General features: G+C 37.9%; 3 protein-coding genes, 1 long non-coding RNA gene and 1 other non-coding gene across 8 annotated transcripts; 2 read left to right on the top strand and 3 right to left on the bottom strand.

Annotated features, from left to right (window-relative positions):
* Positions 1-8,526: 8,526 nt before the first annotated feature.
* TRNAY-GUA (transfer RNA tyrosine (anticodon GUA)) lies at positions 8,527-8,615 on the bottom strand. Its single transcript is given in 2 exon segments — positions 8,527-8,562; positions 8,579-8,615. It is a non-coding gene; the product is annotated as a tRNA-Tyr (tRNA).
* A 16,183-nt stretch (positions 8,616-24,798) lies between these two features.
* On the top strand, positions 24,799-79,212 carry DMXL2 (Dmx like 2). 4 transcript variants are annotated; one of them, XM_068143814.1, is made up of 45 exons: positions 24,799-24,937; positions 34,970-35,095; positions 36,807-36,878; positions 37,718-37,796; positions 39,214-39,370; positions 40,397-40,463; positions 41,081-41,259; positions 41,809-41,989; positions 42,853-43,027; positions 43,717-43,950; positions 44,923-45,200; positions 45,384-46,071; positions 46,884-47,005; positions 47,868-47,957; positions 49,170-49,287; positions 50,663-50,782; positions 51,197-51,424; positions 52,146-53,825; positions 54,112-54,222; positions 54,968-55,137; positions 56,325-56,422; positions 56,585-56,750; positions 57,625-57,889; positions 58,599-59,698; positions 60,772-60,963; positions 62,615-62,691; positions 63,336-63,466; positions 64,155-64,403; positions 65,760-65,798; positions 66,410-66,591; positions 66,901-67,031; positions 67,925-68,010; positions 68,255-68,456; positions 69,343-69,460; positions 70,274-70,336; positions 70,732-70,818; positions 70,900-71,021; positions 71,694-71,829; positions 72,409-72,469; positions 72,550-72,677; positions 74,218-74,295; positions 74,849-74,940; positions 75,504-75,556; positions 76,590-76,807; positions 77,797-79,212. In XM_068143814.1, the coding sequence occupies exons 1-45, from the start codon at positions 24,851-24,853 to the stop codon at positions 78,004-78,006; spliced, it is 9,246 nt and encodes a 3,081-aa protein (XP_067999915.1). In that variant the 5' UTR covers positions 24,799-24,850; the 3' UTR covers positions 78,007-79,212. The 4 variants fall into 4 exon arrangements, with proteins under 4 accessions (XP_067999915.1, XP_067999917.1, XP_067999916.1 ...); XM_068143816.1 differs by lacking the exon at positions 70,274-70,336; XM_068143815.1 differs by lacking the exon at positions 65,760-65,798.
* On the bottom strand, positions 33,134-51,380 carry LOC137443801 (uncharacterized). Its single transcript, XR_010987984.1, has 4 exons — positions 51,242-51,380; positions 41,836-41,951; positions 40,367-40,455; positions 33,134-33,216 (listed from the first exon to the last, which is right to left on the bottom strand). It is a non-coding gene; the product is annotated as an uncharacterized lncRNA (long non-coding RNA).
* Positions 79,154-98,773, bottom strand: GLDN (gliomedin). Its single transcript, XM_068143818.1, has 10 exons — positions 98,447-98,773; positions 93,799-93,850; positions 90,428-90,445; positions 89,148-89,255; positions 88,036-88,182; positions 87,233-87,358; positions 85,817-85,897; positions 85,606-85,731; positions 84,456-84,606; positions 79,154-81,792 (listed from the first exon to the last, which is right to left on the bottom strand). The coding sequence occupies exons 1-10, from the start codon at positions 98,756-98,758 to the stop codon at positions 81,333-81,335; spliced, it is 1,581 nt and encodes a 526-aa protein (XP_067999919.1). The 5' UTR covers positions 98,759-98,773; the 3' UTR covers positions 79,154-81,332.
* Positions 98,774-118,046: 19,273 nt separating this feature from the next.
* CYP19A1 (cytochrome P450 family 19 subfamily A member 1) lies at positions 118,047-132,295 on the top strand. Its single transcript, XM_068144368.1, has 9 exons — positions 118,047-118,246; positions 119,618-119,768; positions 122,305-122,459; positions 122,731-122,907; positions 123,605-123,719; positions 125,525-125,639; positions 126,303-126,465; positions 128,300-128,541; positions 131,303-132,295. The coding sequence occupies exons 1-9, from the start codon at positions 118,102-118,104 to the stop codon at positions 131,552-131,554; spliced, it is 1,515 nt and encodes a 504-aa protein (XP_068000469.1). The 5' UTR covers positions 118,047-118,101; the 3' UTR covers positions 131,555-132,295.
* The last annotated feature ends 11,884 nt before the right edge of the window (positions 132,296-144,179 follow it).

Below are 144,179 nucleotides of genomic sequence, written 5' to 3' on the forward strand. Positions count from 1 at the left end.
CAATGTAGATTGTTTGTCAACCCATTTGCTACCCACTGAACCAAAACAGCTCATCATGAAATATTCATAATAAAGCAAGAAATCAGGCAAGTAAGCCCATGTTTTGGTTTACCACTAAGCTTAGAACTTGGGTCATTATAGACTAAATTTTCTGATGTTTCTGTTGTGAAGTGAACCACAGCAGAATTACAGCTTTGTTGTATCACCACAAGCAAAAGGCCATTTCACATGATTTTTAGCAAGATGCAAGCGAAGAGCAAGTTAAATCAATTAAACCAAATGTTGCAAAAGCAAATCTCTGCTCATTGCTGCAAAATTCAGGTTTAGAAAGTAAAAAAAAAAAAATAAAAAAGAAGCACACAAACAAACAAAACCACCAAACAACTACCAAAAAAACCCACCATACAAAAACTTGGTGGCTAAAAATCGAGTACATCACTTGACAACATCCAAGGCAGTCCCTAAATCCACAAGACTAAGGTAAAAAGCCTTCATGAGCACTACCCAAATCTTTCAGAAAGGCTCATGGAACTTGCTAATGGAGTCTTCAATTCACAATATTCAATGATGCATCTTCTTTGAAAAAGGGATAGACAAGGAGCACTTCCCCAGACTAAAAAACTGCCTAAGCATAAATAGGCATCTCAGTCTTTGACCTGTCCATACTGCAGATAATAAAGGCCTAAAATTCCACCTTCTGAAAATCAGGGCTATTGTTGACATCTCACACTACAGTTGCCTCCTAGTTTGTTTTGCGTGTAGCAAATGTCAACGGGAAATGTCAATGTAAACTGTTATCCACAAAAATATTTCTAAGACATGAGAAGCATGATGTGCTGAGTATATTCCGAGGATATATCTTGAGATATCAAAAGGTCCAAGCGATGGAATGCCACCAGGCTCAAAAGTTAGGCGCTAGACTGCTTTTCTTTATCAAGAACTCTGAAGCAAAAGCATGATCAAGGGCTCCTAAGAAACATTACTGAGAAAAATGGAATTCCTCTGGACTTCTGGCAGGCTTTTCTGAGCTTGGAAAGCAAATGAGGCTCTTTTAAGGACTGCAGTTTTGGACTAGGCTCCTAAATCCTTTTATGTATCCAACTTCCTATCTTATTTTGCTCAGTCTCGGTCCCATATACCATTTGGTTATGAAATGTTCAGTGTCCTTTCACAGTTATCCAATACTTGCTCAGGGATACTATAATCAGTGTCAGCTAAAGCAGGCTATATTCCTGCACAGGATAACTGTCCTTTTCTATACAATTACTGATTCTACTAACAGAGCTACAGTAACGCCCTATTGCAATAAATTAGATTTTCAGTTCTTGCTCTGTGACTTAAAGAGTTTCCTAAACAATTGTTATATGCAAACTCCCTGTAGAAGGGATGTAGTGGGATATATTGCCATCTCACACGAACAAGCAAGTTCATTTCATATAAACCAGAGCCTCACTGTAAGAGCTACAGTCATATCCTCCCCCCCAGACCTCAAAGCAAAATACCTACCATATTCATAAATCCCAGATAGCCTGTGAAGTCCCAAGAGCTACTCTGAAATGAGTTTCCACCTTTACAGGAACTACATTATTCAAAGGACCTTGCACTTCTAATTTGTCATTGTAATGTGTTCTTCAATACCTTGCACTGACATTGTGTAATTTGATAGTGTTACATGAATTGGTCTCCGAGGACAAGTTATCCTGCAATATTCCCAGTGCCATTGGTTTTGCTGCTGAACATGGCCACTTCCACAAGAAGGACAGATCATGTAGTTATTGCAGAATAATTATTTCCATATTGGTCAATTTTGTTACAGAGAGTGAAAGTGGTCTCAACAAATCTTAAACAACCTCCACTACCCTCTCTTTCTCTCTGACAGTCTCTCAAAACAAAGCTGAAACTGCTGAGACAGCAATGATCAAAAGTTCTCATTTCTGCAGCAAAATGTTCTACCACTTAAAAGTCTTTTGGGGATGACACTACTCTTTTCCATAAAATAGCACTTAAACCACTTTGTACAGCAGCTCCAGACTGAAACATGTACTTCAAACCATGCATTGCCAACAAATCACTAACCATCAGCAGCGTTAGACACACAACCAGAGTGCTTTACTGAGCCAGGAAGAGAACAGAGTTGATGCCAGCAAAGGAAGAACAGCGGTGACAAAACATATACAGCAAGTTTGGCATATCAACGAATTTTCTCTTTATCCAGAGTATGCTGAACTCCTCAGTCACATTTCTCTTCAAATAAGACACCAATCTAACAAAGAGCGCTCTCTTTTTTTTTAACTCTGATAAGGACTAGACAAAAATGTTGTCAGACATCTGTCCCTTATAGCCTATTTTAACAGTTTCATTAAGAATTAAAGAACAGGTATCACTGCAAAGTGTAACTCGTTAGACCAGACTCCATGGATTTGGAGAAAAACAAAACAGAGCAAAACAAACAAAACCCCCAAACTCAAAACAGGCACAGCTATTTAATTATAATATTTAAAAAGAAAAATAGAAAGATATACTGACATTTCAGACAAACGTCAGGCAGAACAAGTAAGTATTGCTTCTACACAAAGTAATAGGCACTTTCAGCGCTGTGTATAGCTTTGCTAATCTAGGAGTTGCAAAACTAAAGCTCAGCTCCCCATAACTCAGTATACTTCTCCCTCTGCTGGAAAAGTCGTCCTACTACACAAGGCAAAATGCCTAAAGATGAAGGATTATTGTAACATACTTCTATGATTCCTCCTGCTGGGAGAGGTCACGACTTTAGCATAAACACTGCTCAGTAATATTATAATGAATGCTGCAGTGCCTCAATAATTTATTGAATTTCACTTTGGGTACAGGCTTCATTTTTGTGAGTGACTTGCAAACTGAAATCAAGGGATTATAACATTTACTAGCTAAACTTATCTGACGACAACTTTAAAAATGATCATGCTTGGATTTTCATGAATTATGCACATGCTGTCTCCTCCCAGACACTTTTTTTTCAGAAGGAAAGCAAGGAATGCTGTATTTGAACAAGTTATTGAAGTCTGTGGTTTCTCAAAGTTGAAAAAAATGAGCCAGTATGCAATTATTTTCTAAAGAACTTCCAAGCACAGATACATACAGGATAAAATCCTAATTTCAGTTTTTAGAGATGCTGTAATTAATGCTTAGGTGCAAATTGACGGTTGGAACCAATAAAAGTGTAGCGAGTTAAGCAATCTAATTTGGAGAAAACCGTCCATTAAGATGAAGAATTGTTGGAATTAGTTGGTCTGTAGAAATATTTTACAGCCAGCATAACTCACACCACTGCTTAACATTGCAAAGACACTTCCCTGACATATTGCATTATGGAGTTCTGGGATAAGCATGTGCAAGCAAATCTCTATAAAGAGGAAATACATATGCAGACATCAAAGTTTTGAGTTACGCCGATGCTGCTGGAAGTATCTGCTGCAAAATACAACTGACAGACAATAATGAATTTGGGTTGGATACCTATTCAGACTCAAACTACTCCAATGTTTCCAAGAGCCAATTACCAAAATTCCACTCAAGTCATCAGAAGAATAATCAGAAAAGGAATGAACAACATATCAAAAAGCAATTTCTTAAATGCGGCATTTATTTTGTTTAATAGCTACATTATACACTTTAGGATGACAGTCTTCAACTTAGTTATCTAAATTGCATCATGATTGAACCCATTTTCTAAAAGGAACAAACTGTAATGAGTTTTGCAAAACAGTAGCCTACTTGCAAGACACACAAAAAAAATGAAAGTCTTATTAAATGGAGAAAGCAGTACCCTACAAAATCCTGAGAACTGCTTTCAGTCAGCAAGGTCTGATTCAAACAGCCTCCTGTGTTGTCTCCTCTTTTGAAACAAATTATGTATTGCCCTTCTAACTCTAGAGAGTACTTTAAATTTTTTGGTTTGCACCCATATATAGCTGGTATGCTGAGGTAAAGGACACTTAGATTTGTTGCTGGAAGATTAAAACAGCAGAAGGACCTTGCTACAACTTTATTCCTATGGCCTAAAGAGACAAATGCTTTCAAGGATGATGCAAATTTTTTCATCTAGTCCCAATATTGCCTATTTCTCACCAAAAAAAAGATGGACACAAATTCAAGCTGGATCACAGAATTACAGAATAGTAGGGGTTGGAAGGGAGCTCCAGAGATCATCTAGTCCAACCCATCTGCTAAAGCAGGTTCACCTACAGCAGGTTGCACAGGAATGCATCCAGATGAGTTTTGAAAGTCTCCAGAGAAGGAAACTCCACATCCTCTCTAGGCAGCTTGTTCCTGTGCTCCATCACCCTCAAAGGAAAGAAAATGTTTAGGAGGAACTTCCTGGGTTCCAGTTTGTGCCTGTCACCCCTTGTCCTATCACTGGGCACCACTGAAAAGAGACTAGTCCCATCTTCTTGACCCCTGCCATTTAGATATTGATAAGCATTAAGAAGATCCCCTCTCAGTCTTCTCTTCTCCAGGCTAAACAGCACCAGGTATGTCCACCTCTTTCTATAAGAGAGGTGTTCCAGTCCCCTGATCATCTTTGTAGCCTCCAATGGACTGTCAGCAGTAGCTCCTTGTCTCTTTTGAACTGGGCACAGCATTCCAAATGTGGCCTTACTCAAGCAGAGCAGAGGCAGAGAAGAACCTTTTCTTAATGCATCCCATCTCACCACAACTCTTGTGAAAATCCCAACTCTGTGGACTGGCAATAAACCTGAAAAGCTTACTCAAATCAAGTGCACTTCTGTCATCAGATGCAAAGTTTACCCATGTTTGCTGACAGCAAAACCACCTCATCCATTAGCAGAATCGGGACACAAAACGTTTTTGCACAGTTGTCCATTTAGAATAAGGCTTCATCTGGGTTGTAATGCAACCATTTATAATACCAACAAGATTCTCTTACCTGAAACCCCAATTTTTTTTGTGTTGCTCAACCCTTATTCAGTGTAGAATATTCTTCTGTATAGAAGGTTCTGTACTCTTCAGCATGGTACAGCTGCATTCATACCGCCAAGCTTTACCAGTGCTGCCTACTGGGAAGCGCACCTTCCTGTGCTATCCTCATGAACACTAGATGAGTGCCTGGTGGCATGAACTGTGGCAGCAGGCATGCAAACAGCTAAGTGGTATGGACTACTCATGTCAATGCATCAGCCCTTGTTGACACATTGACAGTTTTCCATTAAACATTACTATGGCCCTTCAGCTGAATGACAACTAGTACTTAGCACAGCAATCCAATTCAACTGAAAACAGATAAAATAATTCATCTCTGTGCCAGAAGATTCGAAAGGAAAATGCTCATAGCCTCACAGTAACCACTGAACACTACAAAATTACATTTTAAAACCTGTTTGAATGTCTAGTTTTCCTTGTTTGCCATCCAACAAAAAAGCTGCACCCAGGATTTGTAGGCAATAGCTTAAGACGTCCCTGTGAACTCACAAGAACGTTAGCTTACTCAAGCCAGGCAAGGGCTCTTAAGAATGAGTTCCAAAGTGATGAACTTTGGACACATGATGAGCGACTGAAAAGAAGTAACAACAACAAAGGAAACAGGTACTCAAAGACTTATTCAACTCAGAAGAAATAGGAAGGAGAAGATTAAAAAAAATATCATGCAGAAGATCTGAAAATTGATATAACATCAAAAGAAACATTCAAAGGAAACCAAAACAGAGACAAATGAGAAACATTACCCTGCAAGTTTCACACACAGCTGCACAATCCATGATCAAAACAGAAACCTGTGAGTAGGGGATACTTCTGCAGAGCTGTTTCTGAGCAAATCTCAGCTGGCTGATTTCTGCACAGCACTTTGTGGGTTGGAATTTTACAGTTTTAAAGACTACAAGATAATTCTGCATTTTCTGTTGCTTTAAATGCGATCACAGATGTTGCTACAGCTGCTCTTCAGGTCAGTCTCCTTTTTCAAATGAAACCAACACAGATTCATTAAAGCACTAGACTGGGAATCAAGACACATTAAACATGTTAAATGCTTTGGCAGTATGCATTAAACTGCTATACATCTTTGACCAAAACACAAACCCAACAACAAAAAGGATGCTTACAACAGTCCCTGGGAAATACAACTGCTTTAATCATTGCCTACATTTCCCAGTAAGTAACTATGCTGACTACATCTGTCAGATACACTAACCCAACAATTTTCACCAAAACCACTGAACCAAACCTCAAGGAAAATGCAAAATGAAAAGCATTCCTTAGCAAGGAAATGATCACTACAACGTGTCAAGACAGAGTGTAAGCATTAGTGAGGAGGGGAATGGAAAACAAGCATCAAGCATGACTAGGATTCTGTACTACTCAGATCTTGCTGGATTTGAAGTAACAGCCTAGCAGCTTCCATACTTGTCCTGTTCTACGTCTCAAGTTTCTCTTGAGATTGTAAAGAACATGAAGATCCTTTTTGTTTCTGTGCTGTCTTACTTCAGCAAGAACTGAACACGGAACTTTCCTCAACCTTTTTCTTCACAGGATGACTGAGCCCATCCATGTTGTACAGCAATTTGAAACAAGAGACAAATAACATTAAGTCAATGCTTCCTTACTTTCGATTTGCTTTTTCTTCCTCCCATGCCGGATAAATCTCCCACTAGGCACCTGTCTAATTCTCCTACTTTTTTCTTTTTTCATACCACGCACAGAAGAAACTCAGAACCAGCAGCAGGCCTTATTGCATAATTATAAACTCCAGTAGGAGATTGTGTGCGCATGAATAGTCTTGGAATTTTATGCCTTTCATTTTATTCCCTAAAGCCTACTTAATCTCTAAACCCCGAGGTTACTTTTTATTTTTATCAGAAGCATATTTAGTTTCAATTTACTGCTGTGTTTGTAAATGCTAATATTTCTTTTTAAAAACATATAAACCTGTAATTTTGCAAGTTATCGTGCTGGTTCACTTGGAGAAATACGTGTTAAATGTAAAGAAATACTTCAGCAGCTTCTGGCAGTGACTGCTATGTTTGGAAACAATTTCTATCCATCTGAAATGAGAGCCATTACTTCTTTTTTTTTTTTCCTTAGTAAATCAATACTTCAATAAATTTAATCCATTCTTTTTTTCCTGAGTTGTTCATGTTCTGTTTTATTAATAGGAGCAGCTATGAACTAATTGATCAAAAATGGTGCACTTCTCATTTTTCCCCTTTCACAATGGTGTAACTGTTACTCAACTTGTTCCTTCATAGTATGGATATAGTCTTCTGAATTCAGAAGGATAATAAAGAAAACAGGTTCAAATTCCATGCACAAATATGTTTCCTCCTACAGGAAAAAGTTTGGATGGGAAACTTCTGTGTCCAAAAGTAGGAATAACAAAATGTAAATGTCCTATCTGAGACCAAACCCAGCAGCTGTTTAGAATTTGAGTGAACTTGCAAGGATATGTTCTATTGGTTCCAGTACAGCAGAATGACTCCACCCTCTATTAAAATACTGCATTCCACATACATATCATTTTTTGAAGCATATACCCTGGGACTGAAATTTTAAGATATTCTCTCTACCAAAAAAATGAACAATTTGGGGGAAAACAAACCAAAAACCAACACAAACAAAACAAAAACCACACAAAAAACCCACACCGCCTCAACTGCCTCAGCCTTTTCTCTTACCTGCCTGCTAGTGCCAGGAAACTGTAAACACTTCTCAACAGAAAGAGACAGTTGCTTGGAAATTTGACTCTTGGTACCAACTTCATCATCTCTGCTGGCTGGTGGGAATAGAATAGAATAGAATAGAATAGAATAGAATAGAATAGAATAGAATAGAATAGAATAGAATAGAATAGAATAGAATAGAATAGAATAGAATAGAATAGAATAGAATAGAATAGAATAGAATAGAATAGACCAGACCAGACCAGACCAGACCAGACCAGACCAGACCAGACCAGATTGGAAGAGACCTTCAAGATCATCACGTCCAACCTATCAACCAATCCAACCCACCTAATAAATTAGACCATGGCACCAAGCACCCCATCAAGTCTCCTCCTGAATGCCTCCTTGGGCAGCCCATTCCAAAGGGCAATCACTCTCTCTGTATAGAGCTTCATCCTAACATCCAGCCTAAACCTCCCCTGGCACAGCCTGAGACTGTGTCCTCTTATTCTGGTACTGGCTGCCTGGGAGAAGAGACCAACCTCTGCCTGTCTACAACCACCCTTCAGGTAGTTGTAGAGAGTAATAAGGTCACCCCTGAGCTTCCTCTTCTCCAGGCTAAGCAACCCCAGCTCCCTCAGCCTCTCCTCATAGGGCTTGTGTTCCAAACCCCTCACCAACTTCGTTGCCCTTCTCTGGACTTGTTCCAGCAAGTCAACATCCTTCCTAAACTGAGGGGCCCAGAACTGGACACAGTACTCAAGGTGTGGCCTAACCAGTGCAGCATACAAGGGGAGAATCACCTCCCTGCTCCTGCTGGTCACACTGTTCCTGATGCAGGCCAGGATGCCATTGGCAAAAGTTCAGCGTCTCCTTCGAGCCGGAATCGAACCAGCGACCTAAGGATGTCAGCGTGGGTGCCTCTACAGTCCTCCGCTCTACCAGCTGAGCTATCGAAGGGACCTTAGGCTGGCATGTGCACCAAAAAAACCCCAGAAGAATTTAAGTCTATATTCCAAGTGTTAAGATTTCAGTTCTGGTATTCTTGAATAACCCACAATCTACTTTATAGGAGTTATTCAGACCATGCCACTATTTAAAAGAGAAAGGTGCTGTTGAAGATGCCTACTCCTCCTAGCAGTTGTTCCTCTTCACATTGATGTTCCTGTATCTGTGGGTGCAGATTCAGCCTCCTGAAGGCTCTCATCTACATTTCATTCTTCCAAATAGCTGAACCAAGCCAAGAGTTTTAAATATATCTCCTCAGCTGTAGGTTTATTGTGCAAAAACAGAAGAAACTCCCTTGTCAGTTTATTGAAATTTTTCTTATCAGTCATGATTTGAGAAGGAAAAGGCTCTTATTTAAAGAGATTAAAATCTGACTTAAAATGCCCACAAGTTGGCCAGAGAAAACCATGTCATTTCATTAATGGTGATACATGTTACCTAAACTTAGCAGTGCTTCAGTCCAATCTTCACCTACATCTGTACTATCTTGGTACAAACCTGTACTCGTCCACTGGATAAAGCAAAAACATGTAAGACCACAAAACTGTTGGACCTTCACACACCCATACACTCTTCTGGGGATGTCAAATGAACAACAACAGGCAGATATATAATTTAGAAAGTCCTCCTTTGAAAGACCTGTCACTAAAGCAGATGGGATTTGTAGACAACCAGACACAGACTATCTTTGTAATGCTGAGAAATGTCACAGTGAGCAACAAAAGTTCTATAACTGTCACTGTGAAGCACCACCATTTCATGTTGCTGAAGTGAACAAGCATATTATACTTGATCTTCCACTCAATCCTCTTCCATCCATTTATTTCTTGTCTTTAAGAAAGCTCCCATACAGCACCATGTCTTCCACTAAAACTCCTGCTGTGCTTTGGAGTCCTCACATTTACAAGCTAAAGGCTAGCAGCCTAAGGCCATGTCCATATGGAAAAAATTAGGTGTCATCTCAACTATGTTAATGTTGTCACATTGGAACACACATATACCATACACGTGCTGTATCTTCACAAGTTCAGCTTGTACTAACTTGGCTTGATCTGGCAGCAACACAAAATTGTGCAACACCACCAGGAAGAACTGCTAAAATACAGATCAGGCCAAAGACAATGAGTTTTTAGAACTTTGGAGCTGACTGACTGTGGCTGTCTATCGAGCAAGCTTCACAGCCTAACTGAATATTCAATACTTTAAAAGCAAAACAGGGTTAAATAACTCTATCTCCTTCAGAATGTTCTCATTTCCAGTGTCCTCCACAAGGCTGCCTCCCAGTACTGATAACAAAGAACACTGTCATAATTTTAATTTTGCATTGATAAGCTTGGTTAATAAGAAGAGATGCTGTTGCTTCTCTCTCTGCATGTATCTCTTTGTGCTGTTGGGAAAGCACATGCTATGTTTGCTGCTTTGTAAGTAACTATGATCAGACACCTTGTTTTCCAGCATTTTCTTATTCCATCTTGACTGGCACTGTCAGAGCACAGCAATCTGCAAAGCAATCACCATGCTCATGATTAAATAGCTCTTCATGGTATTACTCATTTCTCTGGGAGATATGATAAATATATTCTGCAGTTAAAGGCATGAATCAAAAAAAAATCATGATATTTGAATATTTCAGCTCAGGTCTTGATAAAGCAAGGCACATATAAGTAAATCAATCTCACACTGGTCTCCTTTCAATTTCATGGATTCTCCTTTGCAATCATGATGCTGAGTACTAGCCAATCTGAATGGAAATATTACCTGTTCCAAACTGATCAAAATCACGCAGCAACGGACAGTAAGGGCTATAGATACTGCGTGCTCAAGAGAGAAATTTGAGGGCCGAGTGATTATATGTAGATTTATAGTCAGCTCATTTTGCTGCTCATTCCAAGACTCAATAATAACAGTTTTTAAGAAATTCATACAAAGATAGTGACACTAGAGCTAAAAGCAATTGCTGGATTTACCATGCTTGGTAAACAATACCTGCCTTTGACAGAAGTCTTGAGGTCTTACAGCTTTCCCCTAACAGTAGTGGGATTTTATCCTGACTAAAATCAGTGACAACAGACTATCTCCTCCACAAAGTTTTTTTATTTCCTTTTTTTAACCTTTCAGTGAAAGATTTATTTTACTTTCTCAATTAATAGAAAGCAAGCATGGTTTAGGGGCACCAAATCAAGCACCTGCATAGCACACTGGCCTGGCTCTCATAAAAAATACTGTCACTAGGCTTTAGTGTATTTCTTCTCAAAACCAAGGAAACACTGACATTGCTATTTTAAAGATGAAGAACTATACAACTTGCCCAAGAACATATAAAAGTAAGGAACTGAACCCACGTTTTCCTCGTGCAGTTTAAAGTTTACACCATCCCCTATGGGTTCAGAGATAGGTTGATAAGCAAAGTTTCTATGAACATTAGATATCACCTCCTTCCCCTCCCTCCCGCTCAACACAGCCTTTCCTTTCTTCCTCCAACTTCCTAAAGCCCAGAAAGGTACTAGCAAGAACATATCACCTCTGTGTCCCTGGGATATGAAGTATGACAAAGGTATATGGACCTGAAAGAGTTTTTCCACGGGTTTTCTGTGTTCTGGTTTCCATAAGGAAAAACTTGATGATCTCTGAGGTCTTTTCCAACCTGATTGGTTCTAGGCTTCTATGATAAAAAAACAAGACATAAAATAAAATGTATAAAGTGTATTAGTGCATAACCAAATGCAGCCACTGGATGTCACTAATGTTCTACGAATAAAAGCCACACATTACTGTATTTCCAATGTATTTTCTGGTGGAAGTATTTCAACATGCTTTGGCAGCCTCAAAGCCTTCATAAAATACTCACATAGTTAGGACCAGCATGAAAGTTAAACAGACAAACAGGCATACAGAATCTCAGGAACTCTGAGTATAATAAGAATCAACTCTAACTGAATAGATTTCCATTTGGCAAGCAGCAAGACCCCAACGCAGACTAACAATACATGAAAGCAAGTTTCTATGCAGTAATTCTGAGAACATACCAACCTAATTAGTTAGTGCTGAAGAGAACAAAAAGCCAATGTACCCCCATGATAAAAATAAACAGATTTTTTGCTATCTTTCTTTCAATCAACTGATACTAAAATCCATTACTGACAAGAACTTTTCAGTGTGCTTTGTATGTCCATGTGGTAACATTTGAAGGTGGGATTCTATAAACTGCTTTTTTGGGGGTTGTTTGCTTTGTTGTTGTTGTTGTTTGGTTTTCTGCTACCATTAAATTAACTTTCACAGGCAACGCTCTATTTTAGCTTCAATAAATCAAATGATTAAAAATACTTTCTTCCATGCACTTTAGGGGAGGGGTTTGTCAAGTGTCAAGTTGTCAGCCTTCTACTCACTGAACAAAAGATGCACAAAAAGTAAATCATTCAGGGCAAAATCAGCCTTCTAAAAGTGTTTTTGCTAAAAAAACTAAAACAATAAAAATAGGATATAGCATCTGCCAGAACTGAACAATGGTCAAGACTCAGTTTTCTAAGTGTAACACTTAAAGAGTTCTTTTGACTCTGTATTGGAAAAATCAGCTCTGAACACATTACTTTGAATCTAAACCTACCAAGATGAAATTTATCCTTGCAGTTTAGCACTTCCTTCTCTCACTAGTAATTACTACTTTTATTTTCATATGTTAACCAGTAAAAATTAGAGCATTGCTCATTCCACTGATTCTTACAAATTCTTATTCAAAAAGAATAAATCTTCCACTTCTCTTTTGCAATCTTGCAAGCACACAGTGTGTAAGGAGTACATAAATATCACACTAATAACAGCACACCTCAGTATAAAGTTCTTTACTCAGAAAAAAATTTAAGATATCCTAATACTGTTGGGTTTTTTCCCACGTGAAATTGCATAGCTTGGTGAAAGCAACAGCATTCAAAAGGACACAAAACTTTTAAGAGAAAGCAAACTATGCAAACTCTTCCACATAGTTTCAAGTATGTGTACATACTTCCAGTTTTAAAACTCCACTGCTTCTTTCCTCCTTCACTCCCACACTGCATAGGATTCATTGTAATAATGCATCTAAGAAGACAAAGGACTGAGTTCTTTCCAATAGCATTTACCATGAAAAATATCAGTAAGAAAATCACTCTTCATGTCACATTTTGGCAGTCTAACATCAACGTGTATATAACACAAGCATGTTACTGCTTCCCTTTCCCTGGTGCTATGCAACTTCAACATTCAGCATGTATCTCTCAGGGGTTGAGGTGAATCTGCTGCTGATATTCAATACCATGCTGCTATCATGCCAGCTTCAAAATTAAAGCGCTGGCTGCAGCAAAGTATCATGGGGCTTGAAGTTCAGATTATAACAGGAGAAGCCTCCTTTTCAGGTTCTGCTTCGGGTTTCCTGTCTTGTGGTGTGGGCCAGGTTTTGCAGGCAGGTCTCTGGCTTCTGCTTCTGCATTTTGCTGTGCTTCACGGGAAACAGGCTAAGGTGATTGTGCATTGTATCATTTCCAGTAAAACTCTTTACCTCAAGCCAGAGGTATGTGTGTGTTACTTTCCCTTCCACATGTGTTGAGGGGAGACAGGCTTGCGAGAGCAGGCTGTGTTAACCCAGGGCAGTATCACTCCAAGAAACTTGGCATGACGACATGAACTGACAGTCTGATCAAAATAATGTCATAAGCAAGCCAGTAAAGTCATCTTGCAATTTCAGTCTTGCTTATTTTTTCCTATATAATGAAAATTAGATGTATTTTATTTTATTAAAAAGAAGAGATACATATGTATGCATAAAAATAGATAGATAGGTAGGTAGATAGATAGATAGATAGATAGATAATTTGGATGATGTAGGCTGACACAGCAGATGATGTAGGCAGATACATTAAAGACAGCAAAGCAGTGCTGGTGCACATTTACAGAGCCTGTGCCAAAGATGTATTTTGGACCTTTCTAAATACACTTTTCTTGAGTATAGTACCAACAAAGATTCCATGATCAGAAAAACGGATTCATAACTGAATTCATTGACAGATGCCACAACAACAAAACCTGCAGGCTTTTGGAAAAAATAAAATAAAACTAAAACAAACAAACAAACCCCAAACCAAACCCAAACCACAATCAAACAGAGCTATAAGCCTGAGTTGCACTAACAGTGCAAGATCTTGCCTCTCGCAAGAATGAGGCAGGTGGAATTCTTCCATAATGAGTTCTTGACATAGGAATCCCTATTCCTGAAGTGGTGACCCTGTGTAAACCGCAAGAGTCTTGGATATTCCATGAGTTTTGAACACTCATTTTTATGGTTGGGAGATGGTTTGCAAGCATCTACATCCCTAGTGATAATTTCTTTAACTTATAAAAGCTTATAAGGTCTGAAAGGTTTCTGCTGTGTCTCTTTAGACATCCATTCTGTCAGTATATGCCCTTCCTGGAAAATAACAGATGTGATCTTGCCTCTGAGGATGCACAGGAATTTTTCCAAGGCAGCTACCAGAGCACTCCTCAGGAAATTATTCTGATCTATTTCACTGTACCACTCTTACTAATTACTAGCAAAGAGGGACAGATTTGAATTCTGGGATACTAACCTGGAAACTGAGTAATCAATGTTTGAGAAGTTCATACAGAGAACAAAGCTGTATACAAAGGTGAGGTTTTTTTGCTAGCACAGATCATCAGAATACCATCTTGCAGATTTTCTCCCCAAGAGTCATTTGAAGAAAAGAATCCAACATTGTTCCAGCCTTCCTCCACCCTTCCTTTTTGGGTCTTTTACTAGACATCCCATTCCTGAGATAATCTTCCTGCTGCTTGTTCCAAAATTGGGAGAGATTTTCTTGAAAGTGAAAACTCGTTTCCCTTTTGATCAGCTACCATAAACACAAGGGAGAGGAAAATTTAGTGAAGACTTTTAGTATTTTTTCAGTAGATATTTCAGGTTTTTAAAATAGCAAATTCAAGGTCCCTGAGATGGGACTACCAGCATAAACAGTTCATAAGTGGATATCATTGGGTAAAGTAACCAGGCTGAAAAGCAGTGTCATGCCAAGTTTCCTTTATGTCCTTTGTCACATCTGGTAAGACCAATGGTGGTTTCTACCATTGACTCAACCAATGAGTCTGAACCTTCTCGGTTGCCATGACAAACATTTTGCCAGTTGAATCACAGAAATTTCTCACAGCTAACACCATCTGGCAGAGTTCTGAAATGCAGGTGGCTGTGTTACATTATGGATACAACCCTTTCTAAATATAGTGGCACTGATTATTTCCCTTCCCACTACATCCAGGTAGTAACTGAATAAATTTTTGAGGAATGGACAAAACACTCCAAACGTACTTGTATAGTTTTGTTGCCTTTTTTTTTTTTTTTGCCCTAAGTGCACTGTCCTCCCAAATTAAAACCAAACCAAACAAATTAATCACACTGTCTGCACTAGCTTGTCATTTTTTTTTTTTTCTCCCACTCCCATCTGTTCAGTTTCTCTCATCTGGAAATAAGAAAAAGCCAGCAACATTCAACCATTCTGTTCCCTGGAAGCTGGAGCAGTCAAAAGATCAGAGTTTAGAAATAGACCCATGTTGTAGACAGCTTTTTTTAGATGTATTGGCAATTTATATATTGCATGTGTCATTTACCATCAAAAAAAAGTAAAAATTGTACAGACAGGTCAACATGACTATAAAATCACTGGGGGAAAGCGCTGATAACAGGATAATTCTCCTAGCCCTTTGGGCTCTATATAGCAAAACAATTAAAACCTCTCACCTCTTTTATCCCATTAAAAAATAGCGTTATTAGAAACCCTTTCAGTCTCTGCAGTTGGAACTGGAAAGGACTCCTGGTGATTTTGCAGCATTAGTCTCAAGTTTCCCAACTCACCCACCTTAGATGACCATGGGGAAAACACAGTTTAGACAGCTTATGATCTGATGCTTGAAATACTTAAAAGAATTACTACTTCAACATTTCTTTGGGATGATTAATTCCTGCTTCACAGCTCTTCTGGTTTGTTTTTTGTTGTTGGTTTTTGGTTTTGTTTTGTTGTTTTCAATTAACTGGTTCAGAGTTTTCTTCAGACCAGGGATTCCAATCAATGACTAGTTCTATAAATTGATCTGAGTTCTTTACTTCATTAGTACAACAGAACAGATGGAGAATTTATACTGGTGCTAGAGGTCTAAGCACTCAAGCATCAAATTAAGCTGTATAAACCATAATAAATTTCTATGTAACTCTATTGTAAAGTAGTTGATTTATATCTACTGTATTTCTTAGTCATGACAGGACCAAACAAGCCAGTCATTTGCAATGCTGAACCATCTTTCCAAAGCATCTCTCCTTTTCAATACTTACTTTATTTATTTAGGACCAAGACATAATGGGAATAATCAGTCTTTGTGCTGACACTGGGCCTAGTTCAAGAACCCAATGCAAACATTACTTTGGCTCTTTGGTACAAAGCAGACCAAATTCAAGGTTGACCTGACCCACTGCAAGACCTCAAGTGTACTGTGGTGCTGCTGTTAAAAAGTAGTTGGAAAATGTAAGTCCATCCAGGATGTCTCCTACTCCAGGGATCCCCAGAGAGGAGAGGTAGAAGATAAGTAAACACCTTGAGTACTGTGTCCAGTTCTGGGCCCCTCAGTTTAAGAAGGACATTGAGACATGTGAACATGTCCAGAGAAGGGCAATGAGGCAGGGGAGAAGCCTCGAGCACAAGCCCTACAAGGAGAGGCTGAGGGAGCTGGGATTGCTTAGCCTGGAGAAGAGGAGGCTCAGGGGAGACCTCATTGCTGTCTACAACTACCTGAAGGGTGGTTGTAGCCAGGAGGGGGTTGGTCTCTTCTCCCAGGCAACCAGCACCAGGACAAGAGGACACAGTCTCAAGCTGAGCCAGGGGAAGTTTAAGCTTGAGGTGAGGAGAAAGTTCTTCACTGAGAGAGTTATTCGCCATTGGAATGGGCTGCCCAGGGAGGTGGTGGAGTCCTCATCCCTGGAGGTGTTCAAGAGGGGACTGGACATGACACTTGGTGCTGTGGTTTAGTCATGAAGTCTGTGGTGACAGGTTGGACTTGATGATCTTTGAGGTCTCTGTGATTCTGTAAGATGTAGCAACTACTGTTCTCACACTGACAGATTCTTTGGCTAAAGGAAAGCAAACAACACCAGAACAGGTTATTGAGGCACAAAAGAGATATTGGGACAGAAAGAAAAGAAAAAAAAAATGGAGGCCATTTGAAATTCAGACTATATTGCTTACAGTTCCCATCTGCTGCATATCAGATACTTTAGTACAGTTCAGTAATACCACAGGGCTGGTGACTAAACAGCTATTTACAGATGGGAAAACAGTCAAACATGACAAACGGTTGTACTCATAGCTGCCATTACACAGCTGGTCCTATTAATGAAAACTTGTATTGATTACCTTTACAATATAGTATCTGATATTTAGGTTTGTAGTCTGAGACTGTACAAACAGACCAACCTACAGTCTTAGTTGGGCTGCATAGTCAGCAGGAAAAAATAAAAGTGTTTTAAATAGTTATGTGGCCAGAATAATGGAAAACACCCATCAGCAACCAATGTGGCAGAAATTGGGATTATGCTACTCATCTGCTTGACTCTAAGGGAAAAAAAAACACAAAATATAGACTCTGATAATTCTGACCACAAAGCCATTGTGAAATGATCCCTTTTGGGTACCTTAAGACACACACAAAAAAAGTACTATCCACATAACAGACTCCTTGTCCTGCTACCTTAATAACTGGGTTTATGTATTTGCTGGAATAGCAAAGCAAAACAACAAATTCAATGCTGGTCAGATATGGAAGAAAATATTACATACATAAGCAAGGCTCCTTTACTTAAGTGTATAACATCCACAGACATTTCAAGATACGAAACATAGAGAGACTTGATACGAATTCAGAATAAATAACCATCCAGTGAAAACACAAAAGCAAGTTTTTTCCACAAGATTTAACATATGGAAAGTGATACCATTTTCTGCTCCTTTTGATGCAGCAAACCTTTGTGAACAGATGGCAACAGATATGTGTGATGCAGTGGGCAGCATTTCCATATCACGCTGCTGGCAAATAGCACCACCCCTTAACTCATTTACTCCTGTGCACACCCTCAGAACACACGCATGCACTGCTGACTTCTCAGAGGTATTCAGCACAAACAACTCAATAGTAAAGAGCACTCAATGCTAACTTTTCCATATATTGTACACAAATGACTGCTTGTTTTTGCATCTTTCCTTCAACGACTACACAAATAACATTTCCATCTGTTTTTTTTCAGGCAAAAGCTGATAACCCCGTTTCACCCGTTCTAATTTAGCCAAAAGAAACTCAAAGGAAGCTGAGACAGGTCAAGGAAACAAGCTGCCACGTGCATCTGGCAGGTAACACCAGAGAACTGCAGGGGGCAGGACACCAGCTGAGAAAGCACAGCAAGACAAAGAAATACACACAAATTACAGCAAAGCTGAAATACCCTTCCAACCAATCAAGTCAATGGCAAAAAAATATTAACTTATTTAGGTGCAAATTTCGGTTTTTTCTTTTGACTCAATTTAAGGTATGTAGCTGGCTATCCAGAATGCACTTTCTGTCTGTTTATGGTACCGCATAATTATGGCTAGCATTCAGTTCAATTCTCATATCCTGTTTGCAGCTGTAGGAACCCAGAGGATATTTTCCTAAGTACACATCTTTATTACAATCTTAGAATTACCTGCAAGATCAGAACACACAGTTCACATCCCAAAATAATCTGAGAAATGCTCAATGCTATAATACAGTCAAGCAAATTTCACTTTACACTGCAGCATTCTGCAGATCAGTTTGAGGACTAAAATCCACACATTCTTTACCAGCATGTTGACAAAGGAATCAACAGTCCTTAACTGTCTCTGCATTGAGAATCTCCACGGTGAGAAACCCATACAGACATCCCACATTTGGGGGGAAGAAGGTGTAATGAAAGTTGTTGCCTGTAAAATCTTCAAAGGAATACAATTCATTGTCTACAATTACTGACTTTATTCTTTATTGAGTAATACAAACCCCACTAAATCAGTCACCAGTTCGAAACTATGAAGTCTGTAGAGTTTTGCACACCACATCATCCTTAAATTTACCACTACCTCTGAGAAACCTCTCAGTATGCATGAATTCTTTTAGCAACTTCGTATATAGATAGCACTTTGCTCTTGAGATATGCTCCTCAGACACAATTCTAGACTGTAATTTACCAATATATAGTGCATATACCTAGAATAATAATGCTCTATGTACTGCTGTAAGCAATTTTCAAAGGCTTTTCTACAGACACAAATTATGAACAGATGTTCAAGCAAGAAAATTCTGCTGAACTCCACGGCAGTTATGGGCTCACTAACTATCCCCAAGCAAAGATGGTAAACCTTTAGCCTTCCTGAAAAAGAAATTAGGATAGCAACAGTTCTAGATAAAATACCCTATGACTAAATGGGCTTGCAGAGAAAGGATATCTGGAGGTTTCAGTTGTGGGGCTTTTTAGTACTTTGCAAAAAGCAAACTACAGAAGCAATATAAATTAAGATGCTAGCTTTGATCACAAGGTCCACAGAACATATATTAACTATCTTACATGCTCACTGTCAAAAGAGCAAGTAAACCTCTAAATCTGAGTGAACTGCCCACTTGCCACTTCAACAACTAGAACTTACACAGGAGTAGCATCTACAAGTCCTATTCATCAGGCAGAAGTCCTTGAATCAACCATCAAGCAAATGTGTCAGTCCCATTCATAATCAAGCAATTCACAATTGACACTGAACCTAAGGACTCTTTAGAGAAAGAAAATTTCAGAGACATACACACTACAAATTACAATTTCATACTTCTTTCATTAAAAAATTGCCAGTAACTCAAAACTCTTGCTGAAAGACTGCTCATAGGTGTTAATGCTCACACAACCTCCTAGAGTTCATTTCACTAAGACTGTTTAAGAATGGCTGAAAAATAGCTGAATAATATTCAGTAGAACTAATTCCAATTAATTTAGTTTTCAAATGGAGGATGATATTAGCTCTTTGTGTCCTAGGACTGCAAGGCAGCCAAAGTGGAGGTATTTGGGGGGGGAAGTTAAAATAGTTTTTATAAATCTATTTTCTAGTTCACAGGATATTTTAGATATTCAGCTTTTAACCCTGAGTGATACAGACAGAAGACTAAGACTCCTATAGAGCTTCAGTTAGTACTATGTGCTCTGTTCTACCTCCCCAGCTTTTTCAAGTCAATTAGACTTGAGAACTTCACTCAAATTTTAAAACCAAATTTCATCACTCAGAGAGATGAGAACTGGTGAGAGATGTCTCAGAGTTCTATTAGTAAGAAGGAATATTGATAGCTATTTTACTCAAATTGTTTATATCTGTTCTGACAAGTTCACTAGAAATGCATAAAGCAAGTCGAATACTTGCAGTCCCAAAACTACCCATAAGAAACAGGCTTGTACTGCCTAAGCCACAGCCCAAACAGATACCTTGCACTGTTATTCTCAACACAAGAAAATTCCATTGGGTAATTAGAAATGGTTCAGCTCAAGGGTCAACAAGGTCATGAAGTTTATGCTACAGACATGAGTATTTAGAAGTTAATGATTAGATCCTCAAAAAGTTAACAAACCAAATTAAGCCCCAGCAGTTGGCACACAACACATTAATTTCACTGAACTGTGACAACATGGTTCACAAGGCACAAATTCAGTCTTATTTTACACATCTTTTCACAACACATTCACTGTATAGTCAAGGAAGTAGCAAGATGTTCCAGAGAGCAGCCTGAACGACCAAGTTCAGTGCTCTACACAATACACTACTCGTGTTCTTCAGAAACTGTGCTAAGGATATACACAATACGAATTCACGTGTGGATACTGTTTCCACTCTTCTCCCTCACCCAATGGAAATACACCTTTAAATTGAAAGCCAGTGTTTATTGTTTTTTAAAACTGCAAACACAAGAAATTAAGAGGCTCATAGCGCCTTTCAACAGCTACATCCAAAAATGAGCACATACTTCATTTCCACCTGCAGTTAAAAGGAAACAAAAGTGACAGCTATAATGTTACAAGCTTGGCTGGTTTTGCTTATAACTTGTGAACCCACACTACAAGTCTTCTGAAGGACAGACACTATTGTAATAGGCTTAAGGTAGTTAAGGTCTTACCAAAATCCAATGAGTCTTAGGAGTACATTGGGTTCAGATGCATTCAGTTACCTGGAGAAAGTAAATTAGGCAAAATGAGATAGCATGTAATATTATTTTCAAAGCAGTCTACATAAATACCAATAAAATCCAAGAAGGGTACCACATGCAAAGCAAAATTAAAATAACACATGAGAAAGATGATTCCCTTAGAGATTCTTTTTTCTTATTAGAAAAATAAGAGCTCTCTTACAAAGTTAGGATTCATTTGTGACAAGGCACCTTGAAGCTGAAGAAATACACAGTACAAGAGCTAGCAAGAAAGCAACACAAACCTAAACCAATGACAAGCTTTTCAAATGTCAGCCAAAAATATTTTGGCTTAAGCTCCCCAGAAGGGCTTTTAATTAAAGTACATCAGCTTTCACTGCAAAATTGTTTCTGGGGTGCTTATAAAATGGTTGGTGTTGAGTATCTGGTCTGTGCCTGAAAACAGTCATCAGAAGGTCATAAAAGGAATCATCTTCTGGTATCCTTCAGCTCCTGGATATGAGTCTGTTCTACAGTTAACACCATGCAACACCTCTCATTACCTTCTTAAGGAGAGAAATATCTGCCTTCAAGAAATGCAGAGTTAAAACCTTTGCTACAGCATATAACTGAGTATGTATCTTCAATTTGAGGGTGCTGGAGAACTGGAGCAGGCTGCCCAGAGAGACTGTGGAGTTTCCTTCTATGCAAACTTTCAAAACCCACCTTGGATGCATTCCTGTGCAACCTGCTCTAGGTGACCCTGCAGATGATTTGGACTAGTTTGAATCTCTTACAACTCCCATCATTCTGCAATTCTGTGATCCAGTAAGGGAAAATGGTTAGGCATCTATGCACTACCCAGCAGTTAGATACTTCCCAGGAAGCAAGACAGCCATGAATATGATTTTAAAAATGATTTCACAAAAATTGTACTGCAGCAAGGTCTTTTCAGGAGTACCGAAGCAGTCATCCTTCACGGCTGAATGCTTTTCTTCAGGGATGAATACAATGTATGCAAGAACCCAGTGAAGATCTGAGACAATCATCATGGATCATGAGGAAAATATTCATAAAGTCCTAAAAGCAGTGTGCTTTCATGGAATGGAGAAGCTCTCCATTTCGTACAGAAAGGTAAAAGCCTTCAGAATCAGATAAAACTCAGAGTGGTTAAAACAGGGTATGTTCTTCAGGCTTCAAACTCCATGGCTGGAGTGCAGCATTTCACCTTTGAAATAAAAAGCAGCCCAGCAAAGGCATTTATCTTGCCTGATGACTCATATGAGTTTTGCTTTCTTTCCCAAGACTGTGTACAGCATATTTCTTTTGCACAAGCTTTAGGATTTCTCCCTTTCCAAAAAAAAAAACCCATCCAGCTTTTGCCAAAAGCACAAAATTATCCTCTTTTACCCCTAAGCAAAGCTGGGAGGGTTAATATTAATCATGGTTTCTATATCAAACCATTGGCTTTCCTCCTAATTATTTTATATACCACCTTCTTATGCCAAGTGAAAATACTTCTTCCTACAGCAAATAGAACCAAGTTATTTCTCCATAGGATCTGTGTAGTTCAGTGTCTGTTTTCTAAATTTGGATGTCTTTGCCTCCCTCTGTTTTTGAAACTAGCAGAAAAAAGGCATCTCAGCCTTTGAATACTGATAGATTTTTTTTTGTTGTTGTTTTCTTTGTTTGTTGTTTTTTTTCTACTTTTCCTGTAGTTGGAGAAGCAAAAGGATAACCAGCAGTCATCTTTATTCAAGATGCAGCCAAGGTCTTGAGAGGTCACATAATCCATGCTGCTAAATGAGCCAAAAGCAAAGTATCATCAATTTCCCTAACACATTTCAAAACCTCCACCTTAGGTAGCTCCAACTGCAGCTTATTAGCATACATTAAATAGACTTTTGGCTCCATACAGCAGCCACTTTCCTTAGGTAATAGAATTATTCCTCCCACAATTCCAATTAGCTTCAAGACATAGCAGGGAATTCCTGGGCGAACAGACTCCAGCAGAGGAACTGCAGATACTTCTCAGCATCAAAATAGAAGTAATTTACCAAAGCAACAAGAAAGTAGAGGATTGAAAGGGAAAAGAAAGAAGAGCATGGATGTCTCTTACATTGTATTTAAATTTATATATATGAGAGATTGATTCATGTTCTTGAGCATAGCAATCATAGATAGAAATCATGTTCAAATGCACTGAAAACTACTGAAATTTGAGACATTGAAGTCACTAATAAGGAAGAATCGATGAACGTAAATAAGATGTCAGCAAAACTCAGGTGAAAATACATGTTTGCAGGAAGAATGTGAAGGCCTTCTATGCAGAATAAGAATGATTCTTGCCCACAGCTGTACACCTGAACTAGCCACAAATAAGAGTATTTCATTATTCAACTGATAAATGTTGCATTATTTTGACTTTAAAGAGGAACTTTACCAGCTTCAGAATAGCATACATTCTCTGACCCACAGCAAGGTTTCAGTGGAATTAAGAGTGCAACACAAGCCAAACACTGTGAGAAGCTTCTCACCAACTCAAGCAATAAGATGAAAGTCTTTCTCTAGTTGGCATGCCCAAGAGTTACCAGGCATCATACTTAGTCTGATTAGGTAATAGAAGACTGAGTTGAAACCCCAAAGTTCTCCCTTATCACATACTACTCCAAAAGACTGAACTGATACTGCAGGTACTCTGATTTTTTGCCATCACAAGCTTTACTACGCCTAAAAAGAAAAAGCTTTCCTTTAAATCTCCCATCTTAGCTGAGGTTTCAAGTCAGTAGAGTCCGTGCTCTGAGTGTGTGAGAAAGAGACTGTTTTAGGGTCCTTGTAAATACCCGCGTAGGAGAGACTGGTAAGAAATTGACACTACTTGAAGAGCAACAGGAGGAGGTGGGGTACTGCCTTCTTTAAGATGCTTGGGTGCATTTTGTGCACATTATGTGACCTCACAAAATTGATATAGCGTTTGCTGCTTTTTTTGCAGTAACTGCCAAACGCTGCTGAAAACAAAAGCCTTTAAATATACCTGTCATTTTCTGTCTCAGAAGTGTGATGAAGGCTGAATCTTATGGCAGGAAAGCTAAACTCTGAAGGGGGGTAAAGGCTCAACGACGCGCTGCCCAGCCAGCGCACCGCTCAGCAGCTGCTGGGAGGCTGCTGCTGCAGGCAGCAGGGGCGGTTCTCGCTGATTCCCAAGAGCTTCATAAGCTCTTCAAGATATGACCAAACGTGAGGATGAAAATAATCCGAAGCACTGTATGCAACTAATAAAACGCCGAAGTGCGAGACTGGCAGCACACCCCCTGACGACGCGCTGTGCAGTTGCGGACTGCCAGCCCAGCCTCTTCTCTGCTCTGCCAGGAGACACTTCCCTCTCGGCACACTTACAGCGCACGATTCGGGGAAGACACCTCCCCAACCCGCCTCCCCGTTGGAACGCTGCGGCGGTGGATAAAGCCCTCCCAGATGCTCTCTCTCCTCCCTCCCGCCCCTGTGAGGCGCCATGCCAGCGTCTCACCTCGAGGCGCCAGCCAAGCGCACCGCGTCGCGCACCTCAGCCGCACCTCCCTCCCCTTAGTTACACCCAGCGCTTTTCCAGCCCTCTCGCTCTTCGCCCGTCCCAGGGAGCCGGCGGCTAGCGCCCCCCGCCCTCCCCGCGCGACCTTTAACAGCCTCACACGCACGCGCTCAACGGCCCTCCCCAACTGACTCAGGCGCTGCGCGGCGGGCGCGCGCCCGCCACCTCTCCCTCCTGCCAGCCCTGGCGCGCGCGCGCTCGCGCTCGCTCGCGGCAGCGAGCAGAGCCTCGGCCCCGCGAGGCGTACGGGAGCGCGGCGGCATCCGGGTTTCCGAGCGCTCGTCGCCGGCGGCAGCGGCGCTGCCGTCCCTAGGAGAGCGGCGCGGCGGGGGCGGGGGAAAGAGACGCGATGCATCTCCACCAAGTGCTCACCGGCGCCGTTAACCCCGGGGACAATTGTTATTCGGTGGGCAGCGTTGAGGACATCCCCTTTACGGTAATACTGGCGGTGCGAGAGGAGACACGGCCGGGAGGGGGGGGAAGGGGAAGGCATTTTGTAGGCCCGAAGAGAGCGGTGGGAGGGGCTGGAGGAGATTAACCTGTCGGGACGGGGAGAGGAGGGGGTACGAATAGGGTGGTTTGTGGGCTGATATATCGGGGTGGTCGAGGCCGGGGTTGCGAGGGCCTCGGGGTGGCGTGGAGAAGGCGGGCGGTTGAGAGCCGGCATGTTTATGGGTGGGGTATGGTGGGAGCGCTCCTCCGCGGCACCGGACTGCTCCCGGGCGGCAGGGGTCGTGGGAAGACCCGCGTGACCCGCCGCGGAGTGTCGCCGTCTGAGACGCCCTCCAGAAGGACTCTGGCTCCTCGCTTTTCCCGGGATACAGCTGCAGATGGAGGCTGGTCTCCGTGTCTGTACCCGTTTCTTCTGGCGAGTGCTCCCTGGATCCTCTAAATTCCAGCCGGCAGCCAGGGACGACCCCGCTGTGCATCCCCAGATTTTGCTGGCTGTTTTTTGTTTGTTTTTTTTGTCGGGGGGAGGGGGGGTTCATGGTCTTTCTGCAAAGAGAAGATAGTCTGTTGCACTTTTGATGAACGTTTGGCATCAGTTGCTGTGATTAGTATTACACAAATTAGTTACATGCACATCTTAAACTGAAAGAGAAAAGAAAGTGACACACTAAGTAAATTTCAGGAGTTAGTAATTTATACAATAAAATCTGTTTATCATCCATAGGCTATTTTTGCTTAATGTCAATTCCCACTTTTTTAGCTTATGAAAATGCTTCTCTGATTTTGAATGATCACCTTCTGCGGTGTTTTACATACTACCAGCTAATCAGTATGTTACTATTTGGGAATAAATTGTTTCATTAGATTTTTTGTATTAATATTTACAAGATTATATCATAGGCACAAACTAATTCCAAGCTAAATGACACAAAGCATAATTTTGAGCCCAAGGTAACTGTCAACAGACTTACCAAACTAAATTTAAAGTAATCTAAAGCTTTCTGTAGATTGTCACAGATGTCTGATTTCAGTGAGGAATGCTTGAAAGTCTTAAGAAAGAAAAGGTACCATGTGTGTCTTCATTTTCTGTGTTCTGCTGCTATGCAGCCATACTGCTATTAAAGGGATCTCTGTTACTTTTGATATTTATATAAGAACTCACTCATATTCATATGGTAATGTGTTTCTTTGTAGTGTGACAATTTAACAAGTCAATCAGCTGGTATTACGAAAGATAACTTTATGTTCATTCTCGTAATAGTTTTGATAGCGTAAAAAATGAGTACTGTATTATGGTTTACACAATAATTTTCCAAGAACAGATGTAATGTTTTACAAAAACATACAGAATCATTTTGGTAGCACATGAATGATGAACCTGCAGGTAACAGACCTCACTCTCCTCTCTGGCTACTGCATCAAATTTTTTATCATACAGTCCAGAGGGAACTAAGGGGATAATTACATTTCAATAAATGTATCTTCTGGTCTTCCACAGGTACAAGTTTCCTCTTCCCTTTTTCTCCTTTCTCTGTATTTGTTATATTATGTTCTGCTGGTCTAGGCCTTGGTCCTACAGTAAACTGTGCAGTTAAAAACATCTGCTTGCAGGTTCAGGGTTTTATATCCAGATTCTTGCAAAATTAGTTACCTGTGTACTCTCAGTAGCATCATAATCTACCATCCACTGTGGGTGCCACTTAGTGCCTGACCTTAAATTGTTGGTCAGCATCAATAACACTGTATTGACACCCCCCCCACCCCCAAATGATTACCGAGATCCTGAAGCAGGATTTGCAGTTCAAGCAAGAGATCACCTGTGTTGGTGACAGAGCCTGGCTCTGTAGATACGCTCTTAAGCCTTGTCAGCCTCTAGAACACCACAGAAGCAGGGCAGTAGAAGGCAAGAGGTTAGTGGAGGTCTTTCTGCACAGTATATGCTTTATGTACTAAATGAATCCGTATGAAGTTGGGCTGTGGCAGAGGAGCTATTGTTTGTGTGCATATTGTGTTTGTTTATATTTTGGTTAATGTTGGGGCATTCATTTAAAATGTGTGAGAACGGGTTCAAAAGTGCTACAACTGATTCATCACAGGGACTTGAAAATACAGCATTTTTGTGTGCAGAAATGAATCACTAATGTTTAAGTTACTTTACTTAGTAGTGGAATAATGTGTATGTATTTACTAGTTAATAATTTTGGAGCTATTTCCTTTTTTTCTTCTGAGGAGAAATGTCCTCTTAAGATGAACTTGCTTTAGAGGTCTAACTCCAGCAATCTTAGTATTCTAAGAGAAGGAACACATTCCTGATTAGGGACACTGCAATTCGGAGGTTCTTCTTCATCCATTCTTTCCTCTGTGGTTTGCTCTTGGTTTGTTTACATGACTCCTTGCTGGGGACAAAGGTAAACTTTGAATTTCCAAGTCAGTGTAGCTAAAGCTAAGATGATAACGTATTCTGTCTCCACTTTTTCAAAGGTATGGTGAAACTCGTTGAGTTACCCTGAGAATAAGAAAGGGAAATAATTTTGCCAATAATGCTTTATTTTCCTGCTAAAAAACCAAGTATCAGTGACTCCATAAAGCAAAACAAATGCAAATAATAGGCCAGTGCTGCAGGTTGGCTACAAAGTTTTTGTCAGTCCATTATCTGAAGTGCACATAGTGTTCTTTCCTCCCTGTGCTCCCACATCTGCCTGCAGCAGTCTTGACATATGTCTGGCATTTCTGAAATCAGGGGTGAAGCACAGAGATGCTTTGTTAACAGACTGGTCTGTGTATGTTGTAGCTGTATCATGCCCAGTCTCCTAGAGTGGTGATAAACAGGAAAATTCTGTTTGAAGGGTGATATGAAACAAAATGGCTTCATAATGCAGCCTTCAGCCTCCCTTTTATTGAGGTCCAAAAAGGACACTGCATAAGCAAATGGTTTAAGTACTAAATGACACAAATCTGGGATTAGTAATTTCTAGTAATAATTATACGCACTGTTCAACTTGTTGTTGCTTCCTGTTGCATTTCAGCAAATACTGTTAACCACGTTTCACACATGAGCTTACAGAAGGCCACAGTTGAGCCTTATGCAGAAGAGTGATACAGCACACACCCTGCCTAGACAGAAGAGTTGTTATTTGAGCATTATAGTCTTAATGGCAGCTAAGGAGTTTTTAAAGGTAGTAAACTGCATTTTTCAAACCACTGTTGATTTCACTTAGCTTTTGTTAAGCAACCTGTTTACCCTGAGCCAATTTGAGCCACTGACCCTAACTTTGAATGGGATGTATCTTACCAACCTTTCTATGGAGTAAGGTGGTTTTAAATAAAGAAGATAAGCTGTTCAGATTCTGTTCACATGACCTCTGCCCTTTGTCCAGTCTCAGGGTTGGGGATTTTTTCCCCCTGAAACTGAACAGAATGTAGCTGTATCTAAGGTCAGCCTAGGCTTAAAAAAAAAATCTCCATAGTTTTGTCAACTACTTAAAGACTAGACTAAAATTCTAATCACTGGCTAATGTCCCACAAACAAAAGGTAATGAATATTTACATCTTGTAAAAGATTGTCCTGGTTAAGCTTGGATAGCTGGTGCAGTGCTGCGTTTTGGATTTAGTGTGAGAATAATATTTTAGTTGTGGCTAAGTAGTACTTATCCTAAGTCAAGGATTTTTCAATTTCCCATGGCTCTGCCAGTGAGTGGGTGCATAAGAAGCTGGGAAGGAGCAGGACCAGGACAGCTGACCTGAACTATCCAAAGGGATATTCCCTACTGCAGGACATCATGCCCAGTATATGAACTGATGGGAGTTGGCTGGGAGGGGCCAGCTGCAGCTCAGGCATCAAGTCAGTGGGTGGTGAGCAATTGCACTGTGTATCACTTGTCTTTTCTTGAGATTTATTTATCTTTTTGTTACAATCCTTTTCATTAGTATAATTAATGTATGTAATTTTAGTTCAGCTACTCTTACATTAACACAAGAGTTTTATTTTTTCCAATCTGACTCTGCTTCCCATCCCACTGGGGCTGTGTGATGCTTAGTTACTGGCTGGGGTTAAACCACAATAGAAGCAGCACACAATGCATGAAATATGGAACTCTAAACATTATTATTGAAAAAATCAGAATACCAGATTTTAGGGATATATGTGCACAAGAACTCTTCTGATAGGGGTGGGGAAAAAGTAGTTTTTGAAAAGGACAAGCTTCTTGATGTCTTCCAAGCCAGTACTGACACTTGGCCTGGAACTGTGGGCAATGAATTTCAGAAGCTGTTGCAGATGAAAGTCTCCCACATCCATGTAAACATTTTTACTTCAGTAAGACCAGCAAAATCTTCATCTACAGCATTGTATTCAGAAGGCACAGCAACTGAGAATAGGTTTTCTCTGCTGTGTAGGATTCTCCTCTGCTTAATCCCTCTTGAAAAATTACATATTAAGCCCCTTATCTGCTAATTACTCTCAGTGATTTATTATTACTTATTTACATACATATATCTACATGTTCTCTACTGTGAACTGATTTGCAGATGCTTCTGAAGGGGTGTGTGTAAGCATATTGTAAAGTATTTAATCATGAACTTTTCTCAAATGCCAGTTTAGGAGAGCCTGTTCTACAGGCCAGCAGTGGGTTAGGTAGATTATTATTGGTTATAGAATCAATAAGGTTGAAAAAGACCTCAGAGATCATCAAGTCCAAGCTGTCACCCAACACCTTATTTTGCATTCAGTGTGTGTAATTCTACTAGAAGAGGAGAAGAGGTAGAGGAGAAGTGTAAATGTTGTGCCCATTGAGGAGACTTGGGAAACCTTTCAGAGTTCAGGTGTCTTAAATGCTGCTAGGAAGGTAGAGGAATTTCTGCACCTTGTGTGTTTACTATCCCTAGTCAGAAACTTAGGGATAAATGTTACACTATATATATATGGCAAAGACAGGCTTTGACTGAGATTTTAATGCATATTTTAATTAAATTTTGTAATTTTGGATATTTATGAACTGGTTTTTTTTAAAAAAAGTAGTATCACTATGGGCTGATTCTGTTTCTTCCACATTATTTACTGCCTTGCAATGAATGCCTCAGCAGTCCACACTGGAGCTTGAGCGCTTTGCGTCTGTTTTGCTTACACTGAATTTGTAGAGTTGCAGGTTATAGAAAGAGAAGAGTCATTCCTTATACAGAGAAAAATATAAAGAAAAAGCAAGATGAGAGTGTGAAGGACTACATTTTTACCTTTCTCTTAGTTTCAGTGTTCAACATTTGAGAACCAAACCAAAACACATGGGCAGCTGAAAAAGGTAGATGCACGTGTTGCTTCCCCGTTATCTGAAAACGGACCATAGGACACAATGTCCTACTTACGTCTGGTGCTCCTGCATTCAATTAGAGCTTTGTCATTGTTCATTTCAGTGGTCCCAGATCTTGACAGAACAGACACTGGCGAACTACAGCCTATTAGTTGCTTATGGATCCTGCAAGTCATCCTTGTGTTCTGGCAGTGCTGCAACTCCATTTAATTTTCTCTTTGGAGTTATCAGTGACATTAGAAATGGAGGTTGGCAAATATTCCATGTGGGTGGTTTTACTGCATTTGTTTCATTCAGTGACTACTCATAATTGTTGATCTAAGACCTCTGTGTTGCTCTCATCCATTACAGTATTTCGGAATCTTATTTTCTGTCTTTCCTTTTTGCATGGTTTACCAGGTTTCCATTCTTTTTATCAGAGTAGAATAGAGAATACAGAATTAACCAGGTTGGAAAAGACCTTCGAGATCATTGAGTCCAACCTATCACCCAACACCATCTAATCAACTAAACCATGGCACTAAGTGCCTTATCCAGTCTCTTTTTAAACACTTCTAGTGATGGTGACTCCAACACCTCCCTTGGCAGCCCATTCCGATGGCCAATCACTTTCTGTGAAGAATTTCTTCCTAACATCCACCCTAAGCCTCCCTTGACACAGCTTGAGACTGTGTCCTCTCGTTCTAACACAGGTTGCCTGGGAGAGACCAACCTCTGCCTGTCTACAACCACCCTTCAGGTAGTTGTAGATGTTAATAAGGTCTCCCTTGAGCCTCCTCCTCTCCAGGCTAAGCAACCCCAACTCCCTCAGCCTCCTCACAGGACTTGTGCTCCAAACCCCTCATCAGCTTTGTTGCCCTTCTCTGGACACCTTCCAGCAAGTCAACATCTTTCCTAAACTGAAGGGCCCAGAACTGGACACAGTACTCAAGGTGTGACCTAACCAGTGCCAAGTACAGGGGCAGAATGATTTCCCTGCTCCTGCTGGCCGCACTATTCCTGATACAGGCCAGGATGCCATTGGCCTACTTGGCCACCTGGGCACACGGCTGGCTCATGTTCAGCCTGCTGTCAACCAATACCCCCAGGTTCTTTTCTGCCTGGCTGCACTCCAGCCACCCTGACCCCAGCCTATAGCTCTGCATGGGGTTGTTGTGGCCAGTGTGTGGAACCCAGCACATAGATGTGTTATATCTCATGCCTTTGGACTCTGCCCATCTGTCCAGCCTGTCAAGGTCCCTCTGCAGAGCCCTCCTACCCTCTAACAGATCAACACCTGCTCCCAGCTTGGTGTCATCTGCAAACTTTCTGATGATGGACTCAATGCCCTCATCTAGATCATCAGTAAAGATTTCTTTCTTGAAGTAGGTCCAGCCCTCCTGGATCCCTTTGTTTTTAAGGGCTGTTTCCCTCTCAGTCACCCCACCCTCAACTTCCAGTGCCCCATACATGGTTTGCAAGGGCAGCTGGGAAGGTGAGGGGAGCTGTGGGGGGTTTTCTCTTGCCTCTCCTAACAGGGACCTGAATCCATTTCCTGCTGCTTCTTGGGTGACCTCCCTCTGCTAGGGAAGTCTGCAGAGCTTGGTTCCTCAAATCCAACTCCCTTTCACATTCCCTTACAGTCCTAAGTCTAGCAATTTCTCTCTTCAGTTCAGCCACTAGATTAAGCAGAGCTGCATAGAGAAATACAGTGATTGTTACTCTGTGGCCACTGTTATTCTGGCATTATTATTGAAACCTGTGGTGGTAGCATGAATGATCTTCCTGAAGATGATGCCAGCTGAATCCTTAAGAAGGAGCTACTGATATTAAATATTATGACACTTCCCTGTTCTTTGCTGACATAGGGTGCTTTTACTGTGTTAGCAGCTTAAGGAGTGAAAGGACAAAATGAAAAGAGAATTTAATAGAAATGTGTTCTGTTCAAGTATCAACATGTTAATATGTTGAGTATATTATAAAAGCCTCATAAAAGTAATCAAATGGAAATTTTGTATTTAGGCATATAATGTGCCAATGTCTTTGAGTACAGAGAAGGACACTGACCTTTTCTGTTCAGAGAAATTTGGAAACTATAAATGTGAAAAAGTGAACACTTGTTTGAAAATGAGGGGACACCTTTTCTTAAAGGTGGAATTATAATAAATATCCTTAAATATGAGATTTAAGGTAAATATACTGTAATTTACTTTCAAGAAATGAGAGATACTCTCAGAATAAATATCTACACAGAAAATGACCAAAGAACTGAGACAGCACTTGCTTATAGAACCTAGAGCTGAAGGCTGGCAACCTCTTCCAACTGAGGTCTTTAATGGGCTAGATCCTCTGTTGGTGTAAGACTCTTAGGTATGCTGAGTCACTTGTTAGTGCAGTGAAAATACAGGCAAAGGGTAGGAGGGATGAGAGTGACAGTAATAAGGTTTCACTTAGAAAAGGGATCTCTATATTTTGATGACTCTTCAAGAAAGCCATTTTATTTTTTATTCTAAAGCACCCTTTTCATTCATGGCCATGTTTTCACTTAACTGTAAAAATATGCTAAATAGTGTAATTAGCCAGAAAAATACTGCTTTACTGCTATAATAAGAGATGTGGATAGGGGACAAGAGATAAAAGAAAATAAAACATTTTAAAAGGAAGATAATACCTTACTTTGCCTTACAGTGTCAATAGACATACTCAAGTATAAGTCACGTCTTTTAGTAGGCTTGCATTAGTAGTTGTGAGGCTGACTGTTGAAAAGGTACCTTTCAGTTCTTTGCTTACCCTTTGAAGTGAATAACAATTGCTTGTGAATATTAGAATTATGAACAAATTACTTAAACACAAACTTACTTTTATTTTTCTACCCACATATGGGCATCCATATCCTGGTCTCCATCATCTTTCTTCCTACTTGTGAACAGTTGCTGTCCTGACCAACATTCCACACTACTGGTGGAGTTTGTTTTGCCACATTCTGTTATAAAAAGATGGAAAACAACAAAAGAAAAGGACTTTCTGTTCAATGGCAGAACTTATCTCAGCATCTTGTCTTTTTCTTACTTCCTGCAAATAATTCTATTCCATTTTAATAACCTACTGCATTCCAGAATGGGTCTAATAATTGCATAGCATAGTCATTAAGGAGCTAGGATGTTCTGTTACTTAGATAATCTTCCTCTAACAACCATTTAGCAGTTGGGAGTTTTCCCTTGCTTACATTGTTAATAACCAGTATCAGTTCCTCAGAGTTTTGCAGAACAATGGTTGTGGGCTTGAGGACTCAGACAAAACCACTTCATTTTATTTTTGAGATGACCTTACACAATCTGTGTCTTGTATGCTGTTTTCATTTTTGTGTATGCAGTTGTATTGTGTGTTAATTTCTGAGGCCTGAATTCTGCTTTGATGTTTGCATTTCTATTTTATTCTTGGTTTTAGCACTAAATTAAGCCTTTTTCTTCAGACTTTCTCACGTGTTACTCCTTCCCAGGATGACAGAAAGTAGACATAGGTCATGAGACCTAAATTGTCTCATCTATTTCCCGTGCTTGTCTTGCACCATTGTCTTAGTGTGCCTATCAGTGGGCCTTGATCCTCTACATCTATAGAAACCTCACAACTTCTCATACACATCTCAAATATAATATGGACAGCCTTTAAACTGATTGAGTTTAAAGGAGAGGGCTAGTACACAGTACTTTGGAAATTATTGCGAAAGAAGCAGGGGATAAATGCCAAAGTAATTTTGTATCATCTGAAATTGACTGTGGAGTACTTGCACTCTGCTTAATTCAGCTCTTGTAAAATGTCTGCCCACTGCCCTGGAATCAGTGGGGAACTTATTTTCAGGAAAGAGATTTCTAGCTGTCGCTGTTTACTTTTAAAAGACTAATTGGTAAATTGGTGCCTGAATGCCTTAATGTAGGAGTTCAGTGGAACAGATCATCTGGAGTGATTACGTTTTTCAGAATATCCTGTCACACTAGAGCAGGTGCGTGAAAGGTTGGCAAACGTGTGTTTGTTGTGCCAATAAAAAGTGCTGCAAGCTATCATTGTTCTATAATTTGTTCATAAGTTATTTACTGTTGTGTGTATTGCACAAGATACAATATATCCAAGAAAAATCTTTGCTGTTGCACGACCTTACAGTAATGTGCACTTCTTAAAGCTTAGAAAAGTCCAGAAATTGGATTCCTGTGGAAGTCACTTAATATTTTCTTTTTTCTTTAAAAAAATAAAAATCAGAGGTGCACAGCACATATATTTGTGCAAATTCACTAAGTGCACCTGAATGGTGAACTATAGGCTGCCTTGCTGTAAAAGGCAACAAGAGCTGCAGGGGAGAAAACAAAACAAACAAACAGAAAAAACCCAAGTAAAATCTACACAAGCTTCACAAAACAAAAGTGCAAGTCAACAGAGCTGAAATTCTGGAAGAAGTTTAGGTGTTGTTTGGTTGTTGTGGTCTGGTTTTGTGTTTTTTTACTGTTCCCACATGCTGTGATTTAAACCCTGGGAAGATGTACAGTCTGATTTGCTACATTGTTTTCACTTGTTGCTTATTCTACTGGTGCTACTGAATGGGTGAGGAATAAACCCACTATATGCTAACATCTTGTTTCAAAGGAGATTTTCACAGCTCTCTCAGAAATGTAAGTCATCTAATATGTGTTCAATTCGTTTATCAAATCAATTTGTAATTGTATTTCTTCAAAAAAATGTTTCAGGCATATGGCTCTGGTTGTGACATTGTTATTCTGGCAAATGACTTTGAATGTGTGCAAATTATTCCTGGTGCTAAACATGGAAACATCCAGGTCAGTTGTGTGGAGTGCTCCCAACAACAAGGCAGGGTAAGGATTTTATACATTCTAATAGGTTTATTTTTCTTAAGATGAATAAACAAAATAGTTAAACAACAGCATAACAGGTTAATAGTATCAATGAGTTAATTGCATGAAAAAGATCTGCGTTTACTGATCTGTAACTGAGTAACATCTCTTGAGTTACTCAGAGAATTGTTTACTAGTTCGTTTGTTTATTTATTTCTTTGTGGCAAGGTGGGTGTGGGCAGGGGAAGCAGGAGGCATCTGGTAACAATGTTTTTTATTCCTTTCAGGGACCTGCAATAACAGGTCTTACAAAACGTGGAAATAAGTATTAGTTACAGTTACAGTACAGTATCAGAAATAGAATGGTACTAAAATTATTGTCTTCATTATTGTATACTTTCACCTAACTAAAGAAGAAGACATGGATAAACTATTCATGTATACATATACATACATGCATGTGTGTGTTTGTGTGTCCTGCAAATCAATGAATTAGAAATACTGTATTTTTTCTTCAGAAAATCTTAGGCATTTGTTTAGAAGTGCTACAGAGTGAGCCATCATAATTGCATGGCCCTTTCACTGGCTGTGTGGTTTGATTTTTGCTCAATAAACAATGCTAAAGAGACAGTTCAGATTGCTGAGAAAAAAAGATATTTTGAATTGTGGTAGCTCACTGAGCAAATTCTGTTTGTCAGTTATCACTGCCTACCAGTACTAGCCAGCTGAAAACTGGTAGTAGTATTGAGAAAGCCCCAGTCAAGATTCAGGCAGGTTTAGCTGGCAAGGCCCCTGCACTGGAGCAGTGCAGTCACAGAGAGATTGTAGCTGCACCAGTGGCCCCTGCAAGCTCACCATGAACTCCTGAGTGGTTCTGCAGTGAGGACTCTGAACTCAGTCTATTCTTTTCTTTGGAAGTGTTGTTGAAACCTTCCCCCCAACTCAGCTCCTCTGAAAGAGGAAAGAAGGTTTTGTAACAAGTGTGAAACTTTTACATTTCTGTACTCAGGAAACCGGACCCTGACTGGGAAGAAATTACGCAGGTTTTCTTTTAAAAATATTTTAAGGAAGTAAAAGGAATTGTAGAGATAGCCAAAAGCACTCATAAGCATATGAGGATTAGGAACATGACCAGATAAATTGCTAATGGAGACCACTTTGTGTATGGAGGTTTCTGTGAAATAGGTGGGTGAAAGAAAATGAGGGGTTGAGTGGTATTAGTATTTAAGTTTTTCTGTTTATGACTTATTTCCCCTCAATGTATTTAATGGTTCAGAATAGAATTACTTTCCCTCCTGTTTCTTGTAATTATTATTTAGTGGTACAAAATGGAATCTGGGAACACACAGACCCTCACACACTAATAATTAATTTATTAGCTGTGAATTGGAAGAGGAGCAGAAGTAGTAGAGGCATCACGTTTCAGGTGTGCACTAACAGTAGTCACCCTAGAAGAATATAGTACATCTGATTGACAGTGTTTATCTCGCTAAACAAGGCATCTTCCCTCTTTGTAGTTAAAATTTTAAAGCTTGTTCAGAAGTATGTATTTCTCAACTCCTTTGAGAAAGTATACCTAGAACACAACTAGTGGCAGTTGCATTCTTTCACTTTTCTTCAATGATGTCACACAGAAGAGGCACTAGAAATTCTGTGGCTGTTTTGGTGTAGTAAAGAACGGTTACAGTTATCTCATCACCTTACATTTTGAGTCTTCAATTTTTTTTTCCAGATTGCAGCGTCATATGGAAATGCTGTTTGTATTTTTGAACCACTTGGTATAAATTCTCACAAAAGAAATTGTGTAAGTATGTATTTTATTACTGTAATTCTGTCTAGGTTCTTAGACTTCTCAGGATATCAGGTAGTGATAGGACTAGGGGGAATGGAATGAAGCTGGAGGTGGGGAGATTCAGGCTGGATGTGAGGAGGAAGTTCTTCACCATGAGAGTGGTGAAGCCCTGGAATGGGTTGTCCAGGGAGGTGGTTGAGGCCCTATCCCTGGAGGTGTTTAAGACCAGGCTGGACGAGGCTCTGGCCAGCCTGATCTAATGTGGGGTGTCCCTGCCCATGGCAGGGGGTTTGGAACTAGATGATCCTTGTGGTCCCTTCCAGCCCTGACTGATACTATGATACTTATGATAGATGAGGCAAAAGTCTGTCAGCCAGTTATTACATTGGCACGCAAAAGACTAATGGATAGAAATTTTCCACCATCTACTGTCATAAGTTTGGATGGATAGAATCTTCCACTGCATGAATCAAACTGGAGACTGCACTCCTGATAGGTTCATAACAACATCTGTTCTTGAATCTCATACTGGAATGACATGGTGACAAGTCAGTATTGTTTTTGAAGCTTGAAGAGATTGTCAGATCTGTGATAGAGAAATACAACCTAGACTGGTATACATGGAGCCAGGATTGTTTAAATAGCACAGCCATGGATGAGCACTCAAGCATTGAATATGTTCTCAAGCAAGTTTCACAGTCTTTGTTGCATCCATGCTGCCATCCCTGAATGGTCCTGAGTGTTTTTGCAGGAGGTTTAATAACAGTTTCATACAGAAAGAAATAAATAGTGGCGTATTTATATTTTGTTGTTGAAGTGAGAATTAATCCTTTACTGTTCTTAAATTACAGCAACTAAAGTGTCAGTGGCTTAAAACTGGGCAATTCTTCCTCAGTTCTATGTCTTACAACCTTGCTTGGGATCCTCAAGGTAATGTGAAGGTTGAAGTATTTGTTCAACATTTGTAGTCAGGAGAATTTGAACACAAATTATTTTTCTTGTAATAAAGTGAAAGCATAAGTATGGATAGTTTAGATGATTTGTTCCTGGGCATTGTCATGTAAAACCTGGAGCTATGGTTAGCATTTGCCAAGCATTTGAGTCTTTTATACAAGGTCTTAGTTTGGGAATCCCAGTGTTAGGTTGCTGACTTAAATTACAACTAATAAGCATATAAATATAATTTTATCACTATTAAAGTCAGCAATATGCCCAGACAGATATTCATAAGATGTCTAACAATGTGTATTTCTTTGAGATGTGAATGGCTATTTAGCATCTGCAACATTAATTGCTAAGTATGATTGGTTGTTTGAAAGCACCAGAAAAACTTTGGTTTTTCTTTAAAAATGTTATAAAAGTATTTCAATAAGAAGAGCTGCATATCATGAAGTTCATCAAGGCCAAGTGCAAGGTCCTATGCCTGGTTCAGGGCAATCCCAAGCACAAATACAGGCTAGGTGAGGAGTGGCTTGAGAGTGGTCTTGAGGAGAAGGACTTGAGGATGTCAGTTGATGAAAAATTGAACATGAGCTGGCAATGTGTGCTTGCAGCCCAGAAAGCCAACTATGTCCTGGGCTGCATCACAAGAAGTATGACCAGCAGAACAAGAGAGGTGATTCTCCCCCTGTACTCTGCTCTCATGAGACCCCACCTGGAGTACTACATCCAGTTATGGTGCCCCCAGCATAAGAGAGGCATGGAACTGCTGGAGCAGGTCAAGAAGCAGGCCACGGAGATGATCAGATGGCTGGAGCACCAATCCTAACAGGCTGTGAGAGTTGGGGCTGTTCAGACTGGAGAAGAGAAGGCTCCAGGGAGACCTTAGAGCAGCCTTCCAGTACCTGAAGGGGGCCTACAAGAAAGCCAGGAAGGGATGACTTAGACAGGCTTGCAGTGATGAAGGAACGACTTTAAGCTTGAGGAGGGTGGATTGAAACTGGATATTAGTAGGAAGTTCTTTACAGTGAGGGTGGTGAGACACTGGAACAGGTTGCTCAGGGAGGTTGTGGATGCCCCCTCCCTGAAGGTGTTCAGGACCAAGTTGGATGAGGCCTTGAGCAACCTGGTGTAGTAGGTGTCCCATAGCAGGGGGGTTGGAACTAGATGATCTTTACAGTCGCTTCCAACCTAAACCATTCTGTGAATACATGATTGTGTGGTAGTTTTAATGTTGGGGGTGGAATTTCAACCCACCACAGATTGAATACTCTGTTGTATTTAAAATAGACTTTTTAACATTGAGTTTTCAACCTGTGCTGAATAATTATCAAAATGACAACAGGTTTAATCTTTCAATAAACACACATCATCTTGGTTTCACAGCTTTGATATTGCTCTCTTCCAGGTAACAGGCTGCTGACAGCAACTGACTTCTTGCAATTGTGGGCCCCTCCATCTAGTGACATTCTAGAAGAAGATGAAGATGATGATTCTGTCAGTCAGATCAAAGATGATAAAGTTCTCCCAGTTCTAAATGACTGGAAATGTGTCTGGCAGTGCAAGTGAGTGAGATGGTTTTTATCTGCAGACAAATGGCAATGCCGCCTCATATATCAAGTCTGTCTTCTCTCCAAAACCATACTTGAAAATGTGCATTTACATCAGCTTAAAATACAATAAAAGAAGATCATGTAAGTTAATCCAGAAGTGACCTATCACCAGATAACCTAATCAAGGGCTTGCTCAAACTGTGCTGCACTACAGTATGTCTAAATTTTCCCTGTTTTCTCATCTTGAAAGTAGTGTTGAGATATTGGATGAGACTGAACAGAGGAGCAGTAGCAGGCAGATATGCTACACTGATAAATATGAGGGCTGCTTCCTGAATCTTAGGAGGAGGGTCCTGAAAGTCTTTCTATCCTTTATTTGAGGTCTGTGTCACAGAAGTGCTTCATGATCAGCCATTTGTGTGTATATATATATGCAGACTTGGGAAGCAGCTGTCTTATGAACCTGCCTGGACTTGTTCCTGTGTTACCTGCTCTAAGTGGTCCTTCTTTGCAGGGGATTGGATTTGATGATCTCTGGAGGTCTCTTCCAACCCCTAGCATTCTATGATTCTGTGAACCTGTTTTCTTCTGACTTTTTGGAAGCAGTTACAGATTTTGTGCCCACAAAGCATTGTGTAGGCTGCTTTCCTCTTTCAGACAGCTGTCCCATAAACGGTAGTCAAAGACAAATGGTATCACAAATTAGCTAAAAGATCTTCACTTGTTTCTTCCTACTATTTGTCTTCACTGGGAGTAGAGGAGCAGGTGCGAGAAACTTCACTTCTGTGACTACATGGGAAAGTGTGGAAATACCAAATATTTTGTTTCATTGTAGTGTATACTTTTGATGATTTTGCTGTTTCTGAAGTATGCTTAAAGCAACAGCTATAAAATACTAATATATTTCATTTAAATAATGAACAGTAGTACTTAAATGAATGCAGGTGGAATAATGCTATAGAATACACATGGAATAATACAGCAGAGTAGACTATAGACTATACTTACAATTTAAAACTTCACTCTCATGTTCTTTAGGACTGCAGTATCGGTACATTTGATGGCATGGTCACCTGATGGTGAATACTTTGCAACAGCTGGGAAGGTAAGGACAAAAAAAGAATAATTATAGAAGTGATTTGCATTTGTTTGACAAAAGTAATATAGAATAGTCTTGGACCATACATTCTATTGTAGTCTGAGCTAGGTGTAACTATCATCTCATATGCAATACTGTGCCATTACATATGAGATGTTACATTACAGCATTACACAGGGACTTAGCATGAATTGTCTCAGTGGGGAAACTGACTGTTAATGATCTTAATAGTGTAGTGTGAGGAGCCTATTTCAGGCTTCTATTGTTGCAGGGAATTGGACATGAGATTTAAGCATACATACGTGCTATGCAGAAAATGCATAGTGAACCAAGAGAAGGGGAGGGGGCAACTGAACTGGAACAATTCCTTATCAGAGTGGAGTGTTGGCCAGTAGAGTATTTCTTCAGTCCTGTAACTCATTTCCAGAATGACCATCAATGAAATAAGTGATCTCAGAAATGGGTTGTCTGAAAAACTGCAAATAGTTATGGGCCACAGATTAAATTTTCATTAAAGATACCAGAACAGCAATTTCCTGCTTATTTGGGATTTTCTGTTTTGTGACTTTTAAAATTACAGCCAGTTAACCCTGTGATTTTATTTGTTTAATTGCTTTACCTAGGATGACTGCCTTTTAAAAGTTTGGTATCCTATGACTGGTTGGAAGTCGTCTCTTCTGCCCCAAGAGAATGAAGAAAAGAAGAAGTGCTCAGAGCCTGTCAACTTCTCATTTGTTTATTTGGCACACCCTCGAGCAGTGACAGGATTTTCATGGCGTAACATTAGCAAGTACATGCCCAGGTTCGAAAGGTTTCTTTTTCAAACAAAAACTAAACAAGCCTTTGGCCAAGTAATTTTTTAATGCTCTGTTTAAGCCATTAAGAACATGTTTAGATTTCTCTGATTGTATTTTCAAGAATTAAAAAAAACACCCCACATCAGAGATGAGATTTATTCGAACATATGGTATAAACTTCAGTGCCATCTCAAGTTATGCAAGGAAGCATGACTGTAAGGCACTGTCTTAACCAAATGATGCTATAACATTGGAAATAAAATATTGTTTCAATAATCAGCATTTAGGTAGCTGTTTTCTGCACCTTGTTGTATATACTGGCATTTAATTCTTTGTTCAGTTTCACTTCTCATTGTTTAATAAAATATGTGCATTCTTCAAGTAGTTCAGCAAGTCAGAGAATTGAGGCAGTTTCATAATTACAGTTTTTGTGCTACTGATATATAAAACCTTTAGGGGAGTGGCAGAAATGTGAATGAAACAACAGTTACTGAATATTTGTATAATCCTAATGTAGCTACATTGGGTAGTAACCTTGCTATGTCTACCATTAGGGGCTTAGTCTGTAATGTATTACTTACATCGTGTCTTGATGGCATCTGTCGGCTGTGGGCAGAGACGTTGTTACCAGAAGATACTCTTCTTGGTGAGCAAATCTGTGAAACTAGCACTTCCAGCATTAGCACCACCTCTCAGTCTGGAAAGCAAAAGGACAAAATACAGCATGCACTAGAGGTATGAGTAAATACTTGGTTTGTCGATTTTTTTTTCTTTCAAGATCCTTAGAACTTAAATATTTGAAGGATGTAGAACTCTAATGATGTGTAATATCTAGCCCTTAGAAGCACAACAAAACAGAATGAATTATTTCTTGTCAGTTTTTGAATTCATTAACTAAATACTGAAGAAGTCAGAGACTTTGCTGCTCTCTGGCGCAGCTCCATGTTTGTAAAACTCAGTGTACTTTTTCTATATCTAACTAATAGTGATGGGAAGACACAATGCTCAATATGGAATAGTACGTGATGGTGTCTTTCTGATTTGGTCTGAATGTCTGTAGTTGTAACAGTGGGAGCAGTAAATATACTCTTAGTTTTTATTTATTAGACTTGATAATTGCATTTCCAAACAGAGGTATTACTGGGCTCTAAACTGTTAAAATCAGACCAAGTTATTATTTCTCACATATCAGGACCGTCACCAGACAGGGAGAGTGGAACCAGCTATGCTTGTGCTCTCCATGTGGTCTCATCAGTTTTCAGTTAACACAAAAATAATTAATCATAAAATTACATTGCAAAGGTTACTGCTTTTAGATTGTTGTAATCTTGTTTATGAATGTTACACAAAATAGTGTGTATTTTTGTCTTGCGCGAGTAGATATCAAAGGAACTTTCAGAAGACTGTTAGAACAGTTCTGGCCAAAGGCAAAGCTCATGTGCATAAACATTACTAATCTCTAATTAAAAAAAAATGCTGTTGAAATTAGTCTTCACTTCTCTATGTAGAAGGATGTTAAAAAGCTGTAGGCTTTATATAAGTATGAATTTTTGCCTTGCAGTTTTTTAGGATTTATTTATTTTTTGTAACTCTACCAGACAATTCACCATTTGAAAAACATGAGAAAAGGACAAAGGAGATCTTCAGTTCTTGTTACCCACACGGATGTGTTGCCGGATCAGCAGGGTACTCATGAAGTTCAGCGTCACATTTCACATCATGCAAATGCCCTTGGGCACTTCCATATAGCAGCAAGCATCAACCCTAACACAGGTGAAGTACAACCACTTATTAAGTTGTAACAATATATTTGTACTAAGGAAATAATAATTGAATACAGGCATATAGAAAGACTTGCTTCAGAAGCCTGTTGCTTGGCATAGAGCTTTGTAAGATAAACAAGGCTTAATTTATTCTGAATACCTTCAGCACTTTGGAAAGGCAATCAAATTCATCTGTGCATGTCAGAAAGCAAAAGAAACCTAAATTTCAAGTCTGCTTGGTGTTTGATTGTTGGGTTTGGGGAGTCAGTGGAATATGATGAATAGAGAGCATCCTACAATATATAATGAAGTAAAAAAAACCTGTAGCAGATGGATTTATTTTTTTCCTTGGCAGGGAACTATCTGCATTTTATAGAATAATATAGAATATTTTAAACAAGGAAAAGAGCAGTCATGTGCCTTACCTAAAACATGTACATGAAATGACAACACTGCAACATGTGAAACTAAGCAATTAGAACTCCACACTATAATTGTGTTTTTAATTAAAATTGCATATAGAAACTCGATTTGTATCCTACAGATGCAATTGTGTCATTTTTACAGGCACAAATTATGTTCTACTTTAAATAAGTTAAATGTCTTAATTAAGAAATCTGTGTGTATGTGCATTTGTATATATATGTGCAAAGAATAGTCTCATAAATAGCTTGTTTATTTGTTTACAATTCTCCACAGATATTCCGTCGGTCATGGCTGGAACAGCTTTTAATATAGATGAAGGAAATGGAGGCTTCGTTGTTCACTGGTTGAATAATAAAGAATTTAATTTTACATCCTCTATTGAAGTATTTATGCAGCATCTAAGAAAACTTTCTGAGCAACAAACAGAACAAGATTTTGATGTTGAAGTTGAAGAGGAGGAAGAAATGGAAGAAAAAGAGAGAGGCTTACATATGAAATTAGATCACGGTTAGTAATATTGTGATAGATAAGTAGCACATTAATTATTTTGAACTATATTAATGCAATAATTAATACAATTATTTAGCACAAGAATTGTAAGTGCTAACATTTTATCACTGATCTAATTTCATTTTCAGATGAAATTTTGGATGCTTTAAGCATGACGTTCAATTATGTACTTTTCTGTTGTAAGACAATAGCAATATACATCATGAAAAGAGAGGTAGCTTTTGTGAGCTATGAAACTAGAGCTAGGATCTGCTCTCGATTTACCTTACCATCTGATTGTCAGTAATGACATACTAATTAATGGGAAGCTTCAAGAAGGGTTGGACCTAACTCCATTTTAATGTAACTGCACTGTTTCCAGTACTGGTAAGATTTACATGTGTGAAACCTTAGATCACTTGATGAACCCAATTGCAGCTGTTAACAAAGGAATGGAGACATGTTTGGAGATTAATGATGGAAAGCATATCCATCCAGAAATGCATTATATTGCTGATGAAGCCAATAAGGTTCTTAAAATCTAGACTATCAATGCTGTGGTTAAGTGTGTGATAATTCTTACTCAACATGCAATATGTATTACTTCATCAGTTATCACATACCATCTATTTCATGGTTGTTTTCTAAATACAAAAAGCTTCCACATTAATTTGGAACCAGAATGATATAAAAAGTGTGGTTTTATATAGTTGACCAGAATAATCTTAGACAGAGCATCACTTCTAAGGTCTGAATTTTTACTGTCATATTTATTATTACTTCTATTGCATAGTCAGAAGCAGCAGCAAATGGCCAGATCCTCATATTTTAAAAGACAGACCAAAGGAAGACATTTCTACCCTCAGTGTGCAGGAATGTTCTTACCAGATAGTACTATTAGCAGATTAAAACAATACTGTGGTTTTTTACTAGAAACTGATAGGGAAATATTTGCATTGGGTAAAGTGTCATGTTTCTTTTCTGTTGCAGACTTGTCTATAGATAGAGAATCAGAGACAGGCACTGGTACAGGCTCTTCAGAACATGAAGATGGTGAAAGAGAGGGAAGCCCCAAAACATCTCTACTAGCAGGCCCGCGTATGCCTCTTCCAACAGTTTTGTTAGATCGGAAAATTGAGTTGCTCCTTACTGAATGGAACAGAAATCCAGATATGCTTTTTACTATTCATCCTGTTGATGGTACCTTTTTGGTGTGGCATGTGAAATATTTAGATGAACACACTCCAGGCATCTTTCGACAAGTTCAGGTATTTGTATGTTTCAAATTGTTCTATTATTTATGATCTTAATCAGCAGTCATTGTGCCCTTTCTTTTATATCTGAACTTCAGTATGAATATCATTTGAAGGACTTTTTGTGAAACAGCTAATGTTTATTCAGACTTAAGCTGGGTTGTCATATTCTAATTTAATTTTTTTTTCTTTTTTTAGGTTTCATTTTCTTCTAGGATTCCTGTTGCATTTCCATCAGGAGATGCTAGCTCCCTTAGCAAAAATATTATGATGTATGCTTGCCCTGTCTTTATAAAAGATAACAGTGATGCAACATATCAGAAGACAACGGACTTCCCAGATAACACTCTAGCAAATAAAGGACCAAGCCTTGCCCAGGACAGTGCAATAATTTCTCCCGTAGTAATGATGATTTCCAAACATATAGATGGCTCTCTAAATCAGTGGGCAGTTACTTTTGCTGATAAATCAGCTTTCACTACTGTGCTGACTGTATCACATAAATTCAGGTACTGTGGTCACCGTTTTCATCTCAATGATCTAGCTTGCCATTCTGTTTTACCATTACTGCTAACATCTTCTCATCATAATGCTCTGTTAACTCCTGAGCCTGACAGTTCCTGGGACTCTGACAGGATAAACAGAATAATGGATCCTCTTAAACATATGAAAGGTTCTCCTAGGCAGCAGCTTAAAAACGCAGCAACCCGTACATTCCATGACCCAAATGCAATCTATAGTGAGCTGATTCTGTGGCGTGTAGACCCTATAGGACCTTTATCATACACTGGAGGAGTATCCGAATTGGCTCGAATTAACTCTCTGCACACCTCCGCTTTCTCTAATGTAGCCTGGCTTCCAACACTTATCCCCAGCTATTGCCTTGGTGAGTATACTTGGCATGTTTCCATAGATAGTTAACACTGTGACTCATAGAATTACTTTATTAACATAAATTATTTCATTTATATTAAATTAAAGTGCATTTATATTAAATTTTCTGCATTTTCCTCATATTATGCAAAGTAAGCATTTTTACTTCATTTGAAGCTAAACTACCTCAAAACATTTAATCTGGTCTGCAAAGAAGCAAAAAATCCACTCCATTACAGTTTTTCATGTATTACTACTGCAGAAATATTTCTCCTTCCACCTTTATATTTGCCCTTTGACTGGAGGATAGAAGGAAATAATCCTAGAGGTTAATTTTATCTGAAAAGCTTAGAGACAGTAAACAAGGAAAAAAAGCTACAGCAAATATAGCTGAACATTTAACCTGGACTCCTACTCTGAATCATCTCTGACAACCTAGAGGAACTAGAATTAGCCCTTCTGAGCACCTTCTTAGTGAAGGAGAACTGTGAAGAGAACATAACTACTCTAAGGAATGGCAGCATTCCCTTAAGTGTACTACACACTGGTATTTGTATGTGTGAACAATGTGAACATACAGGAATTTTGCTTAGATTGTTCAACCTCTATGAAGAGTTTCAGCTACAAGAATGAGCAGAAAGGGAGTTATTTCAGAGTTCAGTAACACTGTTGTAATGTATACATTTGCTTAGGCTTTTTTGCTACAGTACTTTATAAAAATTGTTAGAAACATTCAAATGCTGTGAAGTGGATTTTAATAAAGTACCTGATGCTATTTGACTGCCATTTTTCCTTTAGCTGTGAGATTTCTGTGCTTTCTCTTAGGTACATACTGCAACTCTGCTAGTGCTTGCTTTGTTGCATCTGATGGCACAAACCTGAGACTCTATCAAGCCGTTGTAGATGCACGAAAACTTCTAGATGAATTATCTGACCCTGAATCATCTGTAAGTTTTATGTAGAAATGGTGTGAAAGTATTAAAACAAAACTAATCAAGGCAACTTTGTAGTTGTCTGTAAACATTAGCAGACAGAAATGCAGCTATTGCTACTGAGAGCTGCTGGACTGAAACAGTTTCCCTGACAAGTTTCCCCAACCTGTAGCAGGTGAGAAAAGGTAAAACAGGATTCCTTCTTTGTCTTCTCAAAAGAGAGAATAGCTAGGGGGAAGGTGAAAATAGAAGATCAAGGCTTAGGTGTGTCCATCTAAGTTGCATATATATATGAGGAAGGGCAGAGGTATTGGGATAGGAGGGAATCAGCAGGTTATTGCTAAGGGTAATATTAGATCTTATTTTTTCTGTAATAAATTTTTTCATGCTTTTTACAATTCATTTAATTAAGTAAAGTCTGTTGCACTGTTACAGTATAAAGAAGCACAACTGGTTTTTTCCCTTCTGTTATTTTAGAAGCTATTTTGCAAGACAGAGCTTGTCAATATTTCGGTTGGTCTGATGAATCAGTTCTAGGAGCAATGACTGTGAATGTTCTACCAAGAACCAATAAATAGCCTTTAGTTTATATATAAGCTGTACTTCACTTTAAACAAAAGTTAAGCAGCATATATATGTTTGTCATGGCACAGATATTAGTTATGTTGTGAATGGATAAATCTTTAAAGAAACATTTAATTTCTTTAAGAAACGGATGTGCTATCCTCGTGAACGGCTACAGCCTCACACTTGTGCAAATGTTTTGGTAAATGCGTTATTCATGAGTGCCAAAATGACAACATGAAACCTTTTATGCTGATGAGGAAGGTTTAGGCAACAAAAGTATATTAACTCTTCTCATTTTCCTCTGTTTCAGAAACTTATTGGGGAGGTGTTTAACATTGTGAGCCAACAGTCTACTGCTCGACCAGGATGCATTATTGAACTTGATGCAATAACTAACAAAGTAAATAAATTATTTAAGAGTCTCTTGTAAAGGTGTTTAATAGCTTAGTCTATTAATTTACCTAAACTGTTGAAAAGAGGTAAAAGAGATTACATTTCTTTATGATCATAATCTTGAGTTTTAGTGAACATTGAGATATCTTGAACATTTTAGTCAGACTTGCTTTTAGCTGCAAAGAGCTGAAAGCCCATTGTTAGAGTGTAATGGTATTTTCTAAGCATGAATCTTGATAAAAACTTAACTAAAGCCCGATTTACAAGCCAACGTAATTAAAAGGGGAAAAACATAACAATCTCTCCAAAGAAAACTAAAAGATGAACAACATTAAAAAAAAAACCCAATCCTAAAAACTCATCCTGACTCTTTCAAAATGTAGGAATCATAGCCAAAGATAATATTTTATCTGTTAACTAATACAGCTAGAAATTTCAAAGAAGGAGGAGGCAGTATTACTACACCTTGTTCATACTCATAGTTATTTGACCCTATGTGTTTCACTGCTGTTTTCTGTTAGTAAGCCTGTAAAAACTCTATTTTACCATTTTGTAATTACACATCTGGCTGTTTTAGACACACATAAAGAAGTCTTTCTCTTTTTGTCAATACGTTTACATACCTTTTAAGTATTTTTTTTTACAGGGAATTCTCTCAGTGTTTCTCTGGAAAATGATGATGTCTTGCAACACAAAATCTTTGGCAACACTGTCTTGGGGGGGCATATTTTCCCTGTCTTGCAGGAAAGAATTTTACTGCCGTCAACCTCCTTTGTAGAGAGGTAGAGGTACTGCAGACAGGTCTGTTGCTTTCAGGAAGGATAGTTGTTGATATACCTGAGAGAAGGAAAATCTGTAAATCTGGTTTTTAGATCCCAAGCAATTCACCACAGACCTGCTTTCCCACTTGAAAAGAGCTAAAAGCCTAAGAGTTTTTGCCACTCTTATGTATTCAACACTTAAGGAAGTATAAACCAGTCAGATATGAAATCACTTGTCAGTAACTGGCAAAAATACAGAATTTGTTTAAAATTGTAGATGTCAGTGAAATTATTTGACTATACAAACAATAGGTTCTAGAATATCCTGTTATCTTACTATAAGAGCAAAATGGTTAGTTTTTCTGACAGGCTAAAATTTTCAACATTATAAAAGAATTTCAGTAGTGCAAAAGGTTGCTGTATTCTTTTGAAAGCATGACTATTGCTTAATGTTTCAGTGTGGCTCAAACACACAATTGCTTCATGTCTTTCAAGAAGACTTCATTTTGGGATACAAACCACACAAGGAAGATGTGGAAGGGAAGGAAACTGAGATATTTTTCCAGCCATCACAAGGTGATGTACTGTGTCCAGTTCTGGGGCCCTAAGTTTAGGAAATGTTGACATGCTGAAACATGTCCAGAGAAGGGCAACAAAGCTGGTGAGGGTTTTGGAGCACAAGCCCTATGAGGAGAGGCTGAGGGACCTGGGGTTGCTTAGCCTGGAGAAGAGGAGGCTCAGGGGAGGCCTTATTGCTGTCTGCAACTTCTTGAAGGAAGGTTGTAGCCAGGTGGGGGTTGGTCTCTTCTCCCAGGCAACCAGCAGCAGAACAAGAGGACACAGTCTCAAGCTGCACCAGGGGAGGTTTAGGCTGGATGTTAGGAAGAAGTTCTTCATAGAAAGAGTTTTTTGCCATTGGAATAGGCTGCCCAGGGAGGTGGTGGAGTCACCATTGCTGGAGGTGTTTAGGAAGAGACTTGATGGGGTGCTTGGTACCATGGTTTAGTTGATTAGATAGTGTTGGATGATAGGTTGGACCTGATGATCTCAAAGGTCTCTTCCAACCTGGTTTATTCTATTCTATTCTAAGGTAGAACATAATTAAGTAGCTACCAAAATGTTCTTAAAGAACACTGAAATCTAGCTGGCATATGCTAGTTCCCTTTGTAATGGGAATGCAAAAGTCAGTAAAACAGCTGTTTCACGTTGCTGGTATGAATTTGTGTTTACATGGTAATGGCTGTTCTGCTTCCCTTGGAGGAGAAAGTTCTTCACAGAAAGAGTTATTGGCCATTGGAATGTGCTGCCCAGGGAGGTGGTGGAGTCACCGTCCCTGCAGGTGTTCAAAAAGGATTAGACATCGCACTTGAAGCCATGGTTTAGTTAGTCATGAGATACTAGGTATTAGGTAATAGGTTGGACTTCAATGATCTCTGGGGTCTTTTCCAACCTGGCTGATTCTATGATTCTATGAGTGAAACAATTTAACTTATATGTAATTTTGAAAAATTGACTGTCATATGTTACACACAAAGTGTATACAGAATAGAACAGAAGTGTATTTTCTGCATCAACACTTGGTTCCTTCCAGGTGATAAGGTGAATATAGCTGACTTACAAGTTAGTGGAGTAGCAAGTAACTGGGGAATTCAGTAGTAAGCTTAAAACTTCAGGAGGAAGAAAGGTAGATGGGAAAGAACCTTTACAATTGAGCAGTAGTTAAAACTGATTGAGAAAGCATAGATACCTAATGAATTAGATATACCACTAATATTCAGGTTGTCTGTAAGTTAGTCTCTAATTCTTCTGTAGCTATGAGCACAAAAAAATGTTGATACAGTTTGAATATTTTGTTTTATAGTACAACCATTTCAAAGAGGAAAATGGGGGTTTCAGTATCAATTTTTAGACAGTCTTCTGCTATTGAAAATGTTTTATGATTACATTACAGGGTATCGTCCACCACCTTTCTCAGAAAAGTTCTACCTAGTAGTAATTGAAAAAGATACCAATGGCTGCTCCATTCTTCAGATGTGGCACCTTCATCTCAAATCTGTGCAAGCCTGTCTAGGTGAGTGACTGTAATTTTCTTAGAGACAGATACTTCTTTCCTATTATTTAAAATAAAGCTTTTATAACACATTGTGTCACCTTTGTCAAGCAGAAACCTCAGAGTCAATACTGCAATAGAAGCAGTAAGATTACTTACATTGGTTGCATTCTATACTGATGGCAATAAAAAACATGTTGATAGGGTAAATAATGTACTTAAGTACTAGATTCTTTATTTTAAACCATCAGGATTTCAGAATGTTCTGGGAACCTTAAAATGAATAGCTAGAGCATGCAATAAAAAAAAAGGAAAAAACCTGCATGCATCATATAATGCTCTGTTCAGCTTAAGCACAATCTGTTTATAGGCCATTCATGTCTTGTCTTTACTTATAAGCAATTTTTTTAAGACTGGAAATTTGTTTATATATAGCAAAACCAACTGAAGCTACTTCATCAGAGAATAAGCTTAGTGTACCTGAGCAAAAGACCGTGGATTCTTCTCCAGATGTATCACCTGGCACAAGTCCCATTCCACGATCTTCATCAATTGCTAATCTTCAGACTGCAAGTAAACTCATTCTGAGCTCCAGACTTGTGTATAGCCAACCTCTGGATCTTCCTGTTGGTGTAGAGGTAGTAAGAGCAACTCCTTCAGCAGGTAAATTTAACATCTTGTTCTATCCAGCTGGTCTGCTAATTTAACTCCTAGTTTATCATACCACATCCCCTCAGCCTGTCACATTTGATACAGGGAACACAGGACTGAAAAGGCTCTCTCAAATCATTGTCTCCATGTCACATTACCCTTTCATACATCTATCAAGTCCCCACAGGAAAGGTGTTCCTGAAACTTCCTGCTGTAATAGTTGGAAACTTAGTTTTTACTCCTAGTTCATTAATAAAAGTTTTGTGCCCATTTGTTCATCTGCCAGCATTAACATGTTTTGTACACAGTGCTTTTTTTCACCCAGTGCACTTACACCTCCTTCTCTCTTTCTGTGTTGTTATCTTTTTCTTTTTTTTTCCCCCTTCTTGGGTTTTATTTTGGCAGGTTCTATGAACCTAAGCTTAACTTCCTTAAACTCATCTGATTAAGGCTTTGTAGTCCTCCCATTCTTTTAACAACTCTTGTCTTAATTAGCTCAGTTTCATCTTATCTGCATTGAAGAGTGAACTGAAATGCAGATTATTAGAAATGTTGAAGCTGCAAGACTGTTATCAGTCATAATATGTTTGTCCTTAATCAACTCTACATCAGAAAAATAATACCAGGTTGTAAAGCTCTCTGCCAGTATTAAAGAAATTGTTACATCTGACTTAATTCATGTAGGCATTCTACTTTATATTTCTGAAAGTAAGTATGTTTGATCTCACTTCAGGTCACCTGAGTTCTTCATCGATATACCCAGTCTGCCTTGCGCCTTACTTGATAGTAACATCATGTTCAGACAACAGAGTGCGGTTCTGGAGATGTACTGTAGAGACAGACCTAAACAGCAAAAATGAAGAAAGAGAAACATATCATTGGAGAAAATGGCCTTTAATGAATGACGAAGGAGAAGACAACAGCAGTACAGTGAGCATAGTAGGAAGGCCAGTTGCTGTTAGCTGTTCTTATACAGGACGTCTTGCAGTAGCATATAAGCAACCCATACAGCATAATGGTTTTGTTTCCAAAGAATTTTCCATGCATGTTTGTATACTTGAATGTGAGTCTACAGGAGGATCAGAATGGGTTTTGGAACAGACAATTCATCTGGATGATTTAGTTAAGGTTGGAAGTGTACTTGATTCAAGGGTCAGTGTAGATAGTAATCTATTTGTTTACAGTACATCAGATACTTTTTTGAATAAAGATAAATATTCAGTGCCCAGCATCAAGCATCTGGTGCATTTGGACTGGGTGTCAAAAGAAGATGGTTCACATATATTGACAGTTGGAGTTGGTGCCAACATCTTCATGTATGGAAGACTTTCAGGAATTGTAACAGATCAAACGAGCATCAAAGAGGGAGTAGCTGTCATTACTTTACCACTAGGTGGTAGCATAAAACAAGGTATAAAGTCAAAGTGGGTGTTGCTTAGATCAATTGATTTGGTATCATCTGTAGATGGCACTCCTTCACTGCCTGTTTCTCTGTCCTGGGTGAGAGATGGTATACTGGTAGTGGGAATGGACTGTGAAATGCATGTTTATGCCCAGTGGAAACATGCTGTCAAGTTTGGTGATGGAGAAAGTGATGTTTTTACTTCTGAAGACTCTACAACACAAGATCCACTCAAAACAAGCTTGATAGCTAAGAAGACAAGTGTAATTGATGGGGCAGGTATTGTGGATGATGTTTTTGGCATGCCAACTGTAATTCAGGATGGTGGTCTTTTTGAAGCTGCTCATGTGCTTTCACCTACTCTACCCCAATATCATCCAACCCAGTTATTAGAACTTATGGATCTGGGTAAAGTACGACGAGCCAAAGCCATTCTATCACATTTAGTTAAATGTATTGCAGGAGAAGTTGCAATAGTTAAAGACATAGAAGCTGGAGAAGGAACTGGTCCTAAACGCCATCTTTCTCGCACCATTAGTGTAAGTGGTAGTACTGCAAAGGATACCATCACCGCTGGAAAAGACGGTACTCGTGATTATACAGAGATAGACTCAATTCCCCCTCTGCCACTGTACGCGCTGCTTGCTGCAGATCAAGATGCCACTTATGTTTCTGAAGAAACTTCAAAAATACCTCAAGGCTCTGAAGATCATGCTAAGAGAAAAACAGAGGATCAGTACTCAGATCTATTCCAGATTCAGCCTGTTACAACTGAAGACTTTATTGATTTTGAGCCTGAAAAGAGGGAGAGTAAATCCAAAGTTATTAATCTGTCACAATATGGTCCAACTTACTTTGGCCGAGAACACGCTAGTGTCCTTTCAAGCCACCTGATGCACTCAAGTCTACCAGGCCTCACTCGGCTGGAGCAGATGTTCCTTGTAGCTTTGGCAGACACAGTGGCCATGACAAGCACTGAACTAGATGAGAACAGAGATAAGAATTACTCAGGTTAGTAACTGACATACTGTTTTAACATTCTTACTCTTTTCAGCAGACATAAACTCAAGTGTTTTTGAATAACAGGGCTGAAAGCTAACATCAGTTATTGAGACTGGATACAGTAAAAAATAAAAGCATTTACATATATATCTATGTTTCATACATAATAAGTAACTTGTAGTTCAAGCTCCCAGCAACTTTAGAAACATACATTCCTCACACATTGCATATGGTAAAGTTGTACATATGCTTTTTGTAGTCAACTGCATGTTCAAAAGTATTTGATGTTTTACAGGAAGAGATACCTTAGATGAATGTGGCTTACGGTATTTGTTGGCTATGCGCTTGCACACTTGCCTTCTGACATCACTCCCACCTCTGTATCGAGTTCAGCTGCTTCACCAAGGTATTGGTTTAGTTTGACCTACTCGAGCTGACAGAATCTGGTTATGTTTGATTTATAATACTATATTTATATTATCTGCATACACATTTTAGATTTTTTTTCTATTCCATTAAGGCCTTGCAGAGGCTTTCTTTAGCTTCCATATATGCACTGTGAATGGCAAAAAAAAGCATAGCTCTACAGCAGAAAAAAGATTCTGCCTCATTCAGTTTGAGGCATTAATAAGTTCCCTAACCAGGTGACATACAGATTGTGTATGTATCGTATTGTTTCTGCTGGAGGAATGAAGATACTGCTTTACATGAGCATGGTTTTAACTTACCTTAAAGATTATCTTTTATTTTCATCACAACAGGTTTTTTCCATCTTGCTCAGTCTGAGTAAATGCTGTTGTGAAAAAGGGGAAAGAAAAGCAGTTTCCACATAAGCAGCAAACAGAAAGGTTTCTGTCCCAGAATATGTCTGCCTCTGCAATTAGCAGAATATTGTTCCTTCAATTTTTCACCATACAACTCTAGAACATATGAGTGAGGTACTTGAAAATAATGAAAGGACCACTGAGGGGAGAACATCCCTAGTGAGCAAAAAGATATTTCAGCAATTCTTTTAGCAGCTCTACTTCCTGTTTAAGGAAACAGTCTCTCTCACATCTCCCTAACTCTTGGGTTGGAGATCAGACTTTGCATGTCTTACTTATTAACAGGTCTTAATCTTGTGAATTTTATTATCTTACATTATTGTTCAGGTGTATCTACTTGCCATTTTGCATGGGCTTTTCATTCTGAGGCTGAGGAGGAGCTGATCAACATGATTCCTGCTATCCAGAAGGGAGACCCCCAGTGGTCTGAATTAAGAGCCATGGGTATTGGTTGGTGGGTCAGGAATATCAACACACTCCGAAGGTGCATGGAGAAGGTACTTTATATTGCTTACAAATTCTCGTTGCATCTCTTAAGTATGCCTTAACAGCTGTGCTCAGGGACTTGGATACAGCAGCTTCCTTTGTACTCCATCCCAGCTAGGAGACTGCATAGCTAGTTGGTTTTTTTCTGTGCCAACTGATGTTGCAGTCCTGACTTACAAATTTCAGTATTCAATAGTAAGATATAATACAACTATCTAGAGAAAAACTATTCTTGAAGCACCTGATTTCTCCCCCTTCCTCCCCTTGTCTCCCTACCCCCCCATATTTAACAGTATGTTAATAATAAATATTTTCTTTTAAGAAGAAACTTGATTTCAGATATATACTGTCTCTTACATCTTTTACAGGAAATTATGCTTTGACTTTCAGTGGTAGGTTTTATTTAAGAAATAAATATATCTAAAACTATGAATAAAAACTAAAGGCCTTTTTGTAATTTTTTTTAATGGAATACTACAGAATGTAAGTGATCTGAACTGCAAATAAATGCAGTTCTACTCTTTTGAAGAGTTCCCAAACTGCTGTTTTGTAGAAATCTGATCCTACATTATGTAAAACTAAAGTAACACTGAATCTAATTTGCATGCAGAGTTTTCTTATGGGAGGTCTAAATAGTGGATAAAATGCAATATTATTTTTGAGGCTGTATCCAAAAGTATTTCCCATAGCTAGTAATGAGATATAAATCCTTACTTTAATAACTTTCAACTTTCTTGTAGCTTGCAATCTCTGAGATGTCTGTGGAACAGAAATAAGCTTAATTATCCTAACACTCCAAATGAGATGCAATTATGTCTTGGAGTCCTGTACAAAAAACTGTTCACTAAAGAAGTACTTGTATTAGCCTCAGTATTTATAAATAATAGCTTGCAAGAAGAACTTCAACTAACAGTATGAAATACTGCAACACTTTGCCTTAAAATGTTTTTATTTGCACATTTGTAATGTCCCACTGTGGTTGGGAGTGGTTAGTGCTTGTTGACTGACTCTTAAAAATATTTACAGTGTAGTGAGAGCTGCCACATAAGACTAAAACATTCTGACAAAAATCACTGTTGCTTTGTAGACATAATACAGTCACCTAGACTACTCTCCTTGGAAAAGAATGCAATCTATATTTTCAGTAATAATTTAGCTCTGTATTTTCCGTAATAATAGGAGGTTTTGTTTACTGCAGGTTGCAAAAGCTTCATTCCAGAGGAACAATGACGCCTTAGATGCTGCACTTTTTTACCTTGCTATGAAGAAAAAGGCAGTGGTGTGGGGTCTGTTTAGGTGAGTTCTAGTAACTAGAAGTTTGATGAAATCTTAATTGAACCAGGAATGAAAAGCAGAACTCATTCAAGATTACTGTTTAATTTAAAGTGATGTTGTTCCAGTGATTGTATGCTAATGCTGTATAATAAGTAGTTGTTTATGTTGTATTTCTTTATGCAGGTCTCAGCATGACGAAAAGATGACTGCTTTTTTCAGCCATAACTTCAGTGAAGATAGATGGCGCAAAGCTGCTCTAAAAAATGCTTTTGCTTTGTTGGGAAAACAACGCTTTGAACAATCAGCTGCATTTTTCTTGCTGGCAGGTTCACTGAAAGATGCTATAGAGGTATCCACTTTTGAGAAATTTTCAGTTTCTAAATTACTCTGTATAACTGCATTCCTACGAGCTGTTCTCTACTTGAGGTTTTGACAAAGGGTATGGAATGTCCATACATGACCCTCTTGTGCCCTGCAGACATACCATTTACCTCCACGCTACTGGGAAAAGCAGCTTGGAAGCTGATCTGAAAGACAGAATAATTGTTCAGATGTACCAGTCCTCAGTGGAAGCAGTCTTGGGAATAGAAGTCATGACCCTTCTAGAGAAACTTCATCGTTTGATCAGTGTAGCTAAGTCATAGCACTCTGTTCAGCCTCCAGCTGTTCTGTATGACCTATTGTTAACAACTTTAACTAAAAAATCCGAGTTCTCTTTTGAAGCAGCCTCTAGAATGCCTTTTTATTGGAGCTGTGATCCTCCTTGCCACAAGGGAGGTGAAAACTGTAAGAAGGTTGATAACCTCTCAGGCGAATGGGAATAGTTAGTTACCCTTTAGTTACCCTGCCTGTTTATGCAGTTTGTTTGTCTGTAGCTGCGAACGTGAAGATTATTCTTCAGCAATGTAATTCTGCAGTGTTAAGAACATGTATTAACATTGAAGTTAGAAGTTAACATTTATTCTCCTAGGTAGAATAAGAATAAAGATCTTTATTTCTGCCATATTAAATTGACATGCTGACATATTCCTATTTCCAAACATGGAAGAAAATATGTTACTTAGATATGTATCATGTACCACATTTTTGATCTGAAAATTATTGTGCACTTTAAGGAACAGATATGATGAGAAAAATTGGTCTGTCCTGCAAACATACTCATGTCATTGTTAAAGAACTACCTGCTCTTTATAAAGCAACCTTCTCTCCACTTCTTATTGTAGGTGTGTCTTGAGAAAATGGAAGACATCCAGTTGGCTATGGTTATTGCTCGCTTATATGAATCAGAGTTTGAAACCTCTGTCACATACACCTCCATTCTTTATGAAAAGATTTTGGGTTGCCATAAGGATGGAAGTGGATTCAGCTGTACTAAATTGCATTCTGATCCATTTCTGAGAAGCATTGCATACTGGATAATGAAAGATTACACTAGAGCACTGGACACATTATTGGAACAAACACCTAAAGAAGATGATGAAAACCCAGGTAAGCGAAAAACATTGCTCAGATGGGACCCACTTACAAAGTAGAGAAGCAGAAATACTTTCTGCATATACATAGTCCCTTCTCCTGGAATGCCATTATGTGGAATCATTCACTGGCTTATGTACTGGCCCACTCAATCTCTACTTAAACAAAAAAAAATATTTCTTCCTAGAATTTGTTTCCAGTCCGAGAATACCAAACTTAGTTTTGCTGCCACATAAGGTTAGGAGGGCTGCCTTTGTTTGGTACTTCCCTACAATACCCCACTACTAATGAATGATGTCTTTGGTCTTTACTAAACTCTCATTCAAGCTTCTAGCAATTAGCAGTGTTCTGGCAGGATTTTGCCTGTCCTGCCTCTTCATGAAATTAGTGTTAACTGGCAGATGGCTGCCATAGGTTTCTGTGGTGTATTCCCTTCCTTGCAGAAATCTCTACCTGGCTGATCCTCTCAGCTTTATTTAGGCTTAGATGAGTGGAATATAAGAATAAGGCAAATGAGAGAATTTGTATATTCCTACTCATCCAGCTTATACCATTAATTTTTCTGTGGGGAATAAGTAATTATTTCTTTTGGGTTTTTTTGCAACTAAACCCAAAACTGTCTTCAGTTTTGTGTTTTGATGAATCTCTGTAATGCAGGAAGTACTTCAAAACAGTAATACCATTTTAAAGCCATTTTCAACAGATGTCCTGTTTAATTCCTTAGTTATTGTCAAGTCGTGCAATCCAGTGGTATTCAGTTTTTACAATTACCTTCGGACCCACCCTTTGCTCATTCGAAGATACTTCAGCTCACCAGAAGGAACTTTGGCCACCTTAGGTCTGAAAACTGAGAAAAGCTTTGTTGATAAAATTAATCTTATAGAAAGAAAGTTGTTCTTCACTACTGCAAATGCTCATTTTAAAGTGGGCTGCCCTGTCCTCGCTCTTGAAGTCCTTTCCAAAATTCCAAAAGTACGAAAAAAGTCTACTGGAGGCACAGAGAAAGATTCATCTAGTCCGCCTATACAGGCGGCTGTTTCAGATTCCAAAGCCCTAAGGGATGGTGCTGGAAGTGCTGATATAGACTGGTCAAAGCCAATCTCAACTTCCTCTGCTTTGGAGAATACTGTTGAGTCGTCATCACAATTTGATTGGAGTCAACCAGCAGTGAAATTTGATGATGAGCCCCTTACTCTTGACTGGGGTGATGACAAAGATGGGTCAGACGAAGAGGACCAGGATGTTGGTATAATGATGAAAAACTCAAAATCAGATTCTAAGAAGGAAGATGATGATGAGAGAACCTCAGAAACCAATATCCAACAAACAGCACATGGGGAGACTCCTGATGCAGGAGATACTGAGGTTGATGTTATTGCTGAACAACTCAAGTTCAGAGCCTGTTTGAAGATCCTTATGACTGAACTGAGGACTTTGGCTACAGGTTATGAAGTAGATGGTGGAAAGCTCCGATTTCAGCTGTACAACTGGCTGGAAAAAGAGATAGCTGCTATGCATGAAATATGCAACCATGATGCAGGGGGTAAAGACTACTGTAAAACATATACCAAAGTAAATGGGGATCTCCTGGAGCATGATGATATTATGGATAAGCCAGACATTGGCTCTTATGAACGGCACCAGATAGAACGACGCAGGCTGCAAGCAAAACGAGAACATGCTGAAAGGCGGAAGTGGTGGCTGCAGAAGAACCAAGCTCTCCTAAGAGTTTTTCTAAGTTACTGTAGTCTTCATGGGGCACAAGGTGGTGGCTTAGCATCTGTAAGAATGGAACTGAAGTTCTTGTTGCAAGAGTCCCAGCAGGTAAAACAAATTCAAATTATTTCTATTGAGAAGTATGAACAGTTCTGAACTGTGAATTTTGTTGAATGCTTATGTTTGTGCCTAAATAGATGCTTCTTATGCTCTGCAAGTTTAATGGCCAAGATAATTTAATGTACTTGGTACTTAACTGTGCTGCTTTTCCACATCCTGATTATTTGATTCTTAATCTGTTAAGACACTGAAGAATAGGCTACCTGTAATTATGGAATATAAATGGTGCTGTTTATATTATAGCCTCAGCAGTATATGTGTGTTCCAGTGAAAGTATAATTTTGATCATAGTTATTAGGGGTATCTGTAAAATAAATTAAACTTGCAACTGCTAAAATGTGACAAAATGTCATTCCTTACACCTCTGCAAATCATGCAAAGGAGCTACAATGAATGGGATCGTAGCTCCAAGGCTCAACAAATAATATCCAGTCAGACAGATAACTCTTTTGCTATATTATGGCACTTATTTCATACAAAAAGAGGTGTTTTCCAGCAAATGCAAATGACTAACCTGACGTGCAGCAGATGCTCTGATACTTGGCAAATTGTTTAACTTGCTGTAGCTCTAGACTTCTCACATTTCAAATAGGAGTAGCAGACGACCATTTTAGTGGTACTAGGCTTAGCACACAGTTTTAAGAATAAAAAATATAGATTTGTTTTCCCTTGAGAAACTCAAGAGTAGTGCAGATTTGACTTTTGTTATTAAACTCAGACTAGTGAGTATTATGTCAACTTATGCCACTGCAAGTGCATTTATAGTTTTTCTTAATTGACAATCCCAAGACTTCCTAATGAACTATGTAAAAAGACTCTTCCTACATTCAAGCAAAAAGTATTCCAACAGCCCTGGCTCTCAGGTCTGGTCCATGTTATTACAGTACACGTGAACTGACTTTTGGTATCAGTCACAGTAAAGTCTTGTCTGAGTAGACAGTAGTGAAGGAAGATCCCTAACTCTATAAAAATACTTATGATACAAAGTTATCTTTCTTTTCTTTTTTTTACCTTATTTTTTCAAAGCAATAATTTTCAATACTATGTTTTCTTTTAAACAGGAAACTACTGTAAAACAACTTCAGTCTCCACTACCATTACCCACAACACTACCGTTGCTTTCTGCAAGCATAGCATCCACAAAAACTGTGATAGCAAATCCTGTGCTGTATTTAAACAACCATATCCATGATATTCTTTACACTATTGTGCAGATGAAGTCACCACCACATCCTAATGTTGAAGATGTCAAGGTAATGAAAAGCTTTCAGGAAACGCTAAATGAATTTTTTTATACAATGGGGTTATGAGAATGCAGAAAATACAATGTGGTGTTTTGAGTTAATTTTTCAGCATTTACCCCTTCAGGATACTGACCTTCTTCAAGTCTGGCAAATTGAAAATGCTAGTTAACCACTTGCTTTCTAACATATTTTTTAATCCAGCTAGTTCCCTGTTCCAGGTGTTGTGAATGTCCACTAAAACACTGGATTCTTGGCTCTTAAAATTATCATCATAGAATGGTCTGGGTTGGAAGGACCTCCAAGGGTCATCTAGTCCAGATCTCTCTGCAGTAATCAGGAACATCCTCAAGTAGAACAGGTTGCCCAGAGCCCTGTCAAATTCTGTAGGGAAAGTGATGAAAGTAGAGATAGGAGACACTAAGTTATATTGTAACCTCCTATTAATATTGATATTATAAACCTTACTGGAACATGAATTTCCTCAAGTGTACTGGCTTCTAAGGACCTGTGGTGAATTAAATTATCTGACCCCATACTTAGGGGTGAGTAAATTCTGTTCAGTTTCAGTAAACAGAGGGGGGAAAAAACACCAAAGAGCCTGAAACTATGACACAGTTAATTATTAAGAAGCTAATCGTTATTCTGTACATTTATTTTAGTATTCATTAAATTAATTTGAATGTATACTGACTAAAGGAAAGTAGCAAAAAATTAGGAAATTAATGAGTTGTCCCACTGAAAGGCAGTTAAGTTTCTAAAACTGTAACCCAAGCTCCTTTGCAATTCTTTTTCTCTTCTATCAATTTTCCATCCTGCTTTACACTCCAGCAAGCATTTTTCTTACTTTAAAAAGTCCTACTCCACATGTATTTTCTTTTGAAAGAGTATTCAGAAAGAAAAGCTGATGAGTCTTAACTGCAGAACAACTATCTAATTCATAGCTTTACTCCAATGTCTAGTATTTGATTAAGTGGAAAGATGGCAGGAAAAGATGGAAGTCAACATTGGGTGGGGTATAAAAATCTACATTGTTAACAGTTTGACAGTACCATTTTCTTCATACTGGATTTCATCACACTTCCAAGAAATCCTTGCATTTCTGCTGTGTAAGAACTGGAGTGTTTCCGTTGCACTGTGAGACAATAACAGAATATTATTCTTGTTACTCCTAGAGACCTTCTGAAAAATTATAAAGACATAACTGAGGTAAAAAAGAGGTCATAGATAAAACAGTCATACAATGATTATACAGAGCTTCCTATTCCATGTCCATATTGAGCAACTACTACTGTATCAAACTGTGATGTAACATAATAGGGCTTCCAGGAACCATTCTGTCAAATTCATTATCATCATATAACAGGACATATGTAATCACTTCTTCAGTATACTCATTCATTGCAGTGGTTCTATATTAGAATAAATTTAATTAACACAATATTGGAAGCTTTAAACTGCTATCAAATGATCTTGAATAAGCAATTGTAACTTGCAAAGTTCTGCCCTTGTAAACATAAAGCAACATGGTTACTGTTTCCTGCACTTGGTTTAAATTGGGATGCTCTTGCATAACATATTTGCAGTGTTGTTCAGAAAAAATAGTTCACTCATCTTTTATATATAAAAGTTATGTATAGCTTATTAGCTCTTTTAATTTTAGGTGTACACACTTCATTCTTTAGCAGCTTCACTTTCTGCATCCATCTATCAAGCACTATGTGACAGCCACAGCTACAGGTAAAAACCAAAAGTTTTCTTACAGTCCTACATTTGGAGAATACTTTGTGTATCCAGAAGTTCAACTTTTTCTTCATGCATGTGTCTAAAGAGGAGATTAGATATCTGGGTATGGATACTTATACGCTGTATGCACTGCTAGTTTTGATACACCAGAGAAGTTTCACCCAGCTAAAGTAACATGTATCCAATAAATAGAAAAATCTGGCATCATTCTCCCATGGGATGCTTCTGAAAAATATTTGAATGCTGTATTTCTGTGCATTCATTGATGAGTAGGGTACAGGGGAAGTATTTGAGTCGAAGTGAAGTCTGGTTTCAGGCTGTTTATATTGCAAACTTGAACTGGGAGATAATGCTTTAAAAGCATTTTTTAAATTATCTTCAGAACAAATATTAAAATTTGTGGAAAAGCCTTTTCCTGTCTATGCATGTCATAGTAAGATTGTTAGTGTGAGATGGAAACGTTTCAAATTTTAATTGAAAAATGATTTTGTGTCCATGAAATGATAAAATTCTTGACCTAGTCATATAGAATTTTACATATTTTCTGATTAAAATGGGAAGCATGTATACATCCTGTACTTTTTGACAAAAACATTCTAAAATCCTTTCTCATCAGAAAAAAATTAATTTGTGTTTAGCAGTCAAACAGAAGCAAATCAGTTTACAGGAATGGTTTATCAAGGACTGCTTTTGAGTGATCGACGTAGACTGAGGACTGAAAGTATCGAAGAGCACGCGACTCCAAACTCACCTCCTGCTCAGTGGCCTGGTGAGACAAATACATGGTTACTTTTAGCAGCACTGTACCACCTCCACACTTTAAAGTAGTTTCACTGTCCTGTAATATATGATGGATGAAGTCATAGGTGGTCAACGATGCATAAGTGTTTCTGATTTAGTTCACAGATTAGTAATAGCCTTTTAGATTTTCACGTAACAAAACAAGTAAAAATAAACTTTTTATATGGCAAACGTTTGGGCTGAAGACCATGATCTTTAGGATAAACTCTGTAAGCTGAACCTTTGTCATCCTAAAATCTTTTACTCCTGTCTGTCTCACGCCCTAGCAAAGCTATTCCTGTAAGATGTTTCTACAGTACTGCCTTAGGCTTAATGCTTTAGTTGGTATAGCCATCTGAACAGCTGCACCCAGGTCTGTGAGCATGAATTCAGGATTTTGAGGTCAACTGTGAAAACAGTGCAGGAATTTCAAAGGCAATATGAATTGCCCATAGGTTTTGCAGAGAGGTACAACGCAGATGTCCCATCTCAAGAAGGTTTTAATATTGATGTTTATGATTAAGACAAATACTACTGCTATGTTTCTATGTTTCATCTGAATACAAGTATGTGGCTATTAGTATATGTTTAACATACAATGTAGAGGTGGATCATTTCCTTCTTTCCATTTGTGCTCTGAATCATTTAATGTAGAAGTCTTTCTCTTCTCTTTGCAGGTGTGAGTTCACTTATAAATCTCTTAAGTTCAGCTCAGGATGAAGATCAACCAAAGTTAAACATCCTACTTTGTGAGGCTGTTATAGCTGTCTACCTGAGTCTCCTTATACATGCCCTTGCAACCAATTCATGTAACGAATTATTTAGACTAGCAGCCCATCCTTTGAACACTCGAATGTGGGCTGCTGTGTTTGGAGGAGGAGTGAAACTTCTTGTAAAGCCTCGAAGGCAGTCAGAAAATATTCCAGGTATTTTATTGTCTGAAAGTCATACTAATGATTTGTATTTTATACCTGTTAGTAACCTAGTAGATTTCCTTCCTTTTGAAGACAAAACCCAAGAAAGCAGAATTTAAGTATCTACTGGCATGAAAATTGTTACATTAAAAAGCAGAAAGAATATTAGCCTTGCAGTTGTCCTTTTACATGACACCCAGCACATTCTGAATTTCCCATAAAAATTGTACAGTTATTATATTTCTATTGTTACTTTTAGCTCTTTTCAGGACTTCCAGTCATTATTATTTAGTGAAAAAACATATGGTATAAGTCAGTGTTAATAGCTGTGATTATCTGTGAAAGATGAGTCATATTGTTTAACAACTGCAGTAACTTGGAAATAGTATTTCTGAAACTGATTTCTTTTGCAAGATATGATTGCCCCTGTACTCAGCACTGGTTAGGCCATGCTTTGAGTACTGTGTCCAGTTCTGGGGCCCTCAGTTTAGGAAAAATATTGACTTGCTGGAACGAGTCTAGAGAAGGGCAGCAAAGCTGGTGAGGGGTTTGGAGCACAAGCCCTAGGAGGAGAGGCTGAGGGAGCTGGGGTTGCTTAGCCTAGAGGAGGCTCAGAGGAGACCTTATTGCTCTCTACAACTACCTGAAGAGAGGTTGTAGCCAGGTGGGGTGGTCTCTTCTCCCAGGCAGCCAGCACCAGAACAAGAGGATACAGTCTCAAGCTGTGCCAGGGGAGGTTTAGGTTGGATGTTAGGAAGAAGCTCTTCATAGAAAGAGTGATTGGCCATTGGAATGTGGTGAAGTCACCATCACCAGAGGTGTTTAGGAAGAGACTGGATGAGGCACTTGGTGCCATGGTTTAGTTGATTAGATAGTGTGGGATGATAGGTTGGACTCGATGATTTCAAAGGTCTCTTCCAGCCTGGTTAATTCTATATTATTCTATTCTATTCTATTTCATCTTGTACAAGACCATAGAGAAGAAATAGCAGCTTCATCTGTCAAAAAATATTGCATGTATATGTAAGCTCCAGCAAAAACTAGGAATTCTGCAAAGACAGATGAGTATGTCTTAATGTACTACATGAGGAAGAACAGAAGTGAACATGGAATTCAGGCTCTGGAAACAAAGGCAAATACAACCATCTGTCATAGACTTCACACTGCACCACTCCTGAAAAATCATGTCTCACACTTTTAAAACAACAGTAGTCTTGAAACTCAGTGCACCATGATAAGCACAACAGATGTGTTATTCATGGAATAACTCAAACTCAGAGGGCAGTTTCACAAGACATTAATATGAGTATCTTATATAAAAGTCAGATCTTCATTTGAGATGTGTTCTGTTTTCCTTTAATCTACAAGCTGCTACAGCTTCTGATGTTTCAGAGGATGGTAATGAAGGTTTGTAAAATCTTGCAGTGTAGATGAATGTTAGTAGTGGCTTTTCTAGAAAAAGAGTTTTTAACTGTCTCCTCTGTAATAAAGTAAGTGTGATCTTCAATATTGCCAGGCCACTAACACTTTGAAAAACAAATTCCACATTAATATTTGGAGAACTATTAAGACATTTTAAATCATAACACTTTAAAACAGACTTTCGTTGTAAAAAAGCCTCTCCATTCAATTTTTCTGTGCTATCTTAAGAGTTCTTTGGCTTGTATTTAGAATTTCTACTGCTATTTGTACAGTTTACATTTTATTTCTCAACCAAATTTCTTAACCTTTTTCATGAGAAACTTTTTATCTAAAATTGTTTTTACTTAAAAGCTGCATCTCCTGAGTCATATAATAAATCTATTTACCATGTTACATATAATATATAAATTACCACAGTTACTGAATTTATGCAAGTGAACCTTTGTATGATTACACTTACCTTATTTAGGCTGGCTTTGATTTATATCAGTAGAAAATAGTACCAATAACAATGGGGTTAGTTGCTTCAATTATAAAATACAGCCATTTCTAAAAACAGAATACTAATATCAACTTTTCAAATTACCTTAACTTAGCTCCACCTCTTCCGTCAGAAGAAATGGATAAACATCGCCGTCGTTTTAACATGAGAATGCTAGTGCCAGGAAGACCCGTAAAAGACAGCACTGTACCACCACCTGTACCTGCAGAAAGACCCTCTTACAAGGAGAAGTTTATCCCTCCAGAGCTTAGCATGTGGGACTATTTCATGGCAAAGGTAATTTAAAATAGAAAATGTAAGAAAATTGTAAGGGACAAGAATAATGTAAAAATACAGAGTACTCTTCATAGTAAGCTGCAGAATATTATCCTCACAGTAAAAGATGAACAGCCTACAAGTCTTAACTTAACTTCCAAAACTTATCTCTTGCCAGTAATAGGTTAACATTTATCCCCTTGCTACTTCTTTGTTTCAGGGAAACTTAAATTGTCATTTAAACTCTATGACAGGGATAACTAGGGTAAGAGTTGAATCTTAAGAGATCAGAAAATTGCTGTTATAGCAGACTTTTGGTTTTTGTTGCAGCCATTTCTTCCTTTATCAGACAGCGGTGTTATATACGATTCCGATGAAAGCGCTCACAGTGATGAGGAAGAGGATGACGCGTTCCTTTCTGACGTACAGATCCAGGAACACAAAGATGCCAATTCTTACAGGTTGGCAGAAACTGCCAGTATTTTAGAATAATTATGCTATGTGCTTTTCTTCCAAATGAAAGAAAAGGCAGGACCTCTGGACTGTCCTGTTTCAGTCAAACAATTTTAGTACTGTGGATAGATTTATCTGTGGCACTGGGATTATAGAAGTGACAAATTCTATTCTTACTTGCCAAAAAAAAGGTTTAGGAACTCAAACCTGTGTGGGCTTTGTTTTGGGGGAGGAGAGAAATAAATAACATCCCCTTATCTTCATTTGTAAGACACAAGAACATGAGGTACCACAATTCCAGCACTAGAATGATGGTTTAGATCTCTGATTAGTTTTTGAATGAGCAGCAGATTAAATAGAACACTTAAAAGATAAGATAAAATGTTGCAAGATAAAAATAAGTAAAGAAGGTGATGTCAGCATGATACTAATGGAGAACAATTATGGCTCTTTTATGTGTTCTACAAGTCATTCATTAGTCCTTATAGGACTTGGAGACTTGCATCTTTAATATCTGTGAGGCTCTTCCAGTGTAAAAGCTTTTGCCATGAATGCCAAACTCAGGTAATGTCTTGTCTCTATTCATCATGATTTTTTGGAGAATTTCAGAAGGGGTTTCAGGAGCTTTGTTCTGAGTCTTGCAGAGGCTCACACATGCACATCGTTATCTAGGGAAAGAGTACAATAATCCAAGGTTTGTAAAAGAGAGAAGGGTGTACCTCAGAGGTACCCTTATGTTGCACAGCTGATGAATAAGTAGTTTTCTCTGTGTGTCCAGTAACATTCACTGAACCATCTACACTGATTTTCTAATCTGTGTATTTGGTAGAAGGAAAAAATATTCTGCGGAAGACTGTGTTAGTGTTGTTTTAACACAACTAAATCCATTATTTTTATACAGCTGGGCTCTTCTGCATCTGACGATGGTAAAATTGGTTCTGCACAATGTTAAAAACTTCTTTCCCATTGCTGGTCTGGAATTCACTGGTATGTTAAATTCTTCTTCATGTTACAGTTTTCTTTTTAAGTGGCTTTTTGACAGACTTTGCTTTTTAATGTTCATATTTCAATTACAGCAGTTGAATACATTATTTTTTACAATTGCAAACAAGTAATTTCCTTTCAAGACTTTTTTTTTTTTAATGTTTATATTATCCTGGGCTTTTATACAAACTTAAATGATTTTATTTTTTTCTGCTCTAAGCCTTGCTTTATTAATACTTCTGTTTAGATCTGCCTGTAACATCACCATTGGGCATTGCTGTAATAAAAAATTTGGAACACTGGGAACAGATTCTTCAAGACAGAATGGACCAATTTGAAGGCCCACCACCAAACTACATCAATACTTATCCTAGTGACCTTGGTGTAGGGGCAGGACCAGCTCTTCTCCGCAATAAAGCAATGATTGAACCTGAAAACACACCATTCAAGTAAGCTTTATTTCCCTAGCAAAACCACAGCCTTTGATCATAGAAATACTAAAGATTATTTCCTTATTTTCACAAGAAAGGAAAATAAGGAAAGAGGTAAGCTTGCGGGACTGCAAATCAAGGGCAGTGGCTGCTGATGGGAAGACCCTATTCAACTCCTTTCACTGTTCCCCCACTAGCAGCTGACTGCCACCCTACTTGAACAAACAAAAGAGTACCATAATACATGCAGATGTCAGGAGGAGAGAAAGAAAGTTGTAGGTTGGTCTTTGTAAAGCCAGCCCTCCTGTGTTTAGAACAGTGTCATGCTTGCAGTGTCTTGAAATGCAGATAGTGACCTATGTTTTCAACTCAAATATAGCTTGCTTTTCTCACTATACCAAACCACCACTTTAGGTTTGCTCAGTGCATGTGGTGTTGGATTTGCATGGTTGATACAACTGTAAGATTTTATTGAAATATCATTATACAAATGCACTGTTTTTTTAGAAATATTGTCCTCAAATCTGAGACAATTAATTCTTTTTAGCTCATCTATAAATAGTTGTCTTCCTTTGAATACTGAGCAGAATACGTATGGAGCTTCTGTAAGGCCATCACAATCTTTTGGTAGAGGGTAAATATAGACATAAATGCAAGTCAGCAGATTAAACTTAAATACTTGGAAAATAGTAACAAACTGTGGAATTGGGTTTTTTTAAACTGCAAGAAAAGGGTATCTTGATACTTGCCTTGAACAAATTAGTGCTTACATTTTGGTTGGTTTTGTTGGGTGTTTTTTCAAACTGAACTCATTCAGAATCTGTCTTTAGATTATTATATTTTTTGACACCTTTAATTACATGGAAGCCTTTCTTCCCTTTCCCCCCACTTTTCTTTTATCCAGATCAAAGGATTATTCAGCTCTTCCAGCAAAAAGGCTCTGGCACTTTCTTGTGAAGCAAGAACTTCTTCAGGAGACTTTCATAAGATACATATTCACTAAGAAAAGAAAGCAAAGTGAGGTAAACAAAGGATGCAACTTTTTTAAGGAAAGCTCAGCTGTAACTGTTCCTCAGTCTCTTCAGTATTTCTTTTTTTTCCCCTTTTTTGTTGTTCTTGATGTTGTTGGCATTTTAATTTCCTTTCTTTCATTTAACAGTTTGGAGTTTTTGTTAAATCAACATGACTGTCATGTTGTTTATCAAAGTATCAACTGAACGAAATATTTTCAGACAAGACTTATCTCACCTTACCTTTATATGTTTGAATACTATCCTAATAAAGAAACAGAACATTTGTAATATTGGTAATAAGTAAGTAAATTTGAATATTCATATAATTTTTCTGTGTGTCATATTGAAAAAGACATTTAAATGAGCTAGTGCCTTGCATATATGTATATATGCATGAGTAATATATACATATAAAAGTAATATTATATAGTCATATATAATATGGGACTTTACAAATTGTATCAGTTACAACTGTAATGAGTTCTAACTGAAAACTTAAACCCAACACGTTAAGTGCCATGGAAAATCAGTATACTATTTAATATCTTTAAGAATTCCTGTAAGTATGGAGTTTGTGTGTGTATTACTCCTCCATTTATTTACTATATCATACATCTTGTGTTCATCTAGGAGGCATTACATTTTAAGTGAGTTTGTTTAGATTCCTGTCTTAGTTTCTGTGGCTTTTATAAAAAGTTAAAAATACATTTGGCATCATTTACTGACAGAGTAGCCTTTAAAATCTAGTTTGGAATGTTTCATTCTTTTTTTATATTTGTTTGTGCATGTGTTTTGTGTTTGTGACTGTGTGATGTTATGTAGTCTGTAGAAGATCGTGTGGAGCAGGTCAAACAAAACTGCGTAGCAGAAGATCACAAAAACAAGGTAGTATCCCTTCTCCCAAACCTCTAGCACATTCTTAAAAGTTCTGTGGAACTGGCTTTTCTTTCACTAATGTGACTAACAGACAATATATGTTCTGTGTAGTCTGTGTGGCAGGCTTTTAATCAGCGCATTAATTTTGGATATCCTGGTGATTGATATGACTGAACACCTTGTAAATACTGTTGCACACACAATTTCATGTTTCTTGCACTCAAATCTAACTTTTGGCTTCTAGACCACCAAAGAGTATGAGAAGTCTAAAGTTTAGCTTCCTAAACAATGCTGAAGCCACTGAACTTTTCTTGCATGAATTTTGTATAGATTTTTGCAGTCTGAATGTACGACTACAAAATGGATTTTCATGCTAATTGAAACTTCTTATAAATGTTTTGTAGGTTGAAGCAGATCTTGGCTACCCTGGAGGAAAAGCAAAAATCATTCACAAAGAATCAGATATGATAATGGCATTTGCAGTTAATAAGGTAAGCCTCAAATATTACAGTTAAGTGTAATAAAAAGATCTGAATTATAGTTAGTGTAAAATGTCTATTTGTGCCATACAGGCAAACAGCAATGAAATCGTCTTGGCATCTACACATGATGTTCAAGAACTTGATATTTCAGCTCTCCTGGCTGCTCAGTCATTTATATGGATTGGGGAGGAATATGACAGAGAGTCTAAAAGGTAGGACTGTTTCTTTGTGATTATATTAAGAGTATTGGTTTATTGTAAGGCTGCATATATAATAGCTGTGTAAGTGCAAGTGGAATGTATAAAAAGGGTTAATTAATCTTCAGGAGGTTTCATATTGCTTTACAAAGGAGTGAAAGAATGCAAAAGAATAATTACTGCCTTTGTTTTTACATATGGAAAAAATAAGGTTTTGAGGGGGTTTAGTGTTTGGGGCATGTCTGCACTGCATAATGAAGCAAAGTGCCATGGTGCATAGGCTACTAAAGGAAGTGCTACTTTAGAAACCACAGTTGCATCATGACAGTGTTGAGGCTAGTTAGGCAGCTGATGCTGGTTCTATAATGCAATGGCTTGAATTATTATCAGCTGCAGCAAGCACTCATCTGTACCATGCTCCCTTGTGCAGAGCAGATATAAACAGACACTTACATTCTTAACATCAGCCTACCACAGTTATATCATCTGTTAGGGTTAAACATCAATGGCTTTGAAGCATGTGGAGAATGATGTACAATGCAAGGGCAGGGATTAACAGTTTATAAATCTCAGTATAATCACTGTCTCTACCCATTACTCTTGGGCTTTTGACAATGAGATAAGCAAATAACATCAGTGTCAAAAAAATGTTTGTTTTTAAAGTAGAACAATGCTGTTCTCTTACAGTTCTGATGATGATTTTCGTGGTTCTACCACAACACTGACTCAGTCAACTGCACCATCTTTTGGAGTGCATCAGATACAACCATCTTCATCCATGCCATGGTTAGGCAGTGGTCAAACTAGCACTGGAGCTGGTGTGGTAAGTACTTTTGTTGAGAGCAGCTAGGATTACTCTTTTTTCAGTGCATTTTTTAGTAGAGACAGTGTGCATTAGTCATCATACTTTCAATATAGTGCTGATGAAAAAGGCCTACAATAACCAAGACCTGCCCAAAAAGAAGGCCAGATGAAATGTTTTTTTGTATATTGTGGCATAGAGCTAATGTGACATAGAAAAATAACAGGATAATCAGGTTTTTCCTAAGGGAACTTTGAGGTAGGACCTGGAGTTTCTGGGGACAAAACAAACAAAAAAAAAGACAACCAAAACCAGAACAATCCCAAGCATTAAATTCTTGTACCGAGACAAAAGCATATACATCAGCGTGTACATAAGTTCTTTGTATAATAGAGATAATACTCTTTGAAATGTCATGTCTAAAAAAGCTGTTATAAACAGGCTTTAAAGGTAATTAGATGCAAATAATGTTAGCTTAATAGGCTTTTTTTAACTGGGGGACACTTACCACATAGCAGTACAAACAAAATTCAAGGGTGGGCGGGTGGGTGTCATTTTACAAAACTAATTCATCCTAATTTTTATTTGTTTTATATGAAGCTTATTAAAAGAAACCTGAACAACGTCAAGAGAATGGCTTCACATCCAGTCCATCAGTATTGTAAGTGAATCCCACTTACTAGTACAGAGTAGCTGATTTTCTGTGAAACTCTGTAGTGTTAATGAACATCTGTCTTTTAGATCTGACAGGTGCACAAGATGGTAGCGTTCGAATGTTTGAGTGGACAAGGCCACAGCAAGTGGTATGCTTCCAGCAGGCTGGGAATGCCAGGGTTACAAGAATGTATTTCAATTCCCAGGGCAATAAGGTTAGTAGAATATTTAGGATTTTCCCCTTTTTATTTATAAGGAAACATTTGGTTGTGCTGTGGCCTCTAAAACAGTTTTAACTGGTCACACACAAAACTATTAGGAAGTCTTAGACTGGTTCATAGATTCGTAGATTCATAGAATGGTTGTCTGCATATAGAAGCTTTGCAATAAAATGCTGACCCATACTCTCCTACCTCTTCTGTCAGCTTTGCACTGCTGTTCCACATTCCATTTGCTGCATTTTCAGACTTTTTGTTCTCCCTGTTCTGAAATCTGTGTGCCCATGTGATGACCTTTTTAAATTAAACGTATGGGGAGGGGCAGGGGGAAGAGCACTTACTTGTTTTGTAGAAGCAAACTTGTATCAGTCAAGGCAGCAGTCTTCAAGAAGTGTTTCATGCTTTGCATGCTGGCCAAGATAAAGTTTTGATGCAATGCATTATCTAGAAGATACATACAAAAATATAAAAAATACAACCTATTAGTTGAAGACTGCAAGTACATCCCAGTACATGGAGAGCAGAGAGTGCAGAAGATCCATACACTTTGGCCAGAAATGACTCTGTGAGGTATGAAAAATGCAGAAAACAGAGTGGATGAAGAGAGAAATTGGGAGAATTATCCAGTCCTTCAGTTTTTCGCATTACTGCTCTGTTATTTTAGTAAGTCTGGTTTGTACCTTACTGACAAAAGTGTCGAATTCCATTGCAGTTAAAACTCATAAAAAGTGAATTACAGGAATCTGGATATTACTTCAGGAACCTATAGAACAGCACAGGTCAACATTTAGAAACAGCTGGAGGTATCTCCCAGCATAAAAGATTATTTAAGCTTTTTCAAAAATGAGTGGTTTGATTATGTTTTGAGATACTGCAATCTTAACATCACATGGGAATCAGTTTAAAGTAAGATGTACTGGCTGTCCCCACTGCTTCCCAGGAGGTCAGGTTTCATAAATGTGACTAAAGGGAGGAAATGTAACAAATAATTCTAAATATTTCTAAAAGCATTTTGTAAATTACTTACAGAATATTCTGTATGGATGATGTTAATTACCTATTAATTGTTACGCATTTTGATTAACAATCACAATTTAGTGATTTTACCATTCATTATATAGTACAGTTCTTCCATAATCATTCCTGCCGTGCCTTTCTGGCATGCTATCATACATCTTACTTTACTAAGCATTTTCAGATAGAGTCATGCAGTAATAATGATGCCTCTAAGCTATAGCATTTAACATTAGGATTTGAAAGATAAGCTTCCACAATTCAAAAGCCTCCATTGCTAAAAAATGTTTCGGTATGTAAGAGTGCATCAATCATTAAATAATTGTTAAACAATCAGCAGTGAACTCACTGGCTTCTAGATTATGGGTTTGTACCTGACAGTCATTGCTGTTGATATTTTAACATGCGAGCAATGGTTTGGTGTTTGACGTGGGTTTTTTCCTCAAAGCAGCTGTTGACTGCTACAAAGTAAACGTTCCGTGGCCAGTGCTTTATGCTAATCAATGCAGTTCATTCCTTGCAGTGTGGTGTTGCTGACGGTGAAGGATTTCTAAGTATTTGGCAAGTAAATCAAACCACCTCAAATCCTAAGCCCTATCTGGTAAGTAGACTGAATTCTTTTTATTATTTTGTTTTTATAGAGTAAAGTTAAGTCTTTGGGACTGCAGCCAGGCCAAAAGGGCAAGAGTCTCAGTGCTGCTTTTACTTAGCATACTTTAACAAAACAGCTACAGAGATTCAATGATACATCTTTGGAAAACTGTTTGTGCAGTAACCATAAGCTGCATTGTAATTACAAATACTACTTCAGCATTACCCTTGATTACATTAAAAATCAGAGCTGGCAGCAATAACTTGACAACCCCAAGACTTAGTAAAAATACATTCTTCACTGCTTAACAGTACTTGAGGGCTGTGCTTGATTTGAAATTCAAGCTACTGTGATACACTATATTGTGGATTTGTTATATTTTATACTGGATTTTTAATCCATTGTTCCGTTCTCTGAAATGTTAAACTGCATTGTGCCCATCAGTTTTTAAAGCTTGTTTAAAAGACCTCCTGTGTTATGCTATAAGTAACATCAGACTGCATAGTAACTTTGCACACTACAGCTGCTAAGATGTCATGTTTTTTGGTTTTGTTTTTAATAGAATTGGCAGTGCCACAGTAAAACCACAAGTGACTTTGCATTTATAACCTCTTCAAGTCTAGTTGCTACATCAGGACAGTCCAACGATAACAGGTGTGTTTAAAGAAACAATAAGGAGTTTCACCAAAGCTGCCTCTTCATCTCCATTAACTTGCTGGGGTTTGTGCATTTATGTGTGGCTGACGTTTTAAGGCTCAGTGTTCTAAGCTTTGTTACAGCTTGAACTTGCTAGATGATTTCTTTGAACATCATTCCTTCAGTTGCTTGTTTCCCAAATGTAGTTTTTGTGAGAAATGGTCAACAGTTAGCCAGTTTTTCAGGATGCATTTCAAATGCAACTAGTTTGATGTGATGCTCTTGCTGAGGAGAGAAATGTATTCAGCAAAGGCAAGATAGTAATTTCCCCTGAAAAGAACAACCTCTACAATTTCTTAGTACAACCTAGGCTTAGTTCCACTAAGAAGCATAAAAAAGCACATAAAAAATTAAAGCTCTTTACTCTCTGCATATGTTCTCCAATCACTGCAGAGAGTCAAGGGCTCCTTGTTCAGCTTTGCCTTCCAGGCTTTGACATAAAATGTGAATGCTTAGAGTCATGACACCCCATGAATCACTTAGCAACAGGCTATAATGACAGGGGTTTTTTTCCCCCTCAGAAATGTGTGCCTCTGGGACACTTTGGTTTCATCTGCTAACAGTCTTATCCATGGTAAGTACTGCAGTGAAAATTAAACATCTGCTTCTTACTAAGGAAATAACAGCATGTGTATGTATTTGGGGCAGTGGGGAAGTGTGCATTGGGGAGATGGTCTAAATACACGTCACACACTAAAGCGTGCACCAGGAGCAGCACTCACTGTTAGTCTCTGGCATGATGTCAGTCTGCTCTGTAGAGAAAAGCATGAAGAAAAAAGATCATACCCAGCTCTGGTTTTGTGACAGTATTAATCAAGTCTGAAGTATCTGAATACATAGTCCTGGGAAAAAAAAAAGACAGCTGATTAATTAAAGTTGATTACTGAACTCTTCATGGATATGCAGGTTTTCACTTAAGCTGACAATTTATCTGTGTTGAAGCACAGAGTTAAAAAGAACTGTAGGAAACAGTAGAAGTTACTCCTGTCTACTGTCCTTGTCCTTCAGAACTTAGACTGGATTCTTAAGATAGTTGTGTCTGTTTGAGCAAGTTCAGTCATTTTATCTTTATGTAAAGAACCAAAGCAAAATTCTGTCATGTCGCACAGTGAAAGGAAAATACACACAAACTCAAATATAATATCCTGGGCTTTTGAAATAGCGAATTCAGCCATCATAAGTATCTGCAAGCAGCTGCAGTAATTCAGTCAGGGCTCCTATGAAACATAGGTCAGGAAAGTAGAATATACTATCTGTAGGGTGGTTAAAATGGACTTTAAATTTTTGTTCATCTATACTGTTTTTTTAACTGAGGAATTTACTTGCCGTTAATATGGTGTATTTCATATCTTCTCATTTTCTTAAATCCAGGTATGTGCCTATAAGCTAATATAAACCAGACTACATATCATGCTTTCTTGTGTGCTAGATCTATATAGCTCTTATGACGGCAAAAGCTTGTCAGCTGATATGACCTCACCCATATGAAGAAATGGGTCCATCATGTTAGAAAATATTCAGATAACAATTTATCAAAGAGATACATTTTAAGATTAAAAGCTACTTACAGTTTCAAATCTATTACATTCTATATCCTTCTTCTTCAGCCTTCACTTGTCATGATCACGGTGCCACAGTACTTCAGTATGCACCTAAACATCAACTGCTAATTTCTGGAGGTAGGAAGGGATATATCTGCATCTTTGACATCAGACAGAGGCAAATCCTTTACACCTTCCAAGCACATGAATCAGCTGTTAAGGCCCTTGCACTGGATCCTTCTGAGGACTATTTTGTTACAGGCTCAGCAGAAGGTAACATGAAGGTAAGGTATCAGAGGAACTGAATTGTATAGGAAAAGAATTTATTTGAAGTGGTATATTGACATTGGTTGATCAGAACACACAAATGAATGAGGTAATACAGGATATATTGGATAAACATGATGCTTGCCTTACATTTATAATGTAAACTTAAATATACTATATACTTCTAAAGCAAGTAGGCTTTCTTCTCCACTAGAGAAAATTAATCAGCCTTTTTAAAGTTGTGCAACTGAATTTTAAGTGAATAATGCCAAGTGCACCATTCTGAAAGCTTTATTTTTCTCTGTTGGGTATTTTCATTATACAGGGGATACTCAGTAACTCCAACATTGTGTGAAGTTTTTGTAACACCCAAGTTCTGCTTTTTCTCTTGATGTTGTTCCCAGAGAGCCACTGAGATGTCATAGTAGTAAGAAATAAAACAACAAACGAACCAGAATTACAGTCCCCCCTTGCTTTCCCTCTAGCTGGACTGCATACTGTTTCATAGGCACTTCATTTGTCTCCACACACTTTGTACCTTAGTCCTGTTGAAGGCTCCTGCAACTTGGGACACAACAGCTCAGACAGCTGTGCTACCATTCCGCATGCTTATTAATTATGCAGCTTACTCTCTACAGCACTCCTTAGCAGAAAGGCATCTCCAGCTGCTGGCAAGCTGACAATAGCCATCTTGGATAAAAATGCAGCCTCTCCACTTCTGCAGCTTGGATGGGGGAAAGCTGGGAGGGGCACTACTGATAGGTAACACAGGGCAGCTGTACCCTGTTGAGTACCCAGCTGGTCCACATTAAGGTGGCCTGACCCTGCCTTGACTTATGCCTCAGCAGCAGCCTCTCAAAACTCTTGGACTTTAAATTGTTGCTGGTAGACAGCAAAAATTGCCTTTTGTCATTGCTGAATGGTTTCAACAGCCAGGAATCTGAAATGTTAGGAAAAAAGTACAAATATTAATCTCCTTTTCTCATTTTTCCTTCTTTTGATACAGGTGTGGAGACTGACCGGCTATAATCTAATCCACTCATTTAAAAACGAACATGCTAAGCAGTCCATTTTCAGAAATATTGGTGCTGGTGTCACCCAGATTGAAACTGTGCAAGGCAATCGTATCTTCTCCTGTGGAGCAGATGGCACACTGAAAATGAGGGTTCTTCCCAATGCTTTTAATGTACCTTCAGGCATTTTTGACATTCTGTAACATTATGTGAGCTAATTCTGGTTTTATATAATGTCCCTTTAGGTAGCTAAAACCCCAGTGATACACACTGTGGAAAGGAAACATTCCATTTCCTTTCAAAGCAGTCACTGCAGCATTAAGTATTATGGGGAAAAAAGGATTTTTAAAAAGGCTTCTACCACAGGTATGTATCAAGTATGCCCATAGGGATCACTGGGGTGGAAATGCATGTACTGTTTTGTGACAAAGGATTAAACCCAGTGCAGTCAGTCCTAGGTGGGGTTATTGCTCAGTAACCCAGTTTACTAAATCAGTCATTTAACAAGCACTGTGGCTCTACAGGTCAGTAAGCATTTCTGATGTGATTCTGATTATTTTTATTCCTGGTTTTCCCACTAATTGAAGCATGTGTACAATTCATTGTAAAATAGTTTAGTTTAATTAAGGGTACTCTGTGTATATGATTTTTGCAAGAATGTGTAATGGATGCAAACGCCGTGGAACATGTGCAATCAAGGACGTACTGTGAGACTTTTGTGCTGAGATTTATTTTTTCCCTTTTAGTATTAATGCACAGTTGATACTGTAACTTGCACATCAACACATTTTTAAATGCAATGGGTTTTAATTTGCACACTGTTTTCATTCTGAGAGCTATGTTTTCTATTGGACACCTGCCTTTACTTTAGGAATGTATCGTAAGCACTAAATGTTTGTAGTGAAGACATCCATGATTCTAGTCAGCTTTCAGTTTTGCAATTCATTTGCCCAGAAAAGACTTCATTAAATGAAGCTGTTAAGAGAATACCAATGCCACATTTAAGATGAATGTCAGGCTTTATGTGGCCAGATAGTAAATAGTGGATAAAACTGGTAATTGAATTATTACCACAGTATATTGTATAAACTATGCAGAGTTCAATATTGTTTGCTTGTAATATAACTAGCCACTGTGGTCAGATGTATTTTTCTGTTGTAAACAAAAAACTTGTTCTCAAGAGACTGGAACGGATGTCTGCATATTTAAATGTTATCAAACTGTCTTACTCCTCTAATTAAAACTTTGATGTCTGTGCTGTACTGTAAAATATACTAGAATAAAAAAGCACCTTTCTGCAAAGGTGATTTTAAATTTCAGGCTGTGAAGTGTGAGAAGAAAGAAGCATAAATGTCACTGTTTAGTTTTCCCTTTGTAAGTTAAATAAATTACTTTTATTTCATGGAACAGTCCAGTCTAGAATGCTTCCTTATATTTAAATAGATTTAACTGAACCTCCAGTAGCATGACTGGATAGCACCTGAGCTAGCTTTAACCTGACCTCAGACTGCACTAAGATAAAAAGGGTTAGCTCTTTGCATTTTATTTTCAGCTGTCCTTGAAAAACATAAGGTTAATAGAATTTAGTTCTTCATCTCCAACAAAGGCAGTTGCAAGAAACACAGCCTGGCCCTGTCTCTGTGAAGAGGCTGGCCCTTCTTTTCCACGGTGTTAATCCAAGTGGTTCTACAGAGCCATTCAGACAAGTAATGGGATTTAAGATTGTCACATTATCTAGAAACTGACATGTCTGGCTTGAACTGTATTTGCCCAAGTATATTGCTGAGCTTTTTTATTTAGCCAAAAAGGTCTACTTTAGTAGTGCTATAATTCAACTTCAAAAAACACAACACAACAGCAAAAAAAATCCACATGAACCACACACACACAAAACTGACCAACCCAAATAAAATCCAGAACAACCAACCAAAAAGCCCACAGACCACCAAAGACAAAAGAAGCCCACACAGACAAAACCATAGCCCTGGAGTGTTAAATTCTGTACTCTTTGTAGATATAGATTGAATTCTTGATAAACAAGATATGATGTATACACCAGTTCAAAGTATCCATTATACTTTTTTCTTTCCCTCTGTGTCTCCCTCCTTATCATGCAAGTCCTGAGTCCTAGCCTTAGTGAAAGCAACAAGTACACTGAGAAGAGAGGCTGCAGCCCAGGCCCAGCCATCACTGTATTCCACACTCATCTGGGGCAGGGGTAGTTTTCCATCTCATTTGCTAGTCAGGGTTCTGCAGACATTGATGTTCCCAGATGCATTAAGCCCTTTGATGGTACCTGGATGTCACATGGGTATTAAACAGCTCAGTACAGTTCAGGGTTTAAGTGATACTTTGCTTCTAAGTATTTGGATGAGCTCCATGAACTTTACCAATACATACAGGCAGCTTAGAAAGTCAGACAGGGGTTTCTGGGAGTATGATTTTGAATACAGTCACACAAAGCAGTGGTAGGGATTTGTGTTTCAGTGTTAAATTTAGAAATCTGAAATATCAGGACAAAATGAACATCAAAAAGTTTATTTCTTACCTCTAGCTCACAAAAATTTGAATGTGGATGGGCAATCTCTGAGTTAAACCCAAATTAAGTCACTAAGCTCTATGATGAAAACATGCATTCATGCTCCAGATACTTTATTTCTCTAGAATAACATTTATATGGATGAATGTGGGGAAAAGGTTTTTAGAAACATACCTTACTATAATTAAGTCTAGCTATAAGGAAGTTATAGTGGTGGAATTTACATGGCAGTGAGAGGCGAGGAAGAGTCTGCAGCAACACAAAACAGTTAGGGAATTATAAATTTAAATCTTCAATTTTATACCTCATTACTTTTCTTCCCACACTCCATTTACTAAGCCAAATTCCATGTACATTCAATATTTATCAATGTCAGTATTCCTGTTTTCCTTGTACTTGGGATGGGTTTTGCTTTTGATTATGTAACGGTCCAGATTTGTCAAATCTAAAGTTTTCTGCTTTTTGTCTATTTAAGTAACTTTTTCTATCCACATTATTTTTAACAGCTGTCTGTCAAAAAAACCCTGAACTGTTCACAGAGAATCAGTGGCAATTATTGAGTGAGTGACAAAGGTATTTGTACACAGAAGTTCATTATTTAGACATTTATACTAAACCACAGTCACTGACTAGAAAATGATTGTAGATAAGATGATTGCAACTGAAAGTTATAAATAGTCTCTGCTGAGCACAGGACCATGGAATAATCAGTGTACATTAGATATAATTATCATCTGACTAACAAGGGGGAAACAAAAGCAAGTCTGTGCTGTGTGTCAGCTGCAGTACAGAACAGCTCTTTTAAGATGAGAATGGCATAGATAATTGGACATGTATTTATACAAAGGTGCCCGATCTTCCTTGTAGGCACACTCACAAGCCACCATCAGTGAACAAAAAATTATGAGAGACCCCCATATGAATATCATTGAGCTTTAAATAATCTCTTTAGTTGAAGATGGCACCCATACATGATGTTTTAGAATACATTCATCTGCCAAAATGTACAGGGTATATCATTAAGCTCCCGTTCTCCCACGTATACAAATTCTTATCTCTTAGACTGTATGAAAGCATAGCAAGAACAGATTGTGAAGACCGTAACTCAAACCTTGCATCAATCTGCTTCTCTTTCAGTAAATCAAAAGCAAAACTTACTGTCATATCCTTAGTATCGGTTACATACATAATGCCACAGGCTATGAATGCGTTACCGGCCTTGGACTTGGGATATGTAGTATTGATATGCCGAATGACTGAAAACGTTTCTTCATCGATACGTGCTACTATTATATTTTCATCAGTGCTTGAGGCATATATAATCCAAAGACCCTTCTCATCCACCGCTACATTGAAATAGGTCTTTGAGTTAGAAAAGAGGTAGTTGCGGCCATGATACAAGGCATTTTCAATTACCAGTGTGCCCAGCGAGACTTTATCGAGGCCAAGTCTGAAAAGAGAGAAAGTATTCAGTATGTCATGTTACAAATTGATTTTTACACACACTGGTTAGTTGAATCTGTTCAGAGTATCATTGAAAATACTTGACTTCAAGGACCACTCAGATGTCTTTTAAAATTGAGCACTCCACTCAAAGCATCTTACAAAACACTAGTGGAAAAATCCCAAGTAATAACCCATCTAAGAGGTGCACAAGGGCATGAACTTGCCTGGGTAGGTTTCACTTTATTTAGTCTATCAGCTTTATTATCACTAGGATGAAAGAAGCAAATACAAGTAATGGGTATGAAAAAGAATTGGATACCAGGCAAAGGCACAGACTTGTGAAATCTGTACAGAAGTTTGCTTTCTACTAGGTGGGAACTAAAGGGAGAAGTGTGAGTGACCAAACCAGCCTGAATTCTGGGCAGGTTCACCTAGTCTTGAAAGTTCCTCTTTTGAAAACATTTCAGATAATGCAGTGATTTGCTCAAGCAAACATCAAAGGAATAAAAATTCTACTTTTGCAGAGCCAAAATTTCGACCTCATGCTGGCCTCCAACAGGACAAGCTGAATGTCTCATCTCTGATGTATAAAATTGTTTTTATTCCTTGAAATTCCTTAATAGGATGATAATATGAGGACAGCAGCACCGAGAGGCTAAACTGAGATTGCCTGTTAGTTTAAGAGGGTAATCAGCTGCTATTAAGACACATTTGTAGTTAAGCATTTAATCGGTGAATGATGCAGTACTTTAGTAAAGGCAGAGAGTGTGCTCTATCCTTTAAAGCAATGCCTTCTGTAGTCACACATATTTCTTTGTCTGACTTCTAGCTAACTGTATGGCTCCATTTCTGAAATAGAGGGAAAACGTTTCTCAGTGCAGGGATCGGTTGGTGTCAGAAGTTTTCTGAAAAGACAGGCTTAATGACAGGAACATTTCAGACCCAGGAACTCACAAAAGCAGGAAAACCACCACAAGAGTAATTTTTCTGTGCAAGAGGCATTGGTAACATATACAGGAAAAATCATCCTGAGGAAAGTCTAGAATGACTGAACCTGTATGATTCTCAGCTTTTGTAAAACTCATGTCTGCAGCAACTCCACAGTCTAGCAGCACATATGTGCAAACAGAAAAAGTTTTCAAGGCTGGAGAAGATCTCTCAGAAACAAGTGTGTTAGCCCAGTCAATCATGTTTGTTGCTTCCTGTTTGTAAATAACCTCATGCAAGGGAAGGGCTATAGAAGGGCAGCCCTGAGCATGAATAGTCACATAGAAAAGCAGATTTTCTTCAGGATCCTTTTCCTGTAAAGAGCCAATGAGATAAAAAGCATGACAAGAGTCATTAAAAATGTGCAAGATTTGCAACACAGAACACCCTGTCTTTTCCTCTTTTATGTGAGATTCCTGAAGGGAGCAAAGTAAGATTTCATCATTTCTCTTCCACTTCCCCAGTCAAGGATCGTCAAGAAGCCTAGAACTCCAAATGGTCCAGAAGTATCTTAATTTTCTGGCACCTCAGTGTGAAAGACAAGACCTAGTGTAGTATTTTCATCAACTGAAAACCCTTTTCTGAAATCACTAAAATAAATGAAGTCAACATAAAACAGCAGAGGTGGGAAAGTGTTTTATGAAACAAGACTAAAGCAATTGTAAGGGATGCGAGCATCATGAGAAAACTTGCCAAATGTCAAGCAAGCCTACTTTTAAGAGTTGTAAATGCCTTTGAAGTATTTTTTTCAAATGTGAACCAAGCAGGTCCTCTTTTGTTCTTAACATTAAATAATACATGAACTCCCAGAAGCTTTTCTGCAGCCCAAAATCAAGAACTTCGCTGTCACAGAATTCATAGTGCCTCATTCTGCCTGTGCTGATGATGAGTAACTGAACAGACAGGGCATCTCTCAGCAATTTCTTAGGTTTTGAAAATTCCACAAATAGTATTTGCTCATCTGTACAGTACCCAAGCCAAGGTGAGTGACCGACCACTGCTGCATTGCTTAGACAGAGATGGTCTTTCACAGATGTAGAAACAAAAAGTCCCAAAGATGTTTAAAGGAGGTTGCCAAAAAGTGGGCTTGTCTTTGGCAGAAAAAAATGTTATAGAATCCAAGCAGCTTGCTCACATTCCTTGGCATCCAAATGAATTTAGGAAGGCAGTACTCACACCTGCTTGGGAATAGACATCAAAGTGTAGTAATGTTCTTGGCTCAAATATCAAAATCATGTAAGACAACTTGAAAGCAGATGCAATCTTGCCCTTGCCCTTGGACTGTCTGTCTTTGGCTCTTCCCACAAGATGAGATTTTGGGTTTGATTTCTATTGTCTGTCTCTCTCCTCAGTAGAAAATGAGGAAAGAGTAATGTCTGAGGGAGATACATCAGGAGAGTTGTAGGAACTTATTATGAGGACATCAAACAGTGGAGCCACTCCTCCACAACAGAATGTGCGATTTCACCAGGTTGCCATGTCCTCAGCTGGTGCCTCTGTGTATTTCTCTCCACTAGCAGCAGTATCTCCACCTCCACCAGCTAACAGTGTTGTCTGAGAGCAAAGCATGTGCATCAACCCAGCCAGCAGCCCTGGAAAGTCAAGATGGCTACAATCATGTAACCACAGATCTGCATCCCCCAAACTGTAGACGGACCAATTCTTGTTCTGATGACTTACTTCAGAATGACATTGGTTCCTCCTTTTTGGTAGTAGAGGTGATTGTTTTGTACTGCATGACCACATCCGTAAAAGAATCCTGTGATGTTAATGATCCTGTAGCTGTCATTCAGCAAGGCATTGGAATTCTCATATTCCTTTATAGAGTTTCCTATATGAAGGGGGAAACACACAAAAAATGGTTCATCTCCCATAAAATCAAGTCCCTATTGAATGTCAATTGCAATCAAATACCTGGCAGACAACAATTTTGTGTTTTCAGTGGTGATTCCACTTGCTGGAACATGATAAAATAATCCAAACACACACACAAAAATAACAGTCTGTGGAGGTGATGTTCAAGGGCCTGCTTCCCACAGACCTAATGGGGCCTAATTGTGAACACAGCTGATAAACATATGGGAAAAAATATATTCTCTTTCCACTTATATCCTGGAATTTTTCCTGCGTTAAATGTAGCTTATGTAGCATCTAATTCCTTTTCACGACTCACTAAATGAGAAGACCAAACTCCTAGCTACAATTTATGGATGGAAAGCCATAGGGAACTCTTAAAGGAAAGAGAGGAAGAGAGAGAGAGAAAGAGAGGAAGAGAGAGAGAGAAAGAGAGGAAGAGAGAGAGAGAAAGAGAGGAAGAGAGAGAGAGAAAGAGAGGAAGAGAGAGAGGAAGAGAGGAAGAGAAAGAGAGGAAGAGAGAGAGAAAGAGAGGAAGAGAGAGAGAAAGAGAGGAAGAGAGAGAGAAAGAGAGGAAGAGAGGGAGAAAGAGAGGAAGAGAGGGAGAAAGAGAGGAAGAGAGGGAGAAAGAGAGGAAGAGAGAGAGAAAGGGAGGAAGAGAGAGAGAAAGAGAGGAAGAGAGAGAGAAAGAAAGAGACCCAACCAAAACCACCAAACAGGTGCTAACAACAGGCATTTAAACTTGGATTTTTTAAGCTCTGAAACCCTCAAACTATTTTCAAAATCTGATGTTGACTCTGAAAATGTCTAAAGGTACTACAAATGTCTATAACCACACATACAGTCAAGTACTACACAATCAATATAGAAAATAAACCACCTTACATGATTAGAAATAGGAGTTTACATTGAAGGAATTAAGAAAGCAGTGTTACTATAATTGCTGATTTTTGATCGGTGACAGCTACTACTGTACCTGAGAAGTGCATGGTAAGCCAAATCCTCTCATCACTTATATTTGCAGGCTCCCTCATCCAAGTTCCAAACGTCTGCTGTACACTGACAAAGTGAACAGGACTTCCTACAGATGTTATGACACATGCTAGTAGAGAGAAAGTGTAAGTCCATTATCTGTAACATTACAACACTAAGTAGCAGTTAGTCAGTCATGGTTTGTAACAGGTTACCAGCTTTTTTTGAAGGACCAGGAGTTCTGTCTTCAGCTTTCCCAGCCAGAGTATCATCATTTGGTACGGCACATGTCTCACCTAGAGTTGAGAGAAAAAAGGTAACACGTGTCATTTTTCTGTATTTGATATGACAAATGTGCACATCAGCGACTCCACTAAAATAAAGGAATGGCAACAGCGATTTGGTTTAATGGGGGGGGGAGACAGAGATTAGACTGGTCTGGATTAAAAAAAAAAAATAGATAAAAAAAGACTGCCAAGGAAATGAAATGCTCAGGGTGGTTTGTTTTCTTAAAGCTGTCAGGCTGACAAAATTCCAGGAGTAACTTAGTTTGTTCGACAGGTTTAATAAGCAGCTATTCAATTTCTGAGTAGCTGCTTAGTAAGATAGAGTTGTCTCTTTCCTTAAATAACCTTACTCAGCTTTTGAGAAATAGTGATGGCTAACATCAAAAGCTTCTTGACAAGCAGAGGGGGTATGTCCCATAGGCAACACTGGACGTTTTCCTCCTGTTCTAAATGTCCAAGACAGTAATAAAGCACTAACACATATACTGGGCACATAATGGAGAAGAAATGCCAGTCAGGCATTCACTCCACTAGAGTGAACCAAGGGAAACTGGTGACTTAAAAAAGAAAAAGGTGCCACAGGTGCTACACTTCAGCACACAGTCCAGACCCAGCAGCCCGGAAACTCTTATTTAGGTTCTAATGGTATCTGCTGTGCAATCTGCAGTCACAATTTGAAGGGCATCTGCTCTGTCTTTAATTCTTCCTTTCTGAATATTAGAATCAGTCATATATGTCACCAACACAACTACAGTAAAGGAAATAAAAGGGACTCGTGACCCACCTGGCAGTCAGGAATCAGTAACAATAAACAGCAACTGAACTCAAAAGCACCCTGCTCCAAAGCTTACACCTTCAAATGAACACCAAATCTCAGAGAACCCTTTTGTATTCCTCCAACCTTTCAAAGTTTTAGCTAGTTCACGTTTGCCTCAGGGCTGCCAATGACCAGGCAATTTTATGTAGAATACAGTGAAATATAATACCTGTTAACCAGGCTACATTTACATGTGAAATTAAACTTCAGCATTTAAAAGCTAAAAATTTCAACAGCATTTCTCTTACGTTCCAACTATGCCATATCTAATGAAAACCACCAGGCATAAACAATTTGCTTGAGCGTTAGCCTAGCACAACTTAAATACTAAAATACTGGAGATACCTCACTGCCTTATCCAAATCACATTTCAGCAAAACACCTAAGCACATGCTCAGCTTTAAGTTTGTGCAGTTTTACTCATACCAGCAGATTAAACATGTAGCTAATGTTTTGTGAGACTTGGAGCAAATGGTTTAATCTCAAATCTGTTTACAGTACTAAAAAGAACACTGGAATGAACTAACCTGTGCATTTGCTGCTGTATATGTTCTCCTGAAGCTGCACTTTACCTTTGCCTTTACGTTTTCCCGGAGGCCCTGGGGGTCCAGGTGGTCCAGGGGGCCCTGGCAGTCCAGGTTCACCTTTAGCACCTACAGACAAAACACAGCACAATGTCACAGGCCCTGTAGGCAACATGCAACCTGCAGAGAACTGTATGTGACCTTATGATGGACTTTGAGATCTCCTCAAAATAGTTTCTCTCTTCTTAAGTCATTTCTGCATACAGAAGTACACTGCAATAAACTGGGATGCTGTTTGTTGGAAGGTGAACCATACAGAACTTCACAAGGTGTAGGACATCAGGTACAATTTTTCTTTCTGGATAACAGGCACATTATAGAGTTCTGAAGCACTATTGTTTTTTACTTACTGTATTCTAAGAGCTCAACTTCAGATGCTACAATTTTACACAGGTTATATTTCTGGCTGCTTCATGTATTCCTGTGCAAAATACATGGAGCCTCACACTTTCTAATAGAAAAATAAAACTAACCTGCAGGAAGTGCTGGGGGTCAACTGTCTGGAAGTATGCTAGAAAGGAGGGAATTCATGTGCACCTCAACTCAAAGCCCAAGCAGAAAAATTGTTGTGAAGACTTGTATTAAAAAGAGAACATCATATCCTGGAGACAGAAATACTTTAAACCTTCACTGTGGATAATGTGGTTATACTGGTTGGTGCTACTCTTGCAGATCACATTCATGCTTCAGAAGCAGAGTATATTGTTTTGCCAAGTACACTTTTGCAAGAACGCTCTTCTACCTACCTTCCAATACAACATCATTGTTTGCATCCCCCTTTTCACCCTTTGCTCCTCTTGCACCTTTTCCTCCTGGCATACCATCCTTGCCAGGTAAGCCCATTTCTCCAGGTTCTCCTTTCTGTCCCTGATCACCTTTTGGACCTGGCACACCTGGAAATAAAAAGCATTTCAGTACCAACAATGCTGTTCCAGTATTAAGCATCAATCAACACTGGTTTTACTAGAAACCATTTTCACTCCACCTGGTTTTTTTCTACCTGCATTTAACTGCTAACTGCAATTTGTTCACACTTCAAAACAACAACCTAATATGAAGGTTTGGTGCAATGTAGTACGTTCTTTACCTGCTGCTGGTTCTCTCTTCTTAGTCTTTTTAGTAGAAACATGCCACAGTGAAATCACTAAGTTAGGACAAATAGTTTCCTCAACCAACATGGAAAAGTGCCTGTGGGCTACACATAGCCTATGGGCTATTTATTAGCAGAGCTACCCTGTGTCAGCCACATTAAAACTGTACCTAGAGACCCAACTGCATTACAAAGCTTATCTGAGCTTGAAGTGGGGGGGACCACCCACAACCTGCTCCAAATTTCCTGCCTAAATGGACAATACAGAAAAGAAGAAAAATATGGCAATATGCTGCTCCTACCATAGTCATTAGGAACCTAGGACCAAAACTGTGGTAACATACAACAGCTTCAGCCTCTTAACTCTGGCTTGCTTTTTTTAAGACATCCGAGTCAAAGGGCCATTATGTTGGCAGGCTGAGGGAATGGAAACATTCACAATTACAGTAATTACTAGCAAGTACAGAATACTGAGATTCAGTCAAGTGCATTCAATAGCTTTTATTTGTAATATTCTATAGCAAATGTATACACTATACATCTTCCTCACTGGAGTTAAGTCTGAAGTAATCTACCGAAGATTAGTGCAAGACAACGAACACTACAGAATTCTGTCATGTAACTTCTTTCCAAACATTGAAACCCTTATCCTTGTACAAAGGTCTAAACCTAAGCACATTTGAATATAAAAGTAAGAAAGCATATAATTTTTAGACAACCATAAAACCAAGAAAACACGAACAAAAGACCCCACACAAAACAAAATACCTGTTTTTCCTCTTTTTCCGTTTATTCCTGGTTCTCCCTTTTGTCCCGGTGTACCTGGAGCTCCATCTGATCCATTGTAGCCAGGTATTCCATCAAGTCCAGGAGGCCCTGAACAAACCAAACAGTGCAACTGAATTTCTTCAGTTAAATGCAGTTTATCCTTAAATCTACTGTATTTACATAGAATGTGATTATATGCCTATATTCCTTAGACATATCAAAACCCCTAACCAGTTGTTAAGTTCTCTCCATGCCAATAGAGTAGCCTCAAAAAGAAAAAAAAAAAAGCCCAAACAAATGCATGCCACCAAAACCCTCACTCCTAGCCAAGAAATCTACCCACATCCACCCACAACAAAAAACTAAGAAATAAACCTAAAGGTAGGGTGCTTGTTTGCTTTAGCATGAGAAAAATGACTGGACAGAATATTGCACACATTTTGCATTAAGGCTTTCACAGATCAGCTTTTTGGATTCCACGTCAAGGACACACACACAGTGGAACCCAACCTAATTATGAATTTGGCAGCAGCTGTAACATCTTCCACATGCCACACAAGCCTTAATGTTACTTATAATACTGGCCAGATTAATCTAACACAAGGAAAGCATTTACCTACTTGCCCAGAATACTGTAGTGCCAAACCATGACTGATTGATAGAGAAGACATCACTCCCTCTTCATTGGTATTTGAACCCTCACATAGTAAAAGTACCTGACACTTTTCTGATACAGAGAATTATACTAAGCAGATCCACAGCTAAAGCAGCACAGAAAGAAAGCAAATAACTATTCATATAACCTAGCAACCACATGAATGAAAATAGAACAAAAGAATTAAATAAGAAAGGAGGAAAGCTGTAGAGAAGGAGGGAAGGTGGAATCAGTAACCAACACTTTTTGAAGAGATGCTTTTAGTGTTAAATTGTAGTATCAGTTTACTTGGGTTGGTTATACACACACACACACACACACACACACACACACACACTCATCTCTTCAGCTAAATGCCACTTAAGCACTCTTAATTCCATTTGGTGTTGATCAAATATGTAACTATTCTATTCCCTCTGCTAGAAGAGTATAACGACTAAAATCTCCCCCTTCTAAGAATGGGCACAAATTGACCTAAATGCAAAAGTTATAAAGCAGGCATTCAACCCTCCCTCATTCTAATTAGCAAAGGAAGATTTCTCTAAAACATACATTTCTTCAACATTTTGTACTAGCGCTTGTTTCAGTTACCCAAAATGTTACTGCATTTGTCCAAGTATCTTACCTGGGGGACCAGGAGGGCCTACAACAAGAACAAGCAAAGGAAGACAAGAAAGAAGAAATGGTGAGTTTAACCTAGCAAGAGAGAAAAAAAAGAAAAAGACAAAAAAGGCTATTCCAAATCTATTTAGAGCTAGATCAGAACATTAAAAGGGGAGGAAAACCCTTAAATTTCAAAATTAACCTCTACGAATTTAACTGCTGTGTATTAAATAACAATTTAAACACTATCAGAAATCTAGACTTACAGAGTACACTTAAAAGCAATTACCTCTACCAATACATTTTGTCAATTGATAATGGTTTGATAAACAAACACCTCTGCAGTGTAATCTCACTGTCAGAGGCTTAGGTGCTTTTGTAACGTGAAGGATGGAAGGCATCAAGCAGTCATTGCATTCCCTTTATATAAGAGTTCTCCAAAATCCCATCATAGTAGAACAGCTTTACAACACTGAAGAATGTCACAGTCAAAAATACTCCTGAATATACATATTAAAAATACATGCTATACTCCATGTTTATGATATTTCATTGCAGTTCAGAATTTAAACTATTTCAATAGAAAGGAAAATAATCTTGTAATTCTTATTAACTACACCTAAATCATAACCAGGCTTTTCACAGGTGACTGTTCTCCAGGCTGGACCAAGCTCCCAACAGAACCTGGCTGGTATATCACAAATTGGACTTGTTCCAGCTATTCAGGAATATGTAAGACAATAAAATCTACCTCACTCTCTCTGACATAGTTAAAGTACAGGGCCTTAACAAGAAGAAAACAGACCACACATGAGTAAAGCAAGATTAAACCAGAAGATGTTTCCGTAAGAAGATTTATCTTGCGTGATCCCCATTTAACTAAACAAAAAACCCAAACCGGAAAAGCAGCTTAGAACACAAAGGAAGGTGGCGGTTGTAATTAAAGAACCAAATCAGTCCTATGAACACTTTTATCCATCCACAAAATACTGTATTGTTTCAGCAACCCTCCACAAGAGAAAGTAACAGTAATTGCTAGATTCCCCTAAAGATGACAATTTTCAGCGTTAATTAGAAAGCATTATGAGTAAAGCAAAAACCATTTCATAATATCATTACAGCAATTATCCCTTTTAATCAGTACAGGCAGTAACATCAGTTAACATCTTTCTGCCAATTTTCCAGTAAATGACCATTTTTCCCACATTACAATGTTACATCAATTAGTGCATTCAATTACTTCCTTACCACAGAAACTGAGGATCCTGATAATCCTTGTATAAGCATAAGATAAATATGAAAGGTACTTGAAAAGTAGTAAATGTCACAGAAGCCTAAAGCAGAGAAAACCAGTAACAGAGACAAGAAAGAAAAAGGCACAGAAGGCATGAATTCAAAAGTCTGGAGCCCAAAAGCACAAACTTTTCAGCTGTCTGTGGTTCAGTCTCAGTTGTAATCAGAACTGATCTACAATGTCAGTAGCTGTACTTAACATCTGTGCATATTATGGTAATTCTCATTTATGTTGAAATCAGTTGAGCCAAATGGACTCAATTACAGACAACAAGAAAAGCATTTTCTTAAAGTCATAAAAAGTGGTTTATTTCTAATCTTCTAATTTCCAAAAATAACACATAACTCAGCCTTTTAGAGATTTCAAAGCTGGACCCTAGCCCTTAAATTGGCTGCTACCCTGCATTCTCTTCACTAGATCATATGGAAACTTCATCTCTTGTCCCAGCCATTAGTTATTCCAACTTCTCACCAGCATACATGAATTCCATTGTCCTGTTATACCATCGTCCAAGGCAAACACATTGCTTATCTAAGTCCCATTGGTACACAGCAGTTACAACAATGGAAGAAAGGTTCTTCTATGAAATTATGACCAAATGGGTAGATGAAGGAATAGCAGTGGATGTCATATATTGACTTCAGTAAAGCTTTTGATACTGTCTCCCACAACATCCTCATAGAAAAGCTCAGGAAATGTGGCATAGATGGCTGGTCCGTGAGGTGGATTGAATACTGGCTCGACAACAGAGTTCAGAGGGTTGTCATCAGGGGGACAGAGTCAGCTTGGAGGCCTGTGGCCAGTGGAGTTCCCCAGAGATCAGTACTGGGTCCAGTTTTGTTCAATATCTTTATCAACTACCTGGATGAGGGGATTGAGAGTACCCTCAGCAAGTTCACTGATGACACAAAACTGGGGGGAGTGGCTGACACCCTGTTGGGCTGTCCAGCCATCCACCATGACCTGGACAGGCTGGAGAGCTGTGTGCAGGCAAACCTCATGAAGTTTAACAAGGACAAGTACAGGGTCCTGCATCTGGAGAGGAATAACAACATGCACCAGTACAGGCTAGGGTGTGCCCTGCTGGAAAGCAGCTCCACAGGGAACGACCTTGGAGTGCTGGTGGACAGCAAGTTCTCCATGGAACAACAATGTGCTCTTGTGGCCAAAAGAGCCAATGGTATCCTGGGGTGCATCAAGAAGCGTGTGTCCAGCAGGTCTAGGGAAGTTCTTCTACCTCTCTACTCTGCCCTGGTGAGACCACACCTGGAATACTGCATTCAGTTTTGGGATCCCCAGTTCAAGAAAGATACAGAACTGCTGGAGAAAACCCAACGGAGAGCCACAAGGATGATTAGGGGACTTGAGCATCTCCCCTGTGCAGAGAGACTGAGATTCCTGGGGCTATTTACTCTTGAAGAGAAGACTGAGATGGGGTCTCATCAATGTGTATAAATATCTGAGGGGTGGGTGTCATGTGGATGGGGCCAAGCTCTTTTTGGTGCACAGTAATAAGGAACAATGGATTCAAACTTGAACATAGAAGATTTCACCTCAACTTCTTTACAGTGAGGGTGGTGGAACACTGGCACAGGCTGCCCAGGGAGGTTGTGGAGTCCACATCTCTGGAGACTTTCAAAACCCACCTAAATGCATTCCTGCGTGGACTACCCTAAGTGATCCTCCTTTGGCAGGGGGGTTGGACCCAATGATCTCTTGAGGTCCCTTCCAACCACTAATATACTGTGACACTGTGAAGGTTCTAAGCCTTGTACGTTCAGCCCATGATATCAAGACTAAATCTCAATTAGTGTTTGAAAGCCAAGCCTGTAAGATTTGCTTATGAAAACTACATGGGAAAGAAGTAGATCCAAGTAACATCAACCGAGCTCCTTAAATTCAAGTACTTATGGTGAGTAGAAATAGATTAAGTCCCAAAGTAGCACATATTATTTTTTAAAATAAATAACTCAGATTGGCATGTCAATTCTGACAGAATTGTTCTTTGGCATAATCATTGACCTCAAATTCTTTGAAAACATTGCAATCCTGTATTCCTGCAGGTAACATAGATGTAATGCTTAAGGCAATAAACATACCTGTTAGGCATATCCCTTTTGTGCTGTTACATAAATCCACCATCACTCGGACCTATTATCACAAAAAAGTAAAGCTGAAAGCTGCATGCCATACAAGTTTGCTTTGATACAGCTATAGTTCCAAAAACAAAGATACAACTGTTCTTTCTGTACTTACAAGAATAAACTATTTAGAACTACTTTAACATCATGATACCACTTATCTCTTCAGCATTCTTACAGGAATCTATACCTCATTGTCAATCTTACTGAAAATACTGAATATAGGGCAGACAACTCCACACATCTTTTGTGTACTGAAGTCCATGTACTGTAAAACATGTGGGGTTGTCTGTGCATGGACTACCAGTGGACAGAACTAAAAATCAACATCAGCCAACAAAAACTATATTCAATTTTATTTTATATTCATATCAAATGATGGATATTTTTCTGACATAACTTATTCAGTAGCCTCTGTTCCAGTAAGCAATTTCATATCTTGGGAGTAACCAAGATCTGCATATTTGGACTGGACATTCATGATTCAAAATACTTCATCCCATCAATGACAGTCTTTATAAAAACCAAGCTAAAAGCTAGATTCATCTAGATGCTTTCATAGACTAAACATGATCAATTACAAAATGCATAGGTTTTAGCTGAGCAAACACACTGCATGTCCTTCATGCCGAGACAACACTCTAAAATGTTTTGCAGTTCAACATAGCATCTAGCAGACATGAGAATATGAGGAACGTGAGCATTGGAAGTGCCTCAGCTCTTCATTGGAGAGTCTAATGCTTACAGTTAGAAAAAATATGTATTATTTCAGGGCTGTTCAATAACCTTCATATAATTACCTGGCTGGAAAAGATCATTGAGTCCAGCCATAACCTAATATCTCCCTGTACACAACAAATGACACTTTGAGCTATTTACTCAGTTACAAATATATTCATCTTTATATAAGTTTAGGGAAGTTTAGACTCGAGGTGAGGAGAAAGTTCTTCAGAGAGAGAGTTGTTAGGCATTGGAATGGGCTGCCCAGGGAGGTGGCAGAGTCACCGTCTGTGTTCAAGAGGGGATTGGACATGGCACTTGGTGCCATGGTCTAGTAGTCATGAGGTCTTGGGTGACAGGTTGGACTTTGTGATCTTTGAGGTCTTTTCCAACCTTATTGATTCTATGATTCTATTTACAAATAATGGGATGCACTCATCCCAAAAGACAGAACAAGAGTAAGTCTATCTCAATAGCAGACTGTTGTTGCATCCCAGTACAGTTACCTGCCACTGACAATTATAATTTAAAAAAAATAATGCATCATTACCATCAAGTGTCAAATCTAACAGACTTAAATAAATGACAAGCATTCTTTCAGCTGCAAAAAACAAACTATATTTGACTGTGGATTTCAATTCTGTAAGATACATACTGAGAATTTACTGGATCCCAGACTCTACTGGAGCAGGTCTTTTAATTATAGGTTTTAGACTCAATTTAAATCAGCTAAGAAGAGCTAACTGGTTTTGATGATCAGAATTATCTTGTTCTCTTTCCCCTCACAACCTTCAAAACCACTTTGCTTCTACCCTGTAATTTGTAAAATACACGTTGGCCATGTGTGCCCTAATTCAAACTGCATTTTAATCTAAGTGGTTTTGTTCAGTGATTACAGCTTGCTTAGGGGCCCTTCAATTATCTCAGCAGCATTATTTTTACCAATCAATGCAATTCAGGTGACATACAAAAAAATATGGCACTTGAGAAGTGAGTGTGCTATAGCTAATAGACTACAAAAAAATATCCAGTGAAACTATGGATGAGTGCACCACTCACCCAATGAGCCAGCACCACCTTTGCCATGAAGAAAAGCTACAGATAAAAGTATCTTATTTCAATGCTAAAAGCTTAGTTTTCTCCTGATTAAAGTGGAAAACAAACAAATAAAACCAAAACTATGAAGCAACTACTCAGATTATTAGATATTCATAAGCCTCTTACACTGTCTTAAATCTTACTTTTAAACCTACCACTCACAAACTTGAACTGTTACCCTCTCAGCAGCCCTTCTAAAGCTGCAGACTTGCCAATTTCTCTTACAAAATAAATATCTTTATAAATATGTAAATAAAGGCCCAGAACCAAAAATGTACTCATGTTATTAAAGCAAAAATATTCTTTTTGATGCCTAAAGTTATTTCAAAGGTTATGGAACAGTGGACAGAGCTGATCTCCCCTGAGCAGCAGTTGAGTGGAGCAGTAGGTTGTTGATACCTGCAGTATCAATCTGCAGAAATCTGTGCCTCCAAGAGATCCTGCTCCAGCAAAACCTCCATTCAGGGCCCCCACGCAAAGAAACTGAAACATTATTCTGAGGCCCACAATCCAGTAGGGATCATTTTACCAACTGGCACGAACTTAGTGTCCCACTACAAAAGCACTCAAGTCTTCATACTACATTAGTGGGAGCTGGATACAAAATACAAAAATGCCGAGTGTGAAGGAGGTGTGCTTGAAATTTTTTTTAAGGAACTTTGTTCCCCTTGAGCAAGTGGATCTGCACACAGTTACACACTCTTCTGAGCAACAGCCAGAATGAGAAATATTTGATTGAAATTTTGCAAAAACAAAAAGCCACAAGATACTCTCTGCAGGATACTTACACTTAGATGAAGCACATCACACACAACAATAGTCACAGCAGTGACTTAAATGGAGGAGCTGCACAAGTGAATGACCTTGTTATAGACTGTTAAAACACACACCATGACACCTGGTGCTATTTGGAGAGGGCAACAACGTTAATTTAATTGTACCTAAGGATAGGAGAGTAACATAATAATAACGGTAGCAGTGGATAATATGACACTGCCAATATTATCTAGATAGCCAACTGCCACTGAGTTTTTAAGTCTGAGCCCATAACAGCAAATGGCATTGTGTGCTATCCCCACCAGGATCTGAGTCTATTCTCCAACAATTTTATTTGTATATCCCTCAGACTCAGCGAAGTGATTCATATTCAGTGGAACACAATGAGCTGTAACTGCTTTGTAACACAAAGATTATTTCTTAAAAGAAACAGGAAAAGAATTCTGACTAAATGCTTTGATGAGGAGCTTGGATACAACACCAAAAAAATTTCACTGGGGCAGCAACTTAGGGGTTTTTTTCCCCCAGTTTTGGGCAGTATGTGTTTTTAGAAAGTAATTTACAGTTCCAGATTTGAAATAACTTTGCTCAGTAACAGTACCTTGAGAATTATATTTAAAAATTAATGGTTTACAGCCTACTTTTACCCCCAAAAAAAAGTTGTTTGTTTTTTTTTTCTGAATTGCCAAAATCATAAATGTGTATTAGCCATGTTATTTTTAGGAGCATTTTGAGTAAAAATACATGTGATTTTAACATGTGATTAAAAATGCACTAAAAATTAAATGCACTGGTAAGACGCACAGGGTCCAGTGAAAAATGTTGCTGCTTTGGTAAATGGAATCAGAAACTAGAGCTGAACACCCAAGATCTTTTGGGTTTGCCTCTCATTAAAAAGACATTCTTTGAATTGCAGAAGCCTTGTACTGCAAATGACAGGTACAAAGCACAAGGACTTAAATGGCTTAGCTAAAATAAATACATTTATATATATATATTCTAAACCTTCGAACAACTGCATTATCAAAAGTCTATGCTACCAACTATGCTTAACAACCTCACTAGCTTAATATTGATGGGTACGTTATCATTGCAATGGTTTACTAACAAAAATGCCAGTGGAACATTACTGAAATGGTGTTTTCTGTGACTTTTAAAACCAGTAATGCTAGTTACATCAGTAAGAACTTGAGGTTAGCCTTTCCTTTCTTCTGACTCTGAACTTCAAAATCTTTCAGCGACACAATCTACCTCCTACCAAGCATCAATAATCTTTCATTGAAGTGGAAAAATGATGCAATTTTGTCAGAGAAAGGACATACAGCTCTCTTCACATCCATCAAATCCTCTCTTAGCACTGAAAGGGCATGATCAATTTCAAAGAAACGTGGTGGTCAACTCAAGTTCAATACCTCACCTTGAGATGCTGAGCAGTAGACAAAGAGGATATGGAGAGGACATGGAAGGATCGTGATAGTGGTGCAGAGATTTAAAAACTGGAGGGTTGACATTTCACAACTACATTTTTTGAAGTTTCATTAAATCCATGCTACTAACAAACAACTTCATTTGTCTGTGCAACATCATTTTAAAAGTTTAATCATAACCTGTCAGCTGTATGGCTCAGCATTTACAGATGACAGCTATCACAGCAGGCAACTGCTGTTCCTTAGATGCTTTGATCCCAAAACATCAAGTAGGTATTTTCACACCACACAGACCCTGGGTCAGCCCCGGCAGTGCCAAAGTAAATGTAGGGGGCGCAGGTCTAACGGACTCAACAGGCCGAAGCTGGGATAACTCTCGGCTTGACAGTCGCAAAGACTACCGAGCCTGGCACCGAAGGCCATCACTGTCGTCGCCGGGTCCCCACCCTCCCGCCTGGACCCCGGCTCTACGAAGGCCACCGGGAGAGCCGCGGCGGGAGCCTTCCGTGGGCAAAGCCCCGCAGAAGGCAGCCGCAGGCGGGTGCCCGCCCCTAGCCCCGCCGGGCGGGGCGCATCCGCCCTACCGGCACCATGGAGTAGGTCATCAGCATCAGCAGGTCTTCGTTCTCGGCGCGAATGTGCCCGCGGGCGCGCTCCCCGCGGCGGCTCCGTTTGCTGCGGGCGGCGGGGGGCGGCTGGCCGGGACCAGCGGCACCCGGCAGACCCCGCACAGAGCCGTTGGCCGCGGCTGGCCGCGTCGCCTCCAGCTCCCGCAGCGCCGCACCCAGCTCCCGCCACTGCGCCAGCAAGAAGAGCGTCCCGGCGGCGCTGAGTGCCGAGAGCAGCCCCACGGCGGCCAGTAGACACGGCAGCACCCGTCCGCCCGCCGCCTCCATCGCCGCAGCTCCCTGCGGACCGGCGACCCGGAGGGCAGGGATATATGCGACCCGGAGGGCAGGGATATATGCGCCCCTCTCCGTGCCGTGGGACGCCGTCTGGGCGGAGGGGAGTGGCGGCGACGGGCCGGCAGCCTCCGGAGCGTGGGGACGGGGCGCGGAGCGGGCAGCCCAGCAGCCGTGCCTGTCACCTCGGGGGAGCGTCGCCCGCTCCCAGCAAGGCCGGGCAGGACGGGGACGGGACGCTGCCGTGTAATTTCCAGAGGGAAATGCCTGGGGCAGCCCTTAAGCTGCCTCTGCCCGTAGCCATGACGTACTTTCAGACGACTCAAATTGCGTGTGACTTTTTCCAGGTACTTTATTCCCCAAAGCTGTGCTGCCAGCAGCAAAGGATACTGCACAATAAAAATCCACCATTTACATACAGCTGTTATTTTGCAGTCCACAGAAGCACTTTGCTATCTCAAGAACAGCCTCTGTCATTCACTAATGTGCTTCACCTGTTGCTTTAGGTGTTGAAGCACAGACTTCTCCCAAGTTATTCCTACCAACCCTTCTGTGACAGTGTCTTTAATGTAACAAATGTTGTTCCAAATTAATTCATAGTAAATGAAATTAATATTCTGGGATTTCACTGTTGTGAAGAACAGAAAAATTTGACCAAATACGAAGACTTTAATATTTAAAGATTATGAAAGTTACTAAACTCAGAATATTGTTTAGAAATGTTCTTTTTAAAGCTGACATTTTCATTTCAAAGACAAAGCAGTTGTGCTTTCCTACATTGTTCCTACATCAAATCAGTCTCAAGGAATTCACAGCTTTTGAATGCCAAGTGTTCTACAAGAAAGTGTTCTTTATCCTAACTTTGTCAGTGTCAGTTCTCTGCAGATCACTGCAACTGCTCAGGTACAACATTTTGTCTCTGTTTTAACTATGCCATCAACCTGTAACTCCCACTAACCCTACAGTGCACTTGGGGGGTGAATAATCAAATTTGAGTTTAATACATGCAGTTCTGCTGTAGTTGGTTAAACCCAGCAGAGAAGCCATGACAGAAAATCAGCCCCATCATATTAAAGTTCTCATCTCTGAAATAAAACATTACTACAAAAAGCACTGATTACTGTCCTCAGGCATGACATTGGAGACTCTTTCCTTCTGAAACTTTTATGGAGGGGTTTAGATAGAGCAAGATTAAAGTAGAGGGGATAAATGTCATTCCATCTCATTCCATAATGAGAAACAAGGGAGAATTATCATACATCCAAAGGCTCACTGGCACAGAATCATCAAGTTGTTTGGGTTGGAAGGGACCTTAAAGGCCATCTAGTCCAACCCATGCTGCAGTAAGCAGGGACATCTTCAACTAGAGCATGTTGCTCAGAGCCCTGTCCAACCTGACCTTGAGTGTTTCCAGGGATGGGGCATCTGGCACTTCACTGAACCTCTGCAAGTACTTCATGACTCTCAGTGTATAAAATTTGTTCTTTACATCTAGTCTGAATCTCCCTGCTTTTAGTCTAAATCTATCACCTCTTGTCCTGTCACACCAGGCCCTGCTAAAAAGACTGTCCTCATCTTTCTCATAAGGTCCCCTTTAATTATTGAAAGGCCTTAATAAGATCTCCCTGGAGCATTCTCTTCTTCTGGCTGAACAACCCCAACTCTCTCAGCCTGTCCTCACAGCAGAGGTGTTCCAGCCCTCAAATCATTTTTTGTGATCTCCTCTGTGTCTGCTCCAAGAATGCTAATCAATTTCTTAAGATTCTGAACAGGTGTCCTATATCATCACTGTACTGTCTTCTCTTGTGTGCTGTAATACAGGATCATGGGGATCTCTCTGGTAGCTCACACATACTGCAGATATACACAAACATGGCTTTTATCACCCTGTACAGCAGGCAAATGTGGGGAAAAAATCACTCTGTTATGCAAATACTTCTCCCTTATGGTCTAGGAACCAGTTATACTATCTCAGATCTCTTCTGTTTGGCCAGCTTCTGCCATGTCACAGTAAGTTTTTAGCTTTCTGTATTTTACAGAACAAAACCTGGAATCTAATGTGTCAGGTGGGTACTTTTGAAAACCAGTACACTATTTAAAACTTAATTTGGCTAATAAAAACAAACAAACAAAACCCCAGAACCAAAACAACAAACAAACCCAAACAACAAAAAAAATCAAACCCCATTGACAGAACAGCATCTTCATTATCTGATTCTGTTTGTATTCCTACTAGCCTCCAATGAAATGTTCACATACACGTAGAATCTCACTGGAGTTTAAATTACAGAGTGAGCTCTTTACTATATTGTTGCAGATATGTTATGTAAGAGCACTAACACCACACAAATTTGCATAGCTTTTAGCAGGATGAACAGTCTTAGAATGTGTTCCATCAGTAAAATATTGGCATTAAGGAATAATAGCCAAACCTAATATGTTAAAAACCTTCTAAAAAATCACTTCTGAGGCCTTGGCAGATGATTCTAAAGCTATCACCCAAGTTCTACTTATATGTAAATAGTCTTTCTGATGCCAGTGAAGATTACAAGAATAATTGTTTACTCTGTCATGATTATCCTAGCTCATCATAGCAGTGCATATCTGAGTTTTGCTTGCAGGATTAATCTTGTGAAGGAAAAAAATGAAAAAAGAAATATGACCTTGCATAGAAATTTCCAGAAGGCAGTACATCTTAAGCAAGCTTAGTTCGTCATTTCATAGGTATAATAAAACTAGTGTCTATCATAACAGCAAACTAAAGCTTTCTTTCTGAGAACATAAACAGAAGTGCACTCCTGAGACCACAGAACATAACAAACAGCAATTCTTCATTTTTAGTGTCCGATTCAGAACATAATGAGGGAGTAAAAAGAGTGTAATAATCATGAGCTATCATTTGGAGAATAACAGAAGCAATACAGCACTCATTTCCCCATCTGTCTAATCTTGCAGGACTTTCTTTGCATTACAATCAAAAAGAAATTGAACATTGTTCATGACAAATAAAAGGGGGGAAGGGAGGGGGCATTGGATCACTGTGAATATCTAATCCAGGGCTGTGGTATAGAACCCACTTAGCTGTCAGAGTTGCAGGATTCTTTGTTAGGTTGTTAATTGCTCCAAAGATGCTACCTATACCACATATTATGTGGCAGGCTCTGCAGTACTGTGTTTGGTTTGGTTGGACATAGAGTTTCACCTCTGTCAAGAAACTGCCTTATTTTTGAAAGTCAGGAATCAGTTCAAAATGCAGTTTTGTGGCAAAGAGGTACCCAAATTCAGACTGCCCTATTAGCTACTTCAGTGCCAGAAGCAGATGTCTTACTGAGTTATGCACATGCCTTTCCCAGATTTAGCTTAGTCTCTCCCCATACCATATAACCAGCACTTCATCCAAATGTCTCCGTATCCTCTTATCTTCTGCTACTGCCCTATAATCCTACATCTCCTTCTAGATCTCTTGTCCCTTTATAACATATATGACATTTTGGTCCACCCATAGAGCACTTGTTATCAACTGCAATGCAGCTTTATGCTTGATGGCTCTGTTCCTTCCTTATGATCAAACACTGGTCATCAGCAAAGCAGAATGGAGGCTTGTGAATACAGCTGATAAGTTCTAGGAAACTTATTCCTGTTTCCTTACCAAAAGGACAGAAAAAATACGCTCAATACCAATCTAAACTTATGTGAGGAAACTGTTATCCCGTATACCCATCAGTCTTTTTTTTCAGGTAGACAGAACACTAACAAGAAGCTTGAATAATTTCCTGACATCTATGAATTTCTCTAAAGCATGTTCTGACACAAATGGGTATCACAACTGGCATCCAGTGAGATATGACATACAATGACATAAATTTGCCCATGTTATATGGGAACTAGAAAGGACCTGTCAATATAAAAAAGTGAACTGCAGATACAACATCACATGCAGACTTTTCACAATTGTGGCTTAGTCATACAGTTGAAATAAACTCAGGAGATAAAACATAGCTTTACAACAAGAGGTGCTTTTGTATCCAGATTCCACAATGTGTATAATAAAGGATATCACTTGATTATTCTGAGGTTGAGCATGTATTCAGGTGGTGTCACACTTAGCTAGTGCTCCCAATGATGTTTTACTTTCCAAAAATTACTACTGAACTCTCATAGTCAATGTTTTTCAGTAAGTTTCTTGTGCTTTCCTTGTGCAACTGTATGTTCATCGTGGGCTTACTCAGAAAGGCATGCCACAATAAAAGCTATAAATGCCTTTTGAATTCATCTCTGTTTTCTCTGCTGAAACCATGTGATATACTAGCAGCCAAGCAGCTGCAGAGTTCCTCCATCCAAATCAGAGTTAGAATTCAATATTGGCACTGAAATCTACATTGTTTCTATAGCAGAGACTTAGCTTTAAAATATTAAAATACTTCTGACCACATGCAAAAAGAAAGGTTTGGTTTTGAAATTGGTATTAGGTCCTGTCTATTCATGTTTGGAAAAAATGGAATGTGTAGGCTTGAAATGTCTTTGTAATAACGTCAGGTCAAAGCCACAATAGCAGACTCACAGTGATTCAGACTACAATAAGGGGTGATTAACCTCACCCCAAAGAATTGCTTCACTCTCATATCAATGACAGACACCAGAGTGCAACCCACGCCATCTCTGCACATACATCCCACACAGATTCTAGCATCTTGGATGTGCAGGATTGCTTTTCAATGAAATAAAACAAATTTAAACTAAGAATTAGAGGAACATTAAATATACAGAAAATAGTATAACTCTGATCATTTTATTTCAGAGGATATAAAATATTCTCATGGAAGAAGCCTTGGATGCTATTCTTGAATACTGCAGAAAGGTTAATGCAATTAGTTGTGTGTGTCAACCCAGGGTGAAAGGTACAAATAGGAAGCAGGGTGTGAGTGATTATTTTTTCATTCCTATACTTTGAGAGAAATATTTAAGCTGCGCCAGGGGAGGTTTAGGCTGGATGTTAGGAAGAAGTTCTCCATAGAAAGAGTAATTGGACATTGGAATGGGCTGCTCAGGGAGGTGGTGGAGTCACCATCCCTGGAGGTGTTTAGGAAGAGACTTGATGGGGTGCTTGGTGCCATGGTTTAGTTGATTAGATGGTGTTGGATGATGGGTTGGACTTGATGATCTCAAAGGTCTCTTCCAACCTGGTTAATTCTATTCTATTCTAGTCTAGTCTAGTCTAGTCTAGTCTACTCTACTCTACTCTACTCCTAAATTCTATTCTATTCTATTCTATTCTATTCTATTCTATTCTATTCTATTCTATTCTATTCTATTCTATTCTATTCTATTCTATTCTAATTCATTAATTAGTTTCAGCAAATGGATGGACCCTAAACAAATGTGTTTTATTACCAAAACAGCAGCAAATTTAAAAAAAATATAAAAAGTTGCATATTGAACAGTACCAGAATAGGTGAAATTAGTGATATGCATATTCAATTAGATAAGGTAGGTTAGAATTGCTAACTAATGCATAACAAACTGCTATCTGAAAAAGCAAGAACTATACTTCAACCCCTTTAAGCTTCCATTGTGTTTCAGTGGCACAAAAATGTACAGCTCCATAATGAACCATCAACATATACCTTAAGTAGCACCTCTGATTTCATGGAATACCCACATGAATAAATAAATTAATGCAGGTCAAAGTATGTACCACCTGTTAGTTTGGAATATTCAGCCCTAATGATAAATCATAAGCCAAACTGATACTTAAAACTCAAAATAAATCCCATAAATATCTGCAAGTTGTGCAGCACAAAGAGTGCTATTCAATGGCATTAGTAGAATGTTTCATTGTCTTTGAATGACTATTCAGTAATCTTGGAGGAAGATGCCTTAGAGATGCATCATTAGGGCACTGGCAGCTAAAGACTGTTTTCCCAGAAAACTGCTCAGAAATCCTCCAACATGTGTGTTAGAAAAATAAAAATCAAAGCTGAGTCATAGAGAAAGATGACTTCAGGAGCAAAGTCAAACAGAACAATTCAAACACCATGGCTACAACCACCCATTCATAATTCAAACTATGGGAATAAAAGCAACTGATCAAAACACATGACAAATCATAAGCAGCCCAAAAGATATATCACATCTTTATAACACCACCGGTATCTGAAAAGAATGAAAAGAACTGGAGAAATCCACAGATAGCTACCCTTGAAAAGTAGTCCTTGCTTTGCAAAGGATCCCACAGTTCAGTGAAGAATCAAAGGAACAGGAGGGCACTCCTCAAGCACCCCAAAGCTCATCCAAAACTACTGAATATTTATTATCTAACCTAAATTTAGAATGGCACACAAAACACTTTGTGGTAGGAGTGTTCCAATGAACAAACTATTTTTGTCTATTTGAGCATTTTTAATGTATTTATTTCATATATATATATATATATATATATAACACACACCCCAGGAACACAGATCATTAGAGTATTTATAAAGCCAAGACAAAAAAATAGGAGTATATAGTCTAATTAACAAATCACACAGGAGAAGTTTTGAAAAATTAATTTACTGCAGGTATCTACAACTTCCAGAAAACTGAACACAGTAATGGCCACAAAGCCAGCTGCAAAAATAAATTCACCAGCTGCACTGGGATCATTTATAAATGGAGAAGATGGCAATGTGATCTCAGAACACTCACAAGAAAAAGAATTGCTAGCCATGTTAGGCAGATTATTACAGATGCTATATAGCAACTCAAGTCAAAACCACAGAACATATTCTTTAAGTTCCTGATAGTGAAACACATTGAAATTTAAAGATATAGAGGGATAACTGAGAGAGGACTGTATTACAGATAGCAGCATTAATGTGTTATAATGACATTAAGAACAACTGTATTAAACCAATTTAAACTAACCAATTTTCATCTTTAAAGTCTACTAATAATCAGGAATTGGATCATCTTCAGACAGAAGAGTCATAGTTTCTTTCAGCTCCCAAATAATTACCAACTACCTATTTACAAAGAATATGGATTTAAAAAAAAATACAATAAAGTAAAATGCCAAAACTTAATACATGTATTTGATTTAACTAAAGAGGAACCTTAAAGAAACTTAGCTGTGACACCTCAGTGCCTCTTACACACAAGCATGGAAACTAAGTGGCCACACAGACTTCTACCTGAGAACAAGACGAATCACATCCTAGGAATGGACTACTTTTTCTCTACTGTTAACAAAGCAAGTCCAGAAGACAGGCTTAGACATACATGTCTGAAGTTAAGGAAAACTGATCATACCCATAGCAGTACTGGCCCTCAGGGAAGCAGGGTACTATGATAAACCTTATTCATATACCTTTCCTAAGAGATTATTTCAAAGATTTTATAATCCTGTGTTGAGCCATAATACAACAGACATAGAAACTATGCAAACTGGGGATAGATGGAGTCCTTATATGCTAGATGATGATGATGATGATGATTTTTGTTATTATAGGGTTAGACTTTAAATTTAAATATGTTTTTTAAAATAAATTACTTAGATGCACAATTTTCAGGAAAGCTGCACAGAACTCACTAGTAGAATATATACACACGAAGTTGTATTTTGAATGCTTTGCTTTATTTAGGATGAAAGGGAGAAAGACACTGAAGTTTTTTCCAGGGGGAAGAAGGAGCACATCTCTTCTCCTTCCTCCAAACACCCTTGTTTCAGAGCTGTGTATTATCTTAATTTGCAGAGCAGAAAATGTGCAAGTCTGTGCAGATCTCAAAATGGCACAGGGCTATGACACAACATTCAAATTGTTCTGGGAATACAGGATGGAGGGGGCACCCTGGCAGAATACTTAGTTCCTTTACAGGCATTGTAGCTACTGCCCACGTCAACAAGCAAGCCATTTGGAACATTCCATGTCTGGGAAGAACCCCCTCAGATTGCACTGTCTGAATTTATGTTCCTTGTCTCCACATTAAAAGGCCTGAAGATACCACAAAGAGATAAGAAATGACACAAATCATGCCTCAAGATTTAGAATTTTTTAAACAAGTGGATCAATTCAGAAAGACTTTTAAGAAAGGAGTAATTTTGTCAGACTTCTGAATGTGCATTACTGAATGCTATAGGACTGCAGTCTCAGCTGAGCATCTACACCTTCTACAGGTGCAGAGATCCTCTTATAAGGGAAGAGGTCAGGAGTAAAAAATCAGATCTAACAGTATTGTTGACAGCAGTAACAGGTTGCATCAGTAGATACATTTTATATTAAAGGCAACACCAACAGAATTATTTGTGCAGCTGAGCTCAAACTTCTCAGCCTTTTTTACTATATGATTTTAGCCTTAGGAGAACATGAAAGGATGTCTCTGGCCAGCCTGATCTAGTGTGGGGTGTCCCTGCCCATGGCAGGGGGTTGGAACTAGATGATCCTTGTGGTCCCTTCCAACCCTGACTGATACTATGATACTATGATATTCTGCTATGTGACCTATACTGTGCTATTCAGTGTCTCTATAAAAGAGGAAGGAGAGAGATAAGTATAGCAGTTAGTCTTAATTCAGCATCTCCACAACCAAGATGTAAAATGGATGTATTTAAAGTTGAACAAAAAATTATAAACTAAGGCTTTAATTACTGGATGAAAACAACTGACACAGCAACTTTTCATTAACTTTAATGATTTTTTTTTATCCATACACCACTTCAAAGTATTTTGCTTCTTTTATTTGCAAAGCCAGCACAAATAGGAAAAAAAACCATCATTTTATGAGAAGCTGGTCAGTCACAAAATATTTCATAACTTGGACTGTTGTATAGGGAAATTTATATAATAGAGAAAGAAAACCAAAAAAACACCAACGCTTAAGTCCTGAGCACAGGAAATGCTTTTGCAAACCTGCTATTCCTTCAAGCAGTACAACAGTTATAAAGCAGATATAGAGGGAATACTCTGTGAACCCTGTCCATTTCAGAGCTTGTGCAGTCAAGGCTGTCTTGACAGAGAAATCAATACCATTAGCAAAATAACCAGAGCACTTAAAGAAGCAGTTTAGAGGATTCAGAACAACTAGAAGTGGTTAGAAGCATTTTCATTTGATCATTGTGTACCTTCTTTCCAAGCTAAATCTGATCATTCTACTGAAATACTGAGTATTTTAATTCTACTGAGGAAATGCCTGCAGCACCTTCAGCACTGAAAATGGTCTGGTCTGTAAGCACTCATGACTGTTGTGACTGCTTGGGATTATATGCACTAGAGGTTTGGCTATACTTTTCTTTTAGCAAAAGAGACATACTTTTGATTTGAACTTCTGGCAGAAAGCATCCCATTGTAAATCATGATAAGAAATATTTGTACAGCATGCATATGACTTCAATTAAAACAGAAAAATGGAGAAAGTGGTTTAAAAGGTCAATAGAAAAGTTCAATTAACACTGCCCCTGTGAATGCACATTCAAGTGCATGTTACTTATTGCTTTCATTGCAGTCATCACATAAGAGAATGCAGTGCAGGGCTTGCAGAGGCAGAGGAAGTCACTCAACTGTGGCAGAAGGGCTTGCTCTGAAAAAAAAATAAGATGAACTACACTGAAGAGCCCATAGTTTTTTCATGACAAGGGAACAGACTGTTTCACAGAGCACCTTCACCCACACCCCAAAAAGCTACTCTCAAATTAGTCTTATATCTATGGACAAAGGGAAAATCCAACATAGTCCTCACTAGTTCCTGCATATCAAGGACAAGGAAGTCTCCACATACCTCTTCCTTTTTCTCAAGCTGCAATATCAATTCAGGGGAAAAAAAGCAACAACAGCAGCAGCAACAACAACTACAAAAAACCCAACAAAACCAACCAACCAACCAAAAAACATAAACAACTTGAAGAGCTAACAACCTGAAACTGTGGATGCTTAGATACTTCATAAAGAGTTAGTTTTAGATAGCACACCCATGACCTGCGCCTCTAATACTTCATTTCAGCTGCCTCTGCCTGTGACAAGAACACACTGTCCCCATCTTCAAAATAAGTAGTACTTCTTGAATTAAGAATTGTAGTTTACCATAGTCTGAAGATCTGAACTCAGACAGATAGGTTAACAGGAGAAAAATATCCATTTTTACCTTCATTAATAGTTTTTTGATGTTGTTTTACCAGCCTGGTGTAGATTGAATCAGAAAACTTATTTGGGGGGCAGTCATCAGGAAAATGTGGTTTCCTTTTATTACAAAGTTTAAATCATCTTAGTAGGCAAGAACAGTGCAACAAGAGCTCTCTAATGCCTATTTCAAATGGAATACCTCCTTTTAACCCCTTTTTACCCCACCCCCCCCCCATGTTTTGTATACATGCTGAAGAAAATTGCTTTAAAACTGGCAGACAGGCTCCAAAGTAGTGTATCTCTATACAAATACATAGTCCTCCATTATCCATCACTTCCCTCTTTCCTACCATACCATTTATCTTCAAAAGCTTTCCATTTTTTTTTGGCCTTTTCTAAACTACAACATATATTTAATGCTAGGGGAAAAAAACCTGTTTTGCTGTTAACTGTCATAAGCACAGGGAAATATAAAAATTACTACTAAAAGTCAAGCTTTATAGTAAGTCAAACTTTTCAAAGTTAGAAGAAATATTGAAATTATCTCCTCATTCATCACATGAAAGAATCCATTAGCACGATAGTGTATAGCAGTGTAGCAATAGAGTCTTCACAGGTCAGAATTGTTATATGGACTAGCATCTTGCCCTGATCCAATACTGGAGAAACAGCCTGCCACCTCCTTATCATCATACAGTAGCTTCAGAAAGGTTTTTGGGTTTGGAGGCCTGAAAGTTGCCACCTACAACAGTACAACCAACAGAACGGCCAGTTTTTCTTTCCAAGTACTTCTAAATGACTTATCAATGAATGCCATCATTAGTCCCCTCATAGAAGGGCTGCTACATAGGTATCAAAATCTAGTCAAAATACTCCAATGTAGAGTCCATAATAGTACTCAGCTTATGCAGTAGCACTTGAGGTAGACAATTGTCAAGTAACAGTTAACACTGGAGATGAGAAGGCTCTGGGAAGAGCATTCTGCATCCTTTTTCCTCAAAAGTCTATTGCAAATTATTTAGGAAAAACAAACCTGCCTTATTTTAATGGTATAAAAAAGAACTTTGTTCATTCAGTGAATGCCTACTCAGGCTCTAAAGAATTTGTAGTATTCAACCATAGATCTTTGTAGTGAACAACAAGTCCAATCATTCTGGTTGCATTATACAAAGTTCCGGGAATTCTTTGGCATGAAACAATTTCAATGTATTTTCTCTGGCACGTGGTAATAATGTTTGATTAAAAGATACATCCCACAGAAGTCAGACTTGACAAAACCTAGTTTGACTATAAACAAGCATTTTTGTATTATTTAACCCATTTTTATGACTTCTTCATGGTCAATTCAACTGGCTTCTTGCCCTTGAATTACAATTTCTTTGAGTATTATAACTGCCCTTTATATGATAGACAGAACACAAAAGCAGTGATGTGCTTGCAGTGGTAACAAATACAGAGTTTGACTTTTGGTAAAAATATGGGGGGCATTTGAAGAAAAGCACAGTAAGAAAACTAGCAGCTGCTGAAAACAAGCCAATACTAAATGCAGTAAACTAGTTTCAAATCATGGCAAATAGCTGGAAACTTTTCATGATAACTTTCTTTTACTGTTACACAAAGCTTTCTCATTGTGGTATCCATGAAACAACTATCCCTCTGCTTAAGTACTGATTATTCATATTAGTTTGTCCACCTTAACAATCTATAAGAAATATATCATGAAATAGACTAAAACCAGCCACAATATCTAGCTCCTACAGAATATAAATATCCCTAGTCTACAAGCAATAAAAACACACAGCTGGATTGTCAAAATAAAACCAATTGTGCAACTTCTCTCCTTTTTTAGATAGGCTTACAAATTAAAACCAGCTATTACCTCTTGTTGAAATAAAGTCATTTTAACACGGTCAGAACATCTGATACTATGCTGGTTATCAATCTGACCAGCTCTAAATACAGGACATAACAGAATTGTTCACTGAAGTTCTGCCCATTTCTGCTTGTGCTGTAAACAAGTCTCTGCATAATAAATAGATATGAAAGAGTGTGTGCACATGGAAAAAGAACAAGAGCTCAGTTCTCAGACTGAAATTACGTTAGCTTCTGGTTGTGTAAGCTCTGTATCTTCAAGGAAGTTGTAGTAATGCCGGAAGCATTTCCACGTGAATCAACTCCTTATTCACCCAAAACTGTCTGCATTATTTATTTACTTAAAGAAAGCCTTCTCAAAAGAAATTTCACATTCAATACAATTCTAGGTCTCTTCCACCCTTCCCTGAAGTAAAAATATTCTATCACTAGAACTATTGTAAGTTACTGTTGGTCCAAGTGAGATCATAGTCCTTTAGAAATAAGACCCATTAGATGAGTTTTCTTATTAAAAATGCTCTAATTTGTTTTATTTATTAATTTTAAATACTGATGCTAAAGCCTTGAGTGAATTCAGAAAAAGAAGAACAAAAACATTTTACGAGAATCTTTTACACTTGTGGCTTGACAGTGAAAGAAAGGATGCATAGTGTCTTGCTGCCAAAGGGTATCACATGGCCTTACTGAAAACAGACTTCAGAGACTGGATTTTCTAAACTTGAGAACATTAAACCAAAAAGAAGTGATTTTGACCTATTTCACAAAATAGTCTGTTTGGACTCATGGGGTAAATTTAAAGAGGAGGTAGCTGAGTCAGCTAAGGACTTCCCATAGCAGAAACTGAGAAAATTCAGCCTTCATTTGGTGTGTCAAAACAGTAAGTAACAGATACAAGTACCTTATTCATACATCTGCGTTAGTCTCATCTTTTAATAACATCATCACCTTTTCCTGTAGATGGTTGGTCATCGTTTTAGTGTTCCCTGTAATTGATTAATGCAGTTCCTTGAAATGCTTGTATTTTTGTAAGTTAAGTTTGTTCAAATTGCCGAAGACTGCAAAAAGAGGGGAAAGGAAGGGAGGAAGGGAGGAAGGGAGGAAGGGAGGAAGGGAGGAAGGGAGGAAGGGAGGAAGGGAGGAAGGGAGGAAGGGAGGAAGGGAGGAAGGGAGGAAGAAAGAAAGAAAGGAAAGAAAGAAAGAAAGAAAGAAAGAAAGAAAGAAAGAAAGAAAGAAAGAAAGAAAGAAAGAAAGAAAGAAAGAAAGAAAGAAAGAAAGAAAGAAAGAAAGAAAGAAAGAAAGAAAGAAAGAAAGAAAGAAAGAAAGAAAGAAAGAAAGAAAGAAAGAAAGAAAGAAAGAAAGAAAGAAAGAAAGAAAGAAAGAAAGAAAGAAAGAAAGAAAGAAAGAAAGAAAGAAAAGAAAGAAAGAAAGAAAGAAAGAAAGAAAGAAAGAAAGAAAGAAAGAAAGAAAGAAAGAAAGAAAGAAAGAAAAGAAAGAAAGAAAGAAAAAAGAAAGAAAGAAAGAAGGAAAGAAAGAAAGAAAGAAGGAAAGAAAGAAAAAGAAAGAAAGAATCATCACAAAGCAGAGAAACTGGCCTTTAGTTTACACAGTAATTCTGAAGAACTATCAAACCAACTGGGAATATAAAGGAAACAGTACATAAAAATATATCTACATATTTGACCATCTGTGTGGGACTGTATTTTGGAAAGGGTTATTGACAACTTTGTGCATCCCAATGTTAGAATAAAACTTTGGGCCTTCTCTTCTGTTGGAAATTAAAAATACATTTTGATATGCCAGGGAAATAATATAGTTGCTGCTAATTGCACCTCCAGTTAAATAACAAACCACTTTTCTTAATGTTCAGAGCCAAATGTAATTGTAAACTTTGTTTACTTTTCTGTTTGATTTTCAGCTACTCTTCTAACCAGCATTAGGCATGCATATCTCTATTGCTGGCTATTCTGCAGCAAGTACATTGAGCTGCAGAGGTAAAATTACAAAATTTTCTTTTCAATAGCAATGGCCTCTGATCCATTACAAAAAAAAAACCCTAAACTTCCATCTCCAAGCAACTGATCTCTTAGCAACAAGAAGCACCTGCATAAAAGATGCCACAGAGAGAGAGAGATGATCACCAGAAAACCTGTTCGGATCTTTAAAAGGAGCACATCAGTAACAAAGGTAGCACTCTCCACCGATTAAAATCAAGAAGTATCAAGAGGACACAGGTAATTTTTAAATTCATATTCTAGTATTTTTCTTCAAATAGTGCAAATAGGACATTGCAGAAATGTTTATTTTAGTTTTGAGTAAAAAGTATGCCTTCTGGAGCTGCTTTGATCTGAGTTACTGTAATAAACTTTGTGTAAATTATATGGTGTCACTATTGAAATAGAGATTTATTTTTAGCAGTCTTAAACCAAATTCTTGGTATTAAAATAACAATAACATGTTATATATTTTGTAATTATTCTACAAAGTTTGGTTTCTAAATGGTCCAATGTTCTTGAAGAACATCCTTTGACAGTGCTCATTCAATCTTTAAATCTGTGTATATTGCACCATCCTTTGACAGTGCTATTCAACCTTTAAATATGTGTATATTACACCAAAAATACTAAGGGAAAAAAAAGGGTGTATAGATAGAGGCTCCACTACTTTACAGTCCAAACTTGTTCAGTGTTTCTGTCATCTCCAATTTTGTGAAAGGTACTAAACCCAGCAAGTTATTTTTTCCAAGCCATGTATGACACTGCAATCAAAACCTCAGAAGAGGATATAGTCCAAATTCTAATTTCACATCATTCTTCTGAAAGAAAAATCACCATATAATTACACATTGTTCAAAAAGCAGAAACCCTTTTTTGTACAGTCATTTGGGAAGCACATAGTGTACCCTGTCTCACACATTCATGCTGTATAAATAACTACAAGAAAATAGTATAGACACTAGCCAGAAAGGGGAGAGACAACTACCAGTGTTTTAGTTACACAGAGCAGATCATCAGTTGTTCAATATGGGCAATCATAATTTTATGGCTGGCTGGTTATTTTAAAGGCTTAACACTCTAGCAGAAAGTGATTTTTCAGACTGTGAATATTCCTTTTCTGAAGATTAATTAAGATGTGTAAAATAACTAGCAGTCTCTAGATGGATACATCTGAATCAGGATTTTCAAAATATCAGAACTTTCACTGGCTACACAACATCCAAACCAACCTGAGAGTATGGTATAAATACTTTATTTTGAAAGCTCACTAAGCCCTAATATCAATAGCAACATAAAAAGCTCATTTAGCCATTTCAGCAATAATTTAATATTTTAATCAATACTTGGTTATGTGTCAGCAACATCAGTTCTTTGACATTAAAGATCATTAAAGGCTACACCAACATCACTAAACATTGTACTGCAATGGGAGCAGATCTGTAATACAAAACAGTTGGTGATGATCCACTCCCTATACTGCACACATTTCATGGGAGTTCACTTCAATATAGATCTGAACTATTTTTGTCATTGGAATCCCTATTAAAAGATGGTATGCATAAGACACAGGTTCAGAGTATATAGTCTGATTTATTTTCATCTAAAAAGACCCCAGCTTGCATACTATGAGATTGCTCTGTGGTATGTACTGAAGCATAGGAATGGGGATAAGGTTTACTATGAGAACATACTCTAAATACACTAAAATACCTGTGCAGACACCATATGATAGTCCTCCCAGCATACTGCACATTCAAGCAGCATTCAGAGAACACAAGAAAACAACTACTTACTTAGCTAGGCATTAGCCTTCTACATACATGTAGAAGACTGAACCTTTACAGTCTGCATGAAATCATCACTCTTAATTGAGTGAAAAGAGACAATATGTAGTATCAGCTTCTAGAGAGAAAGGCTAATTTTTTTAATCTGGAAAAAGAAAGTCTTGCTGGGTTTATAGAAGCCAATAGATTTATTTTTGTGTGAAATAAGTCTAACTAAAGTTTTACTTTTCTAAAGTGGTTAGTTAGGCTTAAGTCAGTTGCTTGAGATGCTGCTAATATTGGTCACTAATTTTTAGAGACCTAAGTAGCAGATTCACCACCACCACCCCCTACCCACTCCTGACAGATGAGCCACTACAAAGCAAAGAATTCCATAACTCAGGAATGGTTCTCAAGGATTTTTCAGCCAGTTTTATGAGTTCCTCTTCAAATGATCAGAAATTTTTAGCTCAAATTCAATAATATGATACATAATTTGTGCTTTTCCTGACAGTCATCAAGTACAAAGCTTTAACTGCAATTAAAGAGGTGAGCATAGTTGTCCTTTTGATATATGGACTTTTTTCCTTGCTGTGGACTCTGCTATTATTCACCTTATCCAACAAAGTATTTAACAGAATCTTGAATATTTTTCAGTACTTCATACTCAAGACTTAAAAGATCACTAAACCTAAAGGGCCCTCTACTGGCAGATGGTCTTCTAGCTGTTATGATCCACATTTACTGTCAGGTCAGGCAGCCTGTGCACATCCATCTATTTTCTCACAAAAACACTTCATTATTATGTCTCCTTCCTCTCACTATTTGATTTTAAAAAGCTTTTTTTTTTTTTTTCCCCTGTCTCCCTTCTGCCATGTAAGTAACAATGAGAACAAATTCTTCTGATCACACTCATACCTCAACCAGCTGTAAGGAAAGGAAAATTATCTACAGACGACTTCAAGACAAAATGAGCAGGAACAGTGAAAACTTCTTTCATGCACAATGGACACTGCCTTTTTTCCTCTTAACTTATTCAGTCTATTCAGGCACTACTTATCAAAATTTACTTGGCTATGTTCTCATTAGAAATTATTTACCTCATGAACAACTCTTTTAAAATACAAGAGGTAGAAGCAGGGTGAGCAGTTCAGTTGAAATAATTTTTAGGGTGAACTCTTAATGGTCCAGTTGGCTTTTGCAATTAAAAAAAAAAAAAAAAGGCATTAGAAATGCAAGCCCTGAAAGTCTCTTTTCATCATACTCATTGAAATGAGGCAAAGAACTTCTCAGTACAAGAAATGTCAATTATTTGTTTGAAGAGCTTGAGGAGCCACTTTGACTAAGAATATGACTGCTTCAGATCAGCTCAATAGTATAAAAGAATTCTAATTCGATACAGTGTCTTTATCACCTTTTATCTACATGAGGGCATGCACACACTTATGCATTGGATATCATGTCACAGCAATAAAGAAAGATTTTATTCTTTTACTTGAAAACTATCAAATTATGAAGTAGGGGTAATCTATAACCTAAAAAATCAATCTATTGCAACTTCTTTAGTTCAAAAGGATAGAAAGCTTCCTCCATTTCTCAGTCAAAACAAAGATGAGCTTTAGCTGTGAATAACTGAGTACTGAGCAAGATCAAAACTCAGGATCAAGTTTTAGAGAAATAAAAAGGAGGAGACTCATGCTTGGGAAGTGCACAATGCACTGTGCGCCTTGGACTCTGTATCTGTAAGCTGAGCCCTGCTAATGATCATAGACTCACATTTGTACATATAGGTGTGTTTACTTTACACCACCCAAATACATAACCACCTATATACTTCTCTTCATAGGGAATATGAGGCAGAGAAACTACCAGCATGTCTTGGAGATGGAAAAAAAACACAAAAACAATGAACATCACAGCTAATCTGTGGCAATGGAGTACAAAGAAGTTCATCCAGATCCAGAGAGAAAGCAGCAAAAAAGTGAAACTATGCCCTAAATATAGTTAATTCCTCCAAAGTGCTGTGAGATCATGTAGGGAAAGGGACTGAAACAAATGAAAGTATTTACATGCAAGCACACTTTTGTGGTAATGAATAGTACTTAAGGAAAATATAAGCTAGCGTTTTCACTTATGCTGAACAAACATCATTAGCATGCAACAGTACCTTAGTGAAACAAATAATATTACATGATAAAAATGCTTGTGAGTACAAAAACTTTTTTCACAACATGGAAGACAATAGTACAATAGTTGAATGTGTACAAGATGTGATATGCACACAGACATTCTCACAAGAGGGGTGCTGCTAGTATTGCAATAGCATGCATGTTGTGCTATGGCCATACTGTATCACAGCAGAACCAGAAGCATTGCACAGCCTTCATACAAAATACTGGAGCACTGCCTGCACCTGCAAGGATTTGAGCCACTACTTGCTCCCTTTTCTAAGGCTTCTGCCTGTACTCACATATTTTTTCACTTTGACCATAAATATCAATCGTCTGACTGTCTAGAAAGTATCTATCACATTCTTGTCTTAGTTTAATATAATTACAGCACTGACAGTTACTAAAAATTAAGCTTGTGAGACCAAAACCACAAAGATAAACCATAAAGCACTTGCTGAAGGTAAACAGCAAAAAAACCCCAAAAACATTCTATCAAGTAAATATAGCCTTACATTTTGAAGTGAAGAAACAAAACAAATCTATTCTTAATTGTTGTCAGAGCAGAATTAAGAAGGTAATAATAATTAATGATTAATAAATTACTGTGCAGATGTAAACAATATTTTCTTGGTTTTATGCCAGTTCTCATTAGCTGAACAACACTTTCCTTCTCAGGTACAATCACCTCTCCTAATTTATGATTTAAGTCAAAAGCATGGAGAACACCTTTGAAGGAATACTTCTACTCCCTGCCTTGTCCTTTTGCTTGTTTTTTTTTCTTATGGCAATTGATGGTTACAGCCTAGGGGGAAAAAATATGGTACTAGACTATCCATGACCCCCCTTGTTATGGCATGCACCGTACTTTTCAAAGTATTTAGCAGAAGAACCACAATACTACATTACACTCAACTATCTCAAACAAGAACCTGGGGTGCACTGTCTGCATCATAAAAATTTAGTATAGTTATTCTAAGAATGCAAGGACTCTGGCACTACAGGCATACAGGAAGGAAAAATGCTAAGTAACAGTGATAAAAGCTTGCAAGTAAACTCATTCAATGGTTCCACCTGTGCTGAAAGTTTAATTTCATGTGTTTTGGTTAGAAATTTGCAAGGAGTAAACCTCAGTATTGGCCAGCCAAGTCAATATCAGAGATAAGAGCCAAAGTATCCAAAACTATGCTATAACATCAAGGTCAGAAAAACTTTGTTATTTCCAAGCAAAGAGTGTCTGCTGTATGTCTGTTTTGACTTGTGATGCAGCTTGTCCAGGTGGCCACTCTCATTATAAAATAAAGATACCGCAAGACTTAATTTGCTCATTTACAAGATCTACTAAAGGGTTGAGAAGTACCAACTAAAGCTGAACATACCTCTGAGCTTTGAAAATCTCTGCCTCTTTCCTCTTTCTCTAAAGCAAACCAGAATCTCTTGGAAAAGATGGTACTGGAAAATCTGAACCCAATGCACTACAACATCACCAGCCTAGTACCAAATGCGATGCCAGTGGCCACAGTTCCTGTTGTCATACTCATGTGTTTTCTGTTTCTGCTATGGAATCATGAAGAAACTTCATCAATACCAGGTAAATTAACTTTAGTTATGATATACCTAAAAGCTGGTAAGAGTTGATGTTTTTGGTTTGGTTGGTTTGTTTGTTTCTCAAATTTAAGTGAGAAAGTAATATTGAATAATGATTATATGCCAACAAAATTTACTAAGAATCAATTTAAATTATACAGCTTTTTTAGCAGATTTTTTTTTCCTCCATGCTTGCCACTGGAGACCCTCCAGAACAAAAGATTAAATTGTTTCCCTTTCAGACAGCCCCTTCTGTAATGGTTTGAAGGCTTATGCTAAGCATTGCTGATTCAGCCTGTCTTTCATTAGATAAAGGTGTTTGACAGGAATAATCCTAAACCTGTGGCACCTGAATGAAATTGTGAGAAAATATCCTTGCCAAACATCCTTCAATATGCTAAACTCACCAGAAGTTAGAGAACAGGGGAAGTATTCACAGAGGGTTATGCTTTCTATTTGAATACTTGATTGGATCAACAGGAAGATTGAACTAAATTAATATGCTTTAAGTTTATTTAAGGTATTTAAGTCTGGGGTCTTGCAATTCCTCTTAGTAAACAGTGCAGATATGAGCAACTTTCACATTTTTGAACAACATGCTAAAGTTTTGTAAGTACTTAATTTGTTTTGGTTTATGGAATTAGATTTGTGTTTTACAGACAAATGGGGCAAATCTAGCTTTTCCTCAAGAAGGAAGCTTCCTTTTAAAAGTAATTAAGGCAAATTCTCTCCTGCTCTCTCCATCTCCTTTTTAGGGAAATTAGGTGCTGGGTTACAGTGGAAAGCTTTAGTTTAGAACTGTGTTGACAAAACGCTTAGTAATCCATTCTCAGCTCCTGCTTAAGCATGTTTTCCTAAGTCCACAGCAGTTAAGTACTGTTTCCCTTCAAATATTTGTTTTTTCACTGTAGTATTAATGACTTTAAAAGAAATGTAATTAATTACATGAAAAGTATATTGACTGTTATAGGTGTTAGTCTGACACTTCAGCATAGAATCTCTTTCAGGATCTGTGACAATCAAAACTGAATACACCATGTGCATTTTTTTTCTAGATAATTTCTGCTTTCTAAGATCTAGCTATTGTCCCTTAAGTGTAAGCAAGGCAATTTGAAGTTGTATAAAAAAGTAATGATTGTCATTAGTTGCGTATAGATTTTAAGGACTATAGGCTTCCATAAGTAGTACGAGAGGCTTCAACAACATGGATGCAAGTTTTCTCAGAGAGAACTTCAGACCAGGATTGTGTATGTGAATTGTCCAATGCAGACCTTGACAGTCATGCTAAAAAATTCCTTTCAAAATGTAATGCTCAGAGGTATATACTTGTCAGTGAGCACTGCTGAGACTGAACTTCTCTTACCCTACTTCTTAGGGCCAGGATACTGCATGGGCATTGGTCCCCTCATTTCACATGGGAGATTTCTCTGGATGGGAGTAGGTAATGCCTGCAACTACTACAATAAGACATATGGAGAATTTGTGAGAGTTTGGATCAGCGGCGAAGAAACATTTATAATTAGCAAGTAAATCCTTATTTTCTACCCTTAACAGTATAAAGAGTTTTTTCATATCTTGACAACCTCTTTACTACTTTTTTTTTTTCCTAAAGCAGAATTGAAGTTATTTTTTTCAGCAATTATCCTAATATAAACTTCTTACTTCCTACTGATCAAAGATCTTTTCCTAATCTTTTGTTTCTTTAAAGACTCTGCTGTAGAAGTCCATGAATTCTCCCATTTTCTTCATGGAAAGGAAGACTAAGAACTGGGGCTCGATCCTAAAAAAAGTGTGCTCTTTTACTACCCCATTTAATACAGGCACAGGAAGCTAGGCTGACTGCAATGCAGCATTAAGCCTAATTTTAGTTTCCTGTATTCTAAAGTTTCTTCTTCAGTTGCTTGAAGATTATGGCTTCAATTTAACAAGTTAATTAAGCAAATGCATGTCCAGCTGATGAGCAATTCCACTCCAGTTAATGGGATTACTCATAGGTATTGATTACACACAGTATTAAACAATGCTAAACCAGTCTATCATTTTATTTGCTCTAGTGGATGGTTGGTTGCTTCTTACATTGGACCTTCTGGGTACTTATGAGTTATGCCAAAAAGAAAAAAAAAAAAAAAAGTAGTAAAATGTTTATCATGTGTAATTGATAAAGGATCACAATCTTTTAATCAGCAATATCAATATCAGTCAATCCCTCTTAGCTTCTTAGCTTTCATCACATAGAAGTTTTTGAAAGACAACATAGTATAAAGGACTGATAAGGGAATTGCTGTGCAAGCAGCTTGTTAAAGCAAGTCAGCTTCATCTCTGTGGCTTTGCCTCTGTAAGAAGAGGTAACCCTGACAGGAAATCTGCATTCCTATCCTACACAGATGTTGCATGTATCAACTAATGCACCATAATGTTTTGATAATGCAAGATGCTATGCACTCTTACTGCTCTCTTCCGCTTTCTCTACTACTAAATACATCAGAAATACATCAGGTTTGCTGATAATGCCAAAAACTGCACCAGACTTTACACTCAAATACATAATTTTGCTTCAGACTCATTTTTCTTAAAAGCATTGACTGTACACAGATAACTAGTGTTTAACTTTTTCTAAAAAATAGTAACAACATAACTCTTTTAGTGGATCATAAATTCCCTGCAAAATTAAACATAACATGAGTTTTGTAAAAGTATATAATTTCCACCAATGTCATTCAAATTTTTGCCATCACATGTAATCATACTGAGATGCTAATACACAGAGAGAAGCACCTGCAGTCTTGGTTACAATAGATGTCATCATTCGAAAGATTTTATTGAACAGTTTCATAAGGAAAATCTGCTTATGCAAGGTCATGTCAAAATCCTTCCTTGAAACATTATGATGTCCTTTGCCTAGATGTGTGTAGTGGAAGGCAGTAAAATCAGACTCCTGCACCTTTCCATTCCTGAGGACAGCTGCCATAATTTAATACCATCTTTTTGTGTTCATAAAATGACAGGTGATGTTCCTTGAAGTGCAAAAAAACCTTTAAGGGAATTAGAAAACAAAGCAGATGTGAGGAAGTGTAGGAAAGAAAATATGCTGAGTTCCTTGGAAGGTTGGACCTTCAGATGCTCTCCTCATTTTTTTTACACCAAGCTACATCTGTCTATTTGTACTATAAGGCATCTCACTGTTAACTTTATTTCTGGACATGTAAAACTGGTGGAACACCAATACTGCTAAAGTCAATAGCAAAAGTCCCATTTCCATTATCTGACTGAAAAAATAAACTAAAACCACACAAGAAGCCTGGGATGTGCTCCACAGAGTATGCTACGTGGTAGAGAAAGTAGCATATTGTTTCATTTCAATCTCTGTTTGGATTTTCTTTCTTTTTGATGAACTTCATTTAATAAGGTCTTCATCATCTCAAAATTTCTAAAATACTGTCTCCCTCTAAAGGAAATGATATCTTAAAGCAACAAAGCTGGTCACTACCTGTTTGCCTGCATGTATTAATAAACCTTGCCAAGGGATCTCCTTAATAAGTCTGGTTAGTAATATTTATCCTATACATATCATCATATTTTGATGATGTATATTTAAATGATACATATATATTTGCATTCTCTGCATGTGTCTGGGAATGACTAAATGGCTCCAAAAGTGTAGCTGTAATTTAATATATATCGTAATGAAGCTTTCAGCTGTCAAATATTTTATACCTCATCTGAAATATCTGACATTGGTCATTGCCTGGGTAAATCTTCTATATCTACATGTTCCCATGGATACACACTATTCAGACTCAAATCTTTTGGTAAGCCTTTGAATTTTAGCTGAAAACTAATGTAAAATCTGAGAGATTATTGCTCTAGTATACATTCTGAAGGCATCTGTCATGAAGGCTTTTAATTATGTAAAAGAAACAACATTTAATTTCAAGCATTGTACATCTTGCTAAATTAAGAATTCAAGTCAGCCCTTCAGAGTGTCAGAATAAAAATTCTGTATACAATCCAGGAAATTGTATTTTTGTGTTGGGCTTTTTTCTCCCCTTCTTTCTTTCCCAGACCATCAGGTGTGTTCCATGTAATGAAACACTGGCATTATGTTTCTCGATTTGGGAGCAAACTTGGATTACAGTGCATTGGCATGTATGAAAATGGGATCATATTTAATAACAACCCAGCACACTGGAAAGAAATTCGACCCTTTTTCACCAAAGGTAAATCAGTGTGCATCAATACACCATATCACTACAGCACACAGTCTATCTTTTCTGAAATGTTGTCTTTTTCATGATGAGATTATAGAAATCAGTTCTCTCTCTGTGTCCCACAGAATTATTCTATTGCACATGTTCTTTCACCCTTTTCCTGCATGATATGCTATTTGACATCATTATCACCAACTGATAAGTCTTATTTTATTTATTTATATATAATTAAGATATGAAAGTTAATCAGTCTTTTGATCATCTTGCACATATATTTCAGCTCTGTCTGGTCCTGGTCTTGTGCGTATGATAGCAATTTGTGTTGAATCAACAATTGATCACCTGGACAAACTACATGAAGTAACCACTGAAGTAGGAAACATCAACGTGTTGAATCTTATGAGACGGATCATGCTTGACACATCTAACAAACTTTTTCTTGGGATCCCTTTGGATGGTACTACCAGGTTTATTTTCACATCTTACAATGGATCTAAAGCACATGTCCAAGGAAAACTCATTGACATCAGTCAGCAGTTTTGTTTCAGACAACAAAGCAAGAACAAACTCTTATGTCTTATAAGTAAATGATATATGACTAATTTTAGTTATAAAATAATTTTCTATGACCAAAAATATAGATTAGCTTGTCACACCTTCATAGATATTACCATTTAAAGCTTTTTTATGCACTGAGTGGTACCATTTCAGTACTACATGCATGTAACAATCTGAAGTCTTTCCACCAAAGTAAATCATTGCCTTGAAAGTTAACCTGATACTATGTCCTCTGCTATTTCTTCACCCTCAAACCCCTTATGATACAAACATTATCATGATGTCTAAAATATCCCATTTTTATATGATGCAAGAGTTCTGCTTCTACTCTCCTGTGGGAGACTATTAGCTGTGGTTGACTCACCACTACCTCCTTTTAGCTAGCTATCAAGAGGGGGTTTTAATATTTTTAATAGCTTTTCTATAGTGTGCTACAAGGGTGTCCGAATGCTATCTACCACTATTTAAACTGTTTATCAAATTCCTGTGAACTTAGAGTAGAAAACAGAGCCCTATTTTTTTTTTCTGAAGCATTTGTGTTATTTGACTATTGAGATTTATATTTTATACTGGTTTTTTGTTAACCTTTATTTCAGAACATGCCATTGTACTTAAGATTCAAAACTACTTTGATGCTTGGCAAGCACTTTTACTAAAACCTGACATCTTTTTTAAGATTTCTTGGCTGTGCAAGAAATATGAAGAAGCAGCGTAAGTATCAGCAGTTTTACAAATCATTTGCATAAGGTTCTTTCTTTTACAAAGGAGATATTCCTTGCTGGTTTATTTGCCACTTAGAAAATAAATCATGAAACTTGCAAAACTGGCTGGCTGCAGCCATGCATCTGCAGAATGGAGACATCAACAATACAAGATGTGCCACTGATGCTACAAATGACTCAGGAAACAATTTAAGCCCCTTGCCTATTCAGTCCTAGTTTACTCACCAAATATTAGTTAATGACAGCTCAGATGTGAAACAAAATTTAAATCCCTGGTGCAGTTCAAACAGACAAGGAAAAGTGATTTGGTGTGAAGTTGTATTTGCTATCTAGTTGAGGACAGCCAAGCAGTAGGCCCATCTCCAGTCACAGCATTGTCCTAGAAAAGCTAATCCCTGAGCATAATCCTGGATTTTGTTTCTCAATGTGCATTTTTGAGTCAACAACTCATTTTTAGTTAAAATTTGGTGCTCAACATAACAATCCATTTCAAGGGTTTTCTTCCTAAATAAGGAATAAATCATTTTGCCATCTTCCTCTGCATGAATACAAAATGCCTCTTCTATTTTTATGATCTTCTATTTTTATGATCTCATTTGCTATCTTCTGCCAAAAAAAAGCCTGGCTATAAAAAGAATTGGGTATCAGTTTGTTCAATTATTTTATTGGAATTTTATCTAGCAAGAGAAAGTACTATTTATATTTCATATGTACTAAATGGTTTTGATAGTGCTCTATTAGAAAGGTTTTAAAGGAAAGATGGAGATTCAAATAAGGTAAGTGAGGACCTTTATGAACTGGAAACAAGACCTATCTTCTCTAACATTTGCTTGCTACTTTTATTACAGCACTGATGAGTGCTTTATCCTGTAATTCTAATAATGGCCCTCTGTGGTTTTTACTAGAAAGCCCCTGCAGGCAAATATTGATGTTGCAAAAGCAATCTGATTACAATGGACTTAAAGCAATGCAAAGAATCACCACAGGATATGAAGTCTTCTGATACTCTTCTAGTAAAGCTGTAAAAAAGGGCCATATGCTATTTTTAATATATGGAAGATGTTATAAATTATGAGAATCAGGTTTGAAATTTTACATGCATTTACTACTTCAAATTTCACTACAAACCTAGTAAAATTTTCTATCCCAACAATAACAAATAACAATGGTAAGTCTGAGGATTTCAATCGAATGCTTTTCAAGGTACTTTTAAAAACAATTGCCTTCAAATATGTAGCTAATTGAAAATCCCAAATTAGATTTTAAACTGTTAGACCTTGCCTTTTTCCACCACTGAAATCCAAACTGTTGACAGTTATTACTATTTGAATGTTATTACTATTTAAATATGGGAGAATTAGATCAACACTTTGTTGACAATTGTACACATTTTTAACATTTGTCTACATTTTTCTAACAATGATCCCTTGTGTTCTCTATGTATATTCTATTCACTGATAAAATACAATATAAAGTAGAAAGGAATAAATTCTTTGGAAGTCTTAGTAAATCTTATAAAGCTTCACTCATTAATAGGGTTTAGAGGTGTATTTTCATCCTTTTCAGTCTATCTTGTAGGAAGAGAATAAGATTTCATTCCAAATCAACAAGTAATTATTGAATAATAAGAAAATATGCCTTCCCTTGATACTACCATACAGAACTCTATAACCACTCTTAGGAATACTTAATTTCTGCCGCTTTATTTATTTATTTGTTTTCCCACAATCTCTGTGTTTCTGATCATATCTTGATCTGAAGATATTTACTATGTTGGACTTAATCTGTTTTCAGCAAGGATTTGAAAGGAGCAATGGAGATCTTAATAGAGCAGAAACGACAAAAGCTTTCCACTGTTGAAAAGTTGGATGAACATATGGATTTTGCATCCCAGTTAATTTTTGCCCAGGTATTGGCAATGTACTTGAAATGCAACTAACTTTGGTGTTGTTTTGATTGGTTTTTTACATTCTCCTGTCACTAAGATCACTAAGAACACAGCATTTGCAACTTAAATTTTATGTGTCTACCTGAATGTCATTGTAAAGGGATACAAATGAGTTGGGTTTTTTTGAAGTCCCCATTCATGTATTGAAAAGTTGTATTTTTGGAAACAGGTGCTTGTTTGGCATTTTTCATGGCTTAAACAACATCTGTCTTGCATCTATTCCTGAATGTCCTCTAGTCTTCCCCTAATCCCTGTATTTTCTCTTGATGCATTGCCTTTTGTTTGCAAGGGATTCAAATGCTATGTAAATCTTATCTTTTATAAGTCACTGACAGCTCACAAACTCTGTGAGGAAAGACAATAAATCAGTAAGAATCTGAGCTAAGAACAAACTCTTGCTTCTCTGTAATATAATACACACCCATCAAAACATGAGTTTTCTGGTTTTCTCTGAAAGATAAAAAAGTAAATTATATTTCACCTATGAGGTACAGAGACTGTGAAGATTTTTGCTTCTATTTAAAGCAGATATTCTAGGTCTTTCCCTGTCTACTGCTACAGGACCTTTGTTGACATCAGAAGGCAGCAATCAACATTTTCGCCAAAATTTAAATTTTTTTTCAGAACAGAGGGGATCTGACTGCTGAGAATGTGAACCAGTGTGTGCTGGAAATGATGATTGCTGCTCCTGATACTCTGTCTGTGACTCTCTTCTTCATGCTAATGTTGATTGCAGAGCACCCCACAGTGGAAGAGGAGATGATGAGAGAAATTGAAACTGTTATGGGTAAGCAGAAGCTGTAAAGTCATTAATGTGGGAATGTAAATTTGCTTCAGCAGTGATCAGTGATTTTGATTATTCAAAGGCTGAAAACTCTAAGTATTTTCTTCTAACAGAAGCATTTGCTATAGAACATGAACTAGCATTATATGTAAAAGATGTTGTTCAAGATCAAATGAAAGAAAAGGAGCAATTCTGTATAATAAATTCAAATAGCATTCATGAGGACTGACCATCTATTAGAAAGAATGTGCTCACCCCCCAGCAACAGCAGTGCAAAACACCTCCTAAGTCACACTGAAATAATTGTCCATTCTCCTTGAAATAGCAAAAAGGGACACCCATTTCAAATATTTTTGAACACCAACATTTCTGTGTGCATGTATAGGGCTTGTCTAAGTTTCATTACAACTGCAGAATAGAAAGATTAGCAAAAATTTAAATTACATTCTGCTGTCACTTGTTTTTTATACCAAACTGGTTCTCTTTCATGTGCTAATTGCTAAGTATTTAAAACACAATCAGGATATTCCAAATTTGTATTCTCTACTTCTCTAGAGTTCATTGCAAGCCAGAAACTGAAATAATATAGAAACTCATTTCAACAACTCTTATTTTAGATCTACGTCTAGTCATTTAAATGCTGGAAAGCATGCAACAAAGTATTTTACTCTTTTTTCCTAAGGTATTTTAATAAACCTTGTTTTATTGTGCTCATGGGAGTCAAGTACTCAAGTATTCATCTTCCATACTTCTTTTGATAACCTTGATTTCTAAGCAAGTAGAATATTATTGCCTTTTCCTTAAGCAAATGACCACCTGAGGTAGCAAAGCTCTTTTCACCTTGAAAACCTACCACTGCAGTGGTCAGCCTGTATTGAACTGCTTGTGGCTTCAAAGTTAAAGTAAGGCTCCCACTAGCAATACATTGTGCCACTGAAAATGCTGCAGATGGAATCAAGCTGGAAGTTATTCATAGCAACTGAAATAGTCATTCCACATCAAGACCTAGTTGTACATCCAGCCAAACTGAATCACATGGTCAAAATTTCAGGTCCCTAGACAGTTATCTTCCATCTGCAGACTATTCCCAGTTTTCATCTGCTGTCAGTTCTCAGAAAATTTCTATTGTGTCTTGTTGCCCCCAGTCCCACAAAAGTCAGCAAAAGACTTTCAGAATTTTGTCACTGACTTAAAAACAGAACAAAGACTCATAACCTGGAGAAGATTCATAGCCTGGAGAAGAGGAGGATCAGGGGAGACCTTATTGCTCTCTACAACTGCCTGAAAAGAGGTTGTAGACAGCTGGGGGTTGGTCTCTTCTCCCAGGCAACCAGCACCAGAACAAGAGAACACAGTCTCAAGCTGTGCCAGGGGAGGTTTAGGCTCAAGGCGAGGAGAAAGTTCTTCACAGAAAGAATTATTTGCCATTGGAATGTGCTGCCTCCAGAATGTACTGGAGGTGGTGGAGTCACCATCCCTGGAGGTGTTCAGAAAAGGATTGGATGTGGCACTTGAAGACATGGTATAATTAGTCATGAGGTGTTGGGTGATAGGTTGGACTTGATGATCTCTGAGGTCTTTTCCAACCTTATTGATTATATGAGTCTATGATAACATACTAAGAAGTAAAGATCATAAGTTAATGAATTAGGGTTTATGCTAATGCACAATATACCAGATTTCACAAATATGTAAAGCTACATAAAACTCCTCAGAAGTTGTTAGATCCCTTCTACCATTTCAGCAACTGAAAATCTTCCCTAAATGTTTTGGTATTTGTACAATGAATTTACTAAAATCATAATCAACTTCCTCACCGTCTGTTTTATTCTGTAAGGTGACAGAGAGATACAGAGTGATGACATGCCAAACTTAAAAATTGTGGAGAATTTTATTTATGAAAGCATGAGATACCAGCCAGTTGTGGACTTGATTATGAGAAAAGCTCTCCAAGATGATGTGATTGATGGCTATCCTGTGAAAAAAGGGACAAACATAATTCTCAATATTGGACGTATGCATAAGTTGGAATTCTTCCCAAAGCCAAACGAGTTTTCTCTTGAAAATTTTGAGAAAAATGTAAGTTTTCTGTCTTATTTCTCACAGGAAATTATTATTTACTGACATGGTCTTTTCCACTTTCTTTGATTGTAAGACTTTGTGACCATAAGACCGTTTGCCCTTTGTCTAAGTCCTTAGTTAGCTATACAACTTGCTTATTACTGTTATTAAAAACGGACAGATATCCTATCAAAGTGTCTTTTAATTAAAAAATTACTATGATATCAAAACCAAAGTTTTCCCAGACATCTTAATTTGACTAAAAATGTATGATTAAAGTTGGTAGATACACACATCATTCCCATTATATAGCCTGATATCGGATAAAATAAAGAGTCTTTAGGAAGCTAGAGTCAAGCAAACAGTCCAACACAGAGCTGAGGCCATGTGAGGATTCTCTGACAAGGTGAAGCAGCATAGTAACTCTTGAGAGACTGAGATTCTAGCACTCATTTTATTCTTTTATGTTTATTTTTATTTAGGATTTTTTTAAACTATAAAATATATAGACTAAATAGAAATCCAAAATGTTAACCAACTCAGTACTGCAGCTGTGAAGTATTTCAGTCCCAGTTCAGCACAGCATTCCAAATGAACTTATATTCTACTTGAGAAAAGAATTAGAGTTTTCTTTAAACTACATTATTGAGTCCTGCATCAAAAACAATAGGTGAACTTCTTTTCCTACTTGTAATGCCCTACTATCATAAATCATCCTTCAGATTGTTTACTTTCATTTAGACCTCTGCTCTTTTAATTAAGCAACTTGTTTTGCAAAGCTGTATTTTTTTTCAGCAATAATCATCTAGAGAGCTAAAACTGTACTGAAAGGAAATAGACTGATTCCATGGCACACTTGACTCTTGTTTTTTGCCTGTTAAGCAGTGCAGATGGAAGCAGAAGATACCGCTACCCATGTGACAGAGAGCACAAAATATGAAATACTAAGCTTTGGTTAGCACTCCTGTGAGGGAACTAGAAAGATCTCTGGAATAACTAGCTGAGCTGGAGTGCATAATCAACTTAGTTCTATGTAGAGAATCTCAACTGCAGAATGCCTTATTGTCACAGGCACACACATTTTCCTGATATGCAGGCTTCTCATACATTTTCTAGTAGCTTGTCAAATATTAAGGTTGAATGGGGATTACAATAAAGTGTTAATGTTTTCTACAGCTGTCTTAGTTCTCATTTTGCCTAGGAAATAATTGTATTACCTCGCCATTTATTTTTCTTGCATAATGTTAGCATTTGCATACATAAGTGTCCATGGACAGTAATTTCAAAGAAACAGATGACCAAAAATGGACTTCCTAGTAAAAACACCTGAAGAAATAATTAAGAAAATAAAGAAACAAAAGATAGGAATGTTCAAGCCAGAAACATGCCTCTAACTTTTATGTTTTTACTATCAAAAATCTAGGAGTACTGTGCATGCCATACACAAATTGGTTACCATTTTGAAACTACTATTTGATTATCCACAGCAAACTGCATGCAGTATTAAAAGCAGATCAAGAATAAAGTTTGTGGAAAATTCAAGAAAAGAATATGTGATTAAGCTTATTGCAATAACTATTCACTGTGAATAGTTTTCATTTTGCCATCCATTTTTTTCACTCTAAGTATTTCTATCAAAACTATATTCTTGCTTATAAATACACTTTGCTACTAAAAATATTTCCCCTTGGCTAAAGATTTAACCACATATTTTCTGTCTGACTTGATGCATTCTGTTTGGCACACATTCTAGCAGGCACAATTTTCACACAGTTCCCCAAGTGAATAGCATCCCACACCATTATTTTTTTCCATTTTCCCAGGCTGAGCAGTTGCCTTTGAGCTATGTTGAATTTACCTACCACTTTTCAAAAAGCACAGCTCAGTTTCTTTTAAAAAATAATACTAAACAGAAACCATTCTTTTCAGTGTGAAAATTTTGGAAAAGGGACACTTTCTACATAATTTAATAAAGCAAACTTTTCTCCTCTATTCTTTGGTTAAATAGGAAGTCAGACACAGCTAGTATCTTCTTACTTTTAGAAGGATGCTACACAGATGAAGAAAAATAATTTCTTTATATCCCAACTTGTTTTTTCTTACTCATAACATGTACCTTTGTACCTCATTAGCAGTACTGTTCATTCTGTTCGGGCTATTTGGGATACCTGATCTATTCAGTGTCAATAAAAGTAGCAGAAACTGGCTGTGCGTTCTTCAACAGTACTGGTAATCCTGCATTCCATATTTTAGTTGAGGGGAGAGGAGACAATCATTTTATGTGTTGTCAATTACAAAATTTTCAGCATTGCATTTTGTGCCAAATTAATTCTCAGGGACACTAGCTTCTTAATGGCAATAGTAGACAAAGCATCAGCTTGTATCTTAGACTTTTATAAGCCTTGTAATGGACATCTTCTGAAAATGTTTTTAATGATATTAATGCATATCGAAGAGCAAAAGTTTCACTCCATTTCACAGCTTGTGGTAAAAATTCTGTAGTTCAAAGAATGAAGAGACTGAAATAGATGGGCTTCAACTGCTTAACAACATTCCCTGCTATCTTAGCATTTAAAATGGCAATCCTTCTGTAGGTGTTTGTATTTCAGCCTGACTCAGGTGGGAGGACTGTTCACTGTAAAGGCAAGTAAGTGCTCCTAAGAGATTCTTTATACATTTTTTTCCAGAATATATTTACTAGTAATTTCCATCATAATTTTATTTATTTTTACAAAGAAAAAACTGTCTTAAAGTTTATTCCTTGTGTTATTCTGTGCAGGTTCCCTCACGCTATTTCCAACCATTTGGATTTGGCCCTCGGGGCTGTGTAGGAAAGTTTATTGCCATGGTAATGATGAAAGCAATTCTGGTGACTCTTCTGAGACGGTGCAGAGTGCAGACAATGAAAGGAAGAGGCCTTAACAACATCCAGAAAAATAATGACTTATCCATGCACCCAGTAGAAAGACAGCCTCTGCTGGAGATGGTTTTCACACCTAGAAAACACCCAAACAGCATTCAGGGTAACTAAAAGGGATCAGCATAGACTAAACCAGGTTGGAAGAGACCTCCAAGATCATCGCATCCAACCTATCATCCAACCCACCAAATCAACTAAACCATGCAACCAAGTACCCTATCAAGTCTCCTCCTGAACACCTCCAATGTTGACTCCACCACCTCCCCAAGGAAGGGGGAGTGCATCAGCATTAAAGTTAGAGAGTTTTCTCAGCAACAACCCCTAAGAAAAATCCATCATTCCTAGGTAAAGATACAGAGTACAATACTTTTTGCCCTAAATGACTACTGCTTCAGATGACAACTTGTTCTGCCTGCACAGCCAAACCATCTCTTGAACACAACTTCAATGTAATAAAGACTAAAATTACAAAATAGTCCTGTTGCTAGGTGATACCACACTATATGCAGAATTCCTAGCATCAAGTGCAGACAAAGTTATGCTTTGTTTTTCAAACAATGTAAGTTCAGCAGTTTGGGAGTCAAAAAAAAAAAGAATATGCCTGAGGTGTGTTTAATTCCAGAACTACATGTGTCCCTTTTCCTGCCACCTTCCCAAAGTTGGACCTAGCAGTATTTAACTACTGCAAGATCTCTAATTATCTGTTATTTTGCAAACATCTGAATAAATATTACTAAAGTTGATTTTAAGACTATGAAACAATTTAAAATGTATAGCACATATATAGGTTTGCACAAGTCATTCAAACATTTTTCTTCACTGTGGTTTGCTGTCATTTTACAAACAGATACCAAAGACTGACAGTGTCAGATTTTACTGATGGCAGTAGTTTTCACAGCACTAGGTAATGTGACAGCTTCTTGCTACAGAGTATTGTACAAAGGACCTGTAAACATCTTAGTGAAGACCGTCTGTGAATAAGGTAATAAATACAAAACATTACCTAATATGCTAGTATTACACATGTTGTGAGGGCAACACTCAACTCCACCTGTCTGGTTAACTGTAGAAATTTTCCAATTCATCTCACTTTGGTAAAATTCAAATTCTCTCCAGCACCAATCCTGTTTCAGTCTGTTTTCAATTATTCAATTCTAATTTAGAGAGTAAGATTTTGCATTGTTGCCCATGTTTCTACACCACAGAAGGGGAGAAAGTTTCTCCCTAATTGTTCACATGGTTTTCACTGCTTCTCCTGAAAGAGGACGAGGCTGCATCCTCCTTTCAAGCATCTTGCTCCATGCCTACTGATGTAGAGAGACTTGGTAGCATAAGATGTGTATTACTGGCTTGACAGGTAGCTTGCTTTGGTTGGGTTTTTCTTTAAAGGTAGTATTAGCTTCATTCACCTACTCCAGCAAGATGCAAATTTCATTGGGTAAATGCTCAGAGTTTTGTAGTGGCAAAGGAGAAAAGTTCTCAAATAAAAAGTATATTTCTAGAAAACATTTTTTAGGGTTTCTGCATACCTAGATTTTACTTGTAATTAGGCTTAGTTAGGCTTAGTTTTTTTACACAGTCCTTAATAGGAAAGCTACAGAACTACCCATTTCTTGTTGAAAGCACACCTATCTTTAAATCTGTAGAATCTTGGCATTCATTAATATCTCTACTAGCATGATGAGTTGTTCATTTGCTCAGGAAAAACAAACAAGCAAAAAACCCCCTCCTGCCTTAATGGCAACATTCCTCGACAGAGATTTTCCATTTTCAGTAAGTCTGAGTTTTCATAGCATGTAACACAAAGAAAAGGGTTTTCTGGATAAAGTGCCTTGACAAAGCCAACCAACCAGTGTACAATAGACTTTATATTAACCTTTTCTTCCAGGTCACTTCAACTATAAAAAGGAAAAAATGAAAATTTGTTTAAGTTCTTACTTAGAAAATCTAACTAATGAATTAATCTGTTTCCTCAGACACTGCTCTCAGGTGCAGGTCGAGGGGAAGAAGATCTATATCTAGAGTAATTTAAAACAAATAAGAAAAACCAACCAACAACGTCAAAACAAACATGCACACACACAAATAATAATCAAGGTTGAAAGCAGAATCATTTGTTGTAGCTAGGTAATTTTTGCCTGTAAATACAGACAAAATTGGGCGTTTAAGATGTATAGACGGAGTATTCAGTGGTTAGATTCGGTGATCCTAAAGGTCTTTTCTGAATTAAATGACTCAATAATTCTAGGACTTCTGCTTCAAGTCATGAAGTGGCATAGTGATATGGAGTGGAATATCTAATGTAAAGTCCATTTCTACATTCTCTCTAGTCTTTAAACTAGGAAATGGTTAGAACAGTTGGGGAAAGGGGAAAAAAAATGTTAAAAGAACCACAGACAAAAATAATTTCAAAACACCCCCTGAGTAAATCCCATTCTTGCTCATTCTGTATTGTAAAGCACCAAAAAAGGTACTTCAATGGACACACATTTCTCATCTGTATGAAAACTTTAAAAAGAAATCCACTGTAGGCTCTTTTCTGGGGGAGAATAAAGTAGTATATTATACACAGTCTCCTGTTCACTTATTTCACACACTATTTTCATAGTGATAATTTACTCCCTGATTTTTCATCTCATAATTCTAAGTCTCTCCCAGAGTAAAATTTTTCAGAAGGTTCAAATTATTACTTTTGCCATTCAAATTTTGAAATAACTTTATGAAATCGTGTAGATACATGGAAAATGCATGCTGCTCTGACTTCTTTAATGTAATACATATTGCTGAATTTGTAGGCTGGAATTTCAGAACCATGATTACCATAATTATTCTATGGACAAAATAAAGCAGTTTCAGTTTTTACCTGTTGTAAGAAAGCCTGCAGAGTAATTTCCCATTGTATTTTACATATATGCTTTCTGATAAGCTTTCCACAGTATTTCTGGTCCTCAAATTTCTACAGTACTTAGTTTTATCCACATTTGGACTAAAGACCTGTTAATAAAACTGAGCTGTAGGCTAACCTGAGCCCCATTCTTTGTTATGGCTGTTATGCAATGGTCTATTTGCATGATTTGCATGATAAGATCCATCTCCCTCCCTCCCCCCCCCCCCCATATACTTACTTATCTGAGAACTGCAGTTGGTGAAGCAGTGTTTCAAAGCTTGCCATGTGGACATAAACAGTTTACATGTTTTCAATGTTTATATGCCATTGTACAAAACAGAGCTCTGATTTTAAATCATCTTTTATTACTAGGTACTGTAAAAATTTAAGTGACATTTAAAACCACATCAAGTCTACCATCATCAAGTGACTATTCCATTAATGTTTAATATTTCAACAGACCAGACTCGAAGGCTGTATTTTATACATTGCTGTGATTATGGGCTGCTCATAGCACATAAATGTAGATGTCATTGAAAATAAAATAATCATTCAATAAAAGTTGTATGCACAAAAGTGTAGTTTTAAATCATGTTTCCCAATCAAAGGATCACAAAAAAGTACTTAAGTGTATGAGCATTGAACTGATTATTAAAGTATTAGATACAAGGATGAAATCTGGGATATTCAAACTTGAACTTCCCACAAATTTCAGAGGATAGAGTGTCGCAAAGATGTTTTTAATAACAGTAAGAAAGTGGAAATAGATTATTTCATGCAAGACTGCTTGCCTAGGCATGCACTCTATTGAGGGTTTTTTTAAAAGTGAGAAGAGGTAGTTTAGGGTGATTCTTAAGATAATAGGGATTTGTGGATGTAACAAAAAGATCAGCTTGATGGTACAATCAAAGGGCTCAGCTATCTGTGAAAAAATAATCTAAAACAATAAAAAATGAAACAAAGTAAAGAAGTAAACTGTGTAGTTGAAAGCATAACATATATTTCACTTTCACACAAAAGCATTCAGGGTCATAATTCTTGACTAAGTGACAGAAAACTGAAAGATAGTAAATGGCAAACTGTTATTGTAGGTCTTCAGCTTTTGATACCTATTTATAAAAATGATGGGTCTGCATACTGCTTTAAGTCCGACGTTTAGAAACACAGACCTTCAATTTTACAATATAGACAAGCACTCCATTCCACAGATCTACACTACTGTAACAACAATTCCATTCAAATGCACAAACACATTTAAAAGCATTTATCCTTTTTAGAGTTATATATTGTAAACTACAGTCCAAAAATACTGCTTTCATAAAGGCATATGGTGTTACACTGTTCCTATTTTCGCTTCAGGAGTTGATAACTTTAATTTGGTACATACATACTGGAAAAAACTGAGTTAACACTGCACTCTGAGCAAGGTCCAGCAGGTGGCACACAGAGAAAATTTATTCATGCATCAGGAACAGCTTATGTATTATCAAAGTGCCTGTTGATACACAAAAGTCAATAGACTCCTGTGGTCTTAGTTATTAAACACTGTTTTGGAAAGAGGTGGAGTCATTCCGGAGTCATTGAAGAGGTGGAAAGAAAACTAACCACCAATAGCATGGGCAGAATTTATTGGCATCTTTCCAGTTAGTACAGGCATTAGAATATGATTTTCAAATATCACCATTTACTTCCACTGCAGTGGGATCTGTATTCATCATTTGGCATCAATATTGAGAGAACCCTGTCTAGTAAGTTTCAAAATGTTTTCTGAGAAATTGCATGTCTCTGCTGGTATTTAAGTATAGTTCAGTTCAACTTAATGTGATGCATTGGTACTAACTCATTTTCTTTTTACTTTTATGGTATTTTACCCTATAGCTTGGTTAATTTCATTTAGTGCCTCTATGGCAGTCTTCCATAGTTCACAGTAGAACAGGAATCTCTAATCTGTCTTTCAAGGAGAGATGACTTTTGTGTATTGATCCTTCAGTGAGTAATGCAGGTCCCAATACTTCATGAAGCCTCACCACAATTCTGCAGAAGTTATAAACTTACCAGTCCATGAATTGAGCAGGCCTTCATAATAACTCTTTATTCTTTCAATAATTGCTGGTTATAATCAAGAACCAGTCAACTCAGGAGAAAAAAAAAAAAAAAAGATACATCTGGCAATTTGGCACAATGTGCACAACTCCATTAAACTGTCTGCTCTGAGATGATGGACAAGCTGTATCGATGGGCTAAGGCCAGTTGCATGAGATTCAACAGGCCAAGTGCTGGATGCTGCATTTGTGTCTCAACAACCCCAATCAATGCTACAGGCTTGGGTAAAAGTGGCTGGGAAGCCGTACAGAGGAAAAAAGTCTTTTAGGTGCTGGTTGACATCTGGCTGAACATAAGCCAGCAGTGTGCTCAGGTGGCCAAGAAGGCCAAGAGCATCCTGGCTTGTATCAGGAATATTGTGGCCAGCAGGACTAGGGCAGTGATTGTGTCCCTGTACTCAGCTCTGGTGAGGCTACACCCTGAGTGTTGTGTTTAGTTTTGGCTCCTCATTAAAAAGTAGATATAGAGGGGCTGGAGAGTGTCTAGAGAGGGGCAATGAAGCTGGTGAAGAGCATGGAGAACAAGTCTTACAAGGAGTGGCTGAGGGAACTGGGGTTGTTTAGTCTGGAGAAGAGAAGGCTGAGAGGACATCTCATTGCTCTCTGCAACCACCTGAAAGGAGGTTATAATGAGGTGGGGCTCAGTCTCTTCTCCCTAGTATCAAGTTATAGAATGAGAGGAAATGGCCTGAAATTTGCACTAGGAGAGGTTTAGATTGGATATTAGAAAAAAAATTGTTACTGAAAGGGTTATCAGGCATTACAATAGGTTGTCCAGGGAGGTGGTAGGGACAACATCCTTGAAGGTATTAAAAAAAAAATAGATGGATCTGAATTTACGTCTCCATTTAGCAGCCACGGAAAGACCTTTAGCAAGTAATTATAGAGTAATATAGATACACTCAGAAATGGCATCTTCCAACACATATATCAGAATTGTACAATCCTAGCATGGCTTAGGTGGGATGGGACCATAGAGATCATCTACTGCAACATTCCCACCATGGGCAGGGATGCCTCTCGACTAGATTTGGCTGCTCAAGGCCTCATCCAACCTGGCCTTGAACACCCCAAGGCAGGGGCAGCCACAACTTCCCCGCGCAACTTATCTTATGTCACGACTCTTGTACTGTAGAACTTCTTCCCAAGATCCAGTCTATGCATATTTGTATTTATAGTCAGTATTTAATTCCACCAAATGTTAGAAGATTTTTCAGTGTTAAACAATAGTTCAAAAAAGACATGAGAAGAGTATAAATCAGTATTATTATAGTATTAAGTATAACGCTAACAGCATTAAGAAAATTGCTGCTTACTTTCATTTTAGAAAGCACATAATTAAATTTTGGTAAAGGATTAGATCCAACTACTGACTGAATACTAAAGAAGCTGCAAATGGATATTTTTCTGTTTGATGTGAAGTTAAATGTTTTCAAATGAAATTTCACCATCTCAGATGTATAAATACAAATGGAACTACATTAATTGGTCTTGTCTTCCTCCTTACGTGAAGAATAATGCAAAATTTATAAATTCTTACTGTAGAAATGCTATAAATGCATTATATTACTTCACCTAAGGATCTCAAAACATGTTATGAGTGTCAATTAAGTCTTCAAAACAGAGCTTGCTAAACCCATGCCAGGGTAACCCAGGTTACAGTGAAAAACAATTTACTGTGTAACTCCGGAACTAATTAACTGAGGGCCTCTCCACTCAGACAACAATCTTTCATCAAAACCTCAAGACACTGAGATTATAAACTAGTTAAATTGTCTTTGCTTAGATGCCAGGATATATGGCTAGAGTCTGCATCTATGAGGATGCACGTATAGTGTGAATAAATAAGATTATGTATACAGTGACACTGTATCAATGACATTATCTAGCAATTTAACCCAAAGTTAGTAGTGCAGGAAATATATAACAAATGATAATATTTTGGTTAGAACATATAGTAAAACTCAAAGATAGCAGAAAGTTTCAGACTAAAGTAAGCAAACTGTTAATTCAAATGTGTACACAGATCTTCAGAGAATCTACAGGTGAAGAAGATGACACCACCATCAGGAATAACATCTTGTCAGAACTTGGGACACTACTGTTTTGTTACAGTCAACCTAGGGAAGAACAGCCATCAATCTTAGGACTCCACAGATAATCAAGATGCAAGAACACTTCAAGAGCAACAGATACTGCTTGCTAAAAAGTACCAGCTGTGGTTTATTATTGCTTGCTTATTGTTGTTACCTAGGTTACCAGTAAATTATTGACTCTATACTGTGTGTTTTCCTTCATTGCTAGCAAGTACCCTGCTTAAAATAACAACTGCAAGAATCTCTGGGTTTTTTCAGTTGATTGTTTTTTAACAGCTCCTTCAAATCATATCAAAGAACGACAATTCCCAATTTTCAGTTCCAGCTATGCACTAGAGTTCTTTGCCATAACAGGAAAATGTCACCCAGATAAACAAAAGCTTGTTGCAATTCTTTTAAATTTGAGTCATTTATCATCAGTCATTTCTGAAAAGTACAATGGGAACTGTATTACAAAGAAGAAGTTTATGCAGACACACAAAGAGTATACTCCCTAGTGAGTATTCTTTCCTGGCACTTTCTGTGCTGTTTGGAAACCATGCTTATCCTCAAACACCCTGTGGAAGACCTTGAGTTTAAGAAGGCCAAGGGCAAGCTGCTACCACTAACAACAGAATCCAAGTCTGGGTCATTGTAAATAAAATATTTCTTTAAAAAATAGTAATAAATATACCAACCCACAACCCACCACATTTTTTGCAAGAGAGTGATGATACTGTATGCAGTATCGATGCGCAGGAATGGTCTCCAATCTCTATATAAACTATTGAAAGCTCGTATTTGTCATGCTCTTTAAAGTTCTCAAGCTACAGGTCATCAGTTTGTGAGCAGCTTAAAGTGCGATATTCACCCTACTTAAATTTCAAACCACGTGATTAATTTTCTGTTTGAAGTCTGCTAACGTGACTCTGTCTTCAATTTTTTTTTTAATTAAACAATTAAATTCCAATTCTTCTCCAATGATTCAAGGAGTTCTCTGTAGAAGAGAATGTAGAGGCACCATGAAGAGCAATAGGAGATTAAATGAGTCCAAAACACTGCTGCAGAATTTGGCTTCTGAAGAGGGTGATTAATTAGCATGGTGTTTCTGTGACACCATAGGCTTTCAAACAAAATACTGCAGACCGAACTTGGACCAGAGTTAAAAACCTTTAATGAATATTACTGCAGTGGAGCCTCTGCAAGTCCAATGACTATTTATACATTAGTCCACAGTTTGAAAAGTTGAAAAATAAATTGTGACATTTATTCACCATGATTTTTTAGAACTCACAGCATGTGGTTCACAGGGGTTCATTTCAGTATTCTGAGCAGAGTCTAATGACATGGTGTGTAAAGTCAGTGGGATTTAGAAGTTTAAGTGTTATGATTACTCCTGACAACAAGGACAAATTAATTCTAAGTATATTTTAAAATTAATAGTGAAGATATCATTTTCTTCTAATTGATTAGTAATAAAGAGCAGTACTTATGTACAACAAAAATCCTAGAGTAACAGCCATCTTTCAGCCTGTCATAGGAGATATTTTTATGATTTGCTTCACCTCCAAAGCATTGCCATTATTACTTCATAGTATTTCTGAAATATTAAGGCTGTACTTTGTGCCACAATCTGAGGTTTTTTGCACTAAATCCAAGCATTTTTGTTTTTTCTTTCCTTTTGCAGTGATCATTCTACAGCAACACATTTTTTACTCTTTTATAACTACTTACTATTTGTAGCTTCATTGTGCTATTTCATTACACTAATAAAGTATTTTGATGTAGCATTCTGAATCCTTTCATGTCATTATATATTCAGTTTTCAAGGGAGAAACCTTCCAGAGCAGAGGCTTAGGCCACACACTACACAGTATTTAGTCCTTGATCTCTCTTTTCCACTTATGAATACCTGAAATAACATAAGTGATGTATTAGAGCCTTCCAAAGCAGTATGCTTTTTATAGATATGGTTTTCTTGTATGCTTGGAGATAAATAAGAGATCGTGAGAAAGATGTCTGTTGGTATAATGGAGAAAACAATACTTGGATTCTGTAACAGTATGCATCTGCCCTGGAGAGAGCTAGTTGAAGCTCTCCAAAATGCAGCCAAGGGATGGACTAATACTACTACAGCACAAGCAAAACAAGCCCTAGTGCTGGAGCTTATTCCTTATCCTTTTGAATCAGCAGCAGATAATTCCTAAAATCAGGCAGTTGCTGATGCACCAGTAAACATTCCCAAACACTCGATCATTTAATGCACTGCAAATGGAAAAAAACTCCACAGAATTCATTAGGAAGGACATGTGATAAGAAATAAATATATATTGAAGATTTTAAGAGGTGTTTTGTTGCCCTTACGAATGAAATCCACTTACAATTTAATTCATTATAGTATACCAAGCTTCCTCCCAACCCTACTGAATTACATTTAAATGGCCTGCTGAGAGAAGAAATAAAATCCAATGAACTCCAAGCCTTTCTATTTAAGCCTAGTTAATTTTATTTAATTTTGGTTGATAGTTGATTTAAAATTAGCATGTAAAATGCATTCAGATTCTGAACTTCCTTTGAGAAAAAGGCACTCGTGGCTGATACTGGCTTCAGATCCATTTCCAGTGGATGAAACAAATAAACAAACAAAAGAGTATTTAAACCTCTTGAACTCTCAGGAATTTAACTTCTGGTTAACGTTCAGTGGCACATTCTCACAGGTTTCCATAGTAGCCAGACATCTATATTAATCTCTATTTAAAATTTAAGATATGCTATCTAGAAAAGCTAAGAATTCAATTAACACCTCTTAACAGCCATTTCTGAAATCATTGTATGACCACAGATAAGTTCTAAACCTGCAGTATAATTTTGAGATTTGGTGTTACAAAAAGAAATGCAGAAATGGGTATGCTTTTGTTACTCAAGAGTATAAAACATATGGTTTCCTGATTACTTTAACATAAGCACTCAGAAGTTTAATGAAGAGAAACAGTCGCTTTCCCCTACTAATAATGATTCTGCTATGTTATTAAAAGAAATTTGATGGATCATATCTTTTGCATGCAACCTAGCATGACATTGAAATTGGGCAACATGTATCATTTTATGTACTGCACACATAGAGTAGAAATCAAAGAATGGCATGTACATTGTTAATCCTATTTATTCCAGAAATAAGGATTATACAGTTGTGCATTCTTTTTCTTTTCGCTCTCCCCACATTTTTGCACTAAAAATTTAAAGATGAAGGAAAGAAAAAATTTTAAATATTCCTACACATTTTTTTTAAATATGCAGCAAGATAAAAGGGAGAAATGCTGCACACAAAAAAAAACCCAAACAACAAAACCCAAACAAATCCAACCCCACTCTTAATTTATTAGGCATTGGAACACGTGTAATGGACATGTGATGGAAGCTTCCTACATAAATCCAGCTTTGTTGCTCACAGTTCATTAAACAAGAGAAAGTTCAAGAAACCAATCGGACTTTCCCAGTCCTATTTTTTCACCAAACAGAACTTTTGTGTCTTCCTTCAGCCTTCTATGTACCAGAAACTGAAACTGACTTGGTAAACCCCAAGCAGCAGCAAAGATTGAAATGGGATAGCTAGACCTAAACATCTGAACTTCTTGAGCAAAATGAATTACTTATATTGAGAAGAAACTGTAAGGACAATAGAACCCACCTGTTAGCTTCTAGAAGGTGAGAGAGCACCACATGGATGGAATTAGCCATCAAGAATCATGCCTAGACAACACACTTCCCAAACATCCTTCAGTCTAACAATCCTTCACTAGTTAAAATACCAGAAAATAAATGTAGACTGTAATGTTGGGCCAACTGTGCATTCAAAATTAACTGTACAAAAGAAATTGTATTGAGACTTTTTAAAATTAATTAAGGAGCAAGCTCTGCCAGATCTGTTTTAAACCCTCAGCTCCGCAATATCTTTTTAGACTGAAATACCTTTTAAAGACAAACAAGAACAAAACATTCATTGCGAACTGATGTAAATTATTTTTCAGAGCAGCTATCATTATTAATAGCAATGTCTTTTGCCAAGTGGGCATAATATCTTTGTGCATGGAACAATGACTCATAAAAATAATTATTTTTGTGTAGACTAATGCTTGTGTACAAGTTACACAGCTGATAAGCAACAGAGCTGTCCATGAAAACTCTACTGTTAGCTTATTATTAAAGAATATCAAAGGACTGATTGTGGAGTGGTTATTCTATTAAGTAAGTGTATGTATATAAAAGATTGTATGCTTTTTATTTGCCTGTTACAGTCACTACCAAAATCCCATCCCATTCACTGAATGCTGTGTCAGGATACACACAACAAAAAATACTTTTTGGAAATCAAAACTTTCCCACTCCATGTTGCACAAAAACACTGGTGGGGGTTGGGATGGGGGTGTGCAGAAACAAACACAAGGTCTCAAAAAGTATTCTTAGAGATGCAATAAAATTTTTGGCTAAAACCAGGCACCAAACCAGATTATCAAAGATATCCTGGCTGTAATTATTTTCTAAAGCTAAGTAAAAAAGCCATACAAAAGCCTAACCAGACTTTATCCTGCTCATATCTTAACCAAAAGGGGTTTTGGCAGTACCTTTATTATGGATATTATATGTTTACTCTTTTCCAAGAGGAAAGCCTTATGTTCTTAATTCTGCAGCAATATTTTCTCCCAATATAAATTATATTGGAGAAGTGTATGTTTCTACAGACCTCTCCTTCTCAGCAACAAAGTGCCTTTTTCCTATTTTCATATGTAAAATTGATGCTGAATGCAACTCTCAGCATATTTACTCCAATTCTCCAGTTTTAAGCCTTTGAAACAAGATATTGGAGAAACTGTAACTATAACTGTACCTGAACCAAAGGAGGCATTATTTACTCATGCAAGACTCAAAACTATCTTTAATAACAATATTTAGCCACAATTGTTAGTATCTTTTATTCCTCATTAGCTTTCAAATTTGGGATATTTTACTTCATATCTAGCATTGATCTTTGAGGTCTCTTCCAACCTTAGTGATACTGAATACTGAATACTGAATACTGAAATAAGTAAGGTTGCCATGAGCATTTAAATAAACAAACACATACACAAAAAATTAAAATCTAGGTTTTTACTCTTCCTTAAAAATGTCATTGATGTACAAGCCAGTACTCCATATATATACTACTCCATAATGCTTCAGCAGAAGCTGACAATTGTATTATGCTTTAAGCCATTTGATGCTTAATGCTTAGACAGTGGATCAATATATACCTATTTGCCTGCTGCATTTCTAATACTCCATAAATGGTAAAATATTACAGCTGTATTTAGTGCAAATTACTTTTGCATACAATACACTGAGCAGACTAGTATTTCAGTGTCAATTCTTCTGGAAGCAAAAAGACGAGGATTTTCCTTGTCTAGGTCCATGACTAATACATATTCACATTTAAATCCTATTCTTAGCTGTATGAAATGTGTTTAATGTTGAAAACCTTTCAACTTAACTGTCTATTCTTTACATCATTGTCTAAATTTGGCAGGCAGGTATGAACATGCTTTGTCCATGGTTCTGAACTGGGAGGGAAACAAGCCATTTCTTAGATCCACAATGAATCACTTCTCAGGTATCTCCTGATAGTCAAAATGTATCAC

Source organism: Melanerpes formicivorus, unplaced genomic scaffold (genome assembly GCF_026170545.1).
Source record: "Melanerpes formicivorus ecotype bairdi unplaced genomic scaffold, bMelFor1.0.p_v2 SCAF_10, whole genome shotgun sequence".
In the NCBI taxonomy this organism is placed as follows: Eukaryota; Metazoa; Chordata; class Aves; order Piciformes; family Picidae; genus Melanerpes; species Melanerpes formicivorus.

Excerpts from the sequence above, each read along its gene's own strand:
- DMXL2 (XM_068143814.1), top strand. The coding sequence starts at position 24,851 with ATGCATCTCCACCAAGTGCTCACCGGCGCCGTTAACCCCGGGGACAAT. Across the intron at positions 47,958-49,169 it reads TTGATGCAATAACTAACAAA|TGTGGCTCAAACACACAATT; the intron begins GTAAATAAATTA and ends TTAATGTTTCAG. Across the intron at positions 76,808-77,796 it reads CAGCAGAAGGTAACATGAAG|GTGTGGAGACTGACCGGCTA; the intron begins GTAAGGTATCAG and ends CTTTTGATACAG.
- GLDN (XM_068143818.1), bottom strand. The coding sequence starts at position 98,758 with ATGGAGGCGGCGGGCGGACGGGTGCTGCCGTGTCTACTGGCCGCCGTG. Across the intron at positions 87,359-88,035 it reads CAATGATGTTGTATTGGAAG|GTGCTAAAGGTGAACCTGGA; the intron begins GTAGGTAGAAGA and ends TTTTGTCTGTAG. Across the intron at positions 84,607-85,605 it reads GCTTACCATGCACTTCTCAG|GAAACTCTATAAAGGAATAT; the intron begins GTACAGTAGTAG and ends CCCTTCATATAG.
- CYP19A1 (XM_068144368.1), top strand. The coding sequence starts at position 118,102 with ATGGTACTGGAAAATCTGAACCCAATGCACTACAACATCACCAGCCTA. Across the intron at positions 123,720-125,524 it reads AAGAAATATGAAGAAGCAGC|CAAGGATTTGAAAGGAGCAA; the intron begins GTAAGTATCAGC and ends ATCTGTTTTCAG. Across the intron at positions 126,466-128,299 it reads AGAAATTGAAACTGTTATGG|GTGACAGAGAGATACAGAGT; the intron begins GTAAGCAGAAGC and ends TTATTCTGTAAG.